This window comes from Pleurodeles waltl, chromosome 5 (genome assembly GCF_031143425.1).
Source record: "Pleurodeles waltl isolate 20211129_DDA chromosome 5, aPleWal1.hap1.20221129, whole genome shotgun sequence".
NCBI classification, from domain to species: Eukaryota; Metazoa; Chordata; class Amphibia; order Caudata; family Salamandridae; genus Pleurodeles; species Pleurodeles waltl.
This window is the reverse complement of record NC_090444.1, coordinates 952,400,581-952,544,759: the sequence shown is the minus strand read 5'-3', so window position 1 is coordinate 952,544,759 and position 144,179 is coordinate 952,400,581. Positions and strand designations below refer to the sequence as shown.

The 144,179-nt window shown below is 45.6% G+C and overlaps 1 protein-coding gene across 2 annotated transcripts; it reads right to left on the bottom strand.

The window, feature by feature from the left end:
- Positions 1-50,327: 50,327 nt before the first annotated feature.
- On the bottom strand, positions 50,328-140,577 carry NANP (N-acetylneuraminic acid phosphatase). 2 transcript variants are annotated; one of them, XM_069235073.1, is made up of 3 exons: positions 140,385-140,577; positions 87,591-87,776; positions 50,328-54,901 (listed from the first exon to the last, which is right to left on the bottom strand). In XM_069235073.1, exons 2-3 carry the CDS (start codon positions 87,678-87,680, stop codon positions 54,266-54,268), a joined length of 726 nt encoding a protein of 241 aa, XP_069091174.1. In that variant the 5' UTR covers positions 87,681-87,776; positions 140,385-140,577; the 3' UTR covers positions 50,328-54,265. The 2 variants fall into 2 exon arrangements, with proteins under 2 accessions (XP_069091174.1, XP_069091173.1); XM_069235072.1 differs by having other exon boundaries at positions 140,292-140,573.
- Between the last annotated feature and the right edge of the window lie 3,602 nt (positions 140,578-144,179).

The following is a 144,179-nucleotide window of genomic DNA, read 5'->3' as shown; positions in this document are numbered from 1 at the left end:
CAACCCCCCAGGGGAAAGAGTCATAAATCTAATAATGTGCTTAGATTCCATAATCCGTAAAGTTTTTTGCCTGTCACCACCCCGGATATCAGATCTAACTTGATCACATACCAAATCTCTGAGCAGTTTCTCATTACCCTGGTGTTCTGTCTGAAAATGTCTCGCCACCGGGTAATTGCGGTCATTGTTGCGGATAGCTCTTATGTGTTCCAGTATCCTCTTCTTTGCTTTGTGTATAGTGCTCCCCACATATATTTTATCACATGGGCACTTCAAACAGTATACACAATATTCAGTATTACAATTATAATGACCCAAAATCTTGTATCTGTTCTGTCTATTGCCCCAGACAACATCCAGGCAATTAACACTATACCTGCAGGCCTTACACTGTTGGCAGCAGTAAAATCCTGAAACACCTGGATCATCCTGTGTGTTGTTACTCATGCTGACCACCATGTATATATATATATATATATATATATATATATATATATATATATATATATATATATACACCCACACACCAATACATCTTCTCAGCAGACCACATCTCAGTTATATTTCTCCATGGACACACCACTCCCTTTTAAGATCTCGTGACATGAAAACAAACACATGCTTTTTTTTGTTATGGGTATTTGTAGATCACATAACTCACCCGAGAGAGTATGTTGGCTATGAAAATCAGGAGTAAAAAGCAAAAAAAAACAGATAATGGACGCAATGCAGAACAGATCAAACATTCACCCAGAGTCACAGATCTGGGTTTAATCCATCATTTTCTTTCTGCTCATCATGCCACCTCAATTTAGGGCCAGACATTTGCAAACCAGTCTTGAGTCTGCTCTAGCCAAACTGCCAGGCCAGGTTTTCCCTGGACCGGAAACAAGCATCCTGAGACCGGTTCAGGGAACAGTCCAGCCTGAACTGCTACCAGATTCAAGCTAGCCTGGCTGATGAGGTGATACCTCAAAACTGGTCCCATAATGCTTGTTTCTGGTACAGGGAGGAACTGGCCTGACAGTTCGGGCTGGACTGTTCTAATGGGGGACAGGATCAAGACTGATTTGCATATGGCTGGGTCCAAAATGGAATGGCATGGTGAGCAAAAAACTGATGTATTAAAACGAGATCTGTGACTGAGGGTGAATGTTTAATTTGTCCACAGTCCATTCATCAGTTGTTCTTTATGCATTTGTTGCCCTAAGTGGGAAGGGTATGCCCAGACATGGGTCCCATGCTCACTATGCCACTAGATTCTAGCTAGCCTGGCTAGTTAGAGGCGATACCCCGAAACTTGTCCCAGGATGCTTATTTCTAGTCCAGGGAGGACCTGGCCTGGCAGTTCCGGCTGGACTGTTCCCATGGGGAGCAGGGTAACAACTGATTTGCTTATGGCTGGGTCCACACTGCAATGGTATGAGAAAAATAACTGATGGATTAAACCCAGATCTGTGACTGAGGCTGAATGTTTGACTTGTTCTGCATTCTGTCTATCAACTGTTCTATTTGCATTTGTCGCTCTAAGTGGGATACGTATGCTCAGATGTAGGTCCCATGATCAATATGCCACCAGATTCAAACAAGCCTGGCTGATAAGAGGTGATACCCCGAAAGTGGTCCCAGGATGCCTGTTTTATGGTCCAGGGAGGACCTGGCCTGGCAGTATGGGTAAGACTGTTCCCAAGGGGAGCAGGGTCAAGACTGATTTGCATATGACTGGGTGCAACCTGGAATGGCATGGTGAGTAAAAAACTGATGGATTAAACCCAGATCTGTGACTCTGGTGCATGTTTGATTTGTTCCGCATTCCGTCCATCATCAGCTCTTTTTGCATGAAAATCAGGTGTGTTGTGAACTGAGCCAGGGTCAAGACTAGGGGAAGAGCCATGTTTTCAATTTATTGCAAAATTCATGAATTGAGAAGACAGCTCTGATGTGCAGAGTCAGGTTGTTCTACGCTTTGGGACCAAGGTAGATGAATGCTCGGCTGCTGGATCTTGTTCTCTGTATGTAGGGGATGTGTGCGAGTAGGAGTCTGGCTGAGCAGTGATGTACGTGGAAGTTAATATGATAGTTGAGATAGATGGAGGCTATACTGTGCAAGGCTTTGTATGTGGGTGTTCACTTAAAAATCTTCTTGAGCATCTTGAGTGCATGGAAACAGGAGGCAGAGACTGCATTCACTTAGCCTGCCATAATGAGCTTGTTGTCAACTATCATTCCGAGGTCCTTCGCCTAAGTGGTTGGGCCGGGTGTGTGTCCAAGTTCAGCATGCCACCAGGAGGAGTGCCATAGTGAGGTGTCTTTACAGAAGATGAGTAATTTCATTTTGTCTGTGTTGTGATTGAGACAGTTGGCTTTCATCCATCTGGCTACTTCAGACATGCAGGTGGGGACCTCTGCTTCTGATGTTCAAACCTCCCTCTCTCTCTCTGGGGAAGGCAAGTGCAACACCAATATTCCATGGACCCATTCTTGAAAACCGCTTCCTTATGCTAAGCACAAAGCCTGGAAGCTATTCTCTCTTTCATCTCTCCTAGGAATGAAGCATATTGACCCTTTTTGGGGACATACAACACAAATGAGTGATATTCTTTCTTTAGGAAATTAACATGTCTGAATGAGATAGCAACGCAGATCTGGGGCTTCGAGCTAATCACTGACCTAATCTTCCAACTGTAATTTCCATTTTGATCCAAAAAGGTAGGCAATATGTACTCACCACCCAGATCATTCTCATAATCTCTGCTACATTTTCCTCTTGTCAAGTCACATAAACTGGGTTAAAATCTGATGTAAATTGGCAGATATCAGCCTATCAGGCTCCTCCATGCCGCAGTGAGTCCCTGTCAAGAGTCTTGATCCTAAAGCCTAAGTAAGACCTCAAGGCCAAACACCAGCGGCGGCTCCTCTGTTATGAAAGGGGCAGGGCCATGTGGGATGATGGGGATGAGGGGAGTGCACTGTGCACTCCCCTCAGTGCGCATGTTTGTATTTGGCCGGCCGTCTCAGGCCAGCCAAACACACATGCGCACTGTGCTCTCGCCACCTCACCACTGTGTTGCCGGGCTGGAGAGAGCAGGCACAGGCTCCCAGTCTGCCTGGGAGCACCCTGGCTGGCGCTCCCAGCCAATCCTAACTCTGCTCTGAGCAGCGTCAGGATTGGCCACAGGGCAGGCTGGGAGCCTGTGCCTGCCTGCGGTGACAGGGAGAGAGGAGCTGCGCGGCGGCAGAGTAGGTAACTTTTTATTTATTTTATTTTACTTTTTTAATTAACTGTACGCCGCACTCCCACCCCCTGCCCCTTCAGAGCGCAGTGAGCCGTGACTGTCAAAAACGTATCTTAAATTTCACGTCTTGATAAACTTTCTCTTTGCCTGTCTCCCTCAGTTCTTTTCAGGTACAACTGCAATCAGCAATTCCTCTCTATAAATTAGGGGTACACTTGATGTTTTTTAAGTAACATCCAATTTCACTCAAAATCCCAACAAATACAATTATGATTACAGCACAAACAACTCCTTTTAAATCTCACCTTCTTTAGGAGAGTTTTTTAAACAGTCTATGTGAAAAGCCACCTATCCTAACGGAAGATATAAGGGTCTATAGATTAATTGTGAGAAAACATCTTGAGCACATTGTCTACCAACAAATCTTTTGCAGGATTAGAACATTGGAAAGTTGAGCGCTCCAGGCTTCCAGACCCATTCATATGCCGACTATACAGCCAATGAATTAGAAGATTGTCACTTGCTTAGCTCCAAGTTTGAGCAGCTTGATTAAACACATAATTTGTGAAAGCCATATTTGATTATTTACTGCCTTCGTACATCCTTAATTGGTTTACCATCATTCTCATTTATAAGAATTGTTTAAGCATTGTAGGCCTGAGTACTGAAATGTGTCTTGAAAGGTGCCGGTGAGCGTATCCGTCCCATGAATCCATCCATTGAAATATTCAGTTTCCCATCCAGTAATCAGTGTGAACCTAGACAGTTATCCATGATGACCCCCTGGCCCCCTTCCCCGCAAGGTTGACAATTTCCAATTAGTAAGTCTACGAATGTTGGCAATTTCTAATATGTAGGCATGTGAATCTCGAAAAAACTGAGTCAGTCTCTAAATCTTGACAATTTCCAATGTGTCAGCCCATGGGTCTTGATAATTTCCCACAAGTTTACTCATCAATGTTGAGATTCGAAATAACATTGGCATTCATCCACACAAGTAAACAATGTTGCTTCTAACCACATATTTCATGTTTTTCTTGTGAGCATGCTAAATCTGACAGATTCCACAGTTCGTTTCTTGCTCTAATTTCACCTGAACATTATGGGATATTAAGACACTATCCTCAAAGGCTTTTTCCTTTCTTATGATTTAATTACTCAAGCATTGTGGGCCATATTTATACTTTTTGACGCAAAACTGCGCTAACGCAGTTTTGCGCCAAAAAAATTAGCGCCGGCTAACGCTTTCTGAAGCACCATGCGGGCGTCGTATTTATTGAATGGCGTTAGCCGGCGTTAGCCGACCGGCGCTGCCTGGTGTGCGTGAAAAAAAAAACACGTACACCAGGCAGCGCCGGCGTAGGGAAAAATGGCGTTTGGGCGTCCAAAAATGGGGCAAGTCAGGCTGAGGCAAAAAAATCGTCTTAACCCGATTTGCGCCATTTTTTGTTGGCGCCCAGACGCCATTAACATGACTCCTGTCTTAGCAAAGACAAGAGTCATGCCCCCTTGTCCAATGGCCATGCCCAGGGGACTTATGTCCCCTGGGCATGGTCATTGGGCACAGTGGCATGTAGGGGGGCACAAATCAGGCCCCCCTATGCCACAAAATTTTTTTTTTAAAAATACTTACCACAACTTACCTTTTCTTCCCTGGGATGGGTCCCTCCATCCTTGGGTGTCCTCCTGGGGTGGGCAAGGGTGGCAGGGGGTGTCCCTGGGGGCTTGGGAGGGCACCTCTGGGCTCATTCTGAGCCCACAGGTCCCTTAACGCCTGCCCTGACCCAGGCGCTAAAATCCGGCGCAAATGCGGGTTTTTTAGTCCCGCCCACTCCCGGGCGTCATTTTTGCCCGGGAGTATAAATACGACGCTTATGCATCGCAGTAATTTTTTAAGACGGGAACGCCTACCTTGCATATCATTAACGCAAGGAAGGTGTTCACGCAAAAAAATGACGCTAACTCCATGAACTTTGGCGCTAGACGCGTCTAACGCCAAAGTATAAATATGGAGTTAGTTTTGCGTCTAATTTGCGTCGAAAAAAACGACGCAAATTCGGCGCAAACGAAGTATAAATATGCCCCTGTATGTTTTCTAACCATATTTGAACTATGTCCCTATAAAGATCACTGTAAGACAGGAAATGTTTTTGGCAACAAGAACACCTGGTTTATGGATTTCTTCTGGTGAAGGGTCGCCAAATGTTACACCTCAATAACATCCACGTTTGTATTCCGAGATAGCTTTTAAATTGTCTCTTTGTTCTATTTCATAGTAAAGTATCACAAGCAGTTCATTATAAGCAAATTGTAAAGTACAATGTTTATGCAGGCTGTCTACACACTCTGAAGAAGGCTGCACAACAGTCCACCAACATACACTTGACAAAACCATTACCACCATAGTTGTAGCTGTGGTTTCATTAGGTCTTGCCTGCCAGACAGGGCATGATATCTGGTTGGGAAAGACCTATTGTAAGTTTACAGCTGGCTTTATGACCGCCCATTGCTTAACATTTTGCTTGGCTTTATTGTCACTCTCATTTGCTTGCTTCTTATTTGATGGCTTGCCTTCCTCTTGTTTTTTGCCCCACCCATTGAGCATAACCTCTATGATCTGTTTGATTGGTTGACTTGCATTATTTCACTGTTCACTTTAAGGGAACTATTTTTTTTCGTTAAGGAGTTCTTATATTTTCACATTTTTCTGATTTTATTTTTTGTTTTATACCACCTGCCCCCAGCTAGTCCTTAGCAGCTTGCCTACTCCACGGTCCTTTTAAAAAAAAAATGCTTTTGCGCTACTTCAATAATATTCTTTTCTTCAATCCATCTTGGATCGGTAAATAAAATAAAATGTGCTTGCATAATTTTGTAGGTGCAGGCATGCACAATGGCAGCTATGTACACTTGGATGATGATGCATGTGCATGCAAACATCATTACACGTGCATTCACTGACAAAATTACACATCATTGCACATTTTATTTCTTTTTTTATGGCCATGCTGCACAGCATCTTTTTCTGAAGTTGAACTGCAATGCCAAAAAAGCAATGCCAAAGCCAGTAGGCCGCAAAGAAGAGAACATTTGCATTGCCAATGCTTGAATTTGTATGTGGCCTGATAGCCTAATATGTGTGTAGAACTGGGTTAAGTGTATGTGTAGGGTAGGATATTGTAGGATATGGTAGTCTCTAGCCAGAGACATATCTTCAAAGGCGAGGGGGCTTGGAGTGGAACATGAATATTTTTTGATACGGGTCGTGGCCCAGTAAAACAGTCTGGTCCAGCTGTGAACGTTACATCACTTCTGTGAGGGTGAGAGTGTTACTCCCACAGTGTATATTTGTTGTGCATGCTGAGGTCTGAGCATGGATGTGATTTAACTTCATGGACCAGCACAGCAGACCTTTGCTTCACTCATACTGCTTAGGGGGCAGAATAACCCTAGTAACCTGATACATGTCGGAGCTATGCACAGCACACCAGAGCAATCTATGTGGTGGACCCGGGTTAGGAGTCAGGACATACTCACTCAGCCAGAAGTAGGGGCTTCCAATTACACAGCAGCAGCACCAGCTTTCTTCTGTGTTCCATGCCCGTTACAGGTGTTTGGTGGTATTTAGGACAGACGCAAATTAATCTTTCCTCTTCAGAACCTTATAATCTGATGATGGCTCCTCTTTTAACTAAGATTCGAGGTTGAGTCATCATGCAACATGCCACCCAGGGTTCCTGAGGCTTTCCCTCATCATGTAAGTGTCATCCATCCATCCATGCACTGTGTAACACAGAGCCGTGGGGCCAGTGGTGGTACAAGGGCAATAAATTCAGTACAACATTGGTGATCCTGTTCCACCTAGAGACAGGTCCATTTTTATCAGAAATAGCCATGTGAATGACTAGATTTTAGTTTTAAAGTACTGTTTCATAGGTGTCTTATCATTCGGAAGCGCTGTAAGTTGTGGAAGTCCATGATTCTTGATAAATCAGGAGGCTAACAGCACTTGAGTGCTATGTGTTATCTCTATACGCAGATATAAATTCTCAATAAATAGCCTGGGAAGTTAAAGTGCCATCATAGTAGGTTTGGTATCATCTGAGTAAACAGATGCAAAAAATGTACTCTGAGTAGCATTAAAAAGCAACCAAAGGTGAAGTGCAGGAAATCTGAATGGTTGTGGTGGCACAAACCGACAAAATGAAACAGGGGAAAGAGTGGCGGAGAGACTAGCCATGTCAGGAAGAAGAAGCAATGGAGAGCAATAAAGCAAAGAAACATGCAAAATGTGTTACAGAGCTAAAGGAGGAAAAAGACAATGGAAAATTGAGGAACTAATGGAGGATGTGAGGAGCCATTACAATTCACCCACAAGCGGTGTGCTTGAAAAGGCCTGGGTTAGCAGATTTAAATAAACTTAAGCAATTGCTTTGAACATTTTAATAAGATAGCTCTCTGGGTTAATTCTTTGTTTCAGAGATCCTTGTGTAACTTGTGAGTCACAATTACAATCCTGGTAAAATTTCTAAAGGGGTATATATCTACTACAGATTATTAAAACATTCGTGGAGTATGTTTGACATCCAACAATAGGCGTGCAGTCAAATGTTTTACCTACTTGATTAAAAAATCTGTTAGTAACGGCATTCTGCACTTTACAAATAAATAGTAGTCACGCTATTTGAGTTCTGTGTTTACTTAGGTTGAGCCTTAAGGCTCTATGTATATACTAATGCTTCCACGTCTGTCCTTACTATTCTAAATAACTCCAAACTAATGCCCCCTCTGCCAAATCATCCTGCAACTTCCACCCACCTTGCCCCTGCTTCTCCAGCCCGCCCCACTCTTTTATAGATGGGTACATATTGCCACCTTATGGTAAATCCCAGGTTCACATGTTCTACGCTACTCCCCTGTGTCTAGTGTAAAGGAAAAATGTGTGATAAAGCACAGGCTGTGCTGTGTGAAGTATGACACCATGTCCTATGTGCGATGAGCTAGAATGCACATGTGCCTTGACAGTTGTGAGATATGTAGGAGTGGAGGGCAAAGGCTGTGCTGTGTGGTGTGCGAGGAGCTTCGGTCTCTGGGGATGTTTGTTACTTGAGGTATATTGCAGTCTGTTGTCTGAGAAAAGACGCATTGAAATGATATGTAATTTAACACAAGTGTGGCTAAGTGTGGAGTTCTATCACTAAGATATGATCGGGTGCAATGGAGGGGTGAAGATTGTGCCATATGAGTTTTAGGTGTGGAAATTGTTTTCCTACCTCCGGCTTGTCATTAGGGACTGAAGGTCACTTCTGTTTATTTCTACCATAAACGAGCATGGCTGTCCATTCACCAAAAAGCCAGGGGGTAGAGGAAGTGACATCACTTGCCTTTTGACCCTAAATGTGGGCACAGGAAGTCCTGGTGACATCAAAGCAAGTGAGATCGTTTGATCCTTGGACTCCCATGACTTCACAGGAAGTGACTCTTTTCTTTCTAGCACAGGGGGGAATCTAAAACCAGGCATTCCATTTCTATAATTCCACAGTGCAGCTCTCTCATCCTGGCTTGAGATCTGTGTCCTATATTGATACTAACTTGCTTCAGGCAGTCTCCTATTCATACATGTATAGGCATTCCTGCGTGCTGGACTTGTAGTTCTGATAGAGTTCAATTGGTCTAATTGAACAATCACACCTGAAAACAAAGATCTGTAAATGAAAAGTCAAATACTATTAAAGTTGTGCCTTCATGCTGTGCAGCCATCTATCTGCTGGTGAGGAAGTGCATTTGTGGCCTAGGCTGATGAAGGAGAGGATGCAGCACCCGTGCGAAAACTATACTCTACACTGCAGTATTTATGATTGGTGAATTTTTGATCTGGCGTTTCTGCGTCGTACCCATGTTTGGCTAGCAAATGAGCACTATTCACAAAAAGGGGCGGTTTGAGATTGTGTACAAATGTAAGCCAGTGTATTGAGTGCAAGCCTCCTCGCTGGAGGAGACCGAGCTTGCTGGTTACTTGTTCATATATAACATTCCTACAAAACACATATTACTTCTTTTAAAACTCTTTTAAAACTTTGGAAACTAAATTTCATATAATGTAATTAAAGGAGGGCAGTGTTTCCTTGAGAAATATTGCCTCAGAGTAAAATTGAATCAAAAGGCGTGTTAAATATCAGAATGTCACAGTTGTTTCTAGTATAATAATTTAGTATAGGGAAAATAGGTCAGTTGTGTCCCATCGGCACTTGAGGGTTGTGGAAGCTGCTTGAAAACATTTAAATAAAGCTTCTCTCTCCACAAGGGGAGAATATTAATCCCTCTATGTAATGCACTGTTGCTTGATTTTACTTATTATACAACTCACTTAACTTCTCATAAATTAGACAATGGAATAGCATACATAAGTGTATTAAAAGTGCATTAGAACAATGGGAAAATCAGACACAAGCATATCAAAACTTGTCAAAAGATGATTTTCCCTCTTGCTCAGTATCATACCAAAAATGAAAACGCATTGAGAGGTCAACGTTTATACATGGCACACTTCCCACAGAAATGTGAATAAAAGTATTTAGTCAAAAAGAGTTAAACATTCCTTCATGCTTTTTTAAAATAAACAAATCCTACATGCTCTCGTCCCTCAAAATAAAATGATAAGCAATTGCATCCTTCATAAAAACAACAGTTATTCACGTTAAACTTAAAATGCAAAAGTGGCTGACGATAAGTGCCCTGAAGTTGTTGCAATCAATAGGTCATATATACAGCCATATAGCCAATATCAGCACACAGCATCAAGCATAGATCTTAGAGCAAACTAAAGGCCAAATAACAAGAAAGAACAGATATTATAAGGATAAAAGAGTATACATACAGACATATCCAACTCAAGGCCTCACGAAAATAAATTAGCCCAGAAGTTGTTTAAACACTTTTCGAGCCTTGGAGCCCTTGGCCTTAAGGATATGACTCAAGTTTGAGATCTGTAAAAACAACGATCACCATTCAGTAGCTGTAGGAGGAATAGGTTGCACCCAAGTTCTAGCAATAAATAAACGGGCTACAGTGATCACAATTGTTACCAGCGATGCTAGTCTAGGGTTAACATCAGGTTTGGAAGCCAACATAATATCCTTAACAGACCATTCCATATGATAATCCAAATGAAAAGATAATAATTGAGCTACATCAGACCGAAACGTTTTAAGTGCAGGACACTACACAAACATATGAATGATATTAGTAGCAGGTTCGCCCACATTTAGAACAGTGAGTTGTACGGTCCATTTGCATATTCCGTCTGGGGTATATGACAGCATACAGTGTTCGAAAATGCTGCAATTTTAGGCTGACAGGGCAGACAGACTGATTTATGACATCAAAAGCAGCCGAGATTTCGTCAGCAGAAATATCCTGACCAAGCCTAGCACCCCACTTACCAGATAGAGTAGAAATACCATCTGCCCTACTAAACAACAAGATTTGGTACAGAGTTCTAATTGAGGGCTTGCGATCTAGGGTGAAAAAGTAAGTCAGAATATCCCCATCCTTGTCCCAGCCACAAATACCGAATTGTGTAGAAAATAATCTTGGATTTGTACGTATTTAAAAAAGGACTGGTGGGGAAGACCATAAAGCGTTTGCAAAGTAGAAAAAGCACAGACCGCCCCCATCCGAGTAAAAAAATCTCACCAGCAGTCTTAATGCCTCGGCTGACCCAAATATTGAAAACAGAGTCATGAAAAATAGATGGAAAAATAGGGTTTCCCGAGATCGGTGAAAGTGAATGGATAGCCTGCAAGGAATATCGGGGGAAAATGTCACCCCAAATTCGAAAAGCATCCCTAACAATCTTGAACCATACCCTCTTGAAATAATTTGGATCACTGCATCTGTTCAAAGCAAACCAAAAATCCGTCCCTAAAGCCATTTGATACCTCAAAAAATAACTGTCGGGCTCATTATGGGTAAGAATATTTTAAATTCGAGAGCCAAAAGCAGCCCAAAAATATAGCTTAAAGCCAGGGAGCGATAAACCACCTTGACTAGGTGGACGTTTTAAAAGGCTAATAGACCCTCTGACCCTCCAATACCCAAAAATGAAGATGGCTATTGCCCACTTGAGGTGCCTAAAAAAATTATCCAGAACCCATAGCGGGACTGCCCGGAAAAGATAAAGAAATTTAGTTAAGACGCTCATTTTTACAATATTACAACGTCCAATATACTGATTGGATGGCGGTTCCAAGACCGCATCTTTGAAATAAGCGACTTTAAGAGGAGTCCTAATTCAAAGAAATAATACGATCCACACTGGCACAAAGCTTAACCCGAAGGTATGTGGCAGTAGTGACTATCCCTGGGGCCCGTAGATCAGATTGAAAATTTGAAATAACGTGCATTCTAGATAGATTAAGCTTGTAGTTGGAAACAGCCCCAAACCTCTCAGCGTCAATTGTAATCTGTCCCATTGCCAGTAGGTGATCAGTGGAATAGATTATAATATCATCAGCATATGCAGTCATGTTTCTGCTTTGCGCTGTTAAAAATTGCAAGAGGGATCAAACGATTTCTGCAAAGATGTTGTAAATAAGGTTTGATATAAAGTGCAAATAATAAAGGGGAAAGCGGGCAACCTTGATGGGTGCCATGATGAATACTAATTGGAGGAGAGGTACATCCGTTCAAAACAAGCAGAGCCATCCGTCTTTGATGAAGGGACCTAACCAGGGTGATGAATCGACTATTCATCCGTATGCAGACAGGATGGACCAAAGGAAAGGCCACAACACTCCATCAAAGGCTTTCTCAGCATCTAGGAGGATCATACCAAGCTAACTACCAATATTTCTACCCAATACAAAAACAGCTACCGCCCTATTTGTGTGACTGGTAGTGTCCCAGCCCGTAACAATACTATTTTGTTGCAGAGAGACTAAATGCTGGATTAGATGAGCCTGACGAGCTGCCAAAATTTTGGTGAAGATTTTGGCATCATAACCAGTGCTTTAAATGGGCCGGTACTCTCCGGTACTGAGTACCGGCACTTTTTTATTTTGAGAGGGAGAGTACCGGCATATCTCAAGAGAAACGTAATACTTTTAATTGGAGAGTACCGGCACTTCTCAGAAACAAGCAGGTACTCTATTACAGAGTACCTGCACTTCTATTTTTCCATTTAAAGCACTGATCATAACTGATCAACGAGATAGGCCAGGTATGATTCTCTGGCAGTTTCTCTTTTTTGAGAAACATGATAATATTCGTAAGACTCCAGGAGGCAGGCATTTCAGATCCATTCTCAATACTTGCTACCAGGTACACAAAAGGCTGAAGTAAAATATGACCAAATGTTTTATAAAATTCCACCAGGATGGCATCCTCCCCAGCTGCCTTACCAGATGGTAATGCCCTGATAGCACCTTTAATTTCCTGAGTTGTTATATCCTTCTCTAGTTCTATGCATGCGCTGAACCGAGGGAGGGGGGACATGCGCTATGAATATACCCATTAATGCTAGATTGCCCCACAAATGATTGATGACCAGAAATATTCTTGTAAAACTCTGCAAACTGTTCCACTATAGCAGAAGTACCAGGGCAGAGAGTACCAGCATTGCCCTTTGTGCTTTTGATTGCATTCTTATTACTCCTTTCCGTTATTTGCTGGGCCAGGACCCACCCAATATTCTCCCGGTACTGATATTGGAACACCCGGTGATTTAAGGACTGAGGTGCAATCTTTTCCTGCAGCTGTCGATCCAGCTTACAACAAAGTTCCACGAAGGTAGAGTAAATAGAAAACTCATCCAGAGCTCTGTTCTTAATCTTGTGGGAGTGTTCGTATTTGACTTCACAAAGTTGGGTACGCCATATTATGGCCTCCTCCCTCTGTAAGTTATCAGTCTGCCGAATGTACTGAAACATAATGCTGAAAACAAAAACCTTCTTTGCATCCCAAACTACATGGGGTGCCCTAGAAAAGCTGTCTTCTGACATATCCCGAGTTGGCTCACAGAGATCTAGGAAATGTGAAACTACACCTTTCCTTGCTAGGGACAGGGATGTATAAATCCGATAAGACCGGAATATGATCTGAGGTATTCTTTGGACAGACTTCCATATTTGCAAACTGAATCAACCGCCTAGTTATACGAACAATATCAGTCTGTGAATAGTGTCTATGTGGTGCAGAACAAAAGGTATAGCTAGGAATCTTGGGATACAAAATACGCCAGAGGTCAACTAAACCATGAACCCGAGCCATATCCTGGATAGCAGGCCTAGCTTTAACCATCCGAGGTTGAGCCTCCGAGTTAGTAGTGTCCTCTGTGTAGCTCATGATGCAATTAAAATCCCCAAGAAGAATTGTATCCCCATGACAATTCCAATAGTTCTACGTTCAACCAATCAAACAGGGCAGGACGATCAAACTAAAAGTTTTCTACATTAAATATCAATCTGAACAGCTGCCCATCTACCGTTAGAACCGTAGGATCAGAAGCCGTCCTCTGAATCGAATATTCCAGATTCCTGGGACGGAGAATATTCACCCCCATATAGAAGTCAACTAACTATTATATATAACAAGGTCCAAACCAAGCTGCTTACAAAGAGACCGATCTTTATATGCCAGATAAATCTCCGTTAGACAAACATTTTGGGGTTTATAAACCTAAATCTCTCCCCTGACCACTCACCATTTAAGAGAGCAATTGAGGCCGGCTACGTTCTAACCAATAATCTTTAAATGAGACATAACTTAATGAAGAATAAACTAGCTAGTCATAATACACCCACTTGATGCACATGTGCTACTCTAGGACACCTGTGAATGCACAATTAATTGTAGTGCTCACCACCCTCCTATCCCCGCCTATCCCTGCCCCCAATTCATCCATCCTCCCAGTCAACAAACCCTAAAACCCCAAACTTCAAGATTAAACAACACGTAAACCCACCCAAACCAAAGAAAAAAAAAAATCTACCCTCAAACTGTCTGGACACTAGCCGCAAGTGTGCCAACCTATTCACCCATGCCTACCCTATGCCCCAGTGCCATGTGCCATGTGTTATTTATGCAAGATTCAGACATATATATATATATATATATATATATATATACACACGTGTGTGTGTGTGTGACACACAAAAAAGACAGCCAATGAAAACCAGTTTCAAATGTCAATGGAAAAGTGAAAGAACAAACAAGCAGAAAATAGATTATCAGTTCTAGCCCTGCCACTTTTTGAATATTTTTGCAGCATCAGCTTCTGTAAAGCAGTACTGAGCTTAACCATCTCTGAGGACCTTCAACCAAGCAGGATCCTGAAGAAAAACCTGTGCTCCCACTTCCTTAAGTGGATCAATCACCTGCCTAAGCCGCCAGCGCCTATCCATTGTAGATTTGCTGAAGTCTGAAAGGACATAAAAAGATACAATGAAGAGAGCTGGAAGTCGGGTCTTCAAAGAGATCACCTGTTGAAGGAAACAATTACCAATATATATCAGAAGAGTGCGTGCTTTATCCAACTTAGTAATGTCCCATTGAGGTGGAAGGCAGAGAGCCTGTTGTATTTGACAGTCGATATCCCAGTCTGACAGCGCCAGAAAAGCCTTGATGAACAGTTGAGTAATAATCTGTTAGGGATTGTCTCCTTCTTTCCCCTCACTCTTAGATTATTCGGCCACTGGTTATTCTCCAAATCTTCAATCTTAACTAGCAGCTGAAACAGATGGCTCTCAGGAGCTCAGATTGATTTGGCTGAGTCTACCATTTGCTGCTGAAGCTCCAAAACCTGTGTAGTGAGGATGGACACTTTCCCTGTGATTTCAGCAACAGATTGCTGTAACTGTAGATGTGTGCTCCTCACCTGAGCATAATGTTGCAGTGCTTCTGCTCATTGAACCTGCAGAGTTGAATAATTGTAGATAAAGAAAGTTCAGAGGCTGAGGGGTAGTAGTGGTGGCTTCCCCACTTATGTCAGTTCACGGCACTGCCTTGCACCCATTTCCCCCACCCCCCCCAGGCTGAGATCATATCCCGAGCTGATATTGTTGACTTGTCAGAGAGATGGGTAAACAGAGGCACACTGGGCTTGCTGATGCTACATGACTGCTCCTGAATGGCCAGGTAGTTGAAGGGTGTATTGCAACCCATAGTCTGATAATCACTGGGATGTGGCGCCTTGACTCAAACTGTGCTGTCACCCTCCTCCAAAGACTGAGACCTGTCTGGAGGACGCTAACTGTTACCCAGGGAAGTAGTAATCTTTGCATTTGGCTTCGCCATCATCCAGTGCTGTAGGGGGGGCGAGCTTTAGTGTGAGATGGTTTATGACTGGGCTTGTCTCTCTTTGCCTTTGCACCCGTTTTAGACGCAGTTAATACAGTATCTGTAAGGTGCCTAAGTGAAACAGAACAGGAGACGAGGGGGGTGCTTTACATGTCCCTATAGAGCCACAGTCAACTGTATGGTTATTGCAATTAGGTGACTCAGAGAGGGATCCCTTGTCCTGCTCCTGCTCGCCGCCGCCCTTACATTTACCCCGTATTACTACCCAAAGTCTCTGAAGAGCTAGCAGTGTCAACATCAGGTAAGGATCCAGGCTTTGCTTTATTCTGCTGACTGTTCCTAATCTCCCCAGATCTAGCAAGGCCGTTTTTATAACCCCCAAAAGGGCCACTAAACAAGCATGAATCTGTGAAGCAGTATTATTACCTGAGGCTGGCGCCTCTGTAACAGTTACACCTGTTGCAGAGATAGATATACGGTTGCAGATTTCTTGTCTGTTGAATGTTCACTCTCGAGGGGAAAGGCAGGCTGGAATCCGGCGGCGAGGCGGCCGGTGCTAATAGCAATGTTTCTTCCTCCGAAGTCACTGTGGCAAGCGCTTCAATCAACATCAGGCTCACAGGAGAAACCGCAGCAGAGTGCGTAGAAGACTCTTCCGGGGCCCTTGATGACAACAAAGAAGCTGCAGTGCCTGAAGCCACACAGCTTCACTACAGGTCACTCAATCCCAGAACCAGAGCGTTTCCCAGCAGTTTGCTGCTGATCTGGACCCAAGCTGTCTGCTCAGGCCGAGATGACTGCCAGATGAGCACCTTAAACCATAACTGCCCAAAAAGCACCACAGGGAAATCAAATTGTCTTGCAGCAGAAGAAGGGACTACGGGCGTCCCATAAACCGCAGAGCCACTTCAGCACTAGGGGAGGCGAGCATAGTCAGTCAGGGGGTGCTCGGTTTGAAGTTCCCCTGCTCGCTTTTAACACATTGTTTTCGACTCAGACTACCGAGCAGCAGCAGGGACAGATCATCTGAGACACACAGAGGCTTCACTTCAATTTGCTGAGATGGTGGAGCACTATCCACAAGCGGCAGGCAGCACTGGGGAAGCAGGATGGAAGATGAGCACACTCACGGAGGCGTCAGTCTGTCGCCATCTTTTTTCCTCAGTCACTCCTTGATGAGTGACGAGTAACAAAACAACATATCCTTGAGGGATCCACTTACCTAGTTAAAAAAAACAAAATCTGTCATCTGCATGTTACATGATGTGGTTTGCAGGATTGATTAAAAAATGGGACTAGACACACACAGGCCTCTCCAGCAAATGCATTTACCTCCAGAGTTATCCTACCAATATTATTATTCACTAAGATTTACTGGGCACAAAAAGATCTCTGCAGCAGGTGCCTTAATCCCATATATTTTAAAATGCAGACATTACAACCAATTAAGCAGAACAGATTTACTGCCAAATTTCTCCTTGCTGCCAATTTCTTTGTGGCAGAATTAAAAAAAAATATATAAGTTGAGGCCCAGATTTTGTGCCTGGGTTGCATCACTTTTTTTGCACACCCCGATGCAAAATCTCACTTGCTAAATCTCATAATGCGCTCAAATATACCCAGGATAAAACTGCTAAACATATGTCTGAGGAGTTAAGATCTGATGCCACTTCTTTTGATGTCACTCCCTGTGAGGTTCTGAGTTGTGATACCACTTCTTGTGATGACACATGCGATGTCACACACTGTGATGTCATGTATCATGATGTCACTTATGTACTGCCCAACTTAGTTAGTACCCCACTTCTTTTTAGGTCAAGCATAAGTGTTCAACCTCTTGTATACTTTTAGTATACTTCTTATGGTTCAAAGCTATTTCATTTGTTGGTTGCAGTGTCTTTTAAAAATTTGTGCTCACTAGTGGTCAGATCTGTCTTTTTCTTCCTCCTTTTTCTGTTTCAGAGCAGTGACCAACTACTGTATTATTCCACTTTGATGTCTTTATCCATTGCTGTGACAGACTACTTTTGTTATTTCTTTGTTGCTCCCTTTTCACTGTTGGTGTTTGTTTGGTAGCTAGACTCAATGATGGGAAACTTGCAGAGCCAGCCCTCACAACATCCGCACACAGGGCATTGCTTATCTCCTTTATTGGGCAGAGGCGGCTGGCAATTTTAGGAGGGAGGGAGGGAGGCGGGCAGGAAGCACACTCACACTCATCCATTCACACATGCACATCCATTCACAACACTCATCAACATTCAAACATACATGCACGCACAAAACATTAATTTAAAAAACACACACACACACTTACCTTCAGCTCGGAGGTCCCAGGAGGATTGGGACTGCTACCTTTCCTCACAATGAGGGAAGGCAGCAGTCCCAACTTCGTCACAGAGTGGGATGGGGGTCAGTGAGACTGCTGATCCCACTCGCCCTGGGCGCTTCAGGGCTTAAACCTGAAGCATCCAGGTCGGAGTCAATGGGTGACGCTTCCCTCTTCACTGAGGGCGAGGGCCTCGAGACACCTTTCCTGAGCTGAGGAAGTCACGCCCATAGGAGCTGTGACCTCTTCAGCCCAGCAAAGTTCAGCTCAGGCAGCCAGGAGTCTCCGCAAATCGTGCATGTCTTCCTCCTGGCTGGGAGAGCTGAACATGAAGAATGTCTGTCAGGCTGACCTTTGCTCAGCCTGACAGGCACTCTTCATGAGGGCAAAAGGTGGGGGGTGTGGGCCCTCCGCCCTAAAGAACGGGCTGCGCCTAATATTGGGGACATAAATATTCTCAGGCTACTCTGCTATTGTTAACTTCATTAGTGTTTTGTTGAAATGTGAGGCAAGAACGCTTGCAAGACTTTTCAATCTATTAACATAAAAGAAAATACTTTTCCGCCTTATTTTCCAATTTCAGTTCAGACGTTTACACAACTCGAGGTGGTGCAGTTAGCATTTCATCTCTCCCTAAGGGCTTGTTTTATTTCATGTCTTTTCGTGGTTGCATGTTTTTCACCATCTGCAGTATTACTCTGACGCTGTGCTAGTTAGTCTCCAGCCTGTTTAGCTTCAGTACGTTTTGGTGTGTGTGTGGGTGTGCATCTGTTTTCATCACTGGCAGCGGTGATGCCTTGGTGTGTAGCTGGAAAGGATTGAAGACCAAGTAAGAGTATTCTTTCTGTGTAGCATAGGCCACCTGAATGCATGTAGAAATGCTTCCTAGTGCCAAAACTATCCAATTTGTAACTTCTTGTTGTACGTTATAACTTCATACATTACTGGGAATAAATAACAACTTCCGTTTTATACAAATTCTCTGCAATGTTGAGACTGAATGCATCTAATGTTAAATATTTTGACCATCAAACATTCTTCAAATAATATCTGCTGGTAACTGAAGTTTTCACGGCCTTGATTAGTGCAGGCCTGAAGAATAAGTTTCTCCTCTTTGTACCATGCCTACTCCGTATAAACCTTTGACACACTTATCCAAACCTGTTTAATGCACTTCGAGACGTGTGATTCAGAATCCGACCTTTTACCGAACTCAGCAAAATGTATCTGTGTACGCTTTGGCACAGAGTATGCCGAAGGCGACAAGCCTGACATTATAAAACAAAGTTAATAAACAGTATCTACACAAATAATAAAAAAAAATGCTTAAATGTAGTGGCAGCAATATGAAGGTTTTGAAACACTGCCGGTTAGGCCCCTGAATAACAATTTCAGAGGATTTTTGGGGGGTTACTTGCAGAAAGGGGCATGTGCACACATTTGTAATAGACCATAAAATAACATGCATTCTGCAATAAGACAACTCGAATGTAAGGCAAGTTATACAATGTGTGTAGTCTACACACTATATAGAAGCATATCCTACCCTTCAGGGTGGAGTTAGTAATGATTTTTGCATATTTGGTGGGAGAGGTAAAGGATCACATTCTGCATTTAGAGTGCAGGAAAGTGCTGTCTCTGCAAGTGGAGTGTTTAAAACTAGGGGGCAATTGTCATTCCATTTTATGCATGTCCAATATCCATGCATTTTGAAGATGAGAAAATAGTGACATGGTTAGAAAGCATGTTTAAAAACACGCAGATGCATACATTCTTAAGATGGCAGTGGTCCAATTTGTTCCATGACTCCTCATATAACCTGACATATTGTGAAAAACATGAACCTGAAGGCATCTTATAAATCAATTCAAATAACTTTCATAACTTCATAAATGTAATTTTAAATGGCAACATTTTCATTTTTGCTGCAGATAGAGAAAGACGGTAAATGGAAGTGCCACTGGAATTATATGGCAGGAAAAGACGAAATTATGAGGCAGGGTTGACCAATTTATGTGGCAAGAAAAGTCCAGTTATGGATTTACAATGCCAACAGCTCTAACTCAAGCAAATGCAAGATCTATTGCATGGCAAATGCTTGTTTTAGGACTTGTGCCCTGATGGTGATTCTCTTATTACCAACACCTAGGTTAGCCTTGAGTGATTCCATGATCTCAGTGGAAGGTTTTTTGGGATGGTCCCTTAGGTCTTAGAGGAGTGGCATAAGGACAGGACTCAGAGCATGTCTTCCCCACTACCTACACTTTACACCACCACCTACAGTGCCACCTAGTTCTTACACTGTTAGAAACAACCTATACACCTAGCTTCACCTGTACCTATGCCTTACCATGCACATACATCACCACCAATCACATCTGTATTTGTACATACTGCACCTACGTTGACACCATACTCCAAGGCTACAATTCCCCTACACCACAAAATATACTTCACAGTCCAATTTATGGATTGTACAACCAACACCAGCACTCACACTCTGTATCACTGACAGCAACACTGCAAATAATTCCACCCCACACCACCACTGACACCAATTAAACCACCCAATATACTCTACATCTCCATCTACACACATTACACCTGCAGATACGCCACACACTAACTAAAACTTATGCCACTGTCTACACACTACTCAGCAACCCGCATAACAACATATACATTACACTATCACATTTGCATCCTACAATACGTACACCACTTCCACCCTATACCACCACCTGCAGCAAAAGGGATAGGCAGCTCCCTCCCATCACAACCACAGGACACCTTTGTCCTTGGTTCAAGGAACATTACCACACACCACAATTGCCTTTCCCTCCTGCCCATTTTGCCCTGCATTTTGCTTTCTCCCCTTCACTCCCTCATTACCTACACCAACATCTTGTACACCCTTTTCCAACACATGCACATTGCAATATCACCCTTCACAACCTTCAGTCACTCTATAAATCAACCACTCCGCAACATACACCCATATACATCACTGCCTACACCTTCACCCGAATCTATATCAACACGCTACCTTAACCACTCCCCACGACCTTCTCTAACAACCGGAGCACCTACACATACACCCACCCCACAACCAGGCCTGAGTCCCATACACAACTTGTATACTACACGTACTCCACTAAATGCACGACTGCTAAGCCTAAATGCATATCTACATAGCCACATTTACTCAAACTTTCAAAAAGTTCAGTGAACGAACTGCTTATTTTTTATTATATCTTCTAGTTACATATATATTTCCATGGCGCTGTTTAAAAAATCCTGTGTTTCACAAACGTTTGCTAGAAGTTTTCTGTGTATTGCATTAATGAAATGAGTGGTCAAACACGACCAGCAGATAGGTGCTGCAGAGGCAGGTGCTGAAACACTTCAAGATCCATTCCACTTGGGTCCTAGACTAGTAAACGAGATACATGAATCAGGCAGCGTCCAACACAATATGATCGATCTGCCACTGCCTGCATTGGAGCCTGGCTCGGGGTGGGCACATGGAAAAACTGCATTTACTGAGGCCACCGTTAAGAGGGATAATGTATTTAAAAAATAAAAATAAATGTAGTGTTTTGGTGAGTATTATCACCATGGAAAGAAAATCCTTTAGAAAGGTATTAGTCTCAGAGATTAGGCCTCACAACTAAAAGACACAAGCTGTGCTGCTAGGTTACTGGAGTTATTAGCACCCCAACAAGTAGCCACATGGTTATCGATTGAGCAAAATGAGTGGGTAAGGGAAGTTACATTACAAACTCTTTATACCCAAACAACCTAACCGATTTTACCCCCACTCCACCTCTGCTCTATGCCTCCTATTTGTCGTAAATGGATTAGAGGAAAAACAGAGAGAAAGGTAAACAGAGCTTTAAGATCCCTGATTACTTTCTTACACCACTATTGTCTTTATTGCCTCATGGCCAGAAGTAGCAGGAATAACGCCAAAGGTCAAGCAATGAATGACAGAAACCACCACTGGCTACACCCAATTGACATCCATGAGTGATGCTGTTGTTAGCTTTCAGCCCCAAGTGCCTGTAAACCACAGTCACCGTAGAAGACCTTTAGCAGTGTATATGCGAAAGTCTCTTGTGGACCATCCCTTTCTCCGATTATGTTTCTCCATCTCCTAGAGTGTAGGTTCTCTCCCATCTTTTTGACTGGCTGACCTTTACCCTTGCATTGCTCACACTGAGGAATCCACTTTTCTTTTCTTTTCCACTTAGCACTGAGAGTGTATGTATTTTCTTGCGCTCTCTCTTTTTCCCTCTTGTGTGCTGCTTACCTATTCAAATAACTCTCCCCCGTTCCACTACCCCTCGTGGTCTTTGAAATAAATGTTTCATTATTTATGTATTTTACGTTTTTATGGTGGGCGTGACAGTTGCAGTTTGCTGCCAGGCCGCTCTGCATTCTAAAACCACATTTGGATGCCTCTGCTGATTTCTCCCCCCAAATTAGTTTCAGATGCTCCTCCACACTTTATATCCATCTTAATTTTTTTAAATCTTTTTTGGAGGGACTACCAGTTGCCATTTGCTGCCAGGCTGCTCCTCAATCTGAAAATAACTTTTGCACAAATACAATGACTGTGTTTTTTAAATGTATCGATCTAACTGGCCTCTGCAACTTTATATCAGTAAATACAAATAAATTGCCACTGTATTACACCCTAGCTTTGTGTATGTGTGGTGACACAAACTGTGAGAAAGTAGCCTCTTTCTAGCATGGTTACCCCCCTTCTTGGCCTGTTTGTGGGTGTTTGTCAGTGTGTTTTCACTGTTTCACTGGGATCCTGCTAGTCAGGACCCCAGTGCTCATTGCTTGTGGCCTACATGTCAGTAGGTTTTACTGTTTCGTCAGAATGCTTGACTGTGTCACTGGAGTGCTGCTAGCCAGACTTCCAGTGCTTATGCTTTCTCTGATTCCAAATTTGTACTTACATACTGGTAACCCAGCATTCCACTCCAAATTGGTATACTGGACCCCACGTATAAGTCCCTAGTTTATGGTACCTAGGTACACAGGGTATTGGGGTTCCAGGAGATCCTTATGGGCTGCAGCATTTCTTTTGCCACCCATAAGGAGCTCATACAAACACTTCTTCAGGACTGCAGCCTGAGTGAAATAGTGTAAGTACTATTTCACAGCCATTTTTAATGCACCAGGTCACTTATAAGTCACATATATCTAACCTTCAGACCCTGAAGGCTAGGTGCATAGTACCGGTGTGTGAGGGCACCCCTGCACTAGCAGAGGTGCTCCCACATCGTCCACGCCCATTTTCCCGGACTTCATGAGTGCGGGGACACCATTATAAGTGTGCACAACATATAGGTCAACACATATATGTAGCTTCACAATGGTAACTCCACATATGGTCATGTGAGGTGTCTAGAATTGAGAAATGGTACCCCCAATATGATTCTGGTATGGGGGTCCAATTCCATGCACCCTGGGGGCTCCACCATGGACCCCCAGTACTGGCATACCAGTCTTCTGAGGTTTTCACTGCAGCCCCAGCTTCTGCCACCTCACAGACAGGCTTTTGCCCTCCTGGGGCTTGAGCAGCTCAATCTGAGGAAGGCAGAACAATGCATTTCCTTTAGGAGAGGTGTGTTACACCCTCTCCCTTTGGAAATATGTGTTACAGGCATGGGAGGGGTATCCTCCCAGAGCCTCTGGAAATGCTTTGAAGGGCACAAATGGTGCCCTCCTTGCACAATCCAGTCTACACTGGTTCAGAGACCCTCAGTCCCTGCTCTGGCACAAAACTGGACAAAGTAAAGGGGAGTGACCACTCCTCTGTCCATCACTTCCCTAGGGGTGGTTCCCAGAGCTCCTCCAGAGTGTCCCTGGGTTCTGCCATCTTGTTTCCAGGATGGTCAGGGAACTCTGGGAGCATCTGAGTGGCCAGTGCCAGCAGGTGGCGTCAGAGGCCCCTCCTGTTAGGTACATACTTGGTTGGGTGACCAATCCCTCTCTGAGAGCTATTTATGGTCTCTCTTGTGGGTGTTTCCTCAGATTCAGATTGCAAGACTCCAGCAGGCATCCTCTGCATCCTTTACTTCATCTTCTACCGACAGATCAACCACTGACTGCTCCAGGAACTCTACAAAACTGCAACAAAGAAGCAAAGACGACTTCTGCAACCTTGTAACTTTAGCTCCTGCAAGCAACTGCAACAGTTTCCAGGTTGTGCACGCTCTGAGGACTGCATGTCTTCATCCTGCACAAGAAGAACCGAAGGAATCTCCAGTGGAGTGACAGAGTCACTTCACTGCTTCAGAAGGCACCTCTCTGCAGTGACGTCCGGTACTCTGGGTCCCCTCTCCTGACGACAAGCATGGATCCTAGAACACAGGTGGTGGACCGAAGTGACCCTGACTGTCCAAAGGTCCAACTGCCCAAATTTGGTGGAGGTAAGAGCTTGCCTCCCCGGGCCAGACATAACCCCTGTGCACCACATGTTTTGCAGCTCCTAAGGCTTCTGTGTGCTTCTCCAAGAAATCCTTCATGCACAGGGTAGCCCAGATCCCCAGTACTCTATCTGGTGACGCTCAGCTCCGTGAGTTGTTCCCCAGCAGCGTCGGATCCCTTTGTGTAGTGCTGCAAAGACCGCTTTGCAACTCCTGACAGCTCCCGAGCTTGCCCCCTCCCATGTGCTTTGCAAGGGGGGCACTCAAGTTTTGTTACACCTCTGAGTTCAGAGATACCTATCAGAACTACCCAACCCTCATCCAGTTCAAAAGTAGCTGAACACGCATCTCTTCAATGAACACTATCCTCCTACATATAGGAACTCACCTGTTCCCAACCTCTTTATAAATGACCTTAAATCCTATCCCCAAGCTCTCTCTGTCATTTTTCATCACTATGTGACTTCCTAGCTAGTGTTACAATATGCAATTAATTACATGTACTTACATAAATTTGCATACATAGAAAATGATTACTCAAATTAATAGCCAGGATGTGCTCAGGATTTGCAACCACTAAACAAGGGAAGAAGGTGAGCTAACAAATCATCAAACAGTAAATGGTACAATAGTACTAAAAGTTAATTATTCTTGCACTCAGAATTTACCTTGTAATGTTTAAAATCTTTGTTTGCAGATGTGAGCATTTAAGTTATTTGCTTTGTTGAAAAGGCGAATGTGACAACAGTCATATGATCTCAGGAAAGTACATAATGATGGCGCTTAGAGGATGGGGAGAGTGGGTTCCATAAAACAGTGACAGAGACAGTTTTAGGAAGCCACTTGTTATCTTATTTGAGCTCTGAAACCCCAGTGTGGCCAACATAGCAGGATTGTTATCATCTGAGAAAACAGTAGCAGAAAAATACTAAATGTACTCTGAGCAGCATTAAAAAAGAACCCAAAGGTTAATTTGCAGGAAACTTGAATGGCTGTGGTGGCTCAGATCAACATACGAAGCAGGAAACTTAAGGATGAGAAGAGGCAGAAAGACTAGCCAAGCCGAAGAAGAAGCCATGGGGTGCAATAAAGCAGAGATACACGAAAAATGTATTACAGAGCTAAGGGAGGAAAAAGACAATGGAAAATGGCGGAAACTAATTTTTTTTCTTCCTTTTTCAGGAATTCGTGTTTGGTTCAGATACAGACAATCGTCACCTTTCACGAAGACCTCTTTGATCGCAAGTCGTGGGTAACAAACTTGACAACATGTTTTACCTGTTAACAAGAAAGTCTCAGTAGTCTAAACAATACATAACATTAAATCACTTTACATTTTCTACATCTGTTGTCGCGTTGGCTCTCATTGTACCAATGAGGCTGCCGGATTTGGGTGGCACCATCACCTGAATTGTGGGGAACTGAGTCCAATCCCACACCATGTGACAACTGTCAGCCTAATCCGTTTCCGGCCAGCTAGCAGCACCTCACCTCTGCCCAAGTGAAGGGATGACTTGTGGCAAACAGGTGCATGACATTGTGACTTCTCAGGTAAATTTTGGTGGATCAGATCTCATCCTTTTCTCTCAATTACCTTAGTCTCACACATGAAAAGACAAACAGAAATGGTTCATTAAGAGTTATTGAATCAGCTGCGTCTTAGAAAAAAATAACATGAAATACAATAATTAGAATGATGAAACATATTAGAAGCAAAATGGTTACAAGTAAAGTGAAACACAGGAACAGTCCCACCATACTGTCACTATGCCCAATATATGTAATTCATACCTAAGCTATGTTAGAGCACAGCAGGATAAGCTCTAATCCGCCCTCAAGGATTCCCCCCTGAGAAGACATCATCCTCCATACCTGAGTATGACTGTAGTGAAGAAGCCTGTTACCTATAGTGACACCATCCCCATGTGGGCCAGCGAGCAACTGTAACGAAGTCAGACAGCATGCAGTTGTGGTCATCTGGCTGAAATCTCTCTCTAATGTGCATGGGACTGGGAAATGTTTTTTATAATAAAACAACTGATGTTATGAGAAAATGTCCCCACATAAAAATATGGGTGTTTCTGTGAATGTTAAAGATGCAGTGTACCACTTGTGCCACAGATCCTATCTTGCTGCAGCCTTGAAGAAAGCACAGAGTGAAAGAATGTCACACTAAGAAATGTAATATTTTCCTAGGCAAAAGGACAACAAGATAAAGGAAAATAAAACACCACCACAAATGTGGCCAATTCTAAAAGAATTAAATTAAATAAATGAAATGAAATGTTACTAGGCTAAAGGGCACAAGCAGCAGGCCTAATTGCTAAAATAACGTGCTCACAGACATCACTTAAATGGCTCTACAACACTGTCTTCATCTGTATCCTCCTCTCCCTGCTCGTCTTTTGGGTCCTGGAGTGAAGAGAAAAAGAGACAAAAGGTTAGTGGTCCCTCCAGGCCCCCCCTCGTGTAAGGGTACAGAGGAGACGTCTTCAGGTTTTGTCATTGTTGTCATCTGATCCGCCCAGTGCTGCTTAGTCATACAAGAGGCTATTGATCATCTTCTAGCAGGCCAGGGTCCATGTCTCCTTCCCTACTACCAGGCAGTTTCTGGAAAACAGAAGAACATCTTTAAAACAGCATAGGAGCCTCCAGCAGTCCTGTAGGTTTTCGAGTGCGTGGGTCCCTGGGAACAAACTATACATTACCAAGTCTGCAGTGATGCACAATGTTGGTATCCAGGACCCAAGCTCTGTGCTTAGAGCCTTCAGCCGGTTCTGGGCGTGGCACATTCCCAGAAGAGACGGTAGGAACTAATGCAGGATGTGCTGAGCTAAGACCAAGAGTAGCATATTAAAGAGCACGAGTGCCACTGAATGCAGCGGCTCTCACAATGGCAACCCTCCCCCAGGTATTTTCCTACTGTCCGCATTGTCTGCACCTGACTGTGAGACTAAGCCAATGAGAAAAGTAGGCCAAGACCTGGGTGGAGCAAAGGGATTACGTCAATCCTCTTCTACCTGTCGCTGTTGCTGACATGGCCCACAGCGGGCAGAACTCTATATACATTATCTATAAAGACTGAAACGATTGTGATGCTCAGTAAATTAGAAGTACAGCTTCTAGTCCCTATTGTAATTAAATATATAAAAGCACAATTAAATAGAGAAAAAACAGTCATGGTTCAGAATGACAATAAAGTGTTATTCCGATGCTGAATATGACTTGGGCAGCTCCTATGGGACACCATAATCTTGTCAAGTTTCTAAGGCACTGACAGTGGGTAGGCAGGGGACAGCCAAAGATCTAATTCTGCATTGCATACATTTTCAAAAAATGTATTTTAATGCCACCCTCATTCCTGTCCCAATAGTTCTGTGCAAAGAGTTTGTGGGAATGGAGAAAGAAAAATGTGTTACAGTCTGATTCTGTTGTGCAGTGCCCTAATACTCTTAGGCCAGGTTTGCGCTATACAAATCTGAAAAACTAACAATTCACCAGTTAATGCTTTATATCTCAGCGCATCCACTCTCATCATGGTTGAACCAGCAGTCGTGTTACCCAAATCCACATTCCTGAAAATGGTTTGAGTACATTTATGGAAATGTGGAAATTGATGAGTTGTTGTTGTGCATTCATAGAGCAACGCAAATGCGGACCCACTTAATAACATGGACTACATCTGCTTTCTATTATAAGCACATACATGACACTGAGCGCTGCTCGTCCCCCGAAAAGGCAAGGCTTTAAGTGGGGTGAAAAAACTGGGGGGGGGGGGGGTGGAGGGGAGTTCTCTCAAAGGGGTTTTACCTATGTAATTAAGGTGTGGCTTCAAGATGTAAGATGTAAATCTCTGCTGCCTGACTGAAATTTTTCTGCCTCTTCCTGCTATTGCATCCAAATATATAATAGAACAACTTACATGCACTTGAAATAAGCCCAGGCTATTGGCTTTTTCAATGGTTTTTAGCGGCAGAACAAGGACCTTGTGGTAAATAGTAGTGAAAATGCTTCAACTCTGCCATTATGAGACTGTGAAATAACTATACCACTAAGAGAAACTCTTTGTGAAATGTTTACTTTTATTTGAGGGCTTGGAAAAATATCTAGAAGCTGGTAATACTTGGCAGCAGCTGCCCATGCAGCAGCTTTATCACCACAGACCCGGAAATATAGTAATTTTAAGAAAACAAGACTATGTTGAAGAAGCATTCTGCCAATTGAATGATGTGACTACCTATAAAAAAATGCACAGAAACCCCATAAATGACTAGACAGTCAATCTAAATGAACTTTTAAAGGAATGGCATATAGAATCTCTCCTGAATGATGAAGAGCTAGAGTATCTCGTAATGGAAGCCCTGTTGTTTCCAATAATATATCTTACCGAAGATCCATAAAACGCTGACCAACCCTCCTGGGAGGCCCATCCTCTCTAGTTGAGCCTCTCTCTATGAAAAAGTCTTGAAATATGTTGACTTTTATCTGGCATTGCTAGTAACCATGTTAACGTCATACATAAAAGAGACAGGAGATTTCCTGAGAATTCTTGCAGACACCACTTGGCAAGAAGGCTACATGTTGACTATGATTGAGGTGAGGTCACTTTACACCTTCTTTGAACATAGCATTGGGTTACATGCAGTAGAGTACTTTGTGAAACAAAGGAACATCAAGGAGCTACAAGACTCTCAAATGTTATTAAAGATGATTGACATATGCTTAAAGAATAATATGATCTTGTTCAATCACCAGATGTATGCCCAAACAAGTGGTACAGCGATAGGAGTTTCCTTCTCTCCAAGCTATGCCAATCTCACAATGGGATGGTGGTAGAGGAAAGTGGCTTGGAGAGAGAAGAATGACATATAAATGGAGAAAATAGCACAATTGTTAAGATTCATCAATGATCATTTTATTATTTGTACTGGTACAAAAGAGGAATTTCTGAAATAGTTTGACATCCTAAATGATAATCAATGAGGGTTGAAATTTACATGCAATACAAGTACCACTCAGACAGAGTTTTAGAATGTGAGAGTGTACATACAAAACAATACTTTGGAGACCAATCTCTACCATAAGCCAACAGCCACCAAGAGTATCCCATATGGGAGAGCTTCCATCCACAACACTTAATCAGCAGTATACCTTATGGAGAACTTAACAGATTGAGATGCAATTGCTCTAATGATGAGGAGATGTTAATACAATTCAGACTAACAGCAGTGAAAGGCTTTTGTCATTTTACAGCTCAGCAAGGACGGCACTGTGCCAGTCCTATGCTTAAAGATTTTGCTGTACAAATGACAAAAGACTTTGGGGGTCATTACAACCCTGGCGGACAGTGTTAAAGCGGCGGTAATACCGCAAACAGGTCGGCGGACAAAAAAAGGGAATCATGACCCTGGCGGAAACCGCAAACAAAGACAGCCACTTTAACACTCCGACCGCCAAGGCGGTACAGACAAGCAGCGCGGTGGTCACCGCCAACAGACAGGCGGAAGACAATGTACCGCCCACAGTATTACAACCCGCCAATCCGCCACCTTTTCCGGGGCGGATTCACCGTGGATAAAAACACGGCGGAAACAGCTTTTGCAATGGGAAAACGCTCACCTTAACACATCCCACGAGGATGGCGGACTCCATGGAGCCGGAACTCCAAATCCTACCGGCCCTTGTATTCCTACTCATCTACGAAGACCAACGCCTGCGCCGGCGACGACAACGGTGAGTACTGCACCTATGACATATGGGAGGCAAAAGTTAGGGGGACACACATGCAACACCCCCACCCCCACTCCACCCTCGCATATAACAACACACACACCAATGCATACACAAAAATCACAGTAACAACCCACAACCCCCCCGGAGGAATGCAAAGACAAAACAAAATCAGTCCAAACATTATAATGTAGCAATATAAATGTCTCAAAAATATACAGATATGGTAGAAAATCATACAAAAGTATATACATTACGAGAAGTAGTGCAGATATGCACATATCAATGTCCGTGCACACTAGTCCAAAAATGCATGGGCGAGGCCCACACAAGATACCTGTCCACAGACGGAGAGAACACTGCCGGGGCATCAGATAGAAATACTACAGGCACCTCAGGGGGAAGGGAAGGGAGGGGCACCTCAGCCGGTCTGGACTGTTCAGCGGTGCTTTGCCATGGCAGTGTCTGGACTGTTCAGCGGTGCTTTGCCATGGCAGTATCTGGACTGTTCAGCGGTGCTTTGCCATGGCGGTGTCTGGACTATTCAGCGGTGCTTTGCCATGGCGGTCTCTGAACTGGGCATTGGTGTGTGGCATGACGTTCTCTGGTCTGGGCATTGGTGTGTGGCATGACGTTTTCTGGACTGGGCATTGGTGTGTGGCATGACGTTCCCTCATTGCCCAGCGGGGCTGTGGCAGCCGGGCCCTCCTGGGCACTGACTCCGGCTGTGGCGGTGGTCTCCTGACCAGTGACGATACTTGGGCCCTCCTGGGCACTGACTCCAGCCGTGGCGGTGGTCTCCTGACCAGTGACGATATTTAGGCCCTCCTGGGCTATGACTCTGGCGGTGGTCTACTGACCAGTGACGATACTCGGACCCTCCTGACCAGTGACAATACTTGGGCCCTCCTGGGCACTGACTCTGGCGGTGGTCTCCTGACCAGTGATGATACTTGGGCCCTCCTGGGGACTGACTCTGGCGGTGGTCTCCTGACCAGTGACGATACTTGGGCCCTCCTGGGCTATGACTCTGGCGGTGGTCTCCTGACCAGTGACGATACCTGGGCCCTCCTGGGCACGGACTCTGGCGGTGGTCTCCTGACCAGTGACGATACTTGGGCCCTCCTGGGCTATGACTCTGGCGGTGGTCTCCTGACCAGTGACGATACTTGGGGCCCTCCTGGGCTATGACTCTGGCGGTGGTCTCCGGACCAGTTACGACGGTGCTGGCGGTGGCATCCCGACCGCCAGGAAGGATGCCGCCCTTCTCCGCCGTGATGCTCACACCAGGCTGTGCAGACTTCCTCTGGCCCTTCCCCACCTTTGGAGGAGTCACAGCTGACTCTGCAATCCCCCTTGAACCCCTGTGAGTTGTTTTGCCTCCAGAAGTCTTCACAGGGTCCCGTCGGCCACTTTCCAATTTCAGAGCCTTTACAGGGGCTGGGCTGCCAGTGCCTTGGCTTCGGGTCACACTGCCTGCCCTGGTGGCCAGTGCACTCCACACACCTTGAACAGGCACCACTGGTACTGGAGGCTTTTTGGCTGAGGCGCTACGACGGGACTGATGAATTGGAGGGGGGGTGGGGGCAAAAAGGTCAATTTTGCAGAGAGACAGTTTCTGACGGACACTGGGATGGGTAGTTGGAGGGGGTCTGGGAGTGGAGGAAGAGGAGGTGGTTGTAGGAGGTGTCACTTTAGGTGTTTTGGGTGCAGGTGCAGGTACTGGAGGCTGTCGTGAGGTGGATGGATGTGGGGTGTGTGGGTGCCCGCGTTTGTGTACTTTGGGTGGGGGCATCACAGACACACTGGGAGAGGACACAGGGGACGTGTAAATGGGAGTGGAGGTGGTGAGTGCAAGTGAGCGGCTTGTGGTGCTGGGTGTCCTGTGCGAGTCCTAGTGCCTGTAGATGTAGAGCATGCAGGTGAGAGTGTAGACAACACTGGGAGGGAGGAGGCAGACGACGAGGAGGGGGACACAGTGGAGGCAGTGTGTGTTGGTGTGTCTGCATGTGGGTGATGCTTGTTTGAGTGCCTGTGGGTTGTGTGGTGCCTATGTTTGCCAGAGCTTCCCTTGTGTGTTGACGTGTGTGCATGCTGGTCTGTAGGTGTGCTTGGGATGGGCTGGGGTACAGGGGATTGGGTCTGGGTGGAGGAGGTTGGAGGGGGGAGGCTAGAGACAGGGACAATGGCTGCCATCAGTGCTGAGGCCAGAGATTGCAGGGTTCGCTGAAGGGCAGCCTGACCAGAATGAATGCCCTCCAGGAATGAATTACCATGTTGCAACTCTCTTTCTACACCCTAGATGGCATTCACAATGGTAGACTGCCCAACAGTGAGTGACCTGAGGAGGTCAATGGCCTCCTCACTGAGGACAGCAGGGGTGACTGGGGCAGGGGCTGAGGTGCCTGGGGCGAAGGTGATGCCCACCCTCCTGCGTGAGAGGGCACGGGACGAACGCTGAGGGGCTGCTGGGAGGGCGGTGCTGGTAGGGGAGGTGGCGGCTGTACCTGTAGAAGTGGGGCACACAGATGGTGCCGCCACCACACGGGAGCTCCCATCGGCGGACGAGTCCGTGTCGCTGGTTGGTGATCCGGTGGCCGACGTGAAGCTCCCCTCGCCCTCCGTCCCACTGGTGCATTAAGAGTCCGTGGTGTGGCCCTCCATGGCCATGTGGGATGCAGCTCCCTCGTGCTCCGGTGCCACTGTACCTCCGCCTGATGATGCTGATGCACAAAAGAACAGGGAGAGCACAAAAAGGGGGGGGGGGCGAGACAGAAGAAGAACAGGTTGAGTGCATGGCATACCACTACCGTTGGCGGACAATACAGACACAGCAGCCCCCTGCACTACGCCGTGCTCCTGGCCTCTGCAGATGCAATTCCTGGGATGTGGCCTGCATGGCTATGGTGGACATCTGCACACATGGATGTCACAGGGGCATCTGGTTCCAAGCGGTCCAAGGAGAGGACGGTATAGGTGCACGGCGAGCGCCCCTTTGATGTATGTTTGACTATAAGGGGACACTCCCCCTCCTGGATACCAGAGGCCAGTAGCCTCTATGGATAGGGCCGCCTCAAGGTAACTCCTTGGGTAAGGTAGACCTTTTACTTCACACTCTTTGACCTTTACATAGAGTAAATTTCCTCCAACGTGAGACGTAGGGATCCTAGGCCCTGACGAATGCCCAGAGACCTCTATTGGCTCACTTCTGAGGGCAGAAACATGTTGGCTATTAGTTAGGTGACCCTGTGAGTCCTTATCCTCACAGAGGTGTCCCAACCCCTGTTTTAACTACACCAATCAGACACCACCATTAAATTTGTCACTCCTTACAGGTGTCTGCTTATGTGTTTTTAATTTTTCTCTAGATTAGCTGGATCCCGATCTTTACAGAAACAAGTTTATTTACGCACTCCCTCCTGTTCCTTTAACAATGAGGTTGAGTCCGCCCAGGTGGCACTGTCCTACCTGGGTGGGTCTAGGTGGTCAAATGATGAAGCATGACACTATATAGTGTGTGAGACCACCTAGTCCGTAAAAGGAAATCCCCCCGGTTTCTCTCCCCGCGCACGTACTCTGCAGTTACTTACTGACATTTCACTGACATTACCTTTCCAAATAGGAACACGTACAACCTAGGGCTACGCTGGTACCCGCAACGCCCTCTTTAGAGAACCCCGTACTTTCTTGTGTACTTTGAGTTATAGAAATAGGGAGCTAAGTACGGTGGGTTCCTCCATATTTGTCCCTCCTTCTACCTCATCCTCTCTCCATGTGTATTGACAGGGGCATCTATACCTGTACTTGGCACTATACTGCGGTGGGGTAGAGTGCCACATGGCCTGAATTACAGAGGGGCCTAGTCTACGTATTTCTGCCTGGCCTAGGTACACCCACAGGCCTGCTCCCCCACCCAGACCCCTCTACTGCGCGCAAAGTCCGCAGAATGAGAGTGTACTCACCCCGTGTGTCTGCTGTGATGCCCTCAAGCGCCCATCCAACTCAGGGTAGGCCACCGCCAGGATCCGGAACATCAGGGGGGTCATGGTGCGACGGGCACCCCTCCAACATTGGGAGGCCATCCCCAGCTGAGCCTCCGCCGTCTTCTTGCTGCAGCGGCGAATGTCCTCCCATCTCTTCCGGCAGTGGGTGCCCTGTCTCTGGTGAGCCCCCAGGGTCCGGACGTCCTTGGCGATGGCACACCAAATGTCCTTCTTCTGGTGGGCGCTGACCTACATGACATGCACAAGGGAAGAAGAGAAGCCATTACCTACTGCACCGTAGATGTAAGTGTCCCCCCTCCCTACCCTTGCCATTTGGCACATGCATTCCTGTTTCCTGAATTCTGCCCCCTTCCCTCTTACAACCAGCCCTCTCAACCCAGGCCTAGTCCATACAACGTGCTCCCTGTGTACTTACCTGTTGGTCTGGAGGACGGTAGAGTTGCGTGTACTGGGGGAGGACCCCGTCTACTAGTTTCTCCAACTCCTGAGCAGTGAAGGCAGGGGCCCTTTCCCCAGACGCAGCAGCCATCGTCGCTTCCAGACCGAGGTCACAGCAGCACTTGCAGTGTAGGTCCTCTCCTGTCGAAGGTCAGGTATCTAGTGATTGAACAGAAAGAAAATGGCGGTGACATCTGCGGCGGTGCGTATCATCACCGCCGGAGCACTTGTTCATTGGCTCCTGGGACCCATAGGGTCCGATGCTAACCAATCCAGCATTGCGCTGCGGTCTACGACCGCCTCCCGCGACGGTGTGCAATGCCAATGCAGTTACCCCACAATCCCATTGTCCCAGTGTAGAGGTCAGGCATCCGCCATTTCAGGGGCCCACATGGGTTAATTTACTTCTGCGTCACACATAGCTAGGCCTACATTCAACACACATGTAGGAAGGGTTTTGTGTTTGGTGTCTACTTCTGTGTAACTGTGGGTACATACCTTGCAAAAAACGTGACTCTGTGGTCGCTGTTGTCCTTCCTAGGTGCCGTCAGCTGGGACATTTGAGAAGATGGCGGAATCCTCCGGTGTACCGACTGCTGGTGGACCTGTTGACAATGGAGGAGCGACATGTAATCGTCACCTACCGGTTTGACCGTGCCACTATCCAGGAACTATGTACCCAGTTGGAGCCAGACCTGATCTCACCAATCCGCCATGCCACAGGAATCCCCCCTGACGTGCAGGTGCTGTCAGTGCTCCATTTCCTTGCTAGTGGGTCTTTTCAGACAACAGTGGCCATGGCATCAGGGATGTCCCAGCCTATGTTTTCCAACGTGCTGCCCAGAGTGTTGGCTGCCCTGCTGAAACACGTAAGGAGATACATCATTTTCCCTGAGGTGGAGGATTTGCCTACAGTGAAAGGTGACTTCTATGCCCTTGGACATATCCCCAACGTCATAGGTGCTATTGATGGGACCCATGTAGCTCTGGTCCCCCCCCACAGGAGTGAACAGGTGTACAGGAACAGGAAGAGTTATCATTCCATGAATGTACAGATGGTCTGTTTGGCAGACCAGTACATCTCCCAGGTTAATGCTATGTTCCCTGGCTCAGTGCATGACGCCTACATCCTGCGGAATAGCAGCATCCCTGATATGATGGGTCAACTCCAGAGGCACCGTGTGTGGCTATTAGGGGACTCTGGTTACCCCAACCTGTCCTGGCTATTGACCCCAGTGAGGAATCCCAGGACCAGGGCAGAGGAACGCTACAATGAGGCCCATGGGCGGACTAGGAGGGTGATCGAACGGACCTTCGGCCTCCTGAAGGCCAGGTTCAGGTGCCTCCATATGACAGGTGGTTCCCTATTCTACTCACCGAAGGTGTGCCAGATCATCATCGCCTGCTCGATGCTTCACAATCTTGCATTGCGACGCCAGGTGCCTTTTCTGCAGGAGGATGGTCCAGATAACGGTGTTGTGGCAGCTGTGGAGCCTGTGGACAGTGATGAGGAGGAAGCTGAGGAAGAAGACAACGACAACAGGGAGTCAGTCATACAGCAATATTTTCAGTGACACACAAGTGAGAACAATTTCATTATTTCCCATTACATTCACTGTCACACGTCTTCCTCTATCCTGTGTGTCATTTAATGGCATTATTTGGTAACTGAGTTGTTCCTTTCCATTACGGTTTCACAGGTGTGGTTACCAATGTGTGTCATCTGCATGCATCCTTCAAGGACTTGTGATGTGTGACATAGGTATGTTGGCTTTACAAGTTGACACGCAATTTTACACTGTCATTGATAATACATCATACCAATTCATAGACTGAATCCAGATGGTTTTGTGGTTCAAGGGTGTTTATTGAAGTGCTCAAAAACGGAGGGGGTTGTAAAATGGTGAGGGGTGATGGTGGAGGAATGTCCATGGCAGGGTCCAGTCTATTAGTCTCACAGGTGCACTGCCCATCTGGGCATAGGAAGTGGAGCTGGGGCAGTTTATGTATGGACAGGGTAACAAAGTGGGACAGTGGGAGGACAATCAGGGTGGTCTCATTTCCTAGCGGTGGTCTTGCCATCCTGCTCTGTTCTGTTCCTGGATCTCAGGGCCCGCTTGCGTGGTGGTTGTCCGTCTGCAGGGAGTGGGGTGCTGGTGTGGTGGTCCTGTGGCGGGGCGTCCTGTCCACTAGTGCCGGCGGAGGTGGTGGGCAGTTCATTGTCCTGGCTAGTGTCAGGGGCCCCTTGGAGTGCCACGGTGTCCCTCAAGGTCTGCTGTATGTCCTTCAGCACCCCTACGATGGTGCCCAAGGCGGAGCTGATGGTCCTGAGCTCCTCCCTGAACCCCAAATACTGGTCCTCCTGCAGGCGCTGGGTCTCCTGAAACTTGACCAGGACCGTCGCCATCGTCTCCTGTGAGTGGTGGTATGATCCCATGATGGAGGAGAGGGCCTCGTGGAGAGTGGGTTCCCTTGGCCTGTCCGGCCCCTGTCGCACAGCAGCCCTCCCAGTTCCCCTGTGTTCCTGTGCCTCCGTCCCCTGGACCGCGTGCCCACTACCACTGCCCCCAGGTCCCTGTTGTTTTTGGGGTGGTGGGTTTTCCTGGGTTCCCTGTGTTGGTGGACACACAGCTGATTGACCTGTCCTGGGTACGGAGGTTTGGGCCCGCTGGGTGGGTGCTGTGCTGGTGTTCCCAGAAGGTGGAAGGTCAGTGTTGGGCTGTGCCTGTGCAAGGGGAACCGACTGTCCAGAGGCCCACGATGGTCCGGGCTGTTCATCAGGATCCAGTAGGGCAGAGCTGCTCTCGTCACTGTGGGCCACTTCTGTGGGTGGAGTGGAGTTGTCTGGACCCTCCGGGGTGGTGACGGCCCTTCGTGATCCTGCAGGGGCATAAGGGCATGATTATTGCATCTGTGTGTGTCATGGTGTGCAATTGGTGGCTCACAGTGTACCCCAGTGCAAGCAATTCTGTGTGTGGGTTTCTGTGATGATGGTTAGGGGTTGCTATGGGTATGTGCAGTGGGCATGCTTCAGTGATGTTTGTCCATGCTTTGTTTTGTCATGCATGGCTTGGTGTTGGGATGTGTGCTTTGTGTTATTAGTACATTAGTGAGGAGTTGGAGTGATAGGGGAGGTGGTGAGGGTGGGGGGGTGTGATGGCATGCAGGTAGGGTGGGGGATATGAAAGTTAAGATTTGACTTACCAGTGTCCATTCCTCCACCGACTCCTCCGAGGCCCTCTGGATGCATGATGGTCAAGACTTGCTCCTCCCATGTTGTTAGTTGTGGGGGAGGAGGTGGGGGTCCGCCGCCAGTCCGCTGAACCGCGATGTTGTGCCTGGAGACCGTTGAACGCACCTTCCCCCGTAGGTCGTTCCACCTGATGTCGTCCCGATTTCTTGTGTGCTGTCCCACTGCGTTGACCCTGTCGACTATAGTTCGCCATAGCTCCATCTTCCTGGCTATGGATGTGTGCTGCACCTGTGAGCCAAATAGCTGTGGCTCTACCCGTAGGATTTCCTCCACCATGACCCGGAGCTCCTCCTCGGAAAAGCGGTGGTGTCTTTGGCGTTACATGGGGTGGTGTGGGTGATGTGTGGGGTGATGTGTAGGGTGGAGTGTGTGGTGATATGTAGTGGTGTGTGGTGTTTTGTGCGTGGAAGTAGTGTGGGTGATGGTGTTGTGTGCCTGTGGATGCTGTTATTCTTGCTGGTGCTCTCTCTCTGTGCTTCTTTCAGATTTTCTGGTCGTAGGGGTTTGTGGGTGATGTGGGTGTGTGTTTTATATTGAATTGGGCGTGTGGGAGTGGTGTTTGTATGTGTATTAGGTGTGTGTATTTGGAATTGTCCAATGTGGTGGTGTTTTGGAGATGTGTGTGTATTTTGAGCGCGGCGGTGCGTACCGCCAATGGAATACCGCGGTTGAAAGACTGCCGCGTGGATTTGTGGGTCGTAATAGTATGGGCGTGTTTCTGTTGGCGTGGAGGTGGAGGATTTGTTTTCGCCAGTTTAACACTGACCTTTGGTGTGGCGGAGTTGTGTGGGTGTCTGAATTTTGGCGGATTCCAAGATGTGTGTCATAATAGCTTTGGCGGAATTCCGCGGCCGCAGCGGTGTATTGGCGCTCTTCTGCATGGCGGTAAGTGGATTTTACCGCCAATGTTGTAATGACCCTCTTTGTCTCTTTCTAGTTCGACGTGGATTACACTATGCCAATTCTATGCTTAAAAACCTTGCTAGAAAACAGACATTTGAGGTGAGCAAATATAGAGTGTCACTGGTGTTGCAGGCTGCCCCTTACTGGAGCTGCTCTGCACCTAAACTTGGGAACTACCCTGAGTCCTCTCTTCTGTTTTGAATAATTCATGTGTCACTCTAACCATGAAAGGGACTTGTTTTGATGTATACTGGGTGCTCGCTTGTGTCTAGACAAAGCTAAACTTCTTTAAAGAGATGTAATGTAATGACATTGAATCACATGTCAGGAGTTGCTTTTGCTCATTCCAGGTTGGCTTGGATGGTATTTTACCAGTCCAAAGGTGTAATACTGTGCCTGGAGTGGTAAAAGGCTTTTGTCATTTTACACCTCGGCAAGGATGGTACGGGCCAGTCCTATGCTTAAAGAGTTTGCTGTACAAATGGCAAAAGACTTTGTCATTTTCTAGCTCGGCATAGATGGCACTGTGCCAATCCTATGCTTAAAAACATTGCTAGAAAAACAGACATTTGAGGTGAGCAAATCTAGAGTTTTGCAGGGTGCTCCTTACTGGAGCTTCTCTCCACCTAAACTTGGGAACTACCCAGAGTTCGCTCTTCTGTTTTGTGTGTTTATGTATATATATATATATATATATATATATATATAAAACAAAGGTTACAGGGATGCTATAGTTAGGTTCTGAATTTACTCGTACAAAACCATAGAAATCAGCAGCTACAGTTAGAGTTCTTTCAAGTAACTATAACTCACGCCCTAAGGTAACTATAACTTGCGCCCTCACCATGCACAGCTTTTTCTTAAAAAATGTGACTAATATTGCATTTATAGTTTTAAGGACGTTATAGAAGTTGTCATGACTGCTGTAATATCTGGGGTAATTAGCAGTGCATGGCGAGGGAGCGAGATATAGTTTCCTTAGGGCATGAGTTATAGGTACTAGAAAGAACTCAAACTATAAGTGCTGAATATCTATGATTTTGTACTATCGAATTTAGGTTTGTCCCTGCCACCTTTGTTTTATTCAGTCAAAAAAAAATCCCCCAAAAAATAATTTATATATAAAAAACGTACCTGTAACCTTTGGTTATTTCAGTGAATTTCTAATTTTTGCCAGGTGCAGCGAGGTTGGCAGCAGGGCCTGGCCTCTGGCCCTATTTGTTGAAAGTGGATTAATGCCATTGTATTTTTGTTGTATGTTAGGTATTTATCAAAGATGGCTGTTTTGGCAGTGTAACACATTGCCAGTTTATGACGACATTCTTGAGAAATGGCATGGGTTCATCCAGTAAATTTCGGATTGTGAAACTTTGTGAGTAGTTAAATAAAAAATCTTTATTTGGTAATTTTGTGTTATGGATTCTGCATGAGTAGTAGTCTTTTTAGGTTTTATGATTGATTACTTGTTCATTTTGTTAGGTCTGTGTAGAGTTTATTTTGTCTTACGAGTGTTTTGAGTCTTGTCTATTGAAACCTTACAAGTAGTTGTTTTATCTGTTTTAAATCTGCATTCATGGGCTTTTTTTCTTCTGTTATGTTTTGATGTTTTCCGTAGGATTAATATACCAAAATCCTCATTTAGCCATCCATAGATTTTTCTTTTACTTCTGATCAGTTAGATTTTTAGAATATCAACTAAAAACATTAGAGAGTATGGTTATGGCATCACACATTTATTATTCAACATATGTTTAAAAGGTTTGACGTAAAACATTGGGAATAGGATTATATAGCACTTATATCAAGATAGTGTGATATATCCATTTGATGGCATATAGTGTGTTCTAAGAGAAACAAAGTAGGAAATAGAAACTAAAACAGAAGGGAGAGGTAAAAAATGAAGGAGAAAGGGTAAGGGAAAGGTTGGCAGAGAAGGCTATTAGGGGAAGTAAGTGAAAGGTTGGCAGAGAGGGGTTATTAGAGAAAGGAACGGAAAGGTTAGCAGAGGGGCATTTGGGGAAGAATATGGCAACAACAGACCTTCAAGGCTATAGAGTATGTGTGAGTGCGTACGTATTTGACAACTTACGGGGGAGGAAGTTTATGAGTGTTATCAAGTTGGAATCAGAATGTTTTCACCATTAGAAGGGGTCTAAAGACAGTTTCTGGGAAAGCATGTATTTATGCAGTTTCTTTCAGATTTTAGATTTTAGTTTTTAGGCGAAGGCATGAATTGAGGGACTTATCAGCGCTTATAATGAATTGTGTCGAAGCCCACCAGGAGTGGATTGAGAGTAGTTTGGGGCATTTCCATTCAGAAAGAATAGATTTGAGACTGATTGTCTAAACGAAAGATATCAAAGTAAACTAGACAACATCCATAGAGTTTTTGAACTGGGATTAGAACATTGGAACGTTGGCAGCTCCATTTAAAACAATGGAGTGCTGCAGGCTTTTACTGGCCGGTAAAAGCCTGCAGCGCCAACATTCCAATGTTCGCTTTGTTCACAGCAACAGCTGTGAACAAAGCCTCACGGAGCCCGAGGGGATTTCAATCCCCTCCGGCTCCGTGACGAATTTGTTTTATTTAATCGAACATTCTGCCCTGAGTGGCAGAATGTTCTAATAGCCTTAGAACCCGCCGTAGCGGGCTCTACCGGCTATTAAAGGCCCTCTCCCTTGTTAAAGGCCCTCGCCTTCGGCTCGGGCCTTTAACGCAGGAACGGGCCTTTAATAGCCGGCAAAGCCCGCTACGGCGGGTTCTAAGGCTATATTATTGTGCTGAGATCTGTGTTGAAAGTAAACTGGTTTTCTAAGCCAAGCCTTGAAAATATAGCTTGTTCCAAGGTTGATATGTAGCTGTGGATAAGCTAAGATGTACTGGGTTGAGTTGTAGTGTCTTGTGGTGGAACCAGGTAGTGGTCTGACCATGTGTCTGGAATAATACTTTGGAATGCAACTAGGTCTAGGTTGCTGAAATTCCTTCTAAAGTGTTTTCTGCAATGTGTGCGGATTTGGGAATGAACTGTTGTAGGTTGATTGTGTCTTCTGAGGATCTTACTGCGATGGGGCATATTAAGTTTGTCAAAACATATGCTCACGTCACCTAGGATACATAGGTTTAAATATTTGATAAGTAGGTGTGAAACTGTGTCAATAAAGGTGTCTGGGATTGTTCCATGGTTAGGTGGTGGTAGTCTGTCAAGAAGGAGAACGTTACAGGTAAAGGTAAAGCTGTAAATAGGTTTTGAAGAACTAACATGGGGCCCTGAAAAAGTGTGGGGCCTGGGAAGTAATGTCCTCTGTGTCCTCCCCTTCTGACGTCCCTGCACACAAGGGAAAGGTGTGCAACAAATGTGGTGCACCACAATCACCAAAATTGTGGTCCAAGGTGCTGATTCTTCCAAAATCTCACTGCGTTTGCATTGAAAGAAAACTGGCTACTAAAGTAACAAAAAAACAGCGTAAAAGTGAGTTACATTAATTTATATGCTATGCACCACACACTGAATATGCACATAAGTGTCACAGCACAGATACAGAAGCTTGGTTTGTGAGAAATGGTTCAATGTATGTAGTGTGGAAAGTCTGATACAATTGGAAATATTCTGTTTTTCAAGCGCTGCAGTAAATATATTTTACCAGTACTTCACAATTATTACACAAGCTTATAACTTGTTTACCCTTAGCAGTGTGTTCAAATGAAAAATGTTGCAGTCTAGTGATTACAATTATATTGAGGCAGCAACATCCCAAGGCTTTTGAGACTTGCACTGGCACTTGCCCAGCCTGGACAGAGTAGACAATGCTACGTCTTTTGAAAATGACAAACAATTCAACCCCTTTGAATGAAATGTAGTCTAGAGTGGAGAAAAATAACTTACATTTCAGTAGAGGACAGGTGTTATATTACGCAGTTTTAAAAGTGCCTAGCCCATCTCTCAACAGATATGGTTGATTAAGATGTGGGCTTTACTAGTGATGTTCACGATCAGACAGGAGTATAGTACCTAGTTTCCCCATATATACTGACATATGGTGATCCAATCTCCCTACTCCATATAGGAGAGGGGTCTCTACTTCACTATCACCTCCATGGAGTCCCATTTCCACCAGAGGCCTGTGACTATTGAAGAGTTAAGATCAACATGATGAGTGACGCAAGTTGAATATGGCGCCACATTTATGCTTAGGGGAACATCGAGCAAGGAATGGCCATCTGGTTCAGAAACTCAGATTAGATGATCAGAGACATGCTTGTGAGTAAGAGAAGTTAAGGAGCGAAAACTAAAGAAATGAGATGGATTTTGAATTAGTAGAAATAGATAGCTGAGGAACCAGAGCTAAAGAACCTTAAGCAAGAGACTGCTAGTGTAGCTCCTGCTGCAGGAGTGAGCTTGGTCTCTCAGAGTAGTACTCCACAGTGCCCGCATATCCCAAAGGAATTTCTACATCAACAAGTAGTGTTCTGACTTTTTTTTTCATACTACTAAAAATAATTTTTCATCACACAGAAATACAAAAAATGATCTTTCACAGCTACTGAAATATATTTTAAAATGTTTATCAAGTTGACTTAGTTATATAAATGTTGTGTTAGGAAAAACCTGATACCAAAAGCCTTTCATTTCACATATGTCAGACCGTTTATCTTACAAAATCCGAAAACACTGCAGTCACAAGGAACAGTATTTGCACTGCAAGAAGACAAACTGACTTTTGACCTCCATCTCTGAACACAGAGCAAATGTGACAAGGAGAAGATTTAAAGGCATCTTAATTGCTAATTCAGTTTCAGAGTGAACAGAAAACCTGTTATTTGTCCCTTTGCCAGAAGGGTGGAGTGGAATCTGAAAATAGCTCAACCTTATAAAGTGGAGTAGATTTTTCCAGCCCTGAATTAGCATAGTTGGGCTAGAAGCAGGTGTCAATCGCTGTAGTTCCTTTGTTGGAAAACCTCATTTTGAAAGAGAAAGACATTTTAAGACGCCATGTGATCACAAAAATGAGCATTTGCATGTGTTTTAACAATTTACGTGGACTAGTATTCAGAAAATGCTGCACTTCATTTACTCTATCTCAATGTGTTTACTTGGATATAATGAGAAGTCTAATGTTATTAAGATAAATTCATCTTCTCATGTAATATCAAAAATGTGTTTTAGAAAATCTCCTGTATCTTGTATATAAGAAGGTAGGTTTTGACATGATCTTTTAAACAAACAAAAATCAACATATTTCAAGGTGTTCTCAAATGTACTACTAATGGCTGCAAATATCAGTTCCGCTGGAGGTATGTTTTCATTTTTGTTTACGTCTGGTATTATACAGAATATGTGCATTTTCCGATGGTCATTTCTTAAAAATAAATACACTTCTTGGTTTAACAACCTCAATTTCCATATGATATGCAATTTGTGCTTTGTTTCTTCCTTGCTACTTTTAACACAGTACCTTTTGTCATTCAGTTGGTTGTACACTTCTCTCATCTACATATAAATAGGACACAACACAATATCTTCTATCAGAATTTCTTAGTACAACATTCAACTGCTCTTATAGCTTGTTAATTAGATCCCAGTACTCTTTGGACCTTTTGCTAGTTTTTATCTTTCTCCAACATGCCTGAATATGCAATTTTGTTTATCTTTTGCGTAACAAAGTCTGAAAATATGTTAATTGTATCCTTTTGCATCATGGGTACAAACAGTGACGTAGGTTTAAAACCTGTATTAACTTCCCCACAGACATTAAATTGTGCAGTCTCAATTATTGAAGTGTCAGTCAATTCCTCATCGAAGCATTATTTTATTTTCCAATTTAACCAGTCAGAATTATTTAGGTTCTCTTGAAGCTCATCTACCCTTGTATTTTCCTTCATGTGATAAATATTTCTGACACTGTGGAACTTCATCAATTTAACATTTCTAATAAACGTGTGAACATCCACTTGTTTGACTATATTTAAATGAATGATATGGACTCTATGATAGCTCAAATTCTGACATTTGTTCCTCTGCTTTGTTGGACAAAGCCTCTGACAAATTAATTATTGTTTTGGAGTCTGACTCCACTACCTGGACCCATATTTCTTCCTGTTGAGTGTGGTGTCATTTGTGCAGAATCTCCGTTTTTGTTTATGTCCTTTTTAAAAATATTTTTATCTATTCACTTCTTGGTTTCAGTGTTTGTTGTTGATCTAAGCACAAAAATGCAGTTTATCTATTACAGAAGGGACAGTCTTTGTTTTTTCCCTACTGCGCCATCCTCTAAATCTGTACTGATTTCAGAAGCAAGCTCAGAGGCTATTTCCACCACCAGTACCCTTCTGTTACTCTCTGACTGCCTTTGATCACTCAGGCTATCAAATCTGTATGCCAATGTGAAAATTTGCCTTTTGTTATAATCTCCTTTGCCCCTTTTACATTTTTTAGCTTTTCGATTCTTGATTACTTCTTGTTTAGTTAATCTTTCCTTCACTTCAGTCCTGAAGTTATTTATCATTTCATAATTTGATTCTTCCTTAAGTTCCTGAGCTCATTTTCTATTTCATCCATTATAGCTTATCTGTCAAATTCAAGATATTTCACCAGAATGCACAGCAGACGGTTAGATGGCTCAATTTTAGCAGATGTCCAGTCTGTAAGCACGCCAGGATGGGGATTTTCAAAACTCTGTGCTATTACTATCTGCAGACCACAAAGGCTATGTCCCACTCCCAAATATTTTGAGAGATTTACTTTCAACCATTTCATCATCTTCTTACGTGATAGGTTCCATTCTTTTAATTTGGCTTTGATATCATTAGTCCGAGTACTGCCTTATTTTGATCCGTGTTTACCTCAATTGAGTCCTCTTCAAACATTGTTTGCCACCTCCTCTCTCTCCTTTCAAGTATCAGCAGATATTACATTCACTTTCTTTTTTGCACAGTCATTTAAGAAAATAACCCATTTGGTGCGTGCATGTATAGCCTGGACCTGCAATTATCAACAGTGCCCTCTCCAGCTTCCAATGCAATCTCTTTACCTATGGGAGCCAAATGTGGTGCCTGGCATCCTCTGGCCAGTGGCGTAATAAAGTCCACTGCAGTGTGCGGGGGCCCTATGCACAGTATTTTGGGCTGAGAGCTCTTGAGGGAGTCCGAAAGGTGGAGGACCTCCATGAACTGTGCACGCCCCCCCCCCCCCTCAAGTTTTGTTACACCACTGCCCCTGACTAAGAGTTCTCGACTGCTGGACTGGTATGCTGCTGTCCGTGGGGGGCTGCTCGACAGTTGAAATGCAAATCCTTGGTAATTCAGCTGAGCGTCGCCATGCTTTTGATCAAGGAGGACATCAATTAACAATGTCAGCAAACAACGTTCCAAAATTCAGCCTTTCCATTTGTACTCCTAAAACAGGCACAGACACTCAGAAGTTTCTTTATCCCAGTTCATTTATTTAGTGCATATTTGCCACGATTCATTATGGCCATGTACAGCAGCCTTGCTCATATATTGACAAGCCTCAAAAAAATCATAAAAATGTTACTAGACCCGCAGGTCTAATGACTTAAATAATCTGCTCGACCTAATTTTAGTGCACGTGACCCATAAACTGGTTTCAAATTATGTGTTCCTGGGCAAATATTTTTATTCACTGAGCTGCCATTTTCTTCTTAATCACATATGAGAGCACCTTAAAAAGAACAAGTTCACAACGTCTGTTGCACAAAAAGCACTTCAGTTTGAATATATATATAAACAGTTACTCCATGTTCAATATAAATCCATTCACATGTGGGATACACATGACCGCTGACTTGCCTTTTAGTTCATTAACTGCATTGTCATCAGGGTGGGGGAAGGACTGGTTCTCAAATCATGTTTAAAATTTATCACTTTTAATAAATACATACCCGAAGCATAAAATGGTAGCACACCTATTTGGAACCATCAGATTTTTCATTGAAATGGCCACAACATTTTCCACTGACATGTGCTTTTACTGATAAAACTATATAGAGTACAATGTTTGGAAATCAAATTTCTGTAAATATTTGTCATTTCCACATCACTAAGTAGTGTTCTGATTTGTTTTGCTCGTATTTAACTTTATTTGCATCATACTTCTGATTTACAAAAAATGTTCTTTCATAATTCCTGATATATTTTTAAATACTTGTACTATACATTTAGAAGCTGATTAAATGTTCTGTGTTAGGAAAGAACCTGACATCTTACAGCCTTTTGTTACACAATTATTGTCAGACAGCTCACTTGACAAAACTTCTAACTGTAATAAGAGAAAAGTAAACACCAATTTCCAGGATAAGATAAGAAGCAAAAAAGACAAACTGACATTTGACCTCGCCCTTGAACAACCAGCAAGTGTGTCAAGATAAAAACAAGATTTAAAGGCATCTTTATTGCTCGTTCACTTTCTGAATGAACAGAACACCTGTTACTTCCAGCTTAAGTTCACTTGCCAGAACAGAATGGATGAGTAGGTGTTAAAATAGCTAGACCTGATCAAATCTGACTTGCCATAGTGAATGGGCGAGTAGACTTTTCGAGGCCTGATCGAGAAACCATTTTGAGCGAGCTTTTAAAGTGCACAGGTGATATTATTGTCAATAACAGAAACAAATGCTATGACTGTGATGAGCTGTGCAAATCATAACATATATATAAAACAATTTTTCAAAAAAACAATTTTATGTATGTACAACAATTCCCAATTTTCTAAACATATTTTCATTCAAGTATTTCTTTATACCATGGTTCACATAATTAAATTGATTACAGTCTTTCCCTACTAAATAGGCACACGCATTTCCCAATTACCTGTTACACAATTATCACATGGAGAAGGCCCTATGATCACACACAACAGAGTATGAAGCTGTGCACATATTCAGAACGTCAACATGTTTATGTCCCAGAAGAAAAGATCTAAGGTATGACATGGAAAGGTCTCAGTATGAAAGTCTTGCAACACAAGAGACAAGTTCTCACTTGCAGCTTTGTGAAAGCATTCGCAAGCATCACAAAGGAGTGGCGGAGGCTTTTTGAAGGAAGATGTCCACTGTTCTCAAGTGATAAGGCCAGGTTGTGAAAGGGGTGTCACAGTCTGACAAATCTCCATCATGTGTTTTGCTTGGACTTGGTTCTAGTGGCCCTCAACCCATCCAAAACATAAACTACCACCTGTATCCCTGACTGTGCTCATAAAGAATGTCTATAGTGCATGAAACCAACAAACATTGGTGTGCAGGTGCAGCATTAATAGCCAGGCAGTTCCTGACACCTAGTGCTAAAAAAAAGAAATCAGGGTACAGTGATGATGCAATATGTGAACTCAGAAGCACTTCTGTATCACATTCAGAAATGTGTGGGGGTTGCGAATGGAAAGAGTGTGACAACCTTTGAGATACTAATGTTGTGTTTAAAGAGTAACTTTTGTATGTTTCCCCATCAGATATGCATAAATATTTGGCTGACATTCAGATTAGTGGATCTAAGGAACTTGAACAAAGATTGATAGCTGAGCAAGAAAACATAGACCAGAAGGGGCAGGTAGTCAGCAGGTGAAAGTTCATGGGACAGTAGTACCAGGCAATAGCCTCATTACTGCAAAAACTGCCTGGAGAATGGATCCGCTCACAAGGGTCACAAGTAGAATAATGGTGGAGGTATCCAAGAGGCACCCCAGGACAAACCCAAGGTGTCATATTTTGGGGCACGTAGCCACATCAAGCATGACAGCCCATTACTTACTGCAGCAAAGCAGCTGTCTAGCTTACGATTCCGCTTTAGTAAGGACACCCACAGATGTAGAGTTTGTGTGGATGGTTGGGGAAGACAGCAAGGTGTCAACCTTTAGATTCCTTCCAAAAGGGCACCAGCTTGACTGGCATTGACCGTCTTTCGGCGAAACTGTACTTGACGTTTTGAGTGGTTTGTTTAAAAACAAAACCTAAAATTGTTCTCTTTTATGTTTCAATCATTATTCCAAGTACTATCTTAACCTGCTCATTAGACACAAAAATATTTTGCTTATTATTTTGTTAAATGTTTTTTGCTGACGGTATATGAGCTATTTAACTGTAGTGTATGCGGTAGTAGAGTTATTAATTATTATTAGTGACTCACTTTTTGACCTTTCTCTCTAGGTTTTGCTGTCTAGCAAGACTTATGTCACCACAACATACTAAACAAACCGCAATACAATATAAAATATACAGGGGCTGTGAGGCATTCCCCTTGAGCGGTTGGACAGCATTTCAGAATGGTTACATTTGACTGCAGTTGAAGCTTGAATTGCTGGGGAAAAGTATTACCATTTTTTTTATTTTTGTTGTTGTAAGATGTATTTTACATTTTGTATTCTTTGAATCGATGTTGCTTTCAACATGGACAACATGATGCATTTTTGAAGGCTTTAGTATGTTTATTATAGTTTGAAGGCTGACTTTTAAGTCCTGGTGCAGAAAGGCACAGAGGAAAAACAAGCATTCGCAATACCAATAGTGCTAGTACATACAAGCACATGTACAAGTGTGTATCTGTGCATGTCTGTTTTTGCACTTTAAAGTTATTGGTTTCATCTATGCGTGTTTTTTAATAATGTTTAGTTAATACTTAGTTTATTTAGCAGGATCATATTAATAATTGTTTTACTTTCTAAGTTTTTCCATATAAAAAGAGCAACAATTGCAAGTTAAAGATACTTGAATTTGAAGTGCTACCTCCTAAGGAATTGATCAGCCACTTGCAATCTCCACCACAGACCAGCATTAGACGTGATAATTAAGAGGTACAATAGATCACAAACCCGAGACTGAACCTTCTCTGCGTAAACTTCAAAATCGAAGAACGTCCTGTGTCCCCAGCCTCAGGAACTTCCATGACACCATGACACTTCATTAAACTCTGAAGACATGGTAGTTACCAAACCTATATTATCCTGCAGCAGCAATCACTTGGAGGAGTGATCAGGCCCAACACTATTAGATGACTGTGAACCAGTCAACAACTATCAGCAAACACTTACTGCTCCTTGGTTGCACTTGTCACATGAAGTTCCACAGTCGCAGTACAAGTTTCGTCCTCACTCACAGCAGCTATTTATACACTTAGCCACCTCTCCAAAGTGCTCCCGAGTCTGACAACCAATCTTTCTTTGCTGTGCGTCTCGCTTGTTGTGCCATGAGTGGAGTGCAACATATTGTGGACTCATGCGCATCTCCTGCACATATACAAAGTCCTCCTCCGAACTACTGCTCAAGTACGTTACCAGCAGCTGCACACCTACCAACTCACCACACTATCTTCTACTTAAATCATCAAGCAGCCATCTACAATACGACTGGAGCACCTTCATTAAATCACCCAGATACTTTAATCACATCAATAGCATCCTTCTAACTATGTAGGTAACAGAACTTCACGACCACACAAGTGGCCATAACGTACTATATAAATGGCAATGAACATTAGTGGCCCACTTTAGAGTTTGACAGGTAGATTAAGTGCCCTACTCCCATACTCTCACTCCACCCATCTCATTTAGAGACAGACAGACGTAAGAATTGTGTAGCCATGTCTGCCTGCAAGTGGTGCGGCATGTTGCACTGTTCTGTCTTTATGTAATCTAAGGCATTGATGTACTTGTTACTACTACCTGTAAATGATCATTAGTATTCTGAGTGGCTGGTTTCCCCCTTTCCTGGTTTTCCTGTCTGCATCATATACTTTTTTTGGTACTGTGTACAGTGTCACTTTTGATGTGTTGAGCTCGCAGTTCTAAGTTTGTTTTACTTTCTGTTTGTTATAAACCACAATAAATAATTAAAAAAATATTTTTTGAAGTATTCAGTCGAAAGACTACTTCCTCTGACAGCCTGACCGAGTAGAAGCATCTAGAGGAAGGGAATTACACTGTCCTATTTTGGGTGGATGGTGTAATTCCTTTTTTTCCTGTCTGTCACATATGCTAGACTGGATCCGGAAACTTCTGAAATAGCTCTCCTGCACTTGAGTAGGGGGCGCTGACTCATGATGAACACTGAGCTTCAAAACACAATGACATCATCAGAAGTATAAAGCGCTTCACCCAATGCCTTGATGTCAGATCTACTCAGTTTTTACTGCAATCAATAAGAATGATATCTTCGAACAAATGCAGTGCAACAACTAATTTGGCATCTTTTTACATTATGGTAGAGGGTTTTTCAGAATGGGGAGGAGGGAGGATTGGTGAGGGATCTTCGGGTAGATAAGAGTATTCACCAAAAATATCATTACCAAAGATGTGCAACTTTTTCTTCTGGCAGATTCCACACCTTTAAATAGAATCCCAGGTAATGTTCCCTTAGTAGAAGAGTCTTAAGAAAACTCAAATAAGGCAATCCTGCGAGGTGGAATCTCTGAAATCCCCATCCCTCCTCATTTCCAAATCCAAACAGTAATGTTTGGCAAAGGTGGGTATGGAACACCAAATTACAGCTTTGCAAATGTCCAGGGGAACTTCCCTGGATAACACACCTGTAGATGACTTCACTCTAGTGGAGTGTACTCTGATATCCTTGGGCCGCTTTTACTTTGCCAGAGTTTAGTAGATGTTGATACACAAGATAATCCATTGCAAAAGAGTTTGTTTGTGAACTGCTTTTCCCATTTTTATTGCCTACATAGTATTATATAGGATAGTATACATAGTATTAATAGCTGTAATTAGAACTAATCCAATGAAAGGCAGCCAAGCAGGATGCTTGAGCATGATGGAGGAGCTCATTATCGTAGCTATGAAACCAGCCTTTCTAATCTGAAGGGAAACATCTTGCCCATATTTAACAACCTCTGCAAAATGAACTTGAAGATGAAAATGAGGGTTCGTAAATACCGAGGCTGCCATGTTCCAAAGTTTGTCTGTATGATGCCCGTGTAAAAAGGCATCATTTAAAGATAGCAAAACTAGATTTCCCATTGAGAATGCTTTCTTTCCCATCCTTTCAACTTTTTAAGATTTCCACTGAGGTGGTTGAGTGGGAAAAGCACAAGGATTATGTTGGGACATGGACAACTTGACCATCAGACGTTACCACAAGGGGTATACAGAAACAAAAGAATGATCTCTCGAAGGTGGTTTTTAGCCAAATGCTATCGTCCTAAAAACAGCTTGACAAGAATACAGTTTGGACTATGGGTGCTTTACTGCCTTAAAATGGTAAAAGAGGCCCAGCTGAGGCCATCTCAAGTGGGTCTGATCGAGGGACTATGTCAGTTTTGGGTGGTGTCCAGCCCACTTGCTTCTTGGAGAGATATGAGGTCTAAAACCAAGTTTGTGTCATTACCGTCCCTTTGATATTCTGGAGACTGCTGATCTGAGTTTGACCCCCACCCCCCCCCCAAAAAAAAAAAACAATTGGGAATGGCCTCTTGATATTGACCTTCTTTTAGAAGACGATGGAATTGACTACTAGATATGGATTTTTTTTTAACAGCCAGCATTAGTTCATCAGTACCTGTAAGGGGCTTCAGTGATCACAAGAGAGATGAGATGGCACCAAAGGCAGTGATAGTGGTTCCGTGGTTGACTTCAAAAGCGATGCTAAGATTGGCAGTGGAGGCAGTGACAGGGTCAGCAGTGACAAGGGAGACAGACTTGTTAGATGTTCTGACTTTGTTGGTGGCATCAACCTCAGGAACAAATGGTCCACAGCGACAGTGAGTGAAAATTGGCCAGGTAGGCCCCTAATGGCATTAGAGGGACATGTGGATTCGAAGGGAAAGTGCCAAATGGAGTCTCATTAATTTCCATTGAGGCTGGGGCGCTCCAGAGAGGACTGCTGCCCTTTTAAAAATATCCATCATGTCTTGCAAGGAGGAGGATGGATATGTACCCTCGATCTGGAACTCGGTGTATGTCACAGCCGGAACTGGAACAGTTGGTGGAGTCGGAGATGGAGATGGCATCGGAGGCTGGATCAGCCGGCGACGACTGAGGAGAAATCTCCACTAGTGCAGGCTCTGTAAACGATGAAGCTGGAGATGTGTTACCTTTTGATGTTTATCATCTTGAAGAAGATGAGTGCTTCCTTTTCTTTTTGTGATGCCTCCTCTTTTCCTCGGAAGACTTTGTAGATGGTGAGGGGTGAGAAGGTAACCTCACCCGTGATGAGGACCTTGACCGTGTGTTCCAACGACTCCTACTGTCTTCTTCTGTGCAAGCCTTGAACAGCTTCGTTTGCATTCCTTGCTGGCCTTAGGGTGCATTTGGATGCAAAAGGCACACTACAATATATGGTGCCTAGGACCGACCACCAGTTGTTATAGGGGGTCCAAGTTGAACATAATACGATCACACCAACAACATGGCTTGAAACATGATTTTTTCAGTGGCAACATATCCCATGCATTGCACCAAAAAACGTTTTGAAGTGTAATTTTCTCATGTGAGGTGAAGTGAAGTTCCAGACCCCCATCAAAAGGTGTGGAAAAAACGGAACTGACTTCATGGCACAGGGCAGAGCACTTTATACCTCTGATGATGTAACTACAGCTCCAAGCTCAACACGGACCTGGATTCAGCACCTCCTACTGGCACCAGAGACCTGTTGAAAGGTTTTCAGATCCAGTGTGGCATGTGGGAGATTCACAGGTGAGGAATTCGCAGGTAGAGTAGAAGTATCAATAGGAAGTCCTTTATTTTCCGGTGTAATCCTGATGAATTGTTTTGCATTTTTTTCTCACGTTTACTCCCCCCCCCCTCCTTACAGGAGCAATATATTTCCCTATGAAGAAAACTTTTCCTCTAAATTCCCATGAAACATAACAGACCATGTTAAACTTTCATGAAAATCTATCCTACAGGTTTGTATATTTGCAGTGCACTTTCCAGGTTTTCTGCTTTACTAACCACCTTGTAACACTGCCTTGCCCCCATCCCAAAAAGTAAACAAGCAAATTCAGGCAAGCTAGCGGACTGCTAGTGCATATGTTCGCAACACCTTATTCACACTCAAATAAGGCGAGCAAAATATCTGATTATCAGGTATCTGGGTTTCAACATTAAACTACTTGAACATTTTCAGCATTTAGCAGCAAAACACCTGAGACACAGCACCTTGAGGACTACACCTTGCAGACTAGATAAAAAACACAAACTTTATCTTCCAAGAGGAACAGATTGTAAGTAGGAACACATCAGCCAGGCCTTCCCTTGTTAATGTGACCAACAATCAGTCCTACACTGTTCCAACCAATATACTGAAGCAATATGCAGGGTGGCAGAGGATGCAGTCTGTTATGTGGGTGTCTTTGTGGCAGTTGGGTAGCAGAGAAGTGGTGATTTGCATGCTTGTTCGTATTCTTGACTTTCTAACAAAGCACTTAACACTTTGACATCAATTCATCTGACCATTTTTGTTAAATATGTACTCAAATCTCATTGAGTTTATCAACATTCTTAATTGGTCATTTCAATCCATTTTTGATCCACTACTTCATTTAACTCTTTGCGTAGACACATATTATATGAAACAAAGGCTTAAAAACAGTAACCTGGTAATACACCCAAAGGAAAATTAACTTCAATTTCACCAAAAATATGTGTATACTATTTGAACTTAATTTTCTTTACCACTTAAGTTAGGATCGTAGGGAGGTCAAGCACAGAAGGAATGATGAAGTCCGGCGCAGGGAAGGGATTATCTGTCATTCCCATGTGTGCTGATTTATTGACCCAGACAGTTGCTTTTAAGCCAGCATTGAATCCTCCCTGAATGTCTGTGTCTAGGCTATCACCAACCATGACACATTCTTCAGGCTTCACCCCAAGTATGTTGCAGCAATGATGGAATATAGAAGGTGATGGCTTCTCCTCTTTATGCTCCCCACCCACAACAATGGCATCAAAGTATGACCTGCAGGCACATGCATCAATCTTTTCCCACTGCACATGCTTTTCCCCATTAGTCAACAGAAGCAAGAGGGCCATTTTCCGTAGTTCAATGAGCATGTGCCTTGTATCCTCAGCTAAGGTTACATGCTGCAGTCGAGTGGACTTCCAAAGATCATAGCATTCTGCTGCCATATGTTTGCACGCTTCTGAAGGCCGAGTTGCTTGAATCGCTTCTTCCCAGTGCAAGATCCGCTGCTTGTCGATATTCACCGCAGAAGGATCAAAACACTCATGGAGGAGTTTGGTTTGGTACTTTTCACAAAGGATGTTTGCTTCGTCTTCACTGAACTGATACTTGCTCTTCAACAAATGTATAACCTATAAGAAAAGAAACAGTGCATTGAGATGGAATAGTTGCTATGTAGCTCTATTTACCCATCACCACTGGTCTGTGCAGGTAATCATCAGTGACTGGCAAACTCAAGGCATACTGCAGACTTGAGAAACATTATTAACAGTCAGTACGGTGATCACCTTTGCAGCTCATCCACAACTGTAACTATGGGACAGGGGATTCAGTCAATGAAACAGGGCAGTTATATGCACAGGTTTTGAGAAGCAGGCTTTTTGAATGTATTCAAAGTACTACACCCGGCCTTAGATATCTAAACTGAAAATACTGCAAAGAGAAGAAAACACTGAAAATAGATCATGCTCTTCTCAGTGGCAGACTTTTCAGAAGTGCAGATTTCTACAGTCTTACCAGACAAGTTAGACAGATCGCTGCAATAAATTAAAATTAGTAACTGAAAAAAGCAAGGTCTGCCTATTCAAAGATGTGTATGTTCCAATACAACAAGATGGCAGTGACTAGAAATATCTGAGCTAGTGCGTGTTAAAAGACTGGTCATTTCTCTAGGTACCATGCTGTGCGATAATCGTAGTATTTGGCTTTTACGAGCATTTATAAGATCATTACATGGCCACGGCACATCGTAGATTGTTACGTGGTGCCACATCACAACAATATATCGCGGGTGAAGAAGGTGGCTAATGAAGTCATGTTCTACTTCAAAATTGTACATGCGTGGAATAACGGTTTCACCCTGTATCTACTGAATCACAGGTATACAAAAATTTCCAGCTTACATGACATCAAAACAATGCGAACCAGGTACTTTGGGTTTGCCAGTACTTATTTACCATATATGTGAAATTATGGAATGGGAATCATCATTTTTTAATTTGTCCTTGATACTGCCACTGTGGCGGTGCATAGCGCAAATTGTCAGACCATGTAGCTTCTGCATGAAGCATACAACACCTTTAACACATTACTCTCAACATTATTTGCAACAAAGGAGGAAATGCGGCTTAAGAATCAATGGAAAAGTGATCTCAGGGCGCACATTTTGGCACCTCTGCGAAATTTCCCTAGCAAGAAAGGTCACCTGGGAGAGAAGGTGGTAACCGCGAATACACCCTATCCTATACTGTGTGTCTGGCTGGGAAAAGATGGTAGATATACTTCCGCTGTTCTGCCCCTCATCTTCAAGGCACCAACTGTCATTTAGGAATAGAGGGTTGTAAGTAGCAGTGACTACTCCTCCAATCTCACACCCACCAACCTTCACATTCTAACCGTGGCAGGGGATGGAGGGATCAATATTGAGGGAGACTGGGGCAGACGTTTCCCTTGGGATACTCAAGCGGTGCCTGGGGGATAGCCGAGCAATGCTCTTGAACTATACATGAAGTGAACAGACAGTGGCCCTAGTTTTACTCCCATCTCAGCACAGAATAGACAGAATCAACTAAGAGGAAGTGAGCATTTCCCATTGTGAGAAAGTCAAGAATGTATATAGGAACAGGGGGTAAATTGGCTGTCACAACCTCAAACTCAAATTCAAGTTATTTATTTCATGCTTGCACAATAAAAAGTTACACGCATTAATATACCTCAGTTAAAAACCGCGTTTTACAAAATGATATCAAATTAGCTGAACATAAGATAAATTCATGCATAACGAGCTGAAAGTATTGGCTAGGGAGGAGGTAGTATTGAAATTTGCTTAATGACTTTCGAATTTATTTTCTGCTTGAGGCAGGAATTTAATAAGTGGTATATTATTTAAACACTAGATCGAGTTTTGTCTATAGAAATATATGCCCCTTTGAATCAGCAGTTGTCTCTGCAGATCTTTCTTCTAGTTTACTAATGTTGGGAGTATGGAGACAAGTTTGACTGGACAGTCTGCACCTATTAATGAACCACCAATTAGTCCATTGTGGCATCACGACTTTTGTGACATGGCCACCGGGTTTGCACACCATAAGTTTGTGTTTGAAATTTTTTAAGGAAGTTGTGTCAAAATAGGTTTGCCTCTGTGGGGCATGATCGTTTTTCAGAATACTAAAGGCATATGAGCGAATTGAAAGGTAATTTTTGTCTTGCAAGCGAGATGACAGAAACTTATTCTTATTAGGGTGCTTTTTTAATTAATTTAAGGTAACTGGAGTGGCCCAAAGCTCTTTTATGTGCAAGCTATTTAAAGATTCTTCCAGATGGGGTGTGGCCAATGAAGATGGTCGATAGAACGTGTTCTTAGGGAGCTCCGTCACCCCCACCAAATTATCCTACATTCATTCTGACTCCAGCTCGGTTCAGGCTGTGTTACACCCAGAGTTTCATCCTGATCGTGCGTGAGTCGCAGAGTGGGGACCGCTGTTTGACCTGCTCCTCCTGCAGCTGTTTTTCTAGCCTTTAGAGGGTTGGGCCTCCCAAGGGGTTCCGACCGTGGTCAGTGATCCGCACTCAGCCGGACAGTGCTAAACTCACTGGTGCTTATGAGACTCCGGTGATGCTGCACAACACTGTGGAGCACTCTAGGTCCAGGCCACTTCTCATGAACTCCAGGGATCCTTGTGACGCACAGCACCTGGCCTGGTAAGCTTTCTGTTCGGCTGTCCATCCTGGGAGTGAGCGGGCCGAGTAGAGTGGCTGGGCTGAGTATAGCTCGCCATCCGGCAGCCATCGGAATCGGCCTGTGGCAATCACTTCTGTATAGCCCGGGCCTGCCTTGGGCCAAGCGACTGAGCGCAAGTTGAGCACCTTCCTACATCTTTGCAACCACAACAGATTGCCAGTATTGTCTTAGGTGGAATGCTGGGCTGTGTGACCCTGCCTATTATGCGGCTTGCGCTCCGCACCCAGAAATCTCCTGCTGCAATTGTTGGTGACCAGCTATTCATGGTGGGGGCAGGCAGCATTGAGGAGTTTGGCCGGCAGCCCCACCCCTGTTTCTATGGCTCCCCACAAGCCTTTTGGCAGCCTGTGCTCAGACTGTTGGTCATTAACCCAGTGGAGCGCATGCATGGTGTGCTGCATCCAGTGCTCTGCCAGCTGGGTGGGGACTATCCTTGTGCAGCCCATGACCAACTATGGACCACACCTGGGCCCATGCTCGATTGGAGCGAACCCCACAGGGACTGAGTGCCGTGCAGTACGATCCTTGCTTCTAATACTGGTGCCTGCCCGGTGGACTTACCTGTGACCTGCAGTGGCCCGGCCTTACCATGACGGCTTGGCGGAGGTTCCTCTTGTTGATGCTGCCACCCCCACTAAGAAGAGCTGCTATTTGTTGGTTGACCACTGGGTAGGTTTCTTTTCCCCTGGGCAACAGACGCAGAGGTGCCCAGGGAGGCTCCAGGGCTTTAGAAAGACCACAACAGGGGACTGGTCTGCAGACTGCTTGACTCCTGCAGAGGTTGGGGGTCGCCTTGTCTAGACCTCTTGCCCCATCTGTGGCTGTCCCTGCAGATGGACGCTTGTCACCTGGGGACTGGGATATCCTTGGGACATACCGCCCTTAGCTCTTGGAGGTGTCGACTTTGACCCTTACGGCCAGCTCCAGGGCAGCCTCGCTGTTCAGGCGCGTTCCTGAGGAGTGCTTCATAGGCCCAATTGAGGGGTCAGTCTGCTGGCGAACTGAAATTTACTCAATGTTTTGTTGTGTAGCCTACTGATATGCCTTGAGGAGCCAGGGTCCTACATTCGTCCTTTCTCCAGTTACCTGGACACGGTTCCCTGACTCCACTGCTTAACCCTAGTCGAACCAGCTGTTAGCCTTGGGGAGGGACAGACCTCAGCGCCAGGCTCAAGGCAACACCATTATGCAATACACACCCACCCACAGGCAGTCACCGCACAGGCTCGCGCACCGTGGGTTGGCATCCTCTCCAGAGCAGTCCCCAGAGAGAAAGAGGCAGAGCATTACAAGCGGCCCTGCTGGCAGCCATATAGGAATCCATAAAGGCTCTGGAGGGGAAAATTGTAGGTGTCTCTGTTGAGTTTAACCTTCTAAGTGCTGCCTTAAGCAAGGTTGCCCACAAAGTTGAACACACCAAGTCTAAAATAACTATGTTGCAGTCGGAGATGCGACAAAACCACAGGTGTCATAAATGACAGGGGTCAAGTGTGACACCTGTTGTTGGAGACCTCGCTGGAGGCCCGAATTGAGGATGCAGAGGGGCACTTGCTGCAATAAGGCTCTTGGGGTTCCCGGAGCAGGCGAACGGCCAGTCGGCAGAGTCCTTCCTAGAAGGCTCGGTGCAAATCACTTTGCACCCTAGAGGTCTTTTAGTTTTCTTTGTGGTGGAGAGAGAGCACACCAGGCACAGGCCCTTTACCCATGGCGAAGGGCCCCCCTAGGGCCCTCATCCCCAGGATCATAAACTACGGCGACAGGGATGCCATCCTGAGAGCAGCCAGGGAGTTTTGGTCTTGCAGTTCGAGAATAGCAATATCGCAATATATTCAGATTACACCCACAGGGTGCAGGAGAGCCGCAAATCCTTCATTGTTGTAAAATAAGAAGCTCCACGAAATGAATCTCAAATACATGTTCCTATATCCTTCGAGGCTTAGAGTTCTGGTCGCTGGGAAGTCGTACTATTTTTGAACATCCAGAGGAAGTTTGGCCCATGGGGTTTGACTCCTCATCTCTCTGTACGCCCACTGTGTGCTGCAAACTCCTTCCAAGATCGTACCAGGAGGGCTCCAATAGTCGCTCTTGTGGTGGGGACCCCTGCCTACAGGAATAGCAGGAACTGGGTCGCATTGTAGTCCAAGAGTACAGTACCATAGACTCTGTCACAGAAGATCCCTCTCTGTTACCTGAGACTTTGCCTGCTCAGACTTTGATAGGGGTGCCCTTGGCTCCCCTGCACAGACCTCAGATGTGGTGCCCGAGACTGAAATATCCTAACTATGAGGAGCCCTTCCATTTTTTCTCTCCTACTTTTTCCTGTCCTTCTTCTTTTCCTTTTCTCTGTTTCAAAGGGTTGGTTGGATGCTTCAAGCCAGATTGTTGATCTTCTCTGGAGCATGGCTCATTTGGGGAGTGGACTTAACTGCGCAAGTGCCGCCTGAATGCTCCTGGGTGCGAGGGGGATTCTGAGAGGGCCACTAATCCCGATGTGAAGGAATTTACTTGTTTTTCCTCCACTCACAACAAGCACAGTTGATTGGACCATATACTGATCTTAGATTCTATGGATGGTGGGGTGGGCTCCGTTGCCCACTTGGCTTGGTATCTCTCAGACCATGCCACAGACCTCTGTGAGTTTGTTTGGGGGACAGCCTTCTGCTCGGCCTTCGGATGGAGAATGTAGAGGGGAGGAATGCGATTGCAGGGACCCTTTTGGACTACCTTGACTCGAATTGGTTCTCCACATCACACCGAGTGACCGAACGTGAGGCGATGAAAGTGGTGATTCGGTGGCACTATGTGGGGCTTTCCTGTGGGGTGCCTAGGATGCTCCAGTCAGAGCTCCAGCAGAGGGAAAATGAATTGGCACATGTCCAACAGCAGCTGCAGGCTGACGTCATAGGGCCCGAGCATAACTGACTGCACTGCTTTATGTGGAGGAGGTGAGAGACCAGTTGGAAAAGTATACCCTTAGATCGTACCATCAGCGCCTTCATAGGGAGGGAGACACCTCATGCTGCTTCATGGCCTGTCTCCTTTGAAGGGAGATTCCTCGATCACCAGTGCTCCATCTCCAGCGATCGGCCGGGGGGAGGAATGGGGAATATATGCACTCAGAGGGGTATTGTTTGTTGTGTGAGACCTTCCAGGCTCCCCTGGAGGGTGCCTACCCCAGCCCTCATACCCCCCTCCCTCCCCAGAACACATTCACACTATTTTAGCTCACATAGCTCTTCCACATTTGAATGAAGAGGCAGTCACAGATCTGGTTGCTCCTCTTAGTTTAGAGGAGATCCACGAGGTGCTCTGGGGACTTCCTCGTGGTAAATCCCCAGGTGATGACAGCTTACCGGGGGGAGTTTTACCAGGCTTTCACTCCTTCCCTTACTCAGCACCTGCTGGAGGTGTACATTAAGGTACTTAGGCCCTCATTATGACTTCGGCGGTCTTACAAAAAGACCGCCGAAGCCGCGGGTGCCACTATACCGCCAGTGCTGGCGGTATTTGTGGCTCCTTACACATCAAAATTGCAGCCGGCTCATAACAGAGCTGGCTGCAATGTTGATGTGCAGCGGGTACAGCAGCACCCATTGCGCATTTCACTGCCCAAAATTCAGGCAGTGAAATGTGCGATGGGGCTGTGCCTGGGGGCCCCTGCACTGCCCATGCCAAATGCATGGGCAGTGCAGAGGCCCCCATGGGCACCCCGAGTCTCCCTTACCGCCAGCCTTTCCATGGCGGTGTTTACCACCATGGACAGGCTGGCAGTTGGGGATTATGACTTCCTGGCGGAAGCTTGGTGGTCAAGTGGAGGGGGCGGCAATATGGCCGTGGCTAATGTGCCACGGTCATAATACACTGGCAGTACACTGCCAGCCTATTGTCGGTGTTACCAACCAGTGTACCGCCAGCCGCCAGGGTCGTGATGAGGCCCATAGTGTTGGGGTCCTCCCTCATTCTATGCAAGAATGTTATATCTTCTTGATGCTTAAACCAGGGTATGATGGCTCGAATCCCACTTCCTATAGACCTCTGTCCATGATCAACAAGGATTTCAAAATTCTCTGTAAGGCTCTCACTCTCCAGCTTGGCCCTGTCATGCATCGGTAGGTCCATGAGGACCAATGTGGATTTATCCCTGGTCACAATACCATGCTGAATCTAAGGCAGCTAAGCCATGTCCTACATGAGATGGAGTACAGGGAGTATGTTCTTGTCATTGGCTCTGTAGATACAGCGAAGGCCTTTGATACTGTTGAGTGGCCGTAATTGATGCAGGTCCAAAGTTCACTGGGGTTTCGCCCTCGGTTCTATTCCTGAGTTGGGTTGTTGTATGCCAATCCCATCACCAGGGTGCAGGTAGGAAAACTATACCCAGAGTCCTGGTCCGTTGGCAGGGGTACACAACAGGGCTGCCCCCTAGTCCCCCTTCTCTTTGCCCTAGCTAAGAAGCCGATGGCCATCTGGGTCAGACGGGAGCTTGTTCCCAGGGGTACTGCTGTGGGGGGCACTACTCATCTTGTCTCTCTGTATGCAGATGACACGCTTTTTCATATGTCTACGCCGGGACATCCACTTCCCCTTTTATTGGACCTTTTGGACAGGTTTTGTGAGGTGTCGGGTCTCCGTATTAATCATCGGAAGTCCCTGATCTTCCCCCTGGGGGCACTGATGTCCTAGAATCCTACGTCTTTACTGTCTCTCCCCTTGTGTTGGTAAACCAGCAGCTTTTGTTATCTAGGTATGAGGGCCGCACATACCCCTTGGAAACAAATGCAATATAACATCATTAGTGTACTTGGGAGCCTTCGGGTCTTACACTCTCCCAATCTTCCTTACTGGATGTGTAGCCATCTCTAAACTGGTCCTCTTACCCTGCTGCCTATATTGCATTCAACATTCTTTCAACCGTATCCCCCTCGTCCATTTTTCATCAGTTGAACACGTTGATTTCTTCTTTGGTTTGGGTGGGAGGTCACTCCCGGGTTGCCAGACACATCCTGATCTGTCCCTCAGAGGAGTATTTAACTTGGAACGATGTTATCTGGCTTTGGAAACTGAACATGCAGAACACTGGCTTGCAGAGGTGGATAATTAGGAGAAGGAATTGTTGCGAGATGACTCCTATGCTCTCCCTTTGCCAGCTTTTAACTGAGGGTGGTAGAGGTAATTGCCCCATGCTATTTTCCAAAACAGACTGCACAGCTCGAGAAGCATACAGTTAAAACGGTCCTACTGCGAGACCCTTTCGCTGGGGAATATAATTTTAGGCTTCTCCCAGCGTACCGGACTCTTGCTGACAGTGGCACAACAAAGGCTCCAAATCCCCCCTCACTACAGTCCACTGTGCACAGGAAGCAGACCCCTGACTGGGTCCGGGGAAGGAGGGAGTCCCTCAGGTACTTTGCAGGGGGTCCTCCTTTAAGTTTTGTTACACCACTGTTTGCTGAGTCGGTGGATATGACTCCCATGGCGAGAAGGGGGTTGCAATACCTTAGGGGATTTATTCCACAATGAAGAATTTATTTTGTTTAAGGCAGCCCGGGATTCATTAGGTCTGGGGCCAGGGTCTTTCCTCCAACACGACAGCCTCTCGGCAATTATTAGGGACATCTGGACCTCTTTTCTGACAGCCCTTCCCTCCTCTCATAACTTCTGTGCCTTAATGGAGATGGGTGGGGGCGACATCTGATTACGTACTTCTATAAGGTAATGTTGGCTGACAGGGGCGATCTCCTACTCCGGCTATGGCTAACTGGAGTGGTGACGTGAGAATAGAGATAGAGGACTCACAATGGTTCCGTATGTGTGGGTTGTTTCACACTGTATCAAGCAACGCTAGATTTAAACTCACACACTTTCACTACCTCTATCGCACATATATGAAACCACTTGGAAGGGCATGGCCAGCCCAAGTCTGGAGCGTTGGGAGAATGTAGCAGAATGGGCTGTGGCAGAGGAGCTGAGACTGAAAAGATGTAGGTCTGATAACAGGCTGGATGAGGACTTTGCTACCCAGGCTGGACTGCTGTTTGTCTTTTCAAATCCCTGTGATTTGAACCGGTTCTCAGGTGATGATACTGGTGATTCCTTCTCGCTGTCCAGTTTGATTGACCTTCATACTCTCAACATATTTGCTCCTTCTTTTATTACTATTTGTGAGCTATGGGGACTGGTTATTTTTGTACATGACATTCACTTTCTACTTCCGTATTTTTTGTGCGAGTCTGGAACTGTGCGTTCCTGTACTTATGTTTATTATGGCATGTGTTTATGACCATTTGTCATTGTTACTGCTGGTTTAGATAACCAATGAAGAATGTTTAAAAAAAAAAAAAATGTCTTCCAGATAACATCGGGATGGGGCTTTGATGTTTAAATTCATGATTTCTGACCAGATCAGGTGGCTTAATTAATTATCTTTGCCTTGCCTGTGTTTCAGGCACATTGGTGTTTATGCCTTAAGAGAACTTCAGTCGAATCTGTGCCTTTGAGGCGATTCTAGGTAAACAAAATGTTTGTCTGTAGGTGTTGGCTGTAAGAGCGTCTAGAGTTTTTGCTTCTCTCCCCGCTAAGGGCTTCATAGCAACAGGTAATAATGGTTGGGAGCAGTTGCGCATTCAAAATAGGAGGAGGCATGATGGAACAACTTATGCGAAAACCAAGCATGCCTGAACAAGGCGGTTGTAAAAGCATGCCTAGAAAAGTCATGTGTGGGAACGCCATGCATGGTTCTATCATGCCACCCCGCACCCGCCCTAAGGCTCAAAAGTACCCCACTCCTAATATTAAACTAGCCCACCCCTAAAAACAAAACTACCCTGATTCTCCGATCCCCTGCCCCTAAAAAAGAAAAAAGAACAACCCGACTCCCCCAACCCACCCCTCCCCTAAAAACAAAACTACCTTGCCCCTAAAAACAAAACTACCCTGACACCACCACCCCGCCCCTAAAAACAAATCTATCCCGACCTCCCCAACCCCGCCCCCAAAAACAAAACTACCCGGACCCCCCACCCATGCCCCTAAAAACAAAACTACACCGCCCCAAGCCCTTAATCCACCCCACCCCTAAAATCTATCCCCCAACCTGCCCAAACTCAGTTACCTGACCTGATAACCCCGATCCCCAAAAACCACCCGCCCTAAAAACAACTGATCCCACCCCTACAAAACAAAACTACCCGACCCCCAAACCCACCCCAAAAAATAAAACTACCCTGACCACTCCACCCCAAGTCCTTAATCCACCTCCACCCCTAAAACTACCCCCAAACCTAAGCAACACCTAAAAACGAACCCCAACCCTGCCCCAACACCACTTACTTGACGAAACTACCCCGATCTCCCACTCCACCCCTAAAAACCAAACTACCCCAATTTCCCCACCCCTGCCCCCTAAAAACCAAACTACCCCAATTCCCCCACCCCACCCCTAAAAAACAAACTACCCCAACCCCCCCACCCCAAGCCCTTAATCCACCCCACCTCTAAAAACTACCACCTAACACCATTTACCTGACCGCGCCCTCTCCCGATCCACTCTGCCTTAACCACGCATATGCGTAGTTCAGCACTTGCGTGGTTAAGGCAGAGAAAAAAAGCAGTTGTTGTTCCGGCAAGCGTTGTTACGCTTGCGTTGTAGGAGTCCTCGTTGTTCCAGAGTCGTGGTTCAGAATTCTTTCCAAAATAGGCATCAAGGGTGGACCCCATCGGTTCTTTTAGAGTGAAAGCAATGCTATCCCCAGGTCACAAGCTTTAGATTTAATTAGCTGCCTATGCACCTGAAAGATGCCACAGTTACTGACAGGCACAGCTAGATACTTGTATTACAATTATTTTCACACAGCTAGTCTATTTAAATGCCAACTAGATATTTCCTCACTCTTTTGCCATCAATGACTACATTTGTATTATTTAAGTTGATTTCCATTTTGTTGCTTAGAGCATACTCGTTTAATTTGGTAAGTAGTTTCTGTGGGCCAATTTTTGTTTTACTGAGTAAAAGAAAATCTGCGTATAGCAAGCTCAGAGTAAACTACCTGCCTAAATTAGGCGGATGCACATTTACCTTGTCAAGCTCAGCAGGTCGCTCTACTATATATAAATTGAATAGAAAAGGCTCAAGGACGCGTGACTGATAAAGACCGGTCTCTGTAAACACCTTTCGCGATACCCAGTAGCTGGAACCTCTGATCTCACATGGGACAGCTTTAGGAAACGATGAATCTGCGTACAAACTACTTTAGGGCTCCCTTCTTACATATAGATTCCACTGTAACAAACTCGTCGTCTGGTTGAGTGTTTCGGGTTTAATTTGGCATTGAATTATAGACCAGTTCTTGGTAAAGTTAAAGCAACCTGTTCGTAAAGTGTTTGTTACCTGTATGGAGATCCCAACAGGGGATGTCATGTCTACTTGCCCTGACTGTCTCCGGTAATTTGCTACTGTATATTCAGAATACAACAGCAGAGCAGCACGACGATACCCAACCTCCTGGCAGTATTACTGATCGCTGCAGGCTAAAGATGACATGAAGCCCACTTAATTTTCAAACAATAACCTAGACCTTCATATTTACCCACAATTAAAGGCATCTCTCTTTTGGGATAGTGCCAATTTTTGTAAACAGCTGCTGGGAGACACCATATTTTAACTCCAGTTGCAGAAGATCGACAGCCTTATAAATTTGATGTAACTGAATATTTATGAATTTCGAAAGGAAATTCTAGAATCCACCAAATTAATTTCAAACTCTCTCTCGGGAGAAAGGCCACACTGTAGCAAAAGGGGGTGGCAACATCAGTAAGGATGTAACCCATTTTGGCGCATTCATGGCATACTCCTATTCGAGATGCAGAAACCTCTCAGAATTAAACTTTAGCTTACGATCGCAAGGGCATGCAATGAAGCAGCTGCACTGACCTGAGAAAACACTGTAGAATCCCGGCATTACCGTGGGCTTGATGCTACTTAGAGTAGTTGAGACCGCCTCAAAGCATCCACGCAGTGTTTTTAGCCTGGTGGAATTCTTATCGGCATAGTGCTTGAACAACTACTGTTAAAAGACAGTTTTGTAGCAGTTGTCAAGTTGGTTCATTGAGTTAAAGCTTATGCCGCACATCCAATAATCTGCAGGTCAGAACTCTGAGTCGCATCAGCAGATACAGCGTTTCACCCTTTCGAGGGCAGTACACTGAGAAATATTATTTATTAGGGGAAGCAGAATGATACTTATCATTCTGCCAACCAAGCTGACATGCTGTTAGAATTGTATTGCCTGCATATGAAAAAGCCTCTAAATAAACCTATATTTGAACTACAGCCCTACATTGTGGAATATCAGAGAAATACACAGCTGGGATCACCTTTCACGAGGATATATTCATTGACTGGAGAGACAGAAGATATGATTCATCTCTTTAAAATCGTCAAGCAAAACTTTACAGGGCATGTAAAAGAATATTTGAAAGAGGACTTAATTATGTGCAGGTGAATAGAGTAACCCGAAGGTACACCATTGGACACAGATGAAGTTTCTTACCCTGAGTGACGCTCTTTCTTGTGGATACTCTACCTAACTGCAGAATCCTCACGTCCCGAATCTTCACAGGTGCCAGACTGGACCCAGAAAACCCTGCAATAGCTCCTGTGCACCAACCATCTGCCTCCCATCCCCCATCAGGGCATCCATAGACATTTTCTGCACCCTCCAGCACAGAAAAAAAAACAATTGAGGAATTGACAATGTGTAAAATGTAGTATAGAACCTTGAGCCCACTGTACTAAGAGACAGGTCGCAAAAAGTGGCCACAAATAGCGCACACTTTCTGTGACCAGTGTCTGATTTTGCGATGCAAACTTTGTACTAACAGCCCATAGCAACAATTCTCCAGTCACAGGGGATCATTGATTGATCTGCCTACTAAATACACATTAGGTACGTTGCTATTTATAACCACATGTGTTTGGCTACAAACCCAGGGATGGTGGCCTACAGAGGAACAGTGGACTTCCACAAATGTGTTTGCATTCTCAAAAGAGAGTCTTTTGTTTTTTAAGCAGCCCGCGTTACATAAAGAAACCAGTGCGGTTTAAAAAACAAAATTAAATTAAAAGAAAGTTAAAAAAAAGCCTCCTTTTGTGAATACATCAGGAAAAGCAGATTGTATTCCTGTACCTCTGCCTGCTCCTCTCTCAGCTCCCATTTCCCAAAGTTACCCATCAGGATTCACAAAGGGGCAAGTGTCCCAAGGGACACCTTGCCCTTTTAAGAATCAACTACAACCTACTTTCAGAGGATGCTGCCTGACTTAAGGGGTGCAACCACAACTACAGTTGCAAACCGTTGCTTATACCACTGCGACTAGCAACTAGGAAGGATACCCCCTTCACGTCTCCTCACAAATCTCGAAGGCATCAATCCATTGTAGGGTCACCAATGCCCTGGGAAACTTAAAGTGTATCAGCTCGGAACCTGGGATCAGCTTGGAATTGGAAGGTGAAGCCGGAGTCAGGCCCTTCTTTAATGGACTACATGAATTCTCCCAAGTATGAAGAAATCTCGCTTTCAATTCTTGTGTTTGGACTTTCAACTTTGTCCTGGACTTACCCAAGAATGGTGAACAGGACCAGAAACGACTTTGCGACCTGAAGAAGGACCAATCTCTCTTTTTGTGTTTGATGACAGAGGGTGACTTCTCACTCCCTGATGGCTTTAGGATGGATCTGCATGCACACTACATTTTAAAACTGAACAAAGTTGGCAAAACCCACAAAAAATGGAAGCAGGGCTCAGGAACTGCATCAAAGCACAAAGAAAAGAGAAGCTAATTAATGCAAACAAGGGTGGCAATTATCAGCAGTCCATGTCACAGCTGCTGCAGGAACTATTGTAAAATGTCATGGATCCAGTCAGGCACCTGGGGAGGCGCTAGAGATGAGGAATCTGCAGTTAGAAGTAGCCATCAGAACTCAAACTACTGTCTGATCTCTAAGAAGGCAGACCCACTACAGGCTTGAAGTCCTAAATGTAGCCAAAATGCCTTTCTCCGGCTCTAATCCTCATGAGGAACATTTATGTACAAAGAAGAACAATGGATCTGTAAGAATCTTGTACTTGAATGGAGAAATGCAGGTCTCAAAGCTTCTATTGCAGCACCAAGTTACTTTACTCAGCACACCAAACTTGCACCTAAAATATTGCCATTAGCCATCTTGTGGCAAGAAAACTCACTGTTTATGTAAATATGACTGAAATATAATGACTCGGGTGTACCAAAGGGACAATGGTGTTGCAGGCCAAGTCACATAGGTGGAGTTTGATAATTCCTAAAATATTTGCCTTATCGCAGCACGCCCCTTGGTGTGCCCTACTCATGCTGTCATACATTGTGTCACACGCTCACGAGACACGTCTGGTCTGTGTTTCGCCACCTCTGTTAAGGATGTACCCCCAACTCCCAGGCTTGCTTCTTCCTTCCATTGGGTATGTACAGGAGGGATGAGAGGTAAGGGATGGAATATATGATGGCTGTGTCATGAAATGTGAAGAACTAGTAGCAGTGATATTGATGGAAAGATTACCCGAGAACAGAATTACTTAAAAGTGAAAAAAATATTAGCTGAAGGAGGTCAAAAGGATCGTCTGATTCAGATTTATGAGGGACAATCAGGTTTCAAGTCAAATCTATGTAAAACTCTCTTGGACAAATAAGCTTTAGAGTTAGTTCAGTATAGTACTTAACCTGCAGAAATGTCAGCGAATCATGCCACCTCTTCCCATTATTTTCTAAGCTGGCTTGCTCCCAAAGGTGAAGGGGAGACTGAAGTAAGGTGTAGACGTAGACAGACCAGACATAATGCACAGTGATGACTATAAGTGCCCCACGCAAGATGAAAGATGGAATAGAGAAAACCCAAAAAAAACATGTAGTCTTATGTGACAAAATGTATTTTTTTTTAAAAACACCACACGTAATCCAATTCTGTGACTATAATGTTCATTGTTGAAGGAACCAAGAGACCAGAGTTTCAATTTCAGCATTTATATTTTATAACATTGTGTGAAGCAGGGCATATCATTAAATTTCCTCGAAGAATCTTGGCACAAAAATCCTTTTGGATTTGATGAACAGACACCTGTCTGAACTATATATTCGTTTACTGATTCTATGTGATAGTTAACATTTGAAAATGTGATGAATTCATTTCTTTGGTTTGGTTCAATGAAAAGTGCATTTGGTCTTGGAGTTATTGGTTGCATGGCTGTTGTGAGAGTTATGGATTGTGGTTCTTGACACAACTTGTGAATTTCAGTGTTTTTTCCAGTTTTAATTTGTAAGCAATACCCGATTTTAACTGTGTTATTTTAGGTGAATATCTGAAGTTTTTTTTAAAGTAGGTTGAGGAGTTAACATCACACTAACCATAAAGAAAGGTTTTTCAGTGATTTTTTCTTATCATATACTACATCCAAGAGTTTACTGACCCACCCACCACTACACACAGCTGCAGGACCATCACCTCACCCTTCACAGCCTCATGCACAACATGGATTGCTCACAGGGCCTAACCTCCGGAGAGTCCCCAAGTCCAACCCAGAGGATGCCATAATTTTTAATCTTAAGGGGTGGGTGGTGTGTGGTTCCCCCTCCCTGAGCCATGTAGAGGCCCCAGGGACCACCTCCCCCGGGGCTGCATTAACTTTTAGGAGATGGTAGTGCGTGACCACCCAAGCCTTGGAGAGGCACCTAAGACCCTATCCCCTGAGCCACATTTATTTCTCGGGGATGGGGAAGCATGCCCCCTCCTCCCAGGTCATCATCCCTCAGGCAGTCAATTTATTTATGGTGAGAGAAATCTCACTCCCGGACCATCACCAGGCCCTGGGAGCCCCATCCCCAGGGCTGAAGCAATGCAAGTGTGTGCTCTAGTGCAAGGAGTTCAAGATGTCCCTGCCAGGGAATTGCAGTGTTATGGGGTTTCGGTACCCCGGGAGACAGCTGCCATCAGCCATGGGTTTTGGGGTCCCCAGGGCCCTCTAGGGGTGATGGGAGTCCACGACCCACTCCACAGAAAACAATCAGCCCTGAGGGATCATTTAAAAAAAAAAAAAACATCTGCCCTGGGCATTGGGGTCCCTGTGCCCTATAGAAGGCTCTTGGAAGAGGCTGTATGCTCCCCTTCCAGAATACTAAAAGAAATAGCCCCGGGGGATGGGTTACTCTGAGCCAAAGAAGGCTTAGGGAATGGGCAACACACCACCACTCACCATAAAAAAAAAAAAAATCAAGTCGGGGGATGAGGTCCGCAGGGCCATGAAATGGCTCAAAAGGGGGGGTGCATGCCCCCTTCCCCAAATAAAAGAAATGTAAAAAAATAAATAAAAAAAAAGTAAATGCAAATGTGAAATGAGCAGAGTAGCCACTCATTTCACATTAACTGCTCCAGTTCTGGAGTGCCCACAATGCTCTCAAGGGCTTTTAAAAAATATTTTGTGGAACCTGGTAGTGCCTCCAAAGGGGATGGGCACAATCAAGATTTTTTTTTAATGTTGCAGAGGCCTGCGTAGAGTGCTGCAGCCCCCCAGCAACATTAAAGAAAAACACAGTAAGTCTCCTGGGTCATTGAATACATGACCCAGGAGAGCTTACCATGTGTTTTCAAAGCACTCTGAGATGTAGCTGTATGCTCTTCAGCTGGAGTTCGTGGACCCCTTGTGGTTAGTTCTATTGTGGCAATTCGTGGCCTGAAATATGTTAAAAAACACTCAAAGATATGTATTTTTTTAAAGGCTTTCTTGAAAATATTTTATGACAATTAATTTTAATAAAGATGTAAATTTATAAAATTTACATTTAATTATGGTTATTGGTGACTATTTGGCAAAGATAAGAGGTCTGCTTTATATATGTTGATGTGCTGACCCCTTGTTAAAGTCAATAGGCCCGTTTTTTATATTTTAGTGTTCTGACCCTTTGACAAAGTCAATAGGTCTGCCTTACTAAATATTACAGCCTTTATATTATTACATCATACAGTCCACCGTGTGCATCCAACCCCACCCGGCTCACAAGCGAAAACTGTTCACAGTAAGGGGTAGGGGCCAATACCAATGCCACGCATGGCATTAGACATCTTACACTAGAAAAATATAGAAATTCATTGAAATAACCAAAGGCTAAAGGGTCGTTTTAGTTATGAATTGTTATAATGTTACTTTATATTAAAACAAACTTTGAAATTCACTGAAAAAAATGAAGGTTAAAGGGACATTATAGTTTGCTGAAAATGTCAGATAAAAACATACCATTTTAAATGTACGAAATCAGTAAAATACGTCAGTCATAACTATCTCAAGGAACTATAACTCATGCGTTTGCAACACACTAATTACCTCCCATATTACATCACTCATGGCATGTTGTATGACATCATTGAAAACAGCACTGTAACATCAGAAGTAATAGCATTATTGACACCACTGTGCATGGCGGGCGTGAGTTATAGTTACTTTAGGGCATGTCATTCTCAAATGTCTAATGCATTTTCTCTGCAGTCAGCAGGCCTAAGGCCAGAATGCAATAACACTAATCAACTTCAAAGTCGCATGGTCACACTTTACTTTACATTGTCACCTCTTTCATTTTCTTGCAGGGCTGGCCATGGCAAATTTTGTACCGGCCCGAAAAGATCGACGTTTACAGCACAGAGAATTTTTCTATTTTCACTGCTTTATTCTGGCTTTTAGGGGCATGCCCCACGAACAAAAATAAGCTAACTGCCCAAAACAAATCCTTAATAAGTGCCCAGAATTCAGTTTTACGAATTGTGTATGGAATTTTCTAGATGTAATCGCACATGGTCTATGATGATGTGGTATTTCAGTATCTACTTTTTAGTTGGGAAAGTTATTTAAAGGTTTTCGACCTGCAGTGCCATCCGACTACTGGCTTGGTAATTTCTGGGTTATTAATGTAACATTTATTAACAGCATTTGACCTTCTTGTAACTCACTTGCCTTCCAATTTGCAGTATTTTCTCTTCAAATAATTATTTTTGGAATTTCGTACTAGAGGATTTAAGTATATGCCAAAAAGCTAAACATCTGAGGTAAACCATTTGTTAAGTGCATGTTTTTCTTTTTTTGGCTGGGTTAATTTAACAAACACAAAATGCTGATGGTTTTGCTGATCAAAAGACAAATGTTTGTCATTTTAATGTAAATTTTGAGTGTCGGGCAGGGGATGGAATGTATATTTGACAGCTAAAGGTGACACAGACTAAATCATCTTGAGGGAGGGAACTAATTTTACCTCTTCTCAGATTATGTAATTGGTAGGGTGAAATAGCGGTGCAAAGTGATGTGACCACATACTATTTCCTGCACCTGAGACAAAAGATGTGTTCCAGCTGTGCGAGTGATGTGATGAGAATGCTGAGGCAGTTTGCGTCAGATTATCTATTCAGTACATCAGATAGCCAATGCTGAACAGATCCCAGGCCTCGAAAAATCATAAAAATGTTACTAGACCTGCCGGTCGAGTAGCTTGCATAATCTACTCGACCTAACTGTAATGTACTTGACCGGGAAACGAGTCTCAAATTGTGTGATGCTTGGCAAATATTGTATTTTATAGTCGCCTTTTTCTTTATTCTCACATATGAGTGCACCTTCAAATATGCGAGTTCAGCATTACTTCTGTGAACAAATCCTCTTTTGTTTAAATAAATAAACTAAGCGTTTCCTCCATGTACAATAATTCCAGCCCACATATAGGGTACACATAATCCATGCATGACTTGCCTCTTAGTTTACTAATAGCTTTGCCATCAGGGCAGGAGTGTTTCTCAGTTTATGTTTAAACACTCACTTTAAAATAATATATTACTAAAGCATAATGTGGTAGCACACTGTCATTTACAGACAGTAAATTTCCCAAAAATGTCCAAAAACCGTCTCACTAACTTGCAGCTTTACTGATAAAACAACATAGTGTATTAAAAATAATCTGTGAAAATTGGGTTTCAGAAAACATTTATCATTTGCACATCACCAAGTAAAGTGTTCTGACTTTTTTTTCATCCTAATAAAATATTTTTTTCATCACACAGAAGTACAAAATGTGGTCTTTCAAGGCTACCGAAATATATTTTGAAATGTTTGTAAAGTAGACTTAGTTATATAAGTGTTGTGTGCTAGGAAAAACCTGATGCCAACAGCCTTTCATTTCACATAGTCAGACAGTTCACCTTACAAAATCCTGGAACTCTGTAGTCACAAGGAAAAGTATTTGTATTGCAAGAAGACAAACTGACGTTTGACCTCTGTCTCTGAACACCAAGCAAATGTGACAAGAATAATATTTAACAGCATCTTAATAGGTAATTCAGTTTCTGACTGAACAGAACACCTGTTCTTTGTCCACTCACCAGAAGGGGCCAGTAGGACCTAAAAATAGCTCGACTTCATAAAATAAAACCCACCATAGCGAGTGGTCGAGTAAATGTTTCTAGCCCGGGATCTATATACGTGGTGTTATATCCCTGGGCTTTGTATGATTTTTTTATTGTAATTTAGCAGTTTTAATTTATTATTACAATGTGTAAAATGCAAGGGGTCTGTGAAAACGACTTGCCTTGCTGGGAGTTTGAAAGTTGTGTTGTGGTGAGCATTCTTACCTACTTGTCGGCAGGCAACACTGAAGAGAGAGAGCACTTAAGACTAAATTTAAAAGGGACTGGGAATGACTGCACAACTAACCATTAAGTAAACTGTTCCTAAATTGTGTTGTAATTGAGGAATTGCGTGTACATAGGAGATAGAGAGAGAGGGAACAGAGAAAGGAGAGAGGGGAGAGAGAAGGAGAGGTAGAGGGAGGAGAAAGAATGAGAGAGAATGAGAGAGAGAGAGAGAGGTGTGTGTGTGTGTGTGTGAGTGTGTGTGTGTGTGTGTGTGTGAGAGAGAGAGACAGAGTGAGAGACAGAGAGAGACACAGAGAGAGAGAGTAGGACTTAGTTTACATTAAAAAAGATGTTTTTTGACTTGCCTATATCTTTGGCACCGTTTGACAAATGTTCACAAAATGTTCCAAAAAAGTGCCCTTTATGGTTGTGCAAGGAAAGTTTCAGGGTTGATTCGTCAAGGAGGGGCTGAGAAGGGGGGAGAAGTGGGTAAAAAAAAAAAAAAAAAAAAAGTGTGTTTCCCATGTTAATTCCCATACACTCTTTAGACACGTCTGCAGCCTGAACCGCTGGACAGAATTACACCAAATTTGGCAAAAAGGTAGGTTTGGGTCCAAAGATCCCGCTTTTTTTTTTGGTGTAAATCTGTTCAGTAATTTGGAAAATATTAATGGGAAAATAAATTTCTATATCTAGGGCCGCTGATCCAGGGAAATCTAGCTTCTGTCGAGATCTGATTGGCTGCCAACACTTCAAACAAAAAGTGCTGGCAGCCATATTGGGACTCTGCTCCAGCAGAGTCCCCAAAAAAATGTAAAACCAAAGAAAAAGGGTGCAGGGCATTTATATCTTAATACCCTAGCCATGGTCCAGGGGTCCCTCTAGGACCCCGCCAAGGCTCAAAAGCATTTTTTATTAAATCACAAAGAAATTCACATCTGGATCCGCGGATTTCCCCATGATTACAAAAAAAAAAGCTGTCTCCCGTATTTCTTAATGCTTTTGCCTCTGTGTGGGCCACGTCCCAGGTCATCACCAAAACATAAAGGAGGGGGCACACAGGGCCCCCCTTCTAGGGCTTAGCAAAGCCTCAGGGATCACCACCTCCCTGGGGATGAAGAAACCAATTTCGTGGGAAGAGGGGCCACACGACTCCCAAGCCCCAGGGACCACCACCTCCCCAGGAGAAAAATATTATACTTTTGTGGGGGTGGGGGGCACGTGAACCCCACAGGCCACAGGGACCACCACATCTCCGTGGCTAAAACAAAGTATGCGGGGGTGCTGCGCGGACCCACATGGCCCTGGGGACCACTACCTCTTTATGGCTGCAATTAAAATACAATGGGGGAGCCAAGCAGACCCCCCCCACCTGAGCCCCTGGGACCACCACCTCACCAGGGCCAATAGTTCACTGTACCACAGGTGAGGGCAAAGCTGCATAAGCAATATGTCCGTACAGTGTCTAAGTCTCCATTCATAAGACATTGTAAGTGAAGTGTGGCTATATTAAGTACATGGGCTGGGAGTCTGTCATTATGAACTCCACAGCTCCACAATGGCTTCACTGGAGACTAGGACGTTTGGTATCAAACTTCTCAGCACAATAAACCCACATTGATACCAGTGTTGGCTTGATTGTAAACTGCTTAAAGATACCCCCTGTATTTTACCCTACACTTTAGTGTAAGGCTGAACAGTCTGTGCCAGTCTGCCACTAACAGACATGTTTCTGACCCCGTGGGGTGAGAGCCTTCGTGCTCTTTGGGGTCAGGAACAAAGCATACTCTGGGTGGAGGTGCTTCATACCTCCCCCTGCAGGAACTGCAACACTTGGCAGTGAGCCTCAAAGGCTCAGACCTCCTGTTACAGTGCCCCAGGGCACTCCAGCTAGTGGAGAAGCCCGCCCCCCCAGACCAAGCCCCAATTTTGGCTGCAGGTCCGGCGGGAAAATTAGGTAAAACAAGGAGAGACCACTGCAGCTCCGACCACCCCTAAGGTGTCCAAAGCTGAAGTGACCCCCTCCTTGGAAAATCCTCCATCTTGGTTTGGAGGAAAGGGACGAATAGGGATAGGAATGGGCCACCTTCCCCAAAGGGAGTGGGCAAAGGAAGGGTGTAGCCACCCTCAGGGACAGTACACATTGGCTACTGCTTCCGACCCCTGTAACGCCCCTAAATCTAGTATTTATGGGCACCCCGGAATCTTACTCACCAGATTCCTGGCAACATCAAGAAAGATGAAAGACTACAAAGCAAGCCCCAACAGTGAAGAATCCAGAGGACAACTGACTTCACCACAGCCCTACCGGCCTGTCTGCAGCGTCAAGACTCCTGCTACAAAAAGGTGATGCATCCCACAGTACCAGCGACCTCTCCAAACCCCCAGAGGCCTGCCTGCCCAGCAGAGGACCAAGAACTCCAGGGACAGTGGCCCTGTCCAGAAGAAAGCCTCTGAAAGGACTCCAGAACCTCCCCGGATTCGCAAATCCTGCCCACTCTGCACCTGACTCCCATGCCCCAAGTCCAGGTGGCTCACCGGTCCAGAGAAGGTCCCTAGGCGATTCCGACTTCGAGTCCACCCGGGGTTAACCCCTCCTGGCCAAGGAAATGAAATGAAGGGTGAGGGATATATCCTCTAAGGACATGAAAGAATTCTGGAAGCTTGTCCAGAAATACACAAACACAAACACTAATGCCCCCAGGTGCATGATTCCTGAATAACACTGAGTTGATTATTTGAGCAAGATTTAAGCAAAGAAAAAGGAACATGTAATGAGTGGTACAGGCCAGAGAAAGATTTACTGTCAAGTTTCTTAGATAATGCTTTTAAAAAAGAATATCACTACTTAGAATCTATCAAGGGCATAAGGACCAGATAACCTTCCCACTGTAATTTAAAAAAATAAATTTAAACTGGAAGTCTAGGTTTTTCTCAATAGTGTCAATTGTTCACCAAAACAGGTCACTATCCTGACAGCGGGAAATGCTCAACAATCAAACCAATTCTTACGAAAAAAGCTCCCTCCAATCCGAAGAAATTACAGTCTAATCAGCTTGATGAACGTCAGTGTAAAAACCTATGTCAGGACCCAAAGGACAGAATTATGCTTTCCTTTCTTCATTTATTTTAACCCCTTGAGTGCCTGGGGTGAGCTGGTCTTGTCCTCGCACACGGTTCCTGTGTGCCGGGGACGAGACCAGCTAATCCTGCACCCGGCCCACTCACCCCCATTTGCTTCCAGCGCCTTAGGAGAGAGGACGTCGAACAGGTGAGTCCTTCTCCTGGAGGGTGCTTGGAGGGGGAAAACAGACACGGGGAAAGGAAAGAGTTTTTCCTTTCCCCCTGTGCCTGTTTTGAGTGGATTCCTGCTCCACGATCGCAGAAGAGCCCGCGATCGTGGAGCAGGAATCTACCCACTAGACACCAGGGATTGGTTTAGGCTTATTTTGGGGAGCGACCCCTTGGGCAAGGGTCACCCCCCCCCCCCCAAAAGGGGGACATTAGTGTTGGCCATTTCTGCCCCCTCTGGGGGCAGATCGGCCTATTTTGTTTAGGCCCATCTGCCCCCAAGGGGGGCAGAATCCACCAGGACGCCAGGGGAATTAATTTTTTTGTTCCCCTTTATTTTTTTTGTGCTGGGGGCGCCTACTTTGGCAAGGGTTACCCCTCAAAAGGGGCACAGAACTGTTTGCCATTTCTGCCCCCCTTGGGGGCAGATCGGCCTATTTTTTTAGGGCCATGGGCAGAATCCACTTAGGCACCAGGGATCCTGTGTATGTGTTTTGTGTGTGGGGTCGTCCCCTTTGGCGAGAGTCACCCCCCCCCAAAGGGGGCACATGACTGATGGCCATTTCTGGCCCCGAGGGGGGTGGAATCCACTTAGGTATCAGGGAAAATTTTGAAGTGCTTGGTGGCAGGGTGTTTGTCAACTTGTATTAGTGATTGCAACAGTTTATTTCTCCTTTTTGTTCTAGTGGATCTTTGTTGTTATGGCAGTAGTTAACCTGTGGTTTGCGTAGCTGTATGTTTTAGGTAAGTAAAAGCAGTTTACTCCAAAGGAGTATTGTTGACCTGCATAAATGACATGTTTGTAGGTGGTGTACTCAATGCAGGATTGTGTGTGAAATTGTCCTTTGATTTGTGCACAATGATATTTGTGTTGTCTTATATCTAATTTGCTTTTCTTTTTAGTCGGATATCGTTGGTGATTGCTGTGTCTGTGCAGAGTAGTTGCTGGTGAGTCTAGCTTTTTCAGGCAAGTGACTGGTATAGTTTTTGAGTATATAACTCTTTTGATAAAGCCACACTTTGTTTATAACTTATTAGACAGTGCTGGTTGTTGATGGCGCATTTGTAAAGTTACAGGTCTCAGGAAGTATCATGGCTAGCCACAGAGTGACCGCTCAGCAGGTCGTTGCCATGCTTTTTGATTCGTCGTCTGACCATGATTATGAGACTGACTCTGCACTTGAGGCAGAGGAGGAAGTGAGAGATTCTGGCAGTGAATTTTCTGTCCGAAAGGATTCTTCTGATGAGGAAGTCACTCTAAGTGCAGATGAAGGGCCTGTTTTAGAGGAGGACATTGATGTGCCAATAGTGCAGCATCCTGGAGCTGAAGGGTTTCCCATTGCAAGACCTGACACCTGGATTGCCCCAAACATAGAGCAGCCAGTTACCTGAATTTACTGGCCTCCCAGGGTGTAGAGTCAATACGGAAACCTTTTTGCCTGTCAATTTCTTTCAGTTGTCTATGGACGATGTATTTTTGGAAGAGACTGATGAGCAGACTAATTTGTTTGCAGAGCAGTATTTGAGGGACAACGCTGCCAGTCTTAGGCCTAGTCTAGAGCTACCCAGTGAGTTCCCACAAATATGGAAGAGATGAAAAAGTTCTTAGGTTGGACTTTTTTGATGGGGTTGATAAAGAAGCAGTCACTGGCTTCTTATTGGTCTACTAGTCCCTTGATAGCAACGGCTATATTTCCTGCAACCATGGCTCGTAATCGCTATTTGCTTCTTCTTCGGATGCTGCATTTTGTTGACAATGCTTTAGCCACGAGATCACCCTGATTGTGACCGTCTTTTTAAGGTTAGGCCTGTCCTTGATCATTTTGTAGAACAGTTTTCTGAGGTGTATGTTCCAGGCAAAGAGATAAGTGTGGACGAATCTTTGGTCCTGTTCAAGGGGCATTTGGTTATTAAGCAGTACATTCCTAGCAAGAGGGCACGGTATGAAATTAAATTGTACATGCTGTCAGAAAGTAGTACAGGATACATGTATAATTTCCAGGTCTACACTGGTAGGGATTCCAGTACTGACCCCCCTGGTTGTCTGCCCACTTTTGGAGTAAGCGAGAACATTGTGTGGGAACTTGGTAGACGACTGTTTAACAAAGGTCACCATTTGTACGTAGATAATTTCTACACTGGAGTGCAGTTGTTCAAGGAGTTGTTCAGAGTGGACACTGTTGCTTGTGGCACAATCCGTTCTAATCGGAAAGGCTATCCAAGGGCGCTTGTCTGTAAAAAAAAAAAAACTTGAGAGGGGGCAGTGCAGTGCCTTGCGGAATAATGAGCTGCTAGCTCTGAAATTTTCAGACAGGAGGGATGTGTACATGCTATCTACCATCCATGGTGAGAGTACTTCCCCTGTGACTGTTTGGGGTCAGGCTGCTGAAGTGCGCAAACCTGGGTGCATTTTTGACTACAATAAGCACATGGGTGGGGTTGATAGAGTAGATCAGAGGTTGGAACCTTACACTGCTCTTCGTAAGTCTTACTTGTGGTATAAAAAGTTGGCCATACATGTATTTCATTTGGCAACTTTTAATGCTTTTATTGTGTTCAAGGATTGTTCACCTGAGTCAAGGATGAAATTTGTTAAATTTCAGGAGTCAGTGACAGAGAGCCTTATTGTGGTGGAACAGGCAAGAGTTCCTAGAGTAGCAGTGGTGGAGGCTGTGGCTAGATGGAAAGATCGCCACTTTCTTGATCACATTCCTCCCACTCCCAAAAAAGACTTGCCCACTAAGAAATGTACAGTCTGTGCCCGAAGAGGTATCCGGAGGGAGAGACGGATGTACTGCCCCGATTGCCCTTCAAAGCCTGGGCTGTGTGTGGCTGGCTGTTTCAGGAGTTACCATACCAAAAAAGATTTCTGGGAAATACTGTGAGCGTAAACTGCCTGTTTTATATTTTCAGATGTTCAGTTTCACATTTCTGTCATGTTTTCAGTTAGAGCTTTTGTGTTTGTAGTTTTGAAGTTATTTTATAATTAGTTAGTGATTTCTTTGTTGTTTAAAAACAAAAACAAAAAGGGATGGCGGTGTGTGTGGCGTGGCGCTTGGCTGGAGGTGTGCGTGGAGTGGTGCTTTGCTGGCGGTGTGCGTGGACCGGCGCTTGGCTGGCGAAGTGCGTGGAGTGGCACTTGGCTGGCGGTGTGTGTAGGGTGGCGCTTGGATGGTGGTGTGTGTGGAGTGGCGCTTGGCTGGCGGTGTACATGGAGTGGTGCTTGGCTGGCGGTGTGCTTGGAGTGGCGCTTGGCTGACAGTGTTTGTGGAGCGGCGCTTGGCTGGAGGTGTGCTTGGAGTGGCAGTTGGCTGGCGGTGTGCGTGGAGTGGCACTTGGCTGGCGGTGTGCGTGGAGTGGCGCTTGGCTGACAGTGTGTGTGGAGTGGCACTTAGCTGGCGGTGCCAGCCAAAAGTCAGTCCACACACTCCCATCAGCTAGTGTGATTGCTGTATCAGGCATGTGGGCGTATGTAAGTGATAGGCCCTTGAGTGGCGCAACTGTCGATGTGAGTGTTGTAATGTGCTGGGCCCGTGGCTGGTGACGTAAATGGTCTTGTGCATGTTGTGTATGAAAGGTGTGTGAATGAACTGTAAAGTGGTTGGTGCCTTGTCGTGGCTTTAGAGCTCATGATTTGTGAGTCATTGGTTCAGTTTTTTGGCCTTTCAGTTATTAACAGTGCATTTCATTTTTGTGAAATCTCTTGTTAATAAAATTTGATCTACTGAACCATCAATCACCTTCGTGCCAAATCCAACCAGTATGAGTGGTAAAAATGACAAAACCTGCTCCTTTGAAATCGTACGTCGTAGCACATCTGTGACACACTAGCTGTCTCATGTGGGACCCCAATGATGAAGCATGCCACCAACTTGGTTGGTGGGTAAGGGGTCTTTTTAACATAACCTAAGTGTGTTTCTTTTCACAATTTTAGTGTTTGGAACATCACAGAAGTACATGGACACATCAAAATGATATATTACAAAACTACCTGTGTTTGGGGGGGGAGGGGCCACCTATGTTTTGGGTCCCCGGTGCGGCCTTCATCTTGGGAAACCTACCAAACCCAGACACGTTTTAAAACTAGACAGCCCAAGGAGTCCAGGGAGGTGTGGCTTGCGTGGATTCCCCCAACACTCACTTTCACAGACTCCTCTGCAAACCTCAAAATGTGCTTAAAAAAAGCATATTTTCCTCACTTTTCTTTGTAGGATCACTGCTCCGGCACACATTTCCTACTCCCCAGCATTCCCCTCAGTCTCCAAGTAAAATGATACCTCACTTGTGTGGGTCCCCAAAGCAGAGTCAGCCTAAAGATGTATAAAGAAAAATATGTGCTTATCAACTCGCATGGCTATCCCCTCAATTTCTACAGGTTTTTGGCCTTTTTATGTTGCAGGCACCTGGGCCACCCACACAAGTGAGGTATCGTTTTTATTGGGACACTTGAGGGAATGCTGGGTGGAAGGAAATTTGTGGCTCCTCTCAGATTTCAGAACTTTCTGTCACCAAAATGTGAGGAAAAAGTGTTTTAGCCAAATTCTGGGGTTTGCAAAGGACTCTGGGTAACAGAACCTTGTGAGAGCACCACAAGTCACCCCATCTTAGATTCCCCTAGGTGTCTAGTTTTCAACAATGCACAGGTTTTGGTAGGTTTCCCTAGGTGCTGGATGAGCTAGAGGCCAAAATCCACAGCTAGGCACTTTGCAAAAACCAGGTCTGTTTTTCTTTGGGAAAATGTGATGTGTCCACGTTGTGTTTTGGGGCATTTCCTGCCGTGGACACTAGGCCTACCCACAAAAGTGAGGTACCATTTTTATCAGGGAACGCTTGGTGGAATGAAATTTGTGGCTCCCCTCAGATTCCAGAACTTTCTGTCATCGAAGTATAAGGAAAAAGTGTTTTTAGCCAAATTGTGAGGTTTGCAAAGGATTCTGCGTAACAGAACCTGGTGAGAGCCCCACGAGTTACCACATCTTGGATTCCCCTAGGCATCTAGTTTTAAAAAATGCACAGGTTTGGTAGGTTTCCCTAGGTGCCGGCTGTGCTAGAGGCCAAAATCCACAGCTACGCACTTTGCAAAAAACACATCATATTTCAATGTAAAAATGTGATGTGTCCATGTTGCGTTTCCTGTTGCAGGCATTAGGCCTACCCATGCAAGCGAGGTACCATTTTTATCGGGAGACTTTGGGGAACACAGGATAGCAGAACAAGTGTTATTGCCCCTTGTCTTCTCTGCATTTTTTCCTTCCAAATGTAAGACAGTGTGTCTATTTGAGAAATGTCCTGTAATTCACATGCTAGTATGGGGACCCCAGAATTCAGAGATGTGAAAATAAACACTGCTTCTCAACACCTTATCTTGTGCCCATTTTGGAAATACAAAGGTTTCCTTGATACCTATTTTTCAGTCTTTATATTTACCAAATGAATTGCTGTATACCCGGTATAGAATGAAAACCCATTTTATTCCGTAACCAGAAAAGTCCAGCAGACGTAACAGTATATCGTTGTCAAAAATCTGACATTGCAGGAAAAAGTTACAGAGTAATACATTGAGAAAAATGGCTGTTTTTTCTCACCTTAATTTCAATATTTTTTTATTTCAACTGTTATTTTCTGTAGGAAAACCTTGCAGGGTCTACACAAATGACCCCTTGCTGAATTCAGAATTTTGTCTACTTTTCAGAAACGTTTACCTTTGTTTCACACCCATTTCTGCCACTAATGCCAAAATTGTGTTGAAAAATTGGGTTTTCTGATTCAAGTCTGCCTGTTCCTGAAAGCTGGGAAGCTGGTGATTTAAGCATTGCAAACCCTTTGTTAATGCCATTTTAAGGGAAAAACCCACCAGCCTTCTTCTGCAGCCCTTTTTCCCCATTTTCTTTTTAAAAACGACATTTTTGCTGTATTTTGGCTAATTTCTTGGTCTCCTTCAGGGGTACTTTTAGAACCCCTAGGATGTTGGGGAAAAAAAGGACTCAAATTTGGGGTGGGTAGCTTATGTGGACAAAATGTTATGAGGGCGTAAGCGCGAACTGCCTCAAACAGCCAATAAAAGGCCTGCCACCCGAGGTGGAAAAGGCATGGCAGTGAAGGGATTAACAGCAACCATAAAAAAAATCCCATTAAAGACTTCATTTCCCATAAAAACCTAGGGAAATATGAAGTTCAAAACAAACAAGTCCATCAGCCAATCAGCCTCAGTGAGTGCCTCATCTGCGCATGTCCTTCATCTGTTGCTCTCTTTCCTCGCAGTCCGCTTCAGATAAGTGTTGGTGCTCCGGTTCCCCTTTGATGTGTATTGTGCTCTTTCAGACTGTTTTACTGTTTTCTGAAGGCAGCAGTCCTGCTTTGGCATTTTGAGCGGCCACAGGAACCCTTTGCCGCTCCACCACGACCGCTTCTGAGCTATTTTAGCAATGTGAGGGCTGGAGAGCATGGTGGTCCTCCAACCGCTAGATGGGGTGTGGTTCTCCGACTGCTAGGTGGCTCGTGCCCTTCCCGGGTTTCGTGACAAGACACTCCTTTTTCCCCTCTAACGCAGAGTGGATTGTGCCTCTGCCACGGTAGATTTGAAACTGGTTGGCGCCAACAGCTTGGAGCAATACACCCTGTGGGGTAAGATATGAAGGAGCACAGTGACTCCTATTTAGTGCAGACACTGCCCGTGCTTCAGATATATATATATATATATGGTATCTGCTGGGGCCTATAACCCATCCTTTACTGGAGGCCTTAGAGCCCTGTAGCCTTCTTATCCCTGTACTCTTCGGGCTCCCCCCACTCCACAGTTGTTTTGCTACCCTCTTAACTGGTGGGTGGCCACTCCTAAACCACTTTCTCCTGACAGTTTGAGGACATACCTACCTCACAGGAGTTATGGAGAAACTCTACACAGAAGAGGAGCAGATCTCCCACTTCCCCGTCATGGATGGGTTCTGTGACGCTGTGGACGCCTCCATAATTAAGGCATCTCAGATGCAATGGTCCCCCTAAGAAGAAGCTAATGGATATGGCACAGAGATGCCAATAACCCTTCCCACCAACAGAAGAACTCCTTGGGCCCTCGGCCCCTTTACCTCCAGTGTCACCCACCCCTTCTTCCCACCCTCAAGAGAACTCATGCAAGTGCCCACAATACTCAGGGGTGGACCGGGACATATTTTCTGGGGTAAAAAATGCATTTGTTTTTGGGTGCCAACTTCCCTACTATGGCAAATATTAACACCTCAATGGGCTGTTCGACCCCGGGGATTACTGTGCACACCTCCCCAGGCCTCTGACAGCTCCCACACAGAATCAGACAGCAATTCAGAACACATCCGCTTCTGGAGGCCTGTATCCAATTCCCCTGCAGGGTCTTGTCCCTCTACAGACATGCCCTGTGGATCAAAATCCGACATGTTGGACCCCGGTCATCTAAGTGGTCTGCAGGGGACAAGGTAGCCACGTATGTGGCAAACAGCCTTTGCAAACCTCTCAACCAGGAGATAAGGAACCGCCTTTGGGCAGAGTGTCCCCGCCCGTCCATGGACAATTAAGTGGCCATCACGCCAGAAATTGATCCGTGCATGGCCACTTTTCTGGCCAAGTATATGAAGGGTATCCACCACTCCTGACAGTTGTGCCAGGACAAACTAATGGACATAACTAGCCTGTAACAAAAATCTTTGACATGGCGGAGGACACCAAGGCATCCGTGGCTCTAATCTTCCCTGAGATCCTCTCAACTTGGGCCCAAAGGTCAGTCATTTTCCTTGGCAACGCCAACTGCACCCTCTGTACTGATCAAAATTGACCTCCAAACTTGGAGAACTGGCAACGTCCTAGGGGTGCAAGTGGCACTGGGAACTTTCTTTGGTGACCCATTCGTCAAGGAGCTTGCAAAATTTGTATTGACTTTCAATGCACTGAGGCCCTGTGAACAATCAGGCGCATCTTCAATGCGCAAGTTTTCACCGGGTCCAGCTGCAGCAGTGGGCTCACTGCTGGCCTCTTCCACCATCTCGCCTCCGGTAGGGGCCAACCATCTCAGCGAGGCCAGTGTCAGGACTCCTCATGCTTCAGAGGATTCTACCCAGCCAGAGGGCTCTCACAGCACATTGGTTACTGCAACAGAGCCCCCAGTGGAGGTTTTTCCCTCCAACACACACGGTGAGTCTCTCCCTCATCCCCTGCAGGTGCCTGGGGGCGGTTGGCACACTTCATAGACAACTGACTCTCACATCCAACACCTGGGTTCTTCAAAAGATTCAAGGGTTCCACATGAAATTCTACCGGTCCCCCTTCGAGCTCATTCCGCCTCATTCTCTCCCATTTTTTCCATGCAAGAATCCACCCTTATCCAAGTTGAAGTTCAAGAACTCCTTGCCAAGGGAGCCATTCGCCCATCCATCCCAAAACGCTCCGGGTTTTTAAGCAACCTGTTTCTGGTTAAAAAAAGACAGGATGATCAATCTCTGGGAATTCAATGAGTGGTTGGTGATCCACCACTTCAAGATGGAAGGCATCTATCTCTATTGGGATCTTCTTCGTCCCAACAACTGGATGGTCAGGTTAGATCTCAAGTATGCCTAGCTTATGGTCCTAATCTTCCAGCTGCGCCGTTGGTTCCCCTAGTTTTAGTGGCATGGACAGACTTTCAAATTCACCTCTCTACCTTTTGGCCTCTCCTCAGCTCCCTGGTGTTTCACCAAGGTCCTCAAGCCGGTGGTCGGACACTTGAGGGCTGGATGACATGCTCCTCAAGGATCAATGTCATCACACATCCAACGATAGCGGTGAACCTACTGCAGGCTCTAGGTTCCATGATCAATCGACAGAAGTCAGCCCTTACCCCTTCTCATTCTCTCACATTCCTGGAGTTCATAATAAACTCAGTTGAGACAACACTGAGCCTCCCTTCCAGGAAGATGTCCAAAATACAGCATGAAGTGCAAAGAACCCTGGCAGAATCACAGCCCTCCCTCCAACAAATCGCCAAGGTGGTGTGGGTCTTGTCATCCTCCATCCAGGCCATTTTCCCGGGCCCCCTCTGCTTTCGGCCCCTCCAATGGCTGAAGGTGTTGCACCTACATCACAGTCTTACCTTCTCACAATACGTCCTCCTTTCAGAGGAAGCCAGAGAGGAACTTCCTTGGTGGCTCTCACATCGAGTCATGGAACTGGTGCGCCATTTTAGGCTCACAACCGGACCTGGTGATCAAGTCAGATGCCAGTTGCACTGGTTGGGGAGTGCGCTGCGAGGAATTCATGAGCAGTGGAGTATGGTCTGCCACAGAACAATTCCTCCATCTCAAGTGCTTGGAACTGATGAAAGGTTCTTTCAGGGCGAAATGTTGGACCACAGACCGGAACCAATGTTGTGTCCTTCTTAAAATAAGCTCTTTCTGATCTGGCCAAGAACTTTTGGGAATATTGTCTAGAACATCACGTTTCTGTGACGATGGAACATCTGCCAGGGGCAGCCAACCAAGTTGCAGATTGGCTACCTTGACAGCTCCAGGACACAAGTCAGTAGCAACTACTTCCGCCCATGTACCAAGCCCTCTTTGCTCAAAAGAGTATGTTAGATGTTGATGGAAAGTGTGGATGTGGTTTAAGGTTTGACAGTTCTAATGTACATGCACTGATTGATTTTTGGGATACATGCAAGTAGTAAAGCAATACAGTTTCTTCATAAAATGCACTTTCTTTATATCATTTGGGTCGTTGGAAGGTTTTAATCGTCAGTTATGGCTTAGGTAGATTCATTGTGAACATTTAAGTGCTTTTGACTGATTGTATGGGATTTTTAATGGGAAATATAATATTATATATATAGCACTTACTGTGGTCTTCTTCTTAAGGGGTTCTGACAATGTGATAAATGATGTGATAAATTATACATGTGCCCTCAGTGATCACACGTACATTAAAATGCAGAGGTCAAAAACCCATGTGGCTGTTCATTCAAAAGCCTCTCCATTTTTATCCGCATTTTATCTGAGTTCATTTTGTGGGAGTCTGATTAAGGGTAAGCAGGTGGTTACTACTAATCTTGCTCTTTTAGTCATATGTTAATATATACATAGGTAAAATGAATTGTCCTCACCTTCTGAATGGCTATCTTACTGGCTCCAGCTGTATCAATAAGTGTATTGTCTAAGTCAAAGAACACCGCTTTCACACCACTGAGGACCATGACTCAGCAGCTGATGGTGGCACAGATGCAGAGAAGAATTAAGCCGACACTGGATCTTAAAAATAATCTTGTCTATTTAAGCTCTGAAGATGTTTTCTGTAAAAAAAAAGACAAATAATATTATGAAGATCATCCCTTGATAGAGCAATTTTGCATTTTCATACACTTTTTTACAAACGAATAAGTAAATCACAATAGCTTAACATTTGGGGCACAATACACCATTGGTGGTAAAAACGTTCTTGAGTTCAAACTTGGTTATCAAAGAATCTGCGATTTCAAAATGCTAGAATGCGGCATGTAAATACATCACCACTGCAGCCTTATATGAGGAACGCATAATGTTTAGTAACTCAATGATTGCTATGCTTACATTTTAACTAGGAGAGTTATTGGTTGTCCCGGATTCAGTGTGAAATGAAAAGAATGGTGAAAGGGTGATGGGAGGCATGTGTGAGCTTTTCAGTGGTGGCAAAAAAGACAGCAGAGGACCTGCTCTGACATTAATTTTTAGGTTTCGCCTGCGCAGCGCTTGTGCTATGCTTGTGAAATCTATTGTATTTAATATACATCCTAAAAGGGGCTTTCAACCCGCTCCCCGTGGTTTTCTTGCTTTCTTTAGTTTCTGTGCTTGCCACTTCTTTTTCCCCTGTTTCTATTGGCTGTCACACTATTTTCTTTTATTTACCAATGCTTGTTCCTTGTGTGTTTCCTCTTATCGTTTCCCATCGACCAAGCACTGTTTCCATCCGCTTTGGTTTCGGAACCCAGAAATCCAGTAAGGTCACATGAAACCGATTTCTTTCCAGTTCCTTCCAGGAAACAAAACAAAATAGCGTTCTTTGCTTTAAAGGCATTTTGCATTGCAGAGCACAGGTTTCTAGCCGTGGTAAAATGGCCTGTGCTTGTGTGTGCATTTTCACAACAAAAAAAGTCCAGGTGAGCTTTAAATGTCAAGCATGTTGCCTTCTGTCTTCTACACCTCAACCCTCCACTCTGCCCTGCCCTCGTCAGACAGCGTGACTCAATAGTGCCCTAAAAAATCCTCACAGGGTTTCTGATTGATGGTAGGTCGTGAAGAGCTTTTCTGAAAGATGCTGCCTGTGCTCGGTGCCCTAAAGGTATTAGTGGGAGATCACAGAAAGTGTCTATTTTGAGATCTTGCAGCCCGAGAGGTGTGTTGCCCTGGCGGCACAGCTGACGGACGTCTAGAACGCACAGGGTTAAGGCGCTCTCTCTCTCTTCCCATCTAATGCTCCCTTTTGCGAAAGGAGATATCTGCGGGCTTTTTAAATATTTACCGCCTTCAGTATCGGCACTCTCTGCCAACCCTGCAGCCGGCCTGACTTGGCATCTTCTGATTTTTCAATGCCGCTTCATATTTCAGTGTTGCCATATATAGACGGTGGGTATTGATCAGAGAGTAGGAGCTAGCTTCGTCTTATTGAACAAGAGGCAGCCATCTGTCATTTTCATGCCCGCCAATGTTCACTGGCAGTTCAGAGACAATGAGGTGGTTTCAAGGTCCATTTCCTTCCTTATATCACTCAGTACGTTTACAACTGTGTCGTACAAGCCCCATTGTAAGCACTTTTTTCATCGGTTCTGAAACACTGTTACTAGATAGTCTTTGTATGCAGCCCACTGAAGAGGGCGTTAACCGCTGTTAATTGTCAGTTCTACATTTAGGGACCTGAGATGAGAAGGAAGACAGGTAATGAGAGGGAGGGGAATTAACCGCCCTTAATTATTAATATAATGTTTGCTATTAGCACCCATCCTATAATCTCGCTCAACGACAGGCGAATATCCCAAGTGTCCTAGCCTGCTCCATGCCCCGACGTGAACCAGGCATCAGATTGCTTTTAAAATGTGTAAAATGCCTGGAAAGTGAAGCTTAGTGCACAACAACATTTTTAAAACACTTCCCTTGCATTCAGTAAACAAATATAACTCATGACTGCATTGTTTGCATTATTTATTTTAAAAATAATTTGAGAGGGCCTCCTGTCTTTGTTGCTTATATTTGTCCAGAATATAATTTGACATGGAGTAGGAAGATTCTCTGGAATTGTACTGGCCACAGCACGAGTACTGCTACTTTGCTCCACATCACACTTTCACATCCAGATTCACTCACACATCCTAAACACTCCGACATACAAACCCACATACATCTCTGTCTTTCACGCATACATGTCAAGCCTTAACCCCATCGCACAATATATGCAATAACAGTGTCACCTGTCATAAGGCACCCTTGCACACCTTCATGTGAACACACTCGCCATTATATACACATCAAACAAACGTCTACACAAACAAGGGAGCAGATGCATTGTTGGCTTTCTCAATAAACAAGTCATAAGACTTTTATGGAGTTTCACAACTGCTCACCAAGCTAAAACTTGAAACAACAAAAAAAATATTATTTATCACATAGGCGTAACCAAATGCATTTACAAATGCTTGTTTGGTATGCTCCTATTTAACTTGTTGACCTATCTACTTAAATATGCTGGTTTTGATTACGTACTTTATCACAGTAAGACTTCTATTTTATACCAGAATATCCACCATTATTTGCCTTTACATAAGGAAAACAAATTCCATGGATGGGGAAGAATGACTGTGAACGAATCAATAGAAATAAATTCCAAAGTTTGCCGTTTGCATTGCATCATTACAGATATTCAATAAAGTGGTATGGCTTGACTGAAAAAGACGGTGAACCACCTGTGCTGAGCTCCTGACTCCTTTTACGAACTAATATGTCGATATATACAATACACTGTTACAACGGAAAGAAGAAAAAGGATACAAAGGGGTCCTAAATTTTAGGAGCAAGAAACCTCACACACCCATATGGGTGTCATGCTTCATTATCAGAGTTGCTCCTCGTCAGACCGGCACTGCAATGTCTGACGGGTCAGTGTATAACCTCCCAATTAGTCCACGGGTAGGTTACCCGTTGATGGCAGCAGCATACCAAAGTAGTTTGCGCCTGACCACTGGTCTGTGTGGTCCCATGAAGTGCGCTCCCTAATAGGGACGGGCGACATTTAGGAATAGTACATCGATTATATCCCCAGACTAGTTTAAGTGACTGGATACATTGTAACCGAGAATTTCAGGTTATAGTAATCCCTGCACCTTACAATTAGGAGAAAACACATAGGGGGTCATTACAACCCTGGCGGACGGTGTTAAAGCTGCGGTAATACCGCAAACAGGCCGGCGGACAAAAAAAGGGAATTATGACCCTGGCGGAAACCGCCAACAAAGACAGCCACTTTAACACACCGCCCGCCACGGCGGTACAGACAAGCAGCGCGGCGGTCACCGCCAACAGACAGGCTGAAGTCAATGTACCGCCCACAGTATTACAACCCACCAATCCACCACCTTTTCCGGGGCAGAATCACCGTGGATAAAAACACGGCGGAAACTGCTTTTGCAATGGGAAAACGCTCACCTGGACACATCCCACGAGGAAGGAGGACTCCATGGAGCCGGAATTCCAAATACTCCCAGCGCTTGTCTTTCTGCTCGTCTACGACCACCATCTATGTAGGCGCCGAAGACAACTGTGAGTACTGCACCTACGACATGGGGGAAGGGGGAGGCAAAAGTTAGGGGGACACCCACGAAACACTCCCACCCCCACCCCCACCCTCGCATATTACAACATACACACCAATGCATTTCCAAACATCACAGTAACAACCCACAATCCCCCCGGAAGAATGCAAAGACAAAGCGAGATCCGTTCAAACATTGTAATGTTGCAATAAACAAGTTTAGCAAAAATATACAGATATATACGAAAATCTTTCAGAAATATATACAGTACAAGAAGTAGTGCAGATATGTACATATCAATGTCCGTGCACCACTAGTCCAAAAATGCATGGGTGAGGCCCACAAAAGATACCTGACCACAATCGGAGAGAACACTGCCGGGGCATCAGATAGAAATACTACAGGCACCTCAGGGGGAAGGGAAGGGGGGGCACCTCAGCCAGATGACTGCAAAGCCAGATCCACGACGGGGCTCCATGCCCACTGTGCCATCCTGGGGAGTGCAAAGCCACAGTCTTTCAAGTCTCTACAGTGGGTGGGTTGCCCACTGTTCCTTCCTGGGGAGTGCAAAGCCACAGTCTCACAAGTCTCTACAGTGGGTGGGTTGCCCACTGTGCCTTCCTGAGGAGTGCAAAGCCACAGTCTCTCAAGTCTCTACAGTGGGTGGGTTGCCCACTGTGCCATCCTGGGGAGTGCAAAGCCACATTCTCTCAAGTCTCTACAGTGGGTGGCTTGCCCACTGTGCCATCCTGGGGAGTGCAAAGGCTCAATTTCGCAAGTAGATAACATCCGCCAGTGGCTCGTGAGGGGGACTGGTGCCCAGACTGGATTAGTCTCCCCGTGAAAGTGCCTGTCCCGTCACTGTCCCAGCTGCACATTGGATAAGGATGCTTGATGTGGCGGTCTATTCATTCTTACCCGGTGCATGCCCTGTTCAGTGGTCTTCACCATGGCGGTGCTTGCCCTGTTCAGCGGTCTTCACCATGGCGGTGCTTGCCCTGTTCAGCGGTGCTTTGCCATGGCGGTGCTTGCCCTGTTCAGCGGTCTTCACCATGGCAGTGCTTGCCCTGTTCAGCGGTCTTCACCATGGCAGTGCTTGCCCTGTTCAGCGGTCTTCACCATGGCGGTGCTTGCCCTGTTCAGCGGTGCTTTGCCATGGCGGTGCTTGCCCTGTTCAGCGGTCTTCACCATGGCGGTGCTTGCCCTGTTCAGCGGTCTTCACCATGGCGGTTCAGGACTGTTCAGCGGTGCTTTGCCATGGCGGTTCTGGTACGGACATTGGTGTGTGGCATGACGTTCCCTAGACTGAGCATTGGTGTGTGGCATGACGTTCCCTAGACTGGGCATTGGTGTGTGGCATGACGTTCCCTCAAAGCCCACCTGGGCTGTGGCATCCGGGGCCCTCCTGGGTACTGACTCCGGCGGTGGTCTCCTGACCAGTGACGATACTTGGGCCCTCCTGGGCTATGACTCCGGCGGTGGTCTCCTGACCAGTGACGATACTTGGGCCCTCCTGGGCTATGACTCCGGCGGTGGTCTCCTGACCAGTGACGATACTTGGGCCCTCCTGGGCTATGACTCCGGCGGTGGTCTCCTGACCAGCGACGACAGTGCTGGCGGTTGGGTCTCGACCGCCGGGAATGATGGCGTCCTTCTCCGCCGTGATACTCACAACATGCTGGCCAGACTTCATCTGAGCCTTCCCCACCTTTGGTGGAGTCACAGCTGACTCTCCAATCCCCTTGGAACCCATGTGAGTTGGTTACCCACCAGGAGGCTTCACACGGTCCCGTTGTCCACTCTCCAATTTCAGAGCCTTTACAGGGGGTGGGCTGCCAGTGCCTTGGCTGCGGGTCACACTGCCTGCCCTGGTGGCCGGTGCACTCCACATACCTTGAACAGGCACCACTGGTATTGGAGGCTTTTTGGCTGAGGCGCTACAACGGGACTGATGAATTGGAGGGGGGTGGGGCAAAAAGGTCAACTTTACAGAGGGACAGTTTCTGACGGACACTGGGATGGGTTGTTGGAGGGGGTCTGGGAGTGGAGGAAGAGGAGGTGGCTGTAGGAGGTGTAGCTTTAGGTGATTTGGGTGCAGGTGCAGGTACTGGAGGCTGTCGTGAGGTGGATGGATGTTGGGTGTGTGATTGCCGGCGTTTGTGTACTTTGGGAGGGGGCGTCACAGACACACTGGGAGAGGACACAGGGGACGTGTAAATGGCAGTGGAGGTGGTGAGTGCAGGTGAGCGGCTTGTGGTGCTGGGTGTCCTTGTGCGATTCCTGGTGCCTGTAGATGTGGTGCATGCAGGTGTGTGTGTAGACGAGACTGAGAGGGAGGAGGAAGAAGAGAAGGAGGGGGACACAGTGGAGGCAGTGGATGTTGCTGTGTCTGTATGTGTGTGATGCTTGCGTGAGTGCCTGTGGGTTGTGTGGTGCCTATGTTTGCTTGAGCTACTTGTGTGTGCTGACTTGTGTACATGCTGGTCTGTAGGTGTGCTTGGGATGGGCTGGGGTACAGGGGATTGGGTCTGGGTGGAGGAGGTTGGAGGGGGGAGGCTAGAGACAGGGACAATGGCTGCCATCAGTGCTGAGGCCAGAGATTGCAGGGTTCGCTGAAGGACAGCCTGACCAGAATGAATGCCCTCCAGGAATGCATTACCGTGTTGCAACTCTCGTTCTACACCCTGGATGGCATTCACAATGGTAGACTACCCAACAGTGAGTGACCTGAGGAGGTTAATGGCCTCCTCACTGAGGGCAGCAGGGGTGACTGGGGCAGGGCCTGAGGTGCCTGGGGCGAAGGTAATGCCCACCCTCCTGGGTGAGCGGGCACGGGGCGAAGGCTGAGGGGCTTCTGGGAGGGCAGTGCTGGTAGGGGAGGTGGCGGCTGTACCTGTAGAAGTGGGGCGCACAGATGGTGCCTCCACCATAAGGGAGCTCCCATCGGCGGACGAGTCTGTGTCACTGGTTGGTGATCCGGTGGCCGACGTGAAGCTCCCCTCGCCCTCTGTCACACTGGTGCATTCTGAGTCCGTGGTGTGGCCCTCCATGGCCATGTGGGATGCAGCTCCCTCGTGCTCCGGTGCCACTGTACCTCCGCCTGATGATGCTGATGCACAAAAGAACAGGGAGAGAAGAACAGGGGGGGGGGGAGACAGAAGAAAGACAGGTTGAGTGCATGGCATACCGCTACCGTTGGCGGACCAGACAGACACAGCAGCCCCTGCATTACGCCGTGCTCCTGCCCCCTGCATATGCAATTTCTGGTATTTGGCCTACATGGCAATGGTGGACATCTGCACACGTGGATGCCACAGGGGCAACTATACTTCGACTTGGCACTCTACTGAGGTGGGGTAGAGTGCCACATGGGCTGCATTACAGAGGGGTCTAGTCTTCGTGTTTCGGTCTGGCCTAGGTACACCCACAGGACTCCTCCCCCACCCAGACCCCTCTACTGCACGCAAAGTCCGCAGAATGAGGTTGTACTCACCCCCTTGTGTCTGCTGTGATGCCCTCAAGCACCCATCCAACTCCGGGTAGGCCACCGCCAGGATCCGGAACATCAGGGGGGTCATGGTGCGACGGGCACCCCTCCCACGTTGGGAGGCCATCTCCAGCTGAGCCTCCGCCGTCTTCTTGCTGCAGCGGCGAATGTCCTCCCATCTCTTACGGCAGTGGGTGCCCCGTCTCTGGTGGGCCCCCAGGGTCCGGACCTCCTTGGCGATGGCATGCCAGATGTCCCTCTTCTGGTGGGCGCTGACCTACATGAAATGCACAAGGAAAGAGGAACAGTCATTACCAACTGCACCGTCGTTGTGAGTGGCCCCCTCCCTACTCTGGCCATGTGGCCCATTCATTCCCATGCATTGTTGTTCTATGAACTCTGCCCCCTTCCCTCTTCCAACCAGCCCTCTCCACCCAGGCCTACCCCATACAACGTGCTCCCTGTGTACTAACCTGTTGGTCTGGAGGACCGTAGAGTAGCGTGTACTGGGGGAGGACCCCGTCTATCAGTTTCTCCAACTCCTGTGCAGTGAAGGCAGGGGCCCTTTCCCCAGACGCAGCAGCCATCGTCGCTTCCAGACCGAGGTCACAGCAGCACTTGAAGTGTAGGTCCTCTCCTGTCGAAGGTCAGGTATCTAGTGATTGAACAGATAGAAAATGGCGGTCACGTCCGCGGCGGTGACGTCCGCGGCGGTGCGCATCATCACCGCCGGCGCACCTGTTCATTGGCTCCTGGGACCCATAGGGTCCAATGTTAACCAATGCTGCATTGCGCCGCGGTCTACGACCGCCTAACGCCACGGTGTGCAATGCCAGCGCTGTTACCCCACAATCCCATTGTCCCAGTTTAGAGGTCAGGCAGCTGCCATTTCAGGGGCCCACATGGCTTCATTTACCTCTGCGTCACACATAGCTAGGCCTACACTCACACACATACAGAAAGGGTTTTGTGATTGGTGTAGTCTTGTGTGTAAATGTGGGAACATACCTGGATGAAAAATGACTGATTCGTCGCTGTTGTCCTTCGTAGGCACCGTCAGCTGGGACATGTGAGAAGATGGCGGAATCCTCCGGTGTACCGACCGCTGGTGGACCTGTTGACAATGGAAGAACGACATGTCATCATCACCTACAGGTTTGACAGTGCCACAATCCAGGAACTATGTACCCAGTTAGAGCCAGACTTGATGTCACCAATCCGCCATCCGACTGGAATCCCCCCTGACGTGCAGGTGCTGTCAGTGCTCCATTTCCTTGCAAGTGGGTCATTCCAGACGACAGTGGCCATGGCATCAGGGATGTCCCAGCCTATGTTTTCCAACGTTTTGTCCAGAGTGTTGTCTGCCCTGCTGAAACACGTAAGGAGATATATAATTTTCCCTGAGGTGGAAGATTTGCCTACAGTGAAAGGTGACTTCTATGCCCTTGGACATATCCCCAACGTCATCGGTGCCATTGATGGCACCCATGTAGCTCTGGTCCCCCCTCACAGGAGTGAACAGGTGTACAGGAACAGGAAGAGTTATCATTCCATGAATGTTCAGATGGTCTGTTAGGCAGACCAGTACATCTCGCAGGTAAATGCTATGTTCCCTGGCTCAGTGCATGACGCCTACATCCTGCGGAATAGCAGCATCCCTGATATGATGGGTCAACTCCAGAGGCACTGTGTGTGGCTATTGGGGGACTCTGGTTACCCAAACCTGTCATGGCTACTGACCCCAGTGAGGAATCCCAGGACCAGGGCAGAGGAACGCTACAATGAGGGCCATGGGCGGACTAGGAGGGTGATCGAACGGACCTTCGGCCTCCTGAAGGCCAGGTTCAGGTGCCTCCATATGACAGGTGGTTCCCTATTCTACTCACCGAAGAAGGTGTGCGAGATCATCATCGCCTGCTCCATGCTTCATAATTTGGCTTTGCGACGCCGGGTGCCTTTTCTGCAGGAGGATGGTCCAGATGACGGTGTTGTGGCAGCTGTGGAGCCTGTGGACAGTGATGAGGAGGAAGCTGAGGAAGAAGACAACGACAACAGGGAGTCAGTCATACAGCAATATTTCCAGTGACACACAGGTGAGAACATTTTAATTTTTACCATTACATTAACTTTCACACGTCTACCTCTATCCTGTCTGTCGATTTCAACCAGTATTTGGTAACTGAGTTGTTCCTTTACATTACGGTTTCACAGGTGTGGTTACCAACGTGTGTTATCTGCTTGCATCCTTCAAGGACTTGTGATGTGTGACATAGGTATGTTGGCTTTACAATGGGGAACGCATTATGACTCTGTCATTGATAATACATATTTACAATCTCACAGACTGACTCCAGATTGTTTTTTGTTTCAAGGGTGTTTATTGAAGTGCTTAGAATTGGGAGGGGGTTGTAATACGAGGATGGGTGATGGTGGAGGAATGTCCACAGCAGAGTCCAGTCTATTAGTCTCACAGGTGCTTTGCCCATCTGGGCATAGGAAGTGGAGCTGGGGCAGTTCAAGTATGGACAGGGTAACAAAGTGGGTCAGTGGGGGGACAATCAGGGTGGTCTCATTTTCTGGCGGGGGTCTTGCCATCTTGCTCTGTTCTGTTCCTGGCTCTCAGGGACCGCTTGCGTGGTGGTTGTCCATCTGCAGGGGGTTGGGTGCTGGTGTGGTGGTCCTGTGGCTGGGCGTCCTGTCCACTAGCGCCGGCGGAGGTGGTGGGCAGTTCATCGTCCTGGCTAGTGTCAGGGGCCCCTTGGAGTGTCCCTCATGGTTTTTTGTATGTCCTTCAGCACCCCTACGATGGTGCCCAGGGTGGAGCTGATGGTCCTGAGCTCCTCCCTGAACCCCAAATACTGGTCCTCCTGCAGGCGCTGGGTCTCTGGAAACTTGGCCAGGACCGTAGACATCGTCTCCTGGGAGTGGTGGTATGCTCCCATGATGGAGGATAGGGCCTCGTGGAGAGTGGGTTCCCTTGGCCTGTCCACCCCATGTCGCACAGCTGCCCTCCCAGTTCCCCTGTGTTCCTGTGCCTCCGTCCCCTGGACTGTGTGCCTACTACCACTGCCCCCAGGTCCCTGTTGTTGTTGGGGTGGTGGGTTCTCCTGGGTTCCCTGTAGTGGTGGATACACAGCTGATTGACCTGTCCTGGGTACGGAGGTTTGGGCCCGCTGGGTGGGTGCTGTGCTGGTGTTACCAGAGGGTGGAGGGTCAGTGTTGGGCTGTGCCTATGCAAGGGGAACCGACTGTCCCGAGGTCCACGATGGTCCGGGCTGGTCATCAGGATCCAGTAGGGCAGAGCTGCTATCGTCACTGTGGTCCTCTTCTGAGGGTGGAGTGGTGTTGTCTGGACCCTCTGGTGTGGTGACGGTCCTTCGGGTTCCTGCAGGGGCATAAGAGCATGATTATAGCATGTGTGTGTGTGATGTTGTGCAATGGGTAGGTGTCTGTGTACCCCAGTGCTAGCATTCCTGTGTGGGGGCTTGAGTGATGATGGTTAGGAGGTGTTCTGGGTATGTGGAGTGGGCATGCTTTAGTGAGGGGTGACCATGCTTAGCTGTGTCATGCAGGGCTTGGTGTTGGGATGGGTGGTTTGTGTTCTTAGTACATTAGTGAGGAGTTGGAGTGATAGGGGAGGGGGTGAGGGTGGGGATGTGTGATAGCATGCAGGTAGGGTGGGGGATTAGATAGTTAAAATTTGACTTACCAGTGTCCCATCCTCCAACGACTCCTCCGAGACCCTCTGGATGCATGATGGTCAAGACTTGCTCCTCCCATGTTGTTAGTTGTGGGGGAGGAGGTGGGGGTCCGCTGCCAGTCCGCTGCACCGCGATGTTGTGCCTGGAGACCGTTGAACGCACCTTCCCCCGTAGGTCGTTCCACCTCTTCCTGATGTCCTCCCTATTTCTTGGGTGTTGTCCAACAGCGTTGACCCTGTCCACGATTCTGCGCCATAGCTCCATCTTCCTGGCTATGGAGGTGTGCTGTACCTGTGAGCCAAATAGCTGTGGCTCTACCCGGATGATTTCCTCCACCATGACCCTGAGCTCCTCCTCGGAGAAGCGGGGGTGTCTTTGGCGTGACATGGGGTGGTGTGTGTGATGTGTGGGGCGGTGTGAGTGTTGATGTGTAGTAGTGTGTGGTGTTTTGTGCGTGGATGTGGTGTGGGTGACGGTGTTGTGTGCCTCTGTATGGTGGTGTTGTCTTGGCTGTGCTGTCTCTCTGGCCTTCGTCCCTAAATTTTGGTCATAGGGGTTTGTGGGTGATGTGGGTGTGTGTTTTATATTGTAATGGGTGTGTGGGAGTGGTGTTTGTATGTGTATCAGGTTTGTGTATTTGTAATTGTCCAATGTGGCGGTGTTTTGGAGATGTGTGTGTATTTTGAGCGCGGCGTGTGTACCGCCAATGGAATACCGCGGTTGAAAGACCGCCGCATGGATTCGTGGGTCGTAATAGCATGGGCGTGTTTCTGTTGGCGTGGAGGTGGAGGTTTTGTTTTCGCCAGTTTAACACTGACCTTTGGTGTGGCGGAGTTGTGTGGGTGTCTGTATTTTGGCAGATTCCGAGATGTGTGTCATAATAGCTGTGGCGGACTACCGCCGCCGCCGCCGCGCTGTATTGGCGGTCTTCTGCACGGCTGTAAGTGCCTTTTACCTGCCAATGTTGTAATGACCTCCACAGTCATTAGGTCCTGAAGAAGCGTTGCTCGATCCGTATGGACCACAGAGACGCGAAACATGTTGACCCTTTGATAGGGATGGTTTGGAAGTTCCCCATCCTTGCTTTTCTTGTGGTATAGAGTGAGTGACCATTACCACTGTTTCACTCTTGTGACTATTTTTTAATCTTGGCCTCCATCCTTCGTATGGACTAATAAACTGACTACCCGTTGTTTAGGTTTGAGAGCCAATTTTAATCCCTAGCTTTATTCTCCTATATTTCTGCTTTTCATACTCACACTTGGGGTCTTGGCATCCTCACTAAAAAGATCTCCGGCAAAGAGCCCCCCCTTTTGGGGTGGTGCCCGTCAGACATTGCAGTGTGGGTCTGACGAGGAGCAACTCTGATGATGAAGCATGACACCCATATGGGTGTGTGAGGTTTCTTGCTCCTAAAATTTAGGACCCCTTTGTTTCCTTTTTCTTCTTTCCGTTGGAACAGTGTATTGCATATAATCAACATATTATCACTAATTGTGAGGTTATACACTGGACCAAAATTCCTCCCCATCCCCCTGTTTATTATTCCTTTTACGAACTGACAAGAATCCTAGTTCCTGGCATAACTAGATGGGTTCCCTAACCGCATCTGACTTTCTGGGGACAAGCTGACTGCCATGCTCTGCTTATTTCCAGCAAATGGACTGCCGCTGGGCCATTCTTTGTACAGTAGCCTACATCTCAAGGACACAATAATATGGCAGCTGCTGCCGCTAAGCTGTGCTTCAGCAGTTTGACTCTGAGGCACAGATGCGACCCTGAGTGGTAGCAAAAATCCAGCCCTGATCTGCACTGAGGAGATACCCACTGGGAACTGGGGGGGGGGGGGGAGAACAGTGAGGGTTGTGTGGGGGCCTCAAAGTGCTGGACACATCCTTTGAGTCCCGCCTGTGGGCCGATGGATCAATCCAAAGGAGTGGTGTCTTGATTTTCAGTGGTTTCTTCTTGGTTGGCTGCTGGGGTGAGGGGTCTAATTTTAATAGTACATTTGATGCCTTGCGGAGGAGTTGGGACCAGCCCCACATGCTCACCTATGAACTATGAGACAGTTGACCTGAGGCACTTGCTTCCCCCTGGACCACTGCCCATCTAGGGTCCATTTTTTTAGAGTGACAGGGTGCGGGTGAGTTTCCAAGCAACTCCCTTCTCAATGCCCCCCCCACCAAAGATTCTGGGTTTACTCTTCCACAGGCCCAGAGATGCAGGTGCCACCGGGATGATCCATCACTAATCCATGCAAAGACTAAGCCCTGCGGGCCCCAGACCTGGTCACTCCCACGTGGAACATGGCTAACCCTGAGATAGGGGATGATGCCTCCAGCCAGGGCCCCAGACTTGCTTGGTTGCTCTGACTGAGAGGTAGAGCCTACTGCATCACTTAAGCAATGGGCCCTCCACTCTAGCTATAATGTGGGGGCTGCTTGTGATAGACATCTGGGGTCACTGCGAGAGTCAGAGGCAGGAAAGCGACATACTGCATGGGTGCCTTGCCTCTGCCCTACTCGGGAGACATCTTCCTCCCCATAGTGAATTCCTGAAGACAGGCTGGACCTGTGTGCAGCCTTGTCTTTCTCCAACCTGAGAGACTTAGAGATGGGCCCCAACTGCACACGCTTCCCACGGCCAGTTGGGAGGCCATGGTGAGGGCAGGGTGGGGCCCTACTGATCCTTACTTTTTCCTGTTCGCTCTAGAGAGAAAACTAGCTTGTGATAGTGTGAATAGGTGTTGGGCAGACTGCTGTTGTAGGGCCTGCGCTTAGTCTCCATTTTAGATCTCCTTTTTAGCTTGACTTCTTTTACTAATGGTAATCTTTTACATATTGTCCTCCAACACAAGAATGTGCTAAATACGCATTTATTCTTGTTAGGCATTGTCTCCCTGTAGTCTGCACATTTAGTTCCAGGGTCACACAATCAGAACATGATGCCTTTGTTCTATTTTTCAGTGCTCATCAGAGGCCACTCCTTTGTTTTAGACAAATCAAAGAAGTTGGTCTACACCTCTGCCGCAGTGGTATAAGAACAGTTTTAAATTATATAAACAGCCTTCATGCTAGACTCACTGAGAGGAGCACTTCATGCTGAGGTTATCATAGACCTGGTGTGAACTGGTGATTCTGACCTGCATCCTGCAAAGGAAGATAGCCTGCACACTTAGACCGGCTTCCTGACACATGAACCCAAGGTATGTGGGTTAGATCATCCCAATACATCTAGCAGAGGGTGTTCCTGCTATACTCTCTTTAGTATAGGTATTAGTGACAGATAGGATTAGAGTTACATTAGCAACAATTAACACAGTTGAACTGTTTGTATTTTTCACTATTCTAATATTGCTTATTACAACTGTGTCTCATCTGCTTGATAATCACAGCTCATGCTTTTATTACAAGAATAAAATCTTGTCAATAAACATTTGAAAATGCATTTTCTTATTTTTTCTTGTGACTCCCTGAGCAAGCAAGAGTAACAAACCAAAGGGTTAGATCTGTTTCTACAAATTCCTTAGGAATCAAAGAGGTCATGTACGCGGTTACTAGCAACATTTATTACCCTAGTCAGGATAGGGTTTTAGATATGGAACTACAAACCAACATTTACTGTTGATATAAGCAAACTGTGACTCCATATATTGTTAAGTTCTTGTTGACATAATTCACAGTCCTACTAAACTTGTAGGAACTGTATAAAAGTGAGGACTGGGAGTCCATCCCTCTTTCTTTTCTCATCCAGGCTCCTCAGCCCATCTACATGTGTTGGTCAACTGACTATCTCACAGTTTAATTATTCTGTGAAATATCTTCCAGTACCTAGGGACGTAGGTGTACACACACTGCCAGATCCAACCCAAGCTCTGGAATAGGGACCACGGCAAGCAACAAGCCCAGCCCCTCAAAGGCTCAAATAAAGATTGATAAATTCATGGCCTGATGTCAGAAACACCCGCATCAGGCGGGGCTCGAGACCCCCGCTTCTGTGAAGCCAGTGACACTGGCACCTTTCTATAGAGTACCCAAGCCTCCAGAGTGGCACTGGAAACCAAAGTTAGGCAGATTGGTGCGAAGGTCACTGTCCTTCCCCAAGACCCCTTAAAGTATCCACATGGTCTCGGAGGCCTATGGCCAGATTTCTGAGCTTGTGATGTGGTGCATGAACTCAAATCCACTGTCCTTCACCTATCAACACTGTCCATTACCCTGGAAGACTGGATGAAGGATGCAGAGAACAGGGCAAGGAGACGTAATCTCCGCATTGTGTGTTTCCCAGAGGGAGGCTGAGGGATTGATCCCTGAGAAGTTCCTAGTGACCTGGATAACATTATGGATGTCCATGGACCAACTCTCAGCATGGTTTACAGTTGAAACCCCCCTCCACACCACTGCCCAAGTGCCGATCCGCACCCTATGATAGACATGCTACTAAACTATAGAGACAGAGATGCGCTCTTTAAGGCCACACGTAGACAGAGCAGCTAACATTTCAGTCAGACCAAATTATGATTACATGCTACATTGAGGACAAGCATTGACAAAGCCTAGAGCTCTTGCCTATGCAAGAGCTCTCCGTTTTAGTCATGTTGTACACCAGCGTGAATGTAGTAGTGGCAGAGAGTGTTGTGTACTGAACTGGCATTGTAAGGAGGCGCGTAGAGTGGCATACACTGGTGAAGAATGCTTTGGCACAGAATGTTGTGGTGCAATGTAGAATTGCGCAGAGCAGTGCAGAGTGGAGTGGTATAGAGCTGATTGATGCAGAGGGCAGTAGAGTCAAGTGGCAGAGAGTGCAGTAGAGTAGTGCAGAGTAGAGTAGCAAATAGTGGTGCATAGTAGAGTATAGTGCTGTAGAGTGCAGTGGCATAGAGCGTAGCTGTGTAGACTGGAGTACAGTAGCATGGAGTAGTGCAGAATCGAGTAGAGTTCAATGGCAGAGAATGCAGTCTTGCAGAGTAGAGGGTCAGAGTGCAGTGGAGTAGAGAGCAGTGGTGTAGAGTACAGTGAAGCAGAATAGAGTGCAGTGGCGTAGAGAGCCGTGTCAGATTACAGTGATGTAGAATGTACTGCTGTAGGAAGCTGGCTCTGTATATACTATTGCAAAGTAAGAAATAGTGTGCACAGAGTCCAAGGGTTCCCCTTAGAGGTAAGATAGTGGCAAAATTAGATAACTCTAATGCTCTATTTTGTGGTAGTGTGGTCGAGCAGTAGGCTTATCAGAGGGTAGTGTTAAGCATTTGTTGTACACACACGGGCAATAAATGAGGAACACACACTCAAAGAATTACTCCAGGCCAATAGGTTTTTATATAGAAAAATATGTTTTCTTAGTTTATTTTAAGAACCACAGGTTCAAGATTTGCAGTAAACACTTTAAATGCAAGGTACTTCACTTAGATACTTTAGGAACATTGAATAAAAGCAATATCATATACAGTTTTTGTAAAAATGGCAATAAGCTATTTTCAAAGTGGACACAGTGCAAAAATCAACAGTTCCTGGGGAGGTAAGTAAAGGTTAGATAAGGAGGTAAGTAAAACACTTACAAGTCTCAGTTCTGGGGCATAGGCAGCCCACAGTTGGGGGTTTAAGGCAACCCCAAAGTTACCACACCAGCAGCTCAGGGCCGGTCAGGTGCAGAGGTCAAAGAGGTGCCCAAAACACATAGGTGCCTATGGAGAACAGGGGTGCTCCGGTTCCAGTCTGCCAGCAGGTAAGTACCTGCGTCCTCGGGGGGCAGACCAGGGGGGTTTTGTAGAGCACTGGGGGGGACACAAGTAGGCACACAAAACACACCCTCAGCGGCACAGGGGTGGCCGGGTGCAGCTTGCAAAGCAGCCTTTGGGTTTTGTATAGAAAACAGTGGAGGGACCCGGGGGTCACTCTAGCGGTGCAGGCAGGCACAGGGGGGGCTTCTCGGGACAGCCACCACCTGGACAAGGCAGAGGGTCGCCTGGGGGTCACTCCTGCGCTGAGGTGCAGTTCCTTCAGGTTCTGGGGGCTGCGGGTGCAGTGCTGGTTCCAGGCGTCGGGTCCCTTGTTACAGGCAGTCGCGCTCAGGGGGAGCCTCTGGATTCTCTCTGCAGGCGTCACAGCAGGGGCTGAGGGGGGTCATCTCTGGTTACTCACGGGCTAGCAGTCGCCGGGGAGTCCTCCCTGAGGTGTTGGTTCTCTAGATCTCGAGCCGGGGACGTCGGGTGCAGAGTGTGAAGTCTCACGCTTCCGGCAGGAAAGGTGCAGTCTTGGAAAGTTGCTTCTTTGTTGCAAAGAAGTAGCTGGTTTTAAGCAGGGCCGCTGCTCACGGGGATTTATTGGTCCTTTAGTCCAAGGCAGTCCTCTGAGGCTTCAGAGGTCGCTGGTCCCTGTCGGATGCGTCGCTGGTTGCAGGTTTTCGAAGTTGGAGACAGGCCGGTAGGGCTGGGGCCAAAGCAGTTGTCGTCTTCCTCCTTCTCTGCAGGCTTGTAGGTCAGCAGTCCTTCTTGTTTCTTCAGGATGCAGGAATCTAATTTCCTGGGATCTTGGGTGCCCCTAAATACTAAATTTAGGGGGGTGTTTAGGTCTGGGAAGGCCAATGGCTACTGTCCTTGAGGGTGGCTACACCCTCTTTGTGCCTCCTCCCTGTGGGGAGGGGGACACATCCCTAATCGTATTGGGGGAATCCTCTAAACTCAAAATGGAGGATTTCTAAAGGCAGGGGTCACCTCAGCTCAGGACACCTTAGGGGTTGTCCTGACTGGTGGGTGACTCCTCCTTGTTTTTCTCATTATCTCCTCCAGCCTTGCCGCCAAAAGTGGGGGCAGTGGCCAGAGGGGCAGGCATCTCCACTAGCTGGGATGCCCTGGGGCATTGCAGCAAAAGAGGTGAGCCTTTGAGGCTCACCGCCAGGTGTTACAGTTCCTGCAGGGGGAGGAGTGAAGCACCTCCACCCAGTACAGGTTTTGTTCCTGGCCACAGAGTGACAAAGGCACTCTCCCCGTGTGGCCAGCAACATGCCTTGTGTGTGGCAGGCTGGCAGAAACTGGTCAGCATACACTAGAAGTCGGATTGGTATTCAGGGGGCATCTCAAAGATGCCCTCTGGGTGTATGTTACAATAAATTGCACACTGGCATCAGCGTGCATTTATTGTGCTGAGAAGTTTGATACCAAACTTCCCAGTTTTCAGTGTATCCATTATGGAACTGTGGAGTTCGTGTTTGACAAACTCCCAGACCATATACTCTTATGGCTACCCTGCACTTACAATGTCTAAGGTTTTACTTAGGCACTGTAGGGGCGTAGTGCTCATGCACATATGCCCTCACCTGTGGTTTAGTGCACCCTGCCTTAGGGCTGTGAGGCCTGCTAGAGGGGTGACTTATCTATGCCACAGGCAGTGTGAGTTGGCATGGCACTCTGAGGGGAGTGCCATGTCGACTTAGTCTTTTTCTCCCCACCAGCACACAAGCTGAGAGGCAGTGTGCATGTGCTGAGTGAGGGGTCCCCAGGGTGGCATAAGACATGCTGCAGCCCTTAGAGACCTTCCCTGGAATCAGGGCCCTTGGTACCAGGGGTACCAGTTACAAGGGACTTACCTGAGTGCCAGGGTTGTGCCAAGGTTGTGCCAATTGTGGAGACAAAGGTACAGTTTAGGGAAAGAACACTGGTGCTGGGGCCTGGTTAGCAGGGTCCCAGCACATTTTCAATCAAAACTTAGAATCAGCAAAGGCAAAAAGTTAGGGGGTAACCATGCCAAGGAGGCATTTCCTTACAACTGCCGTAGAGTGTAGGGACAGAGTCCAGTTGTGTAGAGTGTACTTGCGTAGACTGCAGTGGTTAAGAGTGAAGTGCAGTGGCATAGAGTGCAGTGGGGTGGAACAGATTGTTTCAGAGTAGAGTAAAGTGACGCAGAGTGGAGTAGCGCAGCGGAGGGTGCAGTTGTGCAGAGTGTAATGACGTAGAGTAAAGTAGTAGAGAGTGCTGTGGCATAGAGTGCAGTGGTGCAGAGTAGATTAGAGTGGCATACAGTGGACTGGTGTACAGTGCACAGGCATAGAGTTGAGTGTTACAGAGCAAATTGCATTAGCATAGTGTGCAATGTTATAGAGTGGCATAGAGTACAGTTGTGCAGAGTAGGCTGGTGTGGCCTAAATTAGAGTGGTGTAGAGTGCAGTGGTGTAGAGTAGAGTGGCGAAGAGTGCATTGGGACAGAGTAAAGTGGTACAGGGTAGAGTAGAGAGGCGTAGAACACTGCCATTACAGACAACACATTTTCAATTAAAATGACCATTTCATTTGCACTGACATACAGTTTTACCAATAAAACTATACAGTGCACAGATGAAAATGTGGGGAAATTGCACCATCTAGCGCAATGATTTATTTTGATTATATTAAAATATTTGTTTCCAAAACACTTCAGAAATAAAAAAAAGTGTGCTTCATTTGTGCTCTGAATTTGGAGATATTCTGAAATACACAGTTCATTCAAATGTTATTGTGTGCTAGAAAATAACTTTTTCATATCCCCAGTATCCAGGAAGTTTATCACATGAATCCTCTCACTTTAAAGTAAGAAAAGGAAAAGTAAACAAGCGCCCTACGAATACAGCAACTGACACTGACCTCGGTCTTTGAATGAAGAGCAAATGTGACAAGATTTACAGGCCTATTTACAGAAAGAGAGCCCTTGGAAGGATACTGTAAATAAAGTTTGGGCAAGGGAAGGTACGAACTCAAGCCAGACAGCCTAAAACAAATAAAGTCAGCAAATGGAAAGCAAGAAAATGTGAATTACGAACCACCAAGCCAATGGCAAGCAATGCCGGAATGCATTCCTAGGTCAGCTTTTTGAATGCCCCCAAGATGTCTTTAACAAACCAGGCTGCAACCTAACTTGGGAGCAGACCAGCAAACCTCAAAGAAGAAGGAAATCACACATACCTCGTGGTTTGCCTAGGGGGAACACCAGTCTCCTCAGAAACAGAAGGAAAACACCCTGGGTCTGAGTGGAACCTAGAGCCCAGTCCAATAAGAAGATCACCAGTGACTCCGGACACCACTGTGTGCTTGTTCTCCAGTCTCTGGGTTGATGTTGTGGAACTACCTTATAACTGGTTATTTGGTCTTCAAAATTCCACTATCCCAGCAACAATGTATGCTACACATAGTATTATTGCACAGTATCGAAGGGTGTTATGTATGACTCACACCTACTTTCTTGTTCACTGTTAAGGGTGGGGTGACAGATGCTTCAGGGGTGGAAGCGTGGAATGGGGGCAGTTTAGGGGAGGGAATTAGTTGCTACTGGTTCAGTACTGATTATTTGTATAACTTACAGTTACACACAGTGCTTGCTCTAGTCCATGATAATGCTCATCTTTTCAGGGACGACATACATCACTCATATGCAAATTACACAGAGGTTATCACCACCTGCCAAACATGGTTGGGGCTGATACATACAGTCTTTGTCAACTGAGTGTTCGATATTACCCTCCATCATGTTTGACTTCACCATCATCATCTCATGGATTGTCCATAGCCTGTCACCATTTAAAAAAAATGGGGTGGTACTCAGTTTTGTGAATGCCACACACCAGCCATCCTGATGCTACAAGAGACTTACCTACAGAGCATCAGGTGATTGTTCCATGCCCGAGTTAGCTATTCCAGAGTATACCATGCAGAACACACTATAGAATCTAGGGGGCTGTTATAGGTCTTGCACAAAAGCTTTCCTCTCCCTGTTGCTCAGATGCATTTGGTAGATATGTGGCAGTTGAGGGTTCCCTTGAGGGTCTCCATTTCAACCTACTATGTATCTACATTCCCACCATTGCTAACTAGGTTCATTCTTGAGTTGCTCAAGAGGCTCATTCTTGGCTTTGCCCAGGATGCTAGCATTGTAGGAAGAGACTTCAATGACATGATAATGCCCCACATGGACTTTACAGGAACCAGAGGGTTGAATCAGAGGCGAGGAGAAAGGCCAGCAGAACGGGCAGTAGCTAGGGGCTCTGCGATGCCTGGCATGTGTGGAATCTTCATGCATACAGGTATATATCGGCAACTCACAAGATGGGGGTGGGGCACTGTTGCTGTCCAGTCTGCCGCCTCAGTGCATGCTGCCTGGTAGACAAACAGTGTGCACGATTCCTGTCACAGGAAGTGAAGGCCGACCTGAACTAGGACACAGTGGAGTCACCTGGTATACTATGGCTGGCCGAGAAACCACTGTGCTAGGTCCTTTTTGAAGGGCAGTGAGATGCTGAAAACTGATATTCTGGCACTGAAACAGGAGAATCATGGACAACAGAGTGAACAAGTGCAGTGTCGCATTTAAGTTGACAAGGCCGCACTCAGACAGCATTGTCTTTAAGTGCCCAAATGCTGGGTAGCTGCCACTAGAAGGGTGTATGAATGGGGGTAAATCTAACAGGTTACTGTACTGGCTGGCAACTAGGGATGTGGCATCTAGACTGATCTCTAATATCATTGACAACACTGGAAGTCGAGTGGCTAGGGCAATGGATATCTGTTCCTTCTTCGTGGACTACTATTGCTCCATCTATGCTGTACAGCAGCCACCTACCGTAAGTACACGTCTCTGCTCATCCCCGCCTTTTTCCCTGTAGAAATGAAATTTCACCCAACGGCTGGAACTTGATCAACTGCACATGCAGGCAGAGCTAGAACAGTCCTTGAAGACCATAAACCCTGGTAAGATACTGGGTCAGACAGATATCCATCCTACCAAGTGTTATCGTAGTTTTCAATCAATCGTCTTGCTACCCCTACTAGATAAGTAACTCTAGGCGGCTGAGAAGGGCTGCTTCCTATCCAGTCAGTATCTGGTGACCATTATTGTTCTTCTTAAACCAAGCCATCTAACGTGGCTCCTACTGCCCGATCTCTCTAATAAAGAGATAAAATTGTACACTAAAATCCTGGTGAAACCTTTCCTTTGCTAATACAAATGGTCTATCCAGACCAATATGGCTTATACCAAAGCGCGCCACTTGACATTGCATACTCAGAGCGCACACAGCCCTGGCACACTTGCACCACTCAAACATTTCATTTTCCCTATGCTCATAGTTTTAGAGAGAGCATTTGACTCTCTGGACTGGAGTGTTGCTAAACATGGGCTTTGCCAAATGTATGCATTATGTCTGGGTCCGGTACGCCCACTGACAGACACAGACCCGGCTGCATGATGTTTTCTCCCTCTACTCCCAATTTGTAGAGGCAGCAGACAGAGAACCCCTTGTCACCTTCTTTATTGCCTTAGTAATACAGCCAGTTTGTTTAGACTCCATGTGAGGCTCAGGTCTGGGGGTTTGCCTGGGGAATTGCAGTAGATAGAGCTTTCCTCAATGCAGATGATATAATTCTGTTCCTCTCCTGACCCACCCTCACAAGAACTTTTTTAATTCAAATATACAACATATATGGGCAGGATCTGGCCTCCAACTCAACGGGTCCAAATCCCTTTTGGTGCTATTGAAGGGATATACTGGGGATGTTAATTGGCCATCACAACTGCAATTCCACAAATTCAGCTTCCAATATTCGTTAATTCAAATTTCCCTAGGACTCAATCTTACCTGGAGCCTCAACCTTAGACCCTTAATACTTAAAATGAGAAACAATCTTAACAAATCCGCTGAACTCCTGCTTAATATCCTACGTAGAGTTGCCATTTTAAAGAATATGGCCTTGCCATAGTTCCTCTATGTTCAAAACAGAATTTCCCAGTAATTATCCCTCAGAGCTTGTTGCGAGAACTGCACACGTGGGTCTGATATTTTCTGTGGGGAGGTTAGCCTCACCACCAGCATAACGTTTGGCAAATACACACAATCAACTTATGATGACAGAAAGGGTTTGGTGGATGTTCACCTCTCACCTGGGCATCACAGATCTTGGTGTTCAACAACTGGCTAAATGGGGGTGATATGACACCCACGTTCCAGTTAGAATGGCTCTGGTGAATCACAATAAATTCTGGTGCTACTATATGGAACTCCTATCTCCTGTGCCATTCCTGAAGTCACCAGGGTAGTACTGCTTGCACACAGGTCAGTCATCAGATGGAGTGGCTGGGACTGAATAATTACATTGGCAGAGACACTGATTGCACACAGCTTTAGGGATTTGGCAGATGGGATCTAATCAGTATATTGAGGGTCCGGATATCTGGCATGGCACCCAAATTAAGTCCTTCCTGGATCTCTAAACTGAATTCGAAGTACACAAGTCTCAGTTGTAGAGATGTCTGCAACTACACAACACGCTATCAGGACTCCTGTCTGAGATACCCAAGTACAACTCACTGGAAGCAAAGATCCTGATGGGATCTCTGTGGAAGGGGCAGGTATATCTAAGATTTATACATTATTGGTCATAAACTCTCCTGACATCTATGGGTCTGAAAGCAAACTGAGTTGCTTGGTTGGGTCTTTTGGATGATAGTGACCAGATGGATGCACACATGACTCCACAGTCTTGGCATTATTTCAAGATTTCGGCTCATGCAGCTTAAATACTTGTATGTTACTTATGTCACGCCCAAGAGGCTGCCTCAAGCAGCCAATGCCAAAGTACTTCAGCTGCCCAAAGGAGGTAGAGATTTCTATGTTGTGGTGTGAGGGAGTCCCATCATTGCAACATTCTGGCTATAGGTTCTTTAATACTGTACCGAGAATTCTTGAGAGACCGATAGGCCCCTCTCCTCGGATTGTACTGCTGGTTATTTTGTAAGATTTGGAGGGTTGCCAAGGGGAGTGTACCTTGGTTGTAACTGGAACCATGATCGCTAAAGGGGACATTGCAAACCATTAGAACTCTGTGTCTCTTCTGGCTCCGGCTGAGTGGCAGTTGGCCAAGGACTAGTGCACAAAACAAGAGGAGGCCAAATATGTAGCAAGAGGTTGTTCCCCTAAAATCTGGGGGAAGTGATAGCACTATTGACTTAGCATTAATAATGTAATGAACAAGGAGAAGTGTTGTTAACTGGAAGTCTTATACCACGATTGCACTGTGCATGCTGTTATGTTAACAAAATCAATAAAGTTTGGTAGGAAGAAAATAGATTCAATAAAATTTACAAAGGCAACATTGTCTTCCTTTTTTTTAAATAAAACGTTCTGAAAGAACAAATCTAACAAAAAAAAACAATTCACATAGTTGTACAAGGCACACCTTTTGATTCTGAAAAACAGAAACAGATCACACTGAAAATCCTGATTTGAAATTTCAGATTGGTCTGGAAAAAGGCTACATTATTTGATTGCACAAAGATCTAAATGATGCCAGGTGCAAACCACAACTGTATGATCAAGGAAGTAATGGAACAGTTTGGCAGGGATGACACCTTAAACCAAACAAAACAAAACAATATCACCTGTTACATGCCAGGGAACCATATCAATCTTGGCTGACATGGGTAAGAATCTTAACACACCAAGAGGTATTCCTTACAAAGAGACAGGGCTTGAAGCACTGAGCAGAGGAAGTTGAAGGTAATGCATGCCCCACAGAAATCACAATGGCGGTGTCTGAGAACATTTGGATGGGTCAAATGCGAAGCATTTACAGGAAAACTGGAACACAAAAAGCCTGCAGTTACTCTCCGCTCCATGTTCTGAATGTCTGAGACCGTGCACAAGGTACCAACAAGGACAGCTCTTATTTGAGCTCCATCAAGATTTAAAGCAGCAAATTTACTAAACTACAAGGACAAACATATTTGCCTACAGGTGTTAAGGCCAAAGTCAGTACTGCTCAAGCATGATGCTGCTGTTCCCAACTACACTGAGGTCAAACAAAAGATGAGGAAATGCTATGATGCAGTCAATGACAATTGCACAAGCAAGAACGAACTTGAATAATGATAGTCCCAATCTGCCTAAAATATTAAAGGGGATCCCATTAGTGGCAATGATTTAAGTAAGCACAGTGAAAAAAATAAGGCTTAAGGAGATACCCAGTCTTTAGCCACGACACAGACACACGAGCCATGATGGCAGACTTGTGACTACAGAAGAATTAAGTGAATGTGTACAAGATGACGGTACCCGAAAATGGTACAATGTGGATTAACTCAGGAGTTGCTGGACACATGGTAAAAAAGAAGATAATAAAGAGAAGGAAAAAACATGTCACTTTTCTATGGTAATGCCTTATCTGGTAGAAACGCTACACAGATTCCTTACCTTAGAACAGGCTTCTCCAGCTACCTGTGAGCAGCTCTCCTGTGTGCAGCCCAGGCTACTAAACTAGAAGCTTCAGCTTGGTTGAATTAATATATGTGTAACAAAACTGAAAAGTGGATTTTCACAATAAAAATGTGTGTGTATTCAAAACCCATCATTTCCATAATATATCTAAAACTGATATAAACCTGTAGAGGCATTCAAAATTGAAAAAGCCTTTTTTTTTTTACATCACTGCTGGTAATCCTGCACTGAGGTGATCACGGCTGGTAATCTTGCATAGGATGGACACTAATATAATCTATTCTTATATGTATGGCATTAATATCAGTAGCTTGGAATGATCTGCATTGAATATAAGTAGTTCTAACTACTGAAAATGTTGGAGACCCCTGCTTTAGAATATTCCACAGTCATCAGACTGGTTCTGGAAAAGACAGTAAGTGCTGCTCATTAGCTCTGCATCGAAAGTGATGTTTGCAGTGCCTATATAGCCACCATCCCAGAACACTGGCATCAGATTCTTTTTGTTATATTTTCTCACCAAAAGCACTGAGACATGTCAGAAGGTTAATGGATCCGTATGCAGATAGTGCGGGCCTACAGTGGCCTTCTAGTCAGAAAAAAATGGTTTGCAGAAGCGGGGGGGGGTCAATAAGGAATCTGTAGCTAGAGAGAGTCTCTACTAAGTAAGGTATTACTGAATAAGTGACTTGTACACTCGATAGCAATTTTTAGCCACAGATTCCTGATCTTAGAAGAGATACTAAAGGAATACATCCCCAGAGGTGGGTCTGACAACTGGTTCAGACCAAAAAAGTCCTGGTAGTCTGACAGCAAAATATCTATCATGGCAGACCTGTCAATACAGTGCTGTTTTGTAAATGTGTGCACAGAAGCCCACATAGTTGTCTGACAGTTGTCCAAGACAGGGACTCCGTGAGCTAACACAGTGGTTACAGTCTTGGGGGAATGAGCTTGCAAGGCCTAGGTTGGGGAGTTGCTTCTTCACCTGTACATAGCGGATCATAATGCAGAGCACAATCCATCTGGAAATAGTTTGCTTCCGTAATGCTTTCACTTTTTTACGCCAAGCCAACAAAGACTTGGTCATCCACCCGTTTTTTTCAGGTGCAATCGATGTAGGACAACAGCACTCTTTTGGGTCCAGGCGATGGAGTCTCTCTTCATCCTTAGAAGGGTGAGGCGGAGTGAAGAAGGTCAGCAGCAAGATGCTTTGGCCGACGTGCAAAGGTGCCCTTACCTTTGGCAGAAAAGAGGCACACATGCGGAGAACCAGTTTGCCTGGGAAGACGTTTGTGTATGGAAGGTGTAGAGAGAGCACCTGTAGCGTGCTAAACCTTCTGGCTGAAGTAATGGGCACCAAGAGGGCTGTTTTGATCATCAAGAGGCGCAGAGGGCAGCTATGTATGGGTTTGAAGGGCAAACACATCAAAAAGGTTAAAACCAAATTAAGGTCCCATTGGGCCATAATGAAGTAATTTGATGGAAACATGTAGCCCTTTCAGGAAATGAGTCACAACAGGTAACATGAACAGAGAGGGCTGATACGGCAACTAAAAGAGCGCCAAAATGGCCAAAAGATACCCTTTTACTGTGGCCAAACCAAAGCCTTACTAAGCTACCGATATAACAAACGAACAATACCTCAAATGTACAAAAAAGAGGATCAACATGCTTTTCAGGGTACCAAGCCACAAACTTGTCCCAACGGCAGGTGTATACAGTCTTTGTTCATAGATGCCTAGCTACTAGTAAAACTTCACAGACTTTGGAGGTGAGATCAAAAACACTCAACTGCTACCACTCAATCTCTAGTCATGAAAGCAGAGCATGTGCAGGTTCGAGTGTAGAATTCTGCTCTGTTGCTGCAACAGGAGATTCTCCGGAAAAGGCAGCATGATCGGAGGACCAATGCTCATGCTCAGTAGCTGGGATAGCATACTCTCCGTGCCCACATCAGAGTCACAACAAGGACTTGGGCTCAGTCTGTCCTGATCATTTTCAGAACTCGAGGGTGAAGAGGTACCAGCCGAAAGGCATAAAGGAGTGTTGAGGTCCACTCAAGACGAAATGCTTTTTCGGTTGTGAGCCGCCTTGGAAACCCCCACATGCAGAAGTGTAGAAATTGAATATTCTTTTTCTTACGTTTTTTTTTTTTTTTTTTTCATCATATACAAAGAAACCAAAAAAAAACTTCAAGTTGTCAACTAACGTCGCAGTACATACCATAAGAGACATAAACAGTAGTAGTAGTAATATAATGCGCACATATACATGAATTCAATACCTTCGATCGTGAATATTTTGCTGTGTACCTTTGGTCCTGCTTTCATGGCGTCAGCGGCACAGCTCCCTGCCTGCTTACCAAAAGGTTTGTGAAGGGGGTTCATATATTTTTAGGGCGGGATGCCATGGGCAGTTCCTCTGCATAATCTTGTAGAACGTCCCTACAATAAGTCACTTCTTTAAGACACATGTAGGGTATGCTCTTTTACCCCAATGTATGGCCACTTATCGTTTAGCCAGTAGCAGTGCTATTGCTGTAAGTGTCGCCGGCTGCAATGAGTTTACCATGCCCAGCAGACACATCTGAATCGTGCATTACACTGGCTCCGCGATTATGTCACTCAGGATGGCTACCACTTCTGCCCAGTAGTCTCTTATCCGGGAGAACTCCCACACCAAGTACACAAATCCCACCCCTGTCAGCCCACATTGAGCACATCATGTGTCCACCCGTAGCCCATACCATTGCATTTTGAGTGGTGTGTAATACATCTGGTGTAAATATCTATAGTGAATGATGCGCAAGTTGCAGTTAGGGGTGAGGCAGCTAGTTAGTGAGCAGCAGTATTTCCATTCATCTTGTGTCAGAGGGTTGAGAGGATGGCATTCCAGCGTGCTAGTGCTTTGTCGGTCGGTAATGGGGCATCAGTTTGTGCGGCTGCATATAATTTAGTGACTAATTGTCTCCTGTTCTGGGTCGTAAGTAGGGTCTGCAGCGCTCCCAGCACTGGTGGGCTCAGCCGGAATTTCGGGTACAGGGCCTTTATGGCATGCCTGAGGCGGTGATAATAGAAATTAAAAAGTGTTGTGGCACTGTGTATGTGTTGCAGATCTGCCAGGCCCACAAAGGTCCCACCTGAATAGAGATCTCCCATGGTGACAATTCCTACTGATTTCAGAAGAGTCAGCGCCCCTGGCTTATGTGTGATCGACAGCGGCAGGTGACATTCTAGGGGTAATGCCAAGGCACACAGAGGCAGTCGTCCCATGCATGCCAGCACACAATTGTGCAGTCTACTGTGCTAATCGCTGTGCAAGGCACGTCTCTACACGCTCATGGCAGCGCATGCCGCAATAGCATTGGATGTAATCCGCCTCTACAGCCAGATGTGGTACATATTCAGGCAGGCTGTACCAGTAGTGTGCATGTTGCGCTTGCGCACATAAGTAATACAGTTGTAGGTCTGGCACTGTAAAGCCACCTTTTTCGTGCGGCAGCGACAGAGTTTGCCATCTCAGTCTTGGCTGCTTCCCTGCCCATATTACAGTAGCTTGATCAATTGCACTCGGAGGACCATGAAGAACCCGCCGTTTAGTGTGATAGGGATATTGTTAAATAAATATAAAAAGCGGGGTAGCACTACCATCTTTATTATCGCCACTCTATCTGCAAAGAACAGTGGCATTTTTATCCAGTGTTCCACCAGACCCTCCAGTTTTGACAGAGCTTTGCCGAAGTTGGCCTGCCACATCACTTTAGGTCTCTGTGAATCCATATACCTAAATATTTCACAGCATCTGTGCACCATTTAGGCGGGTACTCTAGGGGTATAGACATTGTTTTGGTCGTCAATGGCAAGATCAATGATTTCTCCCAATTGATACTGAGCCCAGAGTATCTGTATCTTCTCAAATCTTATATATTCCCTGAGTATAGGTGTCAGCTGGGTTAAGGGGTTTCCCAAATTCACTACCATATCATCAGCAGAAAGCGACACTCCGACCGGGCACTGCCTAAATTGAAGTGCTGCTTCTGAGTGCCTCTGTCGTATGATGCAGGCAAGTGGCTCCACAACTAAAGCGAACAACTGCGGAGACAATGGGCATCCCTGCCTTGTCCTGTGAAGTATAGACACCGAGCTCGACGTACACCCATTTACTTGTATCTGCCCCATCGAACCGCTAAATAATAGTTTAATCCATCGGAGATATGTATCAGGCAAATGCATTCGCTCCAGTATCGTGAACATGTAAGGACATTCTATAGAGTCAAAGGCCTTAGTGGCATCCAGTAGTACCACCAGCGCCTCCAGTAAAATGTTGGATCGTCAATGTTCGGTCTGTAAATAATAGCAAGTGTAATCACTGTCCCCCCCCCCCAGGGTCCCTTATGCACCGTAGGGAATGGCATGCTTTTTTTAACCATTATCAGCACTCCCCGAGAGTATGAGTACGACTAGGCTGCCTGCACTCCAGACAATCGCGCACTTATAGCTTTCTCCGACATCCGTGTCAGGTGTGTTTGTTGTAGGAAAGCGATCTGTATGTGATGTCTATTGAGGTAGGAAAGTGCCTGCAGAGTTTTGAGGGGGTTATTGAGTCCCCATACATTGAGGTCAGGAGCGACAGTGCCCGAGTCCCGGGACTCTCGATTTGGTGTTTCACAAGTAGAGCCTATGATAGCGATGTGTATGTGTGCTTGAACAACCTACAATGACTCCTTACATGGTACATCTGCGGTAGCAACATAACTTAACCCCAATATCTTCCCCCACCCACTTCAGCACCCCAATTATGCTAAAGAGACTCCCATCAACTTGCAGCGAATGTAATCTTCGCATTTTGAATTCCTCTCAGCGGAGCGGTTCCAATCTCTCCTCAGGCCCCGTAAATGTGGCTCCGGCGCTGCACCCTGCACTGTAAGGCCAGCTGAAAGCAACCCTGATTACCCCAGCCAGTCCTACGCGCCTCCCTCAGCTCTCCAGGTACGTCACTCCGTGTCTCGGGGGCCCCCTGTTCCTCCAGCCACTCTTCTTGCTGCCGTCAGGGCAGGTTCTTCGGGCCTCTCACCGGGTGCGCACGGCCGCAGCCACCACCCCTCCTCACCTCACCATGAGGTCGCCCGACCTCAGCAACCAGGAACAGGATCCGCCCGGTCAAGGTGCTCGCCCTACGTGTGTTCTGCAGCTTGGTGTGGGTCCACTGCCGGGCGAAGCTCCGCCATCAGTGCGCTGCTGTTGCGGTCGCCCTTTTGAGGTCCGCACGCGGCCCCTTCAGAAAGTCTTTTTGCGACGCGTCGGAAGTCACTCTGCCTGCAATTTGCTTGTGCGGTGCCCTAGCGCCCCGTCCACATCTCTGACTCTGTTGATGTCCGCACAGTATGTGCCTGGCCAGGATTATGACAGATAGTTTGCTCATGGCCGTCGGAGCTGCACTATACTGCGGCCATCTTGCAGTGGGCTCTATAGCGCCCCGCAAAAATTTGATATTCTCTGCGGTGGCGAATAGATCTAACCAAGCTTCTTAACAGGTATTAAAGAGACCTTGCACCACCTAATGATGCCGTTTATGATCTGATAGACATTGATGGCTGAGTTTGTCTGCCCCAGCGTTCAGAGAGCCCACTAGGTGTTGTATGACTAGGAAAATGTCCCAGAGAAGTGGGGCCTCTTGACAGATGGGGCCACGACTCCAACCCACCCTGCTTGTTGCAGTGGTGTTGTAAGTGAACACCCGAACAAGCCTTCCCTTGATGGAAGGTAGGAAGGCTTTCAATGTCAGGTGGATCACTCTCAGCGCCAACACGCTGATGTGAGTTAGTGGGAGTCAAGAGTACTCTGATCTTCACCTCTCCAAGAAGGCCGACCCTGCCCAGAAAGGATGCATCTGCCACCACTGCAAAGGATGGGTGGGGAAGGGAGAGGGGTCTGCTGCTGATCCAATTGTGGATCATCAGAAACCACTGCAGGTCTTTTGCAGTTGCTTCTGACATCTGAATCCACATTGGAGTGATTCCCCTGATGCTGCATCCACTCGGATTCCAGGTGCCTCTGCAAAGCCCGAATATGGTAGCTGGCATTCCCTGCCAGCAGGATACAAGAGGCCAGAGACCCAACAGGGGTCCGACTGTCTAGGAGTCAGTCTAACCAAAATCCAGGATAGAGGTCAAAATATCATGATCATAGTCTGAATACTCTGGATTTGCTGCTCCGAAGGGCAGGCACGGAACTGCATCATGTCTTGAATGGTTCCAATGTAAGGGAGCATTTGAGAGGGAGTCAAATGTTACTTTTGCATATTTATGGTGAACCCCAGCAAATGCAGGAGGTCTGCTGTAGTCTGGAGGTGGATGGCAACTACCTGGGGCGGGCTCACTTTTGAAAGCCAGTTGTCGAGATAGGGGAAGACTGGAAACCTGACCTTCGCAGATGGGCTGCAACCACCATCATCTTGATAAAAATTTGTGGGGTGCTAGCAAGGCCAAAAAGGAGCACAGTAAACTGAACGTTTTCTTTGTCCACCATGAATTGCAGGTAACGCCTGTGGCCCAGCAGGACAGGTATATGGTAATATGTATCCGGCAAGTCCAGGCCTACCATCCATTCTCCAGGGTCAATGGTAGGCATAACCTGTGCCAATGTGAGCGTTTTAAGTTTCTACTTTTTGCAGAAAGTAGTTGAGAGGGTGTAGGTCTAATAAAGGGCAGAAGACCCTGTCCCTTGTCAACACTAGAAAGAAGCAGGAATAGCAACCATGACCTACTTCTGATGTGGGCATCCTGTCAATAGTTCCTTAAGCCAGAAGATCCTGCACTTCCTGAGGCAGAAAGGAGAGGTGGCTCTCCCTCAGCTGATCTTAAGACAATGGCATGGGCAAGGGGGTTTTGTGAACGGAACAATTTGGAGCACCCTGTCGTCTGGTGACTGCCAGTGTGATAGGGGATGCTGGATCCTGCCAGCGCCTAGTTGCCCATGATGGAAAGAGGGCATGTTAAAAGGGTTTAGAGGCTGCTGGGGGCCTTGATGGCTGTGTAGAAATAGATGTGACTGGTAGCACCTACTGTAGCCATGAAAGGGCCGAAAGGACGAATGGGCCTGGCGTGGGACACGGAGAGCTCCAGTGATCCTGTGGGGGCCCTGCTGCACTTAAGGTCCTCAAGTGCCGAATCTGCCTTATGACCAAAGAGATGAGTGCCATCGAAGGGCAGTTCGATAAGGCAGTGGTCTTCAAACATCTTAATGCCACACCATCGTATTTAAATAAAAAAAACTCTCTGAATTTTTCACAATTATTCTATTAAATTGGCAATATTTACATATGCCTAGATGTATTTAAACATTCAAGTTAAGTTCTGTTACTCCTTTACCCCTTGTGAAAATACAATAAAAAAATGATTGCCAAACATATTATTCAGGTCAGCCAGACCTTGTAAAAGTATCCATAGTGTGATAATCAGAAATTTGGTGGTGGCTTCCTCTACAGCCACACCAGGAGGAGAGACTAAGGGTGACTTTTCAGAAAAACGCTGAAGCCACAGGCGCCAGAAGACCGCCAGTGGTGGCGGTCTTCCGACCACCTTATTACGAGTACTGAAGGATTTCTGCCACAATTTGGGTGGGGGGGTGCTGTACTGGAAGGAGTGTGGTGGCGGGTGGGGGGTTCTGCTATGGGAGGGGGAATGGGTATTGGGATTGCAGGTGGGGCCTGGGAGGGGGGGGGGGGGTGAGTCGTCTGCCGGTGACAGGAAAGAAATTTTCACAATTGCCTTTTCGCCAGGGTTTTTGTGGTAGTGCTACTGCCGCGGAAACACTGGTGGAAAGCCGACTCGTGATACTGCCGGCGGTCTTCAGTGGCCCGCTAGGTCGGAGATGCTAATCTCCGGCCCAGCTGTCCAACCGCCCTGGCGGTAAAGGCGGGGATGTGGCTAGTTGGCAGAGGCCAGCCTGTCAAACTCATAATGTGGCGGTCTTCACTGTCGGCCTGTCTATGGTGAGACTGCCACCGTGGCCCTGGCGGTCTTTGGACTGCCAGCGTCATAATGAGGGCCTAAGTCACTATCAGGAGAGGTGTCAAGATCACAGGCATCCACCAGTTCTTCATACCAGTTATTCTCAACCAAGTATTTTTTCCGGGGGTCAAGAAAACTTTAAGGATACTCATATCCACCCCAATTGTATTCCCCACAGGCCCTGTCCAGGAAAGGGAGCTGCTGTCACCGACCCAGAGGTTCTTGGTGTGGTCGGCACCGGAGTCAGTGTCAGGCGACACGAGTCCGGCTCCATATCCGAGTTGGGTATAACTAGAAAGGAATCTAGGAAAGGCTGCAGACTTGCGACTAGAGCCGATATGGATCAAGGAACACATCCAAAGGGCCCAACTGGCACTGTATGCAAACTCGCCGGCAGAAATCCAGTTGGGGCACCTGCCAAACCTGTGGGGCCTGAAGGCGCTGCAGAGGGGTCAGCCAACCCAAATATGAGGTGCATGGGCCTCATAAAACTCTTTTTACTGGGGAGTCACTCCAGCTCAAGGAAATATTTGGAGGTGTGGAGCAGACCCAGACTCAGGCTCCGTAGCTAATATGTGGGAGCGGGGCCCAGATTTGTGGCGTCATTCCCATGACTCGTCCAGTGACTTGGACTGGCACTGCAAAATCAAAGAGCACTTTAACTTCTTAGATTTTTTTCTTGTGGGACTTACCACATGATGATTTGGAGCACAACAACAACCTGCTGGAATGATTCCCAAAGTGGGCCTGGGACCTTCCTCATGACCAAGACCTGGAGCAATGTGTGGTTGTCCGGTGTGTGGCAACGAGGAGCTTCATGTCGTGCTCCTTCACCACCTTAGGGTTCATCACTCAACAGTCTGGACAGGCCTTGGAGTTGTGGCCTGGCTCCAGGTACCACAAGCAAACCAGGTGTGACACGGTCCACAGGGTTTAAACGCCACAGTTTTTTTGGGGTGGGCTATCCCTATTGCACATTTGGAGCTTGGCTTCAAAAGAATTTTGACAGTTGAAAAATGTAGTTTAAAATCAACTGTACCCAGGGTCTGTAAATCGAATGCTACTAGTGAGCCTGCAGCACTGGTTGTGCCATCCACTCAAGTAGCCCTGTAAACCTGTCTCAGGCCTGCCACTGCAGAGCCTGTGTGTACAGTTTCACTGCCACCTAACTTAGCATTTAAATTGTTTTGCCAAGCCTTATAACTCCCCTTTCTTTACATATAAGTCACCCCTAAATTAGGCCCTAGGGAGCCCTAGGAAGCCCACAGGGCAGGGTGCCATGTAAGTAAAAAGGTAGGACATATTCTTTTGAGTTTTCATGTCCTGGTAACGAAAAACTTCTCAAGTTGTTTTTCCATTACTGTGAGGGCCTACCCTCTCAGGTCAGTATTGGGAATGCCTCATATTACCTAAATTGTAATTCCTAATCTGGGAGGAGTAGTTGACCAGGTTTAGTACCATTAGAATGGTAATAATAAATCTTGTTTACTGGTAAAGTCAGCTTTATTGTTACTATTCTAGAAATGCCACTTTTAGAAAGTGGGCATTTCTCTGCACTTGCTGCCTTGTGCGCCTGCATCCCGTCTCCAATACACATCTGACTTGGGGAAGGTGACAGCTATCCTTTGCATTCCCTTCAGACATCCACAACACAGGACACTCAGCCACATCTGCATTCATCTGCATACTGATGGGTCTTCCCGGGGAGGAGGTTGGGAAGGGTTCACACTTACACCTTAAAGGGTAGGAACCAGAGTTTACACAAAAGGATTGATTGACTCCTACTGGCCCTGTCTGGAGCCGAGGCTGAACTGAAAAGAGGGGAGGGGGACCCTGTGCACTTCACAAGAGTTCTTTGTAGTCATCCCCCCCACATCAAAGGCACTTTCTGGTATAAGCACTGGGCCTCTTGACCCACTAAAACAGTACACTACTGGAACAAGAAAAAAACTCTGCTGGAGTAAAGGCTGTTGCACCAGAAGGATTGCCACTTTCCTTTGCCTGACTGTTGCTAGGAACTGCTGCCGTGCTTCGTGAGCAGCCCTGCTCCCTGCTGACCTCTGCCTCAAGCCAAACCCAAAGTGACTCCATGGGCTTGTCAGCTAGCCCCTGCCTGAGGTCTCAGGAACACCATCAACCTCATCACCAAGAGACCTGCCTCTCTGCCTGCGATTGCAGCAGCGCCTGAGCAACGAGGGCTGAACACCAGGGAGTGCAGTGGCGGAGACCTTGTGTTGCAGGCCATGCCCTGGTAAAACAATGATCGGGAACTTTGTGCAACATCTTAAAAGAACGCTGGGACTGCAGCACACTTCATCAGGTGAGCCACGCCGGCCAACACAAGAAGTATGAGACTCTGTGTGACCCTCACTCCACCAGCCCCACCTGCCACTGGGTAGAGCAGCCACCTAGACCGTTATGCGAACCCCGTGTGAGAGGCCACCAATGTCCCATGAACTGGGAACTTGAACCTGTTGGTAGCCGGTCGTCCTGCGTGTGACTATGAAAAGGGGGTGGACCCAAGCGGTCCCTTATTGTTCATCTGTCGCTCCTCGCTGGTGGGAAAGTTTTTCCGCATTCCGTCTGATAAGACCGCCGAGCGAGGACTGACCTGAAACCACCAGACACTGAGTAACTTCTTTTTGTGCAACTATATTTTATCCCCTGCATAGACTCATCACGGATTCGTATTCCTTACCTGGGCCTGATACTGTTTTGACCAAATTTATTGTACAGTATAATTCCTAATCTATTGGATTTTTGGTTTTATGATTCCTGTATAAAAATAAAAAAAACACTATTTTTTTTATACCTGTGTAGAGGCCTTTTGTGGTGTGGTTACTGTGTTGCTGTGAGTGTGCTTCACAAATACTTTACACATTACCTCTGAGGATAAGCCTGCCTACTCTATGCCAAGCTACCAGAGGGTGAGCATAGGCTATGTTAGTTGTGTATCTTACTTGTCCTGACTAGAGTGGTGGGTTCTGCCTAGCTTATGTGCATACCCTAGCCAACCAGAAACCCCATTTCTAACAAGTACAGAAACACCAATACAGTTAAAGCACAATACAATAAAAATCCCAAACCAATGTAGAAAAATAGAGTAAATGTTATTAAATTATTTCACACCAGAAACATCAAAATACAATTACTAGAACCAGAGTTATTAATTTTTTAATTTTAAGGTTAAGAACAGCAGGTTTTGGAAAATGGCCACCTGGGCACCTTTAGCACCACAACCAGGGGTCCAGAAGTAGATGGATATAACTTAGGGGTTCAAGGCTCACTCAGGCTCAGTCCAGGTGCGGGTTAAATATGTTGGGAGCCTGTAATGTTCCTGTTGCTCTGAACAGCAAACCAGCTAAACTAGCCCTTGGAGTCACTTCTGAAGTCCAGGGTGCAGGTGAAGATGCAGGGCTCCGCAGCAGGGCTGGCCTCTGAAGGTTCAAAGCAGGTTCCAAGCAGCAAAGCAGTCCTTCCATGTACAGCAGCAGTCTGTGACAGTGCACAGCAGCAAGCAGTCCTCTAAGATTCCCTACCCAGGTCAGCAGTGAACTGAAGATTGGGTCTAAGAGCCCTTTTTAGGGTCAAGCGCGCAAGTGCTCTGGCCTGTTGTAATCTCTCTGTGGGCTTTTAACCATGCCTACTCTTGCTATTCATTCTTTGTTGTGCTTGTTTTTAAATACTTCGTTTTTATTGGTGTATTTTGTGAAATGCCTTTCCTTTGCGTGCTAAGTTCCCTTCCAGGCGATTTCACTAAGTGAACATTTTTGTTATCCATCACACTACGTCACGCTTCCTCATGTTTCAGCATGTGTTGGCCCCTCCTCCGCGTTCGGTTTGCCTTTCATCTGAGCCGCGATCCTTTCTAGACATTCAAGCAGGGAGCCAATAACTCCTGTGCTCATGGCAACCATGGCGCTATGAATTGACTTGCTTATGTCAACTGTTTTACTTTTCATTTTCAATTTATGTGGCAAGAAAGGTCCAGTTAGGAATTTATAGCACTAATAGCTCTATTGTTAGCAAACGTGAAACCCATTGCATTGCAACGGCCTGTTTATACCCTGGTGCCCTGCTTCTAGAAGTTGGGAGAAGTTTCCGGAAGAGTTCTTTGAAGTTCCAGGAGTTCCCCGCCTCCCCTGCCCTAGCTTCTAGCTGGCTGCACTGACAATACACGGTTGTAAAGGCTATTGTGTGGTGGCAGAGCCCAGTTTATTCAAGTGTAAGTGGGGCTGTACTTAGCTCCAAGCCTCCCCCACATACCAAAGTCAGTTAATGGCCCATTCAGGCACTGCTAATCCCACTATTGTGTGACTGTCTGGGGTGAATTCACAAAGTCTCAACTGTCAGTTGAACTCAGTCGTGTGACCTAAGGCAGGCTGCAGGCACAGAGGGCTACGGGCTGGAAAATTGCAACTTTATGTAACTGGCATTTTCAAACTTGTAATGATACATTTGACTTTACCATTAAAGAGGGGTTTTCAGTACAAGTTCAAAGGTACCGAACATGAAATAACTACATCCTCTGGTTTAGGAATTGCAGTTTATTAAATATAATAAGGAATCCCCAATGTTATCCTGTGAGAGGGGTAGGTATCAGTAGTAAAAAAACAAATTTGGGAGTTTTTCACTACTAGGACAAGTAAAACTAAAAGATACATGCCCTACCTCTTAATTACACAGCACCCTTCCCTATGGGCTACCTAGGGCCTACATTAGGTGTGACAAATGTAATTAAAAGGAAGTTTAAGGCTTGGGAAGGGGTTTCAAATACCAAGTATACATGGTATTGGGACACTGCTTTCAGGCTGCAATGGCAGGCCTGGGGCATGATTTAAAGTGCTACTTAAGTGGGTGGCACAACAAATGCTGCAGGCCCACTGGTACCATTTAATTTACAGGCCCTGGGTATGTGATATACAACTTTACAAGGGACTTGCATGCCAATTAAATAGGTCAATCAGTTGTATGCCTATCAAACCACGTTTAGGGGAGTGAGCGTAAGCACTTTAGCACTGGTTAGCAGTGGTAAAATGCATAGAGTCCTAAGGCCAACAAGCACTAATCCAGCAAAAGCAGGAGTAGGGCAAAAGATTTGGGGTGATCCTGTAGAAGGGGCCATTTCCAACAGGCCACTATAGGGACATATAAGTTTGCGCTTATATATCCACACCTTTAATATAATACACCTTGATTCCCGGGCTCAGGATGCCTTCCGTAGTCTCCAATGGCATGCCTGCTGTCAGTAGTTTACTTGGATTACTCAGTGTGGCGCAAAGAGCGCTTCAGGCTCTGGTGACCCCTATATGGTACCTCTGGGAAAACTGCGATGATTGCATAAGCCCCTCACTTTCTGCCCGATTTTTAGCTGATACTGGTGTTTTATGACCCTGACTGTGCCCTGGGCACTGTTAACCAGTCCCAAGTCCAGGGCTCTGATGAAATGGCATATGCAAATTAAGCATAATTATAATTGGCTCGGTCACCCTACCTATAAGTCACTAGTATGTGTAAGGGCATGCAGGTTTAGAGACCCCCAGTACAGTTAGTACACCCATAGGTGCATTGCTATGGTGTCCAGTGTAACTGTAAAGGCAGGCCTGCCTTTCTTGTTGCTTTTAAGTAAACATTTACCCCAAATTCAACCTTGGAATTAAAAGTACTTCCAAAGTCTCACACTACCTTATTTTTGCATACATGTCACCCCAAAGGTCTGCCGTAGGTGCACCCAAACCTTGAGTGCAGTGTAAAAATAAGCAGGGACTTTATAAAAGATGTTTTATAACACCGGGTGAGGTAAAAACAGACAACTTCATTTTTCTCCATTGTAGCCAATGGGCTCCATAGGCTAACATTGGGAGACTTTATTTTAAACTAATAAAGACTTATTTCTGACAGAGAGGAGCTAAATGTATCAAATTTGGTACCAAATTAAACGTTGTAAGAAATCCAACAGCTTGCCAAGGTTGAATTTATTATGACTAGTACAGAGAAAGAGCTTAAGACCTCTTTCTGAGAGTTACAAGCCCTGTAGTCCTGTTTCCTGATTGGCAGCCTCTGGCAGCCTAAGTCAGGCTACCTTAGTGAGGTGTGAAGTGGCCTGGGCTGAGACAAAGGAAGCATCTGGTGGGAGGAGAACTGCTGCAGCAGATGGCAGAGCAGGATGAGTATCCGAACTGGTATTCAAAGGAGGGAAAACCACTTGGAACAGAAACTGGACCTCCCCCATTTCCTGCTCCCCAAGACAGATGGAAGCCCCAGTAATTAGAAAAGGGCTGAGGGGTGTGTTAGAGAGAATTAGCCACACCAGTGGGTGGACTCAGCCTAATGTAACCTCCAAAGAGGAATTATCTCTATGCTGGATTTTTAGAGAATGTTGCTTTCTGAGATTGATTTTTGCAACACTTCACAGGAAGTGGTCACCCCGGAGGGCGATGGCCTGCACCCCACTGGACAGGAGCACCCCCCTGCTTCCCCACCCAGGAGCAAGGATAAATATGGCAGAACTGCACCACAATTCAGATCCCTGCTGGAAGAAGATACTGGAGAAGGACTGCTCTGAACCCCTGGTCTGTACCTGAAGAACTGCACTCACAAGGACTTCACCAGCTGCACAGTTTGGGCTTCACCAAGAAAAGGACTTCCCCTTGCTTCTGCAACTCCAGGAGTGGACACCCTGTTAGTTACAGGCACAAAGGAGCTAATCAGAGTTCCCTGCATCAAGTCCTGCAAGAAGAGCCCAGTTGACCAGCGTCCAGTGGCCGTTTGAGGATTCTGACCAGGTGCATTCTGGGAATTGTAGTGCCAATTCCCAAGGAGCAATTCGGAGCTCCTGGATCTTTGGATCAAGTTTGTGGGCACTTCAACGACCCACAAGGATCTCTGGAAGAAGATCCAGAAGTTTGGATTGTTGCATCGTGGGTGGCCTGAACTCTTGGCTCTGTCCCTGTTTAGTGTGACCTTTTTTAACTCTTTGAGCGTTATTTGTTTCTAAGCGCTAGTTTTACTTTTAATCTTTAAAAATTCATATCTCTGGTTCCCTACATTGAATGTTTGCCGTTTTGGTATAATTTTAAAGATAATATTATTTCCTATTTTTATAAATTGGTGTTGCATTTTTATTGTGTGTTTTTTTTTTTACATATTCACTGTTTTGTTGATATTAACTGCTTTACACACCTGTCTCCTAAGTTAAGCCTAACTGCTCATGGGCAAAGCTAGTAAGGGCTGCGCAAAGATTAATTTACTGAGACCCTAACTTTTTAATTCATTATTTTCTTTGCATTATAATACAGATACATATATTTGCTGTGTATATTGCAGTGGAGAATCATTGTAGTACGTTTTCCTTTTATTGCTGTGACTATTTTTAAACGTGTGCTTTCAACATGCTAATCTCCTTCTAGGAACCTCGTGATGAAATAATAAATGTCTTATTTGAACTAAGATGTGCATTCCAGAGATTTTTGTCAGCTCAGTCATTAGTGAAAAGTAAAACATTTTGGCATAGATCGGACAGTCTAAAAAGAGAGGTTGGTGGTTGAGAGTGCATGATTTAAAAGTGCAAATATGTTTTTATTCAGAGACTTAAAGGAAGCACCACAAACCATGTTTGAAAATGCATGTGAAATTAAAATGCCTTATGATGTCTTGGAAAATGTGTCTCCTCGTTTATCAGGACTTTCTACATTTTGGGATGGGTGCTTGGATAAAACAAAATTACTGAATGTCTTTTCATGTTTAGGAAAGGTGCTTTTTGAACGGAATGATACCCCTTTTGTTCCTGACAGGAGGGTTTGGATATTTTTGTCTGCTTACAAACAAATGCATGAGAGATCTAAACAGTTAGAATATGAAATTAAGAAATGAAGAGAGCAATTTAACCAGAAACAAGTTATTACAAGATAAAGCTGAAAACACCAAGTTGTTACAGGGGAATCTGACTTTTCACATACCAGTAATGAGAAGGTTTAAAAAGGTGGGGGCCAGTGTGAGCTGCATGAGCAGAACGTAGTTCATGCGCAGCCAATATTTGGACGTAAAATACAGAGTAGCCCAGTTTTTGGCAGGAATTGAATGCATTCTTTAAAAGATTACACCCAGCAAAAAGTTGAGGATGTTACCGACATATTCAGAGAATCTTTGCAGAGTACGATGTATACAATTAATTCAGACAAGACACAGGGGCTGCAGCAAAATGTGCAGTTTCTAGGAATTCAGTGGAATCTAGATCATAGAGAGATGTTGTTACAGGTCAAACAAAAGATGTTGGGTTTGCTACTCCTCGCAATAAGCAAGAGACACAGTTTCATGGGATTGTTTGATTTTTGGAATCATCTGAGTAAAATCTCAACCCTTTGGTACAAAGTAACCAGGAAAAAAATGAGTTTCAATGGGGTGAAAAGCAGCAGTGTGCTTTTGATCTGGAAAATGAAATAATTCAACAGCCTTTAGACTTGTGGCCAGTGCAAGAGGGAGACATTGAGTTGCATGTAACTGTTCAGGGACAATATGCAAATTGGAGTATGTGGCAGAAACAGGGGAGGACGAGGGTGCCCCTGGGGTTTTGGACTAGAAAACTATCTGACTTTGGGGAGCGCTATACTCCTTTTGAAAAACAGCTTTTGGTCTGTTATTGGGCTCCAGTGGATACTGAGCAAATAACACTAGGTCATAATGTAATTCTGAGACCTGAAATACCAATCATGCAGTGGGTGAGGAGTTCACCTAAATCTCACCGTATAGGACATGCCCAAGAGGCTAGTATCATATGTTGGAAATGGTACATACAAGACAGGGCTCGAGTAGGACCGGCAGGCACTACAGCCCTACATGAACAGGTGTCACAAGCCCCTGTACAGGATGAGAAGAGGGTACAGGAGTACCCTAGGTAAAAGAGTCACCAGTGAAATGGGATGCACCACTTGAATTCTTGTCCCCTGAGGATAGGAAGCATGTTTGGTTCACTAACGGTTCATTCAAATACGTGGGTACCAAAAGACATGGGAAAGCAGTGTCATACAATCCAGATACTAAAACGTTGTTGACCACCACAGGAGAAGGAAAAAGTAGCCTATATGCAGAGTTGTACGCTGTGTATCAAGCGGTAAAGCAAGAGCTGCTTGGGACTTGTCATATTTATACTGATTCTTGGTCCACTGCCAATGGATTAGCCACTTGGCTTCCCACATGGCATGCCAATAACTAGGTCATTCACTCAAAGGAGGCGTGGAGCAAACAGTTGTGGCAGGAAATTTGGGAAATGGTAGAACAGAGTAAAGTCATAAGTGCTCATTGTCCCACTGGCTCACTAGAACGCTGGCTCAATTCCTTTGCAGGCGACAAAGCCAAAATTTCAGAGGCAGAAGTGGCAATTCAGAATTCTGACTTGGTGGGGAAAGCTAAGGGGGCACACCAGAAATGGGGACACCTGGGGAAAAAAAAGCCACTTACAGGTGGGCAGAGATTAGAAGGATGCACATTCCCCTAGATTTGATAAAAACTGTGATTTTGCAATGCCCTATTTGTCAGCACACACAACAGAGATCTGTCCCACAAACAGTCAAAGATCAATTGGGGAGAGGAAAGTTGCCAGGACAGATGGAAATCAAAGCTAGTCTGTTAAATAGTAGAGAGGCTGATTTTTTATACATATTGGAGACAGAATTGCCCAGTTTGTCATAAGTTCACTGAATGGAGGATTGCTGAGGAAGGGGACTGCCCCAGCCCTTCTAACAGTGCAAGGAAAGGAAAAATTGGAGCACATTTCAGATGACAAATATTATTTGCAAGAAAATTCATACTTGTTTCTTTTACAGATCTTACTACGACTTGCCACTGACCATGAGTGTGCTGTGTGGTCTCCATTCGGGCATTTCCATGTGGGGTCGGGGGAGGGACAGCACCCCCAACTTGAACCTGATTGATCACCTTTGTGCAACGCTCCTGCTGCTTTTAAAGTACAAAACCTATGGATCCGTTTAGCGCTAATTGTGCTTCACAGTTCAAAGTTCTGCATGGGAACAATGCAGAGTACCATGGATGTTCTGTCAACCTGTTTGACTACATTTTTCCTCAAACTAACCCATGGCTTGTCATCACCTGATGACTGCTGCCAGTCTCATTAAGCATGTTTAAGTTGCCAGTTAGCTGACTATTCTCGTATGGGAACACTTATATTCCAGCAAACCTTACAGGTGGACCGTGTACCTTTACATGATTAGGACTCATAATGTTTCCATCTAATTCTATACCAACTTGCTATCTAAGAGGCACTATTCAATCAGTTATTATTGGAATCAGAATATATAAGCTTCAGTCTTTTCATTGTAGGTGTATCTGATTTAACTGTTTATAAGATCAATACATTAAACCACTTCCATTGCTTTACAGTGATTGCTTTTATCATCTCATTATGTTGCTGTGTACAATGCATACCTGATTTGCTTGTAAATCTTTTTTAAGAGAAATAAGAGAGAAGTTGATTTTCAATCTGTAGTTTACACAAAGTCATTGATCAAAGGGCGGAATGTAGTGAAATGTGTGTTTTGACCACTGGCTTTGTGTTGCACCACTTTTCACCTGGATTAGATGTCCAGTGTTTACCAGTTACAGACTACATTTTATATTCAGTTTAGCCTTACATTCATTCTGCCTATTGACTTTATCGTAACTGCCATGTTAAAGGGTGCCCATAATTTTCCACATTGTAAACTGTGCATTCTGTCTTGTTTTCGTGCTTTTTCTCACCAAGGGCTTTGGTTGATAAGTATGTACGCAGACGGCAGGGAACGGCCTTGTTTTGACTTGATATCTTGGGATTGTGGCCAAACCCCAACGTGTTATTTTGAAAGCATACCTAAACTAGCCAGCATGTTTGAATTGCAAAATGTGGGGTTTTTCCAGAAAAGCTCCTTTGGTTTTTTAAGATATAAAAAGACCCAGTGCAATAGTGAGAGAGTCAGTGGCCTCAATCAGGATTCTACATGTCGGATGCCTGATATATTTCCCATGAGGGTAGAGATCTCTTTCTCTTTCGCAGTCCAACAGGGTCATCGTCTTGCTGGCATGAGAAAGATGAAGCACCTGACAGGCCCTAAGGTGATGCATTTTTTATTCGTTATTTTCTTTGCATTAGAATATAGATACATATATTTGCTGTGTATATTGCAGTGGAGAATCATTTTGGTAGGTTTTCCTTTCATTGCTGTGACTATTTTTAAACATGTGCTTTCAACATGCTAATCTCCTTTTCGGAACCTCTTGGGGAAATAATAAATGTCTTCTTTGAACTAAGAAGTGCATTCCAGAGATGTTTGTCAGCTCAGTCATTAGTGAAAAGCAAAACAGGCCTGTCAGAATGTCTCCAAAGGATAAAGAGTTTTTCACTCCTTGTAATAATGGGAGGGTGGTGGGAAGAGGTGAGGTTATCAACAGACGTGGGATAGACAGATAGAAGGACACTCGCAGTTTGGGCAATTGAAGTCACAGCAAGAAGATGGTATTCCAGTGGGATGTAGGTCTGAAGGCTCAATGGCCCTGGCAAACTGGGTTGGCACCACCGCCAGAGCTGTTCATCTTGTCTACGCAGAATCAGCGAAGCAGTTTTGGAAGAAAAGGCTGCAGTTCTTGGGATTTAGTCAGCGGCAACACACTTGTGGTATGGCCAACAGATGCAGGAGAAGATGGAAGGGTAAAGGCACTTCTTTAGGTGTCAACTACTAAGCTGACCCTCCAGGATTTTGTGATTTCAAGATCTTCAAAAAAAATCCCCCATCCCCTCAGATGGCAGTCATTCTTCTGACCACCATGCCTCTGTGACACTTGGCTCCTTGCACCTTCTCCAGTTGTCCCTCCCTTGAACTCTCTTTCTTTACTCCACCATTGCTCATTTTTCATACCCATAAAAGTCATTCTCTTTCCTACCTTCCATGTGGCACCTGTTTTACAGCCCCCTTCCTCTACTGCATCTGTTTCCCTGGACCTTCTCTCTGCCAAGCTGCCCAATCTTCTATGATCACACCAAACCTCTGACGCAGCCTCCCATGTAATTTTGTAGGCATACACCTACAAAATGATGCACGTGCTATTTTTGCTGTTCAGTTACCGATCCAAGTTGATTGGTAACTAAATAGAAAACAAACATACAAAAGCGTTTTTTTTTTTTTTAAGTGGGTGGGGAAAGCAAACAGGAGAGCGGAAGCAACATGGGAGAGTTGGAGCAACATAACGACATAGGTGAAGGATGGAGAAGCAAATGGCAAGAGATCAACGTGGAGTGGGCAGGGGAGAAGCATACTAGCCAGAAGCCAATGGGAGAGTACAGGAGTGGCGAGGAATAGCAATGGGCGAGACAGGAGGGAGAGGGGAAGCAACATGGAGGGCAAAGTTGTGAAGGAGGAGCAATAGACCAAGCACAACACAGAGTGGTTGGGGAGAAGCAAAAGGGTGAGAAAGCAACAGAGAGAAGTACATGAGGACAAGTGCAACCAGAACGGCATATGAAGAAGCACACAGAAGACAGAGAGCAACACAGAGTGCAAAAGTAAAGAAGTACACAAGGGAGACAGCTGGAAAAAAACATGCACACTGCCCTGAAGTAATTAATTTAAAAAAAGAAAAAAAGCAGAGCTTGAAAAGCAAGCAGTACAAGCATAAAAGCCAGCAAAATCAGGCTACGGTCATGAGTATTATCTCTTATGGCCCAGGGCAAAGTTGCTATATAGACTGTTAAATAGTGTGGGGCGTACTGACCCGGTTATTCTTTTGACCAAGAGCTCCATTAATGAATTTGTGAGGCGTGGTATTCTATTCCACAGGTATGTGGCCAACCTTTTATAAAGGGACCTTAACTTATACCACATCCCTATTAGAGACTCCCTACCATTTTTATTCCACTCAAAGCAGTGAATATAACGAACATCTGTATTAAAAATGTTGACACTTGTCAGCTGCGATATTGTGGGCTACTGAATTCCTGGTTAACAACACTTTGCCCTTTGAAAAATGCATATAAGTCATGCCCGGTTCTAGAGCGTGGGCCAGGCCCGCTCAAGGATTACCCTGGCCCACCAGAGCATTTCGAAATGAAAGTCTTTCACCTTAATGTTTGAAATGGGCGTGCATCCCCATTGGCTCTCTTTTATCGTTTATTTTAATGACTAACACCATTGACATAGGGCATTTTTAGGCCTGGGGAGACATGTGAAGTTAGCAGAGTTTAGTAGCTGCTATGATGCACAATCACTAGCGCAGGTATACGGAAAACCGAATTAAGATTCTTGGCTTATTGCATCGTATTTCTTCAATGCTTTACAAAGTTAAAAGCTGATGAAGATTTTTTTAAATATGAAAAGTTGTACGGTGGCTCTGTATGACAGCAGAAACATGACCAGGAGAAGCATGCTGCAATTAATGATCTGCATCTTACAGCTCTGAAAAGCAGCTTCTCTTCCCTTCCCCAAAGCCAAAGCCAAAGCATATCAGAGAAAGCGAAATGTGTAGCTCCTTGGGTGCTGACTACTGAGCTTAAAATGTCAAAAGTGGACAGATGCTAATACCTAAAATATCAGATTAAAAAGATTTTTTGGGCCAGTACCCATTCATTTTCATGGCCCACACATGCTTCTTTACGGCCCTCTCAAACAAAACATCCTAGAGCCGGGCCTGATATACATACCAGGCTGTAACCAAGAAGCCGCAAAGGGCCACACATCATACACTACATTCTATTGGACACGCTGATATTTCGTCTGTAAAAAATTCAGGACAAAGTCAAAATTCAGGACAAAGGGTCAAAATTCAGGACGAAAATTCAAGAACAAAGGTAAGTTTTACTGACACACGCAAGAGAGGCTATAACTCACTATGTTGTCAGTGCAGTTATTTACTATTTTTTAACATAGCACCATTTATTCACTGTGGTCTTTTTGTGATTGCATCTTGGTATGCTACATTCAGGTGTCACATTACATCCTTGTTCAGTAGTGAATTAATGCCTTTCAGCACTGTGTCAAAGCCATCACCCCTACCCAAATCTAACAAATCTTTCTTAAAGAGAAAGTAACAACAACATTTTGATTATGTTTCTGAACATTTTAAAACACCTGGCAAACAGTTTTGGAAAAATTAAGGTAATTAACCTTGTGCTAGTTTAAACAAATTGAACAAAAACATCTGGCTTACCCCAACCGCCCATGGTATTTCACCCTAAAAAATAAATTAAAGAGGCAGGGCAGAAGATTTGGGTGACAGTCTCACACCTAATGTCAGGATGTGAGGTACCTGCAACTTGTCTGTAGTCTCGCAGCACTAGAGTGTATATTTGGGACTCTACATTTATCTCAGAAGTGGGAGCCCGGACCACCAATCAAAGATAATAAAAGAGCAGGATGAAATTGAGATCAAATGGGAGATCCACGGCAAGTGATTCAAAGGGTTGTTGCTAAGAACTGGATAAATAAGGAAGAGAAGAACAAGGTGGGACAATTCCTAAAATCAGACAAGATGGGTCCACCAAGACTAACGGAAGGTATTGGATATCTGGGGAGTTGTCTCTGCACAGAGGAGAGAAACAGAAGAGGCAGTGTCAAATGGTTGAACAAGCAACACCTATCCACCTTGGCAAACTCTTCTGGTGCAATGGTCCGCTGTTCGTTCTTGTGAAGGGTGTGCAGGGGCCAGACCCCTTGCAAGGTTGTGCAAGGCAATTGCATGCTTTGTCCATGTTTTTAAATGGTTTTGAAATTGAGCAAAAGCCAAACTAGTGAGCTGGGTTATCCCTAAGTGTCAAGTACACATAGAATCTTCAAAATATTTAAGATGTAAATTGCACATACAAAATGTAAGAATTTAGAAATGTACTTAGTGTTTCTTTAACAGATGGCACTGTTCTCCCCTATATATATATAATAATTAGATCTCAGTCTGAACTGGGAACCGGTTTCCTTTTGATACCTAGTGATTAATATCTACCATTCTCCCACTGATTTGCAGGATGGAAATCTCGGCAGAGCGTCACAGTCCCTCCAAGCCCAGTTAGCTTTTTGGTCTTCTCTTCTGCCTTCTGAAGTGGGCCACTGGCACTAGTGAAGATGGTGTGCTACCTCAATGGTAGTATTATTTTGCAAACCTTCCCCTGCTCATCCTTCATTCCTTCTTCAGACATGCCACACATCTGATTTGGCCACTGCAGCGCCATCAGGTAGCTATTTCCACTCTAAAGCTACCCGTGACTGCGGGTGGATCAGGTCTTCTGGACTTTGAATGCTATTATTCAGCTGCACATGTCCATTGGGTGGCGCGCTGGCTTTCTGCCCAATTCCCTGCATGAGATGGGATTTATCCGTAAAGACTTTTAAGGAGGGCTAAATGCACTGTGCATTGTTTCCTACTGACCATCCTGCAGATCACCATCCGGGGTTATCATGCACAGCTTTCTCTTACCTTGCTAGAACCTGTAAACTCACTGACACGAAGAAACGCTGTGCTCCTGCACTACCTTTGCTAACCCTTCCCACTCGCACAGGACATCTGTGCTCAGAGCAACTCCATCAGTGGCATGTTCTGTGTACCTTAGAATTGGGGGATTTGTTTCGGGACGGTGAGCTACTAAATTTCCCAGCCCATGTGGAAGACTACCATCTTCACCCTAGTCAACTCCTTACTTACAACCACCTTAAATAATCATTAAATGCCCTATTCCATGTCTGCCACCTAGCACTAACCCTTCAAGAGGTGTGCCAGAAGCTCTACACCATAGGAACTGGTGGCAAACTGACAGAACAGGTGTACAGACCTTTCCTGCAACATGAAAACCACTCCAGGTCTTCTCGTCATACTACCTTGGTGATGATGTGGCCAAACACCTGCAAGATATGGAATGGACTAAAATACTGGACTTTCTCCACAAAGTATCCCACGGCTGTCACTTAAAGAACATTCATAGTGCTTCCTTGTGAATGACTTTGTCCCGTGTCTTGTCATTGACCCTGTGCTTTGCAACTCACATTTTGTTGCTTTTACTTTGCTGGATTTATTTGTTTTAGGCTATGCAGCTTGAGTTCGTCCCTTTCCAAAACCTTATTTGCAGTATCCTTCCGAGTGCTCCCTTTCTGTAAACAGGCCTGTAAATCTTGTTCTTATCTCAACACATTTGCAGTGCATTCAAAGAACAAAGTCAAAAGTCAGGCTCTTTCTTCGGTGGGAACTTAGGGCCTGATTACAACTTTGGAGGAAGTGTTAATCCGTCCCAAAAGTGACGGTAAAGTGACGGATATACCACCAGCCGTATTACGAGTCCATTATATCCTATGGAACTCGTAATACGGCTGGTGGTATATCCGTCACATTTGGGACGGATTAACATCTCCTCCAAAGTTGTAATCAGGCCCTTAGTCTTTACTTTTCTTTCCCTGACTTTAAAGTGGGAGGATTTATGCCACAATCTTGCTGGATACTGAGGTTAGGAAAGACTTCTTTCTATCACATGACAAAATTTAAATAAACTTCAGAATATATCAGAATTAGGAGTACAAATGAATCAAATTTTTGTTAATTCTGAACTGTGCTGGAAACAAATACCTTTATATAATTAAAACAAATCATTGCATTAGGAGATGCAATTTCCTCACATCATCGTCTGTGCACTGTATAGTTTGATTTGAAAAACTGTATATCTGTGCAAATGTAATGGTCATTTCAATCAAAAATGTGTTGTCTGTAATGGCAGTGTGTTACCACACCATGCATACTCCACTCCACACCACTGCAACCTACTCTGTATCACTCCACTTTACGCCACTCCATGCCACTGCACTGCACTCTTCTCCATTCTGAACCACTCCACATTGCCTGGCACTGCACTCTATGCTACTTCACGCTATGCCTCTCTACTCTACTCTGTACCACTCTACTCTATGCCAATGCCCTTTACGCCTCTGTACACCACTGCGCTCTGCTCCTCTGCACGTTATACCACTCCAGTCTAGGCAACACCAATCTAGTCTGTACAACTCCACTCTGCCACACTGCACTGTACGCCACTGCACTCTAAGCTAATACACTCTATGCTAGTGCACTTTACTCTGTAACACTCAACTCTATGACCCTGCACTCTACATCAATAGACTGTACATCACTGTAATCTACTCTGCAGCTCTGCACTCCATGCCACGGCACTCTACACCACTTTACTATATGCCATCACACTCTGTGCCACTCTAAGCTACTCAAGTATACCCTGCACCTCTCCACTCTAAGCCACTTCACTCTACTGTGAAACAATCTACTTTACGCCACTGCACTCTGTGCCACTGCATTCTATGCTACTACACTTTATTCTGCACCTTTCCACTCTATGCAAGTGCACTCTACTCTGAAACAATCTATTCTACGCCACTGCACTCTACACCACTCTGAACACTGCACTCTAGTTCAATGCACTCTACACTGGCCGCCTCTATACTCTACACCACTCTATTCTGTACTACTAAATTCTGCACCACTGCACTCTATTCCACTGCACTCAATGCCACTCTACTCTGCCCGATGCCAGTATATGCCACTGCACTCTACACCAGTGCATTCTAAACAGCTGCACTATATGCCACTGCTCTTTACTCTGCACCACTGTACTCTATGCCACTGTTATCTGTACCACTCTACACCACTGCACTGACACTCTGCTCTGCAACACTGCACTCTACACCACTCTACTCTGTATTACTGCATTCTATGCCACTGCACTGTGCATCACTGCACTCTACGCCACTGCACTCTAGGCACTATACTCTACTCACCACCACTCTACAATACTCCACTCTGCCCCACTCTACGCCACTGCATTCTATGCCACATGAGTATTCTCTGCACTCTGACACTGCACCACTCTGCATTACTGCACTCTCTGCCACTCTATTGTATGCCACTCTACTCCACTGCACTGTATGCTACTCTACCCCATGCCATTCTATGCCACTGCACTCTGTGCCAATGCACTCTAAACAACTGCACTGTACGTCACTGCCCTCTACTCGGCACCACTGTACTCTACGCCACTGTTCTCTGTGCCATTCTACTCCACTCCACATCACTGCACTGACACTCTACTCTGCAACACTGCACTCTCCACCACTGTACTGTACACCAATCTATTCTGCATCACTCCACTCTACGTGACTGCACTCTACAGCACTATACTCTGCACCACTCTAACCTACGCCACTGCACTCTCTGCAATGCGAGTCCACTCTGCACTATATGCCACTGCACCACTCTACACTACCGCACTCTCTGCCACTCTACTGTATGACACACTACTCCACTGCACTCTATGCCACTCTATGCCACTGCACTCTACACCAATGCACTCTAAACAAATGCACTGTACCGTACTCTGCACCACTGGGCTATACGCCACTGCTCGTATGCCACTCTATTCTACACCACTATGCCACTAGCTTTTAGCCATGCTGAACAGCAGCCACTCTGGTGTATAACATGGCTAAAACACATTAACAAAGCCAATAACTCTTGCGTAGACAAGACCTATTGGCTTTGCCAAGGTTTGCTAGTACTATGAGGTACCGAGGTCCCTGAAAGAACTGTGAATGTGTAAGTCCTTATTTTAAACATGCATTTGATGCCTCGTCAGGGGTAGTAAGCGATATATAAATACAATTACATCATAATATAGGCTGCTACAAAATGCGCAAATACATTTCAGTTAAATTTAAAAAAAGTGATTCTCAACTACCAATTTGAATAATATACAGTTTATACCTAGTACTAAAAAAAAAAAAAACATTCCATTAAAATCACACACTCCTCAGCTCACTTTGGAACACCTCTCTAAAAGAAAATATATTTGCCATCAGAAAGCTTCAAGTGACTCCTCTTTATTAAAGTCAATGCAGGTTTTCAAGCCCCTTTGCATTTGTAGATTTAACAGTTGCAAACATTTGCATTTCCTTAGGGAAGGAGACACCCCTGGCAAGAAGGTCTTTTCTTATCTGTCTGCCCCTCCCTCAGAGCACAGGAGACTCCCTGCCTTTCAATCCAGTTGAGGAAACTAATCTGCCCGTAATTTCGCACTGCCCTCCTTTGTCCTTTTGGTGAAAGGCTAAAATTAGGACAAATGCTGTCAATTAAGCCTTTTATCACGGACAAGGACGGCAGGGCGAAATTACCGGCAGTCCGTGAAATTTACGGACTGGTGGTCACCCTAAACTGCCAAAAGCCTTCCAGGAGTACAAATTTACAGAAAAGATGCGAGAAGCAATTGAAAGTCCTGGTGAGAATAACATGTCATCAACAAAATGCAAATATCAACGTATATGACGGAAATATTGGCTGCAGTTAGATGATTTTAACTATGGGTAAAATACCTAAAAACTCAATGACCATAATTGACAGAAAACCTGCGACATCGTCAAGAAAAATACTTTAAACTCAGTGCTTCAAAGCTGAGAACAATTGTCATTACGCGTTCTGTAAATATAATCATGTTCCTATCGTGTTTCACCAATAACCGAATCTGTCGGCGCTTCCCGAAAAAGATGTATAAACTAGACGCCCGCTTGCAAATAGCTCACCTGAAACTTCTCGGGAAGCCCTGTTCAACACCCGGAAGCCGCCAACCTCCAACCTGGCACAAACAATGCAGCACAGTAAACAGAACAGTTTACCTGTCACCAGTCGATACGTTGTTTCCACTACTGTGCTCCTCCTTTGGATTATTATTTTTTTTAGCGGAAAGTAGGAAATTAAAAAAGATAACACGACATCAATGCAAAAAAGACACCCTGTCCAAAGAGGGTTTTGGCGAGAAAGCTGCAGAACACTTCCAGCACAGACAAACCGGTTACCGCCTAAGCAACTGTTCGGCACTCTTTGTAGCACCCCGGGGGCACTTTTAAAAGCTAAGGACTCGGGGGCACTTTAAGCCTGTCCTACGGGTACCGATAGAAAATAAGACTGAAGGATACGCTTTAATGATCGCGATAACCTACTTTCCTACTGTCTAAAGCACGCCCCTCTCTTGTACAATACAATAGAGTGTTAATACTGAAGTCGAGTGTAGCAAGTATATCTTTATGAGTAAATCGAGATGTTTGTTTTGTTCCAGTACGAAGGGAAACAGTGATAGGAAAATGAGGAATCCAGCCAGATCCGAGACAGTCCCAGTATAATGTGCGGAATGTATACTGGACTCTTCTTTTCAGACTCGCTTGCTCTTAGTGTGCTTTGAGTACAGAGCAGCAACCTGCAGGCAGGGGCACCGTACACTCTTTAGCATTCGAATGTCTGTGAGATACTTGCACTTTAAATTTAAGTTCTGTCCATAACAAATTTCTTACTTAATGGTCGGTCAGTGAACCTTTTATTTTGCTCATCTAGCTGGGGTATGTTGGAGCTTATCACATTGATGCCAGCCACAATGACAGACAGCTTGTCATTTCCCTATTGCTTAAGCAATAAGCTATAAAACAAAGGCAGTTTTTAATACTTTTATAAACACAGAATGCCAGATGCGTCACTGTATATCAGTCGTTTGTATAGCACTTACTGATAAGTGATTATTACAACCTAAAGGGACTCTCTTTACCACCCGTAGAAAACAAAAAGATTGAGGCAAAACAGAAAGGGACGGATGTATCAAAGGATTTTGCATTCGCAAACAGTGCGAATATGTAAATTCCATCGTTTGCGAATGCAAAATCGCCTTTCACGATGTATGAAAGGCATTCGCAGTGTAATTTTAAGGAATAGCTAAAATAGAGATTCCTTACAATTGCAATGAGATAGGGACGAGATACTGTGATTCGCAATGCAATGCATCAACCAGTCGCAAATTGCGATTATTCGCAGAATGGGTTTTTGCACGTGCAATTTACCACGAATTGAAATCAGATGGTAAACAGGTGCAACCTATATAAAGAGGCCCAGAATGACAGACTCTTTTCCACAATGGCTGCACTCTACATCATGGCGAGGAGGATAAGGATCCTGGCAGATTTGAGGAGAGAGAGGAGACAGGAGCGCATTTACAGAGTGCGCATTACTCTTTTTGACCAGACAGAGGAGGAGATATTTGATAAGTACAGGTTAAACTCAGCCATAATACTTGACCTGATAGCTGACATACAACCCCTACTGCAGCAAAACACACACAGGGCCAATTGCTTACCCACCCATGTGCAGGTATTATGCTCCCTGCACCTCTTAGCCTCAGGGAGCTATCAAGGGGTCATAGTAGCAGCTGGATGTGTCTCACAAAGTGCACTTTCACGCTTCTTCAATGCATTCCTTAATGACATGCTTAGCAAAATCCATCTGCACATAAGATTCCCCAACACCCCACAGGATTTGCAACAAACCAAATACAATTTCTACCAGATTGCCCAATTCCGACATCATTGGCTGCATCGATGGGACACACGTAGCTATCTATCCACCATCTGCCACAGAGTATGTTTATTGGAACAGAAATAGTACGCATTCCATGAACATACAAGTCATAAGCAATGCCTCTAACGTTATAATGGATTTTGTGGCCAGATATCCAGGTAGCACACATGACTCCTACATCGTCAGGCACAGTGGAATACACACAATCCTACTTGCTGAAGAGTTTGGCGAAGGATACGTACTTGGTAATGTAATAATTGACAATGTTGCCTTAATGCATATGGGATGTCACAGATAACAATTACTCATTTTACTCTCCTGTCATTCTAGGAGACAGTGCACATGCAGTGCGGTCCTTCATACTTATACCCTATCTGAATCCTGCCATGCCAGGCGAAAGGAGGTACAATGCAGCACACAGAACGACCCACAGCATTGTAGAGAGGACCTTCGGCCTGCTGAAGAGCCATTTCCAATGCCTTCACAAGAGTGGTGGTCCATTGCAACACGGCCCCGAAAACACGTGCAAAATCGTGGCCACATGTGCTATGTTGCACAACATCCCAACAACGAGGGGCATAACAGTGGAACCACAGAGTCTGACTCCGATGAGGATGACGATCCCTTGCCACCACTTCAGCCAGCATGCAGAAGCAGTGCAGCAGAGGGCAGACAAAGACGTGCTGGGATCACGTGCAACTATTTCTGATGCAAATAATGACAACACCACGACTACTTTTATGCATTGCTGTAGGTATAATCTTTATTGCCTTGACTTCAGGTAATATATGTGTGATTAGGACATAGGTAAGCACTATACACAAACAGGTCCTAGTTACAGTGTCACACTATTAGCATCATATTATCACTGCATTGCTACATGATATGCAAGTCCCCTGTACCTCTCAACATTACTTTCTATGTCCACGCACTCCACTTGAGTGCTCAGTGGTCTTGGTGGCACCTCTTGTTGCGGGTTCTGAGACAGTACTGTGTCTGGAACTGCGACACCTAGGATCCCATCACAGGGCTGTGAGACTGCTGAGGCTAGAGAGCTCCTCACTATCCCCACCACCCAGTTCTCTGTTTGTAGCACTCCATAACATTGGTGATTTGCACCAATCCTCGTGCAACGTCCCAACTGCAATGTGCCATCTCCACTTGCAATCCCACAGCATGTTGTGACACCAAAGCAGTTGTGGTAGTGAGCCAATTGACAGATCTGCAGAACCCATCCAACCTGCCCATCAATTGGTGATGGCACCTACAGTGGCTGACATGCTCCTGGTGCATCACAGTGCAGAGTTCCCTAATGGCATTTGTCATCTCCCTTGCGTGTTCTGCTGCTGTTTGCTGTCCCTCATGCAGCTTGCACATGTTGTCATTGAGAGACTCCAACTGCTTGTGCATTGATCCCATGTTGTCATTGAGAGACTCAAACTGCCTGTGCATTACTCCCATGTTATGATCGATTGACACCAACCGCTTGTGCATTGACCTCATGTGTTTACATTGCAGGTGCTGCACTTTCAGCATGGAAGCCTCAAGGCCACCAAACAGTGATGGGCCCTCACCTTCCTCTGTGCACTGTCTGCCTTCTTCGCAACGCCTCCTGAGGGGATTGGACTGGTGCTGGGGCAGGGACTGCTGTCTGTCAGTGCTTCTAGCCTCTGGGGGTGGTGTGGGTACTTCATCCGGCAATTCATCGGAGTCCAGGTTATACTCAGGGTTATACTCTTGCCCTGCGTCTAGTTGGTGCTTGTATGATGGACTCACTGGTGTTTGAGTCGGACTGTGGCTGACTTTTGCAGCCCCCCCACATTTCCACCTTCTGCTGCGTCAGGGCCTGGAACATCTGCAACAACAATGCGCAGCATGTCATTCTTGAATATGAACTCTCACAGTTGAATAATAGGATTAAATTTACCCTGGCATGGTATCTATGAAAGTCTTTTGTGTCGTGTATCTGTTTGGTTTCACACTATCTCGCTATTTATGTGGCAGATGCAATTTAGGGGTGTGGACTACCACTCCCATAATGCATTGTTGTGCTATAGGTAAAATGTGGCATG

What these genes read in the sequence shown, in the direction of transcription:
- NANP (XM_069235073.1), bottom strand. Translation starts at nt 87,680, where the DNA reads ATGGTCCTCAGTGGTGTGAAAGCGGTGTTCTTTGACTTAGACAATACA. An exon ending in GTAAGATAGCCATTCAGAAG is followed by an intron (nt 54,902 to 87,590) that starts GTGAGGACAATT and finishes CTTTTCTTATAG; the next exon opens with GTTATACATTTGTTGAAGAG.